Source organism: Malaclemys terrapin, chromosome 8 (genome assembly GCF_027887155.1).
Source record: "Malaclemys terrapin pileata isolate rMalTer1 chromosome 8, rMalTer1.hap1, whole genome shotgun sequence".
Taxonomy (NCBI): Eukaryota; Metazoa; Chordata; order Testudines; family Emydidae; genus Malaclemys; species Malaclemys terrapin.
In genome coordinates, this window is record NC_071512.1 from 66,912,915 (window position 1) to 67,057,093 (window position 144,179).

At 39.5% G+C, this 144,179-nt stretch overlaps 1 long non-coding RNA gene across 3 annotated transcripts; it reads right to left on the bottom strand.

Annotated features, from left to right (window-relative positions):
- Positions 1-9,920: 9,920 nt before the first annotated feature.
- LOC128841477 (uncharacterized) lies at positions 9,921-84,702 on the bottom strand. 3 transcript variants are annotated; one of them, XR_008445851.1, is made up of 6 exons: positions 84,461-84,702; positions 78,534-78,628; positions 44,310-44,474; positions 15,002-15,091; positions 10,718-10,790; positions 9,921-10,633 (listed from the first exon to the last, which is right to left on the bottom strand). It is a non-coding gene; the product is annotated as an uncharacterized LOC128841477 (long non-coding RNA). The 3 variants fall into 3 exon arrangements; XR_008445850.1 differs by having other exon boundaries at positions 9,921-10,790; XR_008445852.1 differs by lacking the exon at positions 78,534-78,628 and having other exon boundaries at positions 9,921-10,790.
- Between the last annotated feature and the right edge of the window lie 59,477 nt (positions 84,703-144,179).

A 144,179-nucleotide genomic window follows, 5' to 3' on the forward strand; every position in this document is an offset into this window, starting at 1 on the left:
TGCCATGTTCTTGGGCACCTTAAATCAAAGGTTCTTCAAGATGAGAGCTCAAAATTCAGAGGCAGTGGCTGAAAATGCAGCCCTATAAGACTACATAACACTGCCAAATGGCAGTGATCCATGCTCTACCTTAATTCCCTGAATGCTAGTCATATTTAAATTCTGCAATGGACACATCAAAGATTCCATTTTAATCAAACACAACCAAACAGCGATGACATTAACTTTTCAGAGGAGACTTCACCAACAGTTCAGTTACAAATACGATGGAAGACTTGAGGTGCAATGTAAATTCAGGTAGGCTTTTTTCCCCCATTTGCCTGTGAAATTTGTGGTGGGGCATGAATGAAACAATGCACATGTGAAGGCATGGAAAACCAGATTAGTGAGCAACTTTATTTAAAAACTGGTAACATTTTGTAACCAGCAGAATCTTAATTCAAGTCAAAAGAGACCCTCATAGTGATTAAAAATGAGGAAATGTCATTTGATGATGAAGATTTAAAAAAACAACAACAAAAAACAAACACACCCCAAACTAGAGAAACTGAAGTCCAATTCAGGAAACCAGGGATCTGCACTGAAATTCCCATATGACCTCTCCTGATCCTTTATAGAGCCATTTGATTCAATGAGGCAGTGTGGAGGAAAGAAATGGTTTGTAACCACTATCTATAACAATCTACATATTTCATTTAACTCTAATTGGCAGGAATACCCCCAAAATGGTGTCACTTGTAGACCCCTAATTGTATTAGCCCTTACTTTGTTTAGCAAAGGTTAGTATTTCCTTCTGCCAAATAATGTTCTAGTGATGGAGAGATTAAACAAATCTGACTATATGCTAGAAAAAAGATGGCAAGGTAATTAATGGTTCAAATAACTTTGTTAGAATTGAGTATTTTTCATTAATTATGCACAATTCTTGCCTAGAACCAAGAACCCATATGGAAAGGGGGGTGGGAAGGCAGAGGGATCGCTCAGTGGTTTGAGCTTTGGCCTGCTAAACCCAGGGTTGTGAGTTCAATCCTTGAGGGGGCCACTTAAGGATCTGGGGCAAAATCACTACTTGGTCCTGCTACTGAAGACAGAGGGCTGCACTTGATGACCTTTCAGGGTCCCTTCCAGTTCTATGAGATATTTTGGTATAAATGGGGTGAATTCAGGTTGTCATCACGGTACACAAACTATTTTTACCAGTTCTCTGCTATATATCCTAATTATGGAAAGTAGAGCATAAAGTACAGTGTGTATGTGCGCGCAGTGAGAGGGGAAACAAGTCAACGTCAAGTGTGCTGATACTGCCACTGTCAAATGTAACTATGCTGTGAACTTTCTCCCCACGCACATACCTCAGCATGAACAAAGCTGAAGAGAATGCCTTGTGGCAGGTAAGGCCAGATTATCATAATGTGGGTGTAAAGGTTGTATCTGCAAAATGTACATTGTGTCCTAAAGCCTCTTGCATGTAACTGCAAAAGTCATTTGCATGTGCAAACTGGGTAACTGGGCCTCCAAATGTTATATGCCCAATTGCCAAGAGACACCCACAACTCTTTTCCTGGTAGAAATGTGTGTGTTTTTCAGTTGCATTGTTTAAAGACAGCCCATGTGCCCTACAGCTGAAAAACCTTGCATTTAGTGTAATAAACTGCAAAACATGCAGGGGCTGTGTTTCTCATGTTCTAAGGGGCTGTGATGCAGTTTGTTTGTAGATCTTCAGTTAGTGTAAACTGGTGTAACTCTGCTGAAGTCAGTAGATGTATGCTCACTCAAACCAGATGAGGATCTGACCCTGTTTGTTAATTAGTTAGCAGATCATCAGCAGCTAAAACTTCTGGAATGATCTCATGCAATTGTTTTGGGGGAATACAAAGATCTTTCTATGGACACTGCTAATAATTTTCTCAGGGTTACAGCTGCTGCTTACTGTCACTGAGTCCTCTCTCTTCCCTCCCCCACCTTTCTGCATCTCCAAACATCTTACCTGAAATTCTTCAGTTCCTGTTAGGTCTGTAGCAGTTCTTGGCCTTTTAACAGTATCCACAGTCTGTGGGAGGGAAAGGGCAGTGGGCTTGGTAGCCTCATCATCTCTGTCTTCCTGGTAACCAGCAGCATATTGACACTGCTGAAATGCCATCCAAAAGCAGCTTAATGAAGATGCACCAACATGAGTTTTAAGCTTGCCATGGCTCATTATTTTGTCTCAAATGCAGCAATTAGCACTGGGTGTACTTTATGATAATTAGGAATATGTTTTACACATCAGATGGTGATGATGACTTTTGAGAGCAACCACCTGGCCCCAACTCAATTTAGCCAAAATATTTCTGTATCTTTTTCTGATTTCAGTGGTACAAAATGCTTATGAGAAATAGTTTCAAAATGGTTTCTTTCACCACTGAATAATTGACTCACATACCTTGTGCATCTTGCTTTTCAAATAAATTGGGGGTAACTTGCTATTTCCCATAGGCATTCTGACAGTTTAGATATCTTTATTCCTTAGTGGGGTTGCCAGGTATCCTGTTTTTTACAGGAAAGTCCAGTCAAAAGGGGACCAGTGCAGTCTCTGGTCAGCACTGCTGTCTGGATACCAAAAGTCCGGTTCCTGCAGTAATGGCGATCTGCCTCTGCCACCAGGAAGGCCGGAAGACCAGCTGCTTGTGGAGGAGGAGGTATCTTGACAGTGCACAGCACTTGAGGAGCTGGGCCGGCAGCTGGGCTTGCCACCCATCCTGCCTTCTCAGCCTCCCAGGGCCCTGGTTCTCTCCATCCCCTCATTACAGGGACAGACACTCCCTCCACCCCTCTGTAACAGGGTGAGACTCACCCCTGCAGCGCCTCCTGCTGGTCGTCCAGGGAATTAACACTCCAGCCTCTGGAGTGCCCTCTGCAGGCCATCCACTGTCTCACCTGCCGCTGGCCCCCATGTCCCTCCTAGACCCCAGTGCCCTTTACCCAGGGGTTCTGCCCACCACATTACCCCCTCAGTTTCTCTGGGTCTCCCTTCCCCAGGGAACCCCCTATCCCCAACTCAGTCTTCGGCTACTGCCAGTCACCATCTAGCCCCTGCTCACTAGGGCGGACTGCAGTATAATTGTCACTCATCATTGGCAAGGGAGGTTTGGACCAGCTGCCTCTGGGCTGCCCCTCTGCAGTCCTAGTGCCCTCTAGTGGGCCCTTACTTCGGCCTGCAGCCTGGGGCTTTGCTAAGCTGGAGCTCCCTGGCCCTTCCCCAGCACTGCTCCACCCTAGGTGCCCACCTCAGCTTCCCAGGCAGCCAGGTCCCTCCCTTTCCAAAGGCTAGGGAGAGATTGTCTCTGCTTCTGGCCCACTGCCCTCTTAGAAGGGCCAGCTGGGCCCTGATTAAGCTGGCTGTGGCTGCTTTCCACTTGGCCTAGCCTTTCCCCTGCCACAGCCCTCTCCCAGGGCTGTTTTAAGCCCTTCAGGGCAGGAGCGGAGTAACCACCCCGCTACACCCTCTGTGCCCCGATTGGGCTGGCAGGCTCTGTGTCCACTCCTCCCACCCCGGCTCTATGAGCAGCAGGTGAATCCTGGGGGAGGGGAGAGTAAGTGATTGGGGGGGGGGGGGGGCGTGTAGTATTCCGGTTTGAAAAAATGGAAAGTTGGCAACCCGAGGTGTGTCTAATACAGAATAAAATCATAACTATGACAATGTTCATCTGAACATTGCTTTGCAGCTTTGTCTCCTAAGATGCCAAAAATTCAGAGATTTCAGGCAGAGAAGCATATGACTTGGCTCAATTTCAGGCTTGCGCACCATCATCAGAGCCTATTGAGAAACTTTGAGACTTCAGTATGAAGAGCAGTACTGAGAAACTAATGGCAGCAAACTTGTTATCTTGAGGAGGTTTTGGTCATTGGAATTACAGTTTTAATCAGGAGCCATTATTTAAAGTAACTTAGGTGCAAGCTTTTGTTTGCTCTCACAAATGCATCATCCACAACCCTTAATGTCCCTATTCATGTAATTGTGTACACATGAAACAACATAGGAGGAAACTGGGATATGTATCATCAGTACATCCTATTATTTACTGAGTGAAGGTCCAGTCCTGCTTCTTTTGAAGTGCATGGCAAAATTCCAATTGACTTCACTATTGGAAGGTTAGGCCCTTGGTCACCAAGCTGTGTGAGGGTTTTTTTTGTTTGTTGGTTTTTAACTGTAGTCAGGGCAGGCTCTAGGCACCAGCAAAACAAGCTGGTGCTTGGGGCGGCACATTTTTAGGGGCGGCATGGCAGGCACCAGAATGCCGCCCCTACAAATGTGCCCCGGCCGCCCTAGCTCACCTCCGCTGCTGCTGCCAGGGCGCGCGAAACAGCTGATTCGCGCGCTGCTGCTTGCCCTCCCTCCCTCCCAGGCTTGAGAGCCTGGGGGGAGGAGGCAGGGCTGGGGATTTGGGGAAGGGGCGGAGTTGAGGCGGGGCCGGGGGTGGGGTAATTAAAGAATGGGGGGGCGGCCAAAATTGTTTTTGCTTTGGGCAGCAAAAATCTTAGAGCTGGCCCTGACTGTAGTTGTCACTGAAAGATACCATTGTGTGGTGGAGAAAGCCACAAGAGCCTAAGAGAAATTCTCCTTTGACAGTAATTGGGTTCTGTATCATTCTCTACTAATGAGGAATTAAACAGAACTTCAAAGCTGAGCAGTGGACATCGATTAGAATCCCTAAATCTGAATCTGTGTCTATGGTTTTGGCCTCAGTTCAGATATGAGCCCAGAAAGGGGCACTTGCTTTCAGTACCAGTCAGGCTGAAATCTCGTAACACAAGATCTTCTGAGATGTCCACTATTCCTGTCCAAATCTTCTGAAAACAGTTCAGTATTTAGAGGCTGTCCAATGCAAACACTGGCCTTGATTCCATCAAACCAAAAACTCTCATCCCAGCCTTAAACCTCATCTAAAATTAGAAGTTGAAGGTCTCATAACAGAAATTACAATATGGTTGTGCCAGGTATGTCCGCATTTGCAGTCCTCGGGGAAATGCTCACTGGTTGTGACAAAGTGAAATACTGGAGGAAACTAGTATCTCAATATACAATGCTGAGCTAGTGAACATGACACTTTCTCTTTCATCATTGGATCTCTCTGGAGCAGAATAGATTTTTTTTGTCTAAAAGTGATCTTGTTTGCATCTGTTTTTCACCATTTTTTTTTTTTGAGGGATCAACCAGGAAGTCCACTTTATGGGCAGAGAGACTATTCAATGGGTCCTCCCCACCTTCCATTTTAGTGTTAATTGGAGTTTACAATGGGTGCCATTTTAAGATGTGTTGGATGGTTGTTCACTTTTACAATAGAATTTCAGGAATCATCATTATTTAAATTGGGTTTACCACAATATCTGCAGTGCTTCCTGATTGCATAGCTTGTGGTAAATGTCAAGGTTTTAATGGCTCCCTTTGTACATGCACACACTCTGAAGACAACTCTTATGTCTGTGTCTGAGATGGAACTTATTCCTTAGGGCCTGTGAAAATTTTCTGATTTGTTTTGGGGTGGGGTAAGGGGTTCTCTGAGCCCCTCCCTGCTCTTTTTTTTGAAGGGGGGGAGGCTTTTAAGGGCTGGTGGTAAAGTGCTCTGGTAAATAAATTGTTTTAAATAGCCATGTTATAAGAGACTGCTGTTTATGTTCTTGCCTGCTAATGCATGCTGCCCACTTTCTTTAAGTTTTAAAATCTTAGAGAAATGTCTGTTGTTTTGAAGGGAAATTATGTTCTGGAGAAATTGCTCTAATTTCAACAAATGCTAAGTCCTGCATTGCAGTGAGATGAAATACACTGATACAAAGTGGACTTGGCTATCTGGGACTCAGCAAGGAATGATGGTAGATAAATGTAAATGTTGGCATTTGTAATGGCACTGCATTGTTATGCTTGGCTGAAAGGGATGGGAGTTAAAAGCTCATTTTAGGGAGCCTTGACTTGCCTGCATTTGGAATATTGTGTGAATTTCTGGTACCTATAGTTTGGGGAGGATATAAAACAATGCAATGAAAAGCAAAAAAGATGTAGAATTTGATTTAAGGGTGAATAAGGAAGTTACAGTTGAACATGCCTGTCTGTTTGCTCTTTAAATGTATATACTCCAGTACTTCTACAGCAGAGAGAATTCAAAGTGGTTGGGCACATAATATAAACCTAAACCTGATTATGGTTTCTAGGTATCCTTTGAGGAGTAACAATATAAAGGAAGAAAAGAGAATAAAGTACAGTAGTTGCAAATACAGAAGGACAAATAGTAGTGTTGGAATGTAGAACAAAAAAAGGTGGGCTACATCATCGGATGTTCTTATGGTTAAGAGATTTTTCCTTTCTTCCCAGTAAGATATGTGATTGGGACTTAGAAGACCTGGGTTCCATTCCCAGGTCTGCCACAGACTTCCTGTGTAATTTTGGGCAAGTCATTTAATCTCTACATCAGGGGTCGGCAACCTTTCAGAAGTGGTGTGCCGAGTCTTCATTTATTCACTTTAATTTAAGGTTTCATGTGCCAGTAATACATTTTAATGTTTTTAGAAGGTCTCTTTCTATAAGTCTATAATATATAACTAAACTATTGTTGTATGTAAAGTAAATAAGGTTTTTAAAATATTTAAGAAGCTTCATTTAAAATTAAATTAAAATGCAGAGCCCCCCGGACCGGTGGCCAGGACCCGGGCAGTGTAAGTGCCACTGAAAATCAGCTTGCGTGCCGCCTTCGGCATGCGTGCCATAGGTTGCCTACCCCTACTCTACATACTTAATTTCCCCTATCTGTAAAATAGGGATAAGATTTTCCTCCTTCATAGTAGTATTGTAGATAAAGGACTTGTCTACACAGCCCCTCAGTTTGGACTGCAGGAGTTGCATAGGGCATTAGCATACTGCACTTTGACTGCCCAATGTGGATGCTGCTGGCATGAACTAAAAAGGTACCTAGTTTGTCTTTTATCAACAGGATTACGTTAATGCAAACTAGGTACCTTTAGTTCATGCCAGCAGTGACCATGTGAGGCAATTAGAATATAACAACTGGGTGCTCTTCAATTCCTAGTGTAGATGCAGCATAAGTAATGACTTTGAAGTGTTCTTCCTTCTGTGATAGTGAACATGAGATTCTTTATCCCTTGCAGTCTTTAAGTCAAAACTGGGTCTTTCTAAATGAGGCACTGTGGCCTGCGATGTGCAGGAGGTCAGACTAAGCCCAGAAGGACCACTGAGATCATCTAAAGTCTGCATCTATGAGCTCAAACGTAAATCCAGGGCTTGATCCAGAAATTTCTGGGTGAAGTTATGCAGGAGGTCAGGCTAACTGCAGGAACACTCAGAGGAATTTTTTCTTTAAATCTGGTCAACTGCTCAGAGTTGGCTGTGCTGTAATTCCAGTCATGCTGTTGTGACTACTGATGGGGGAACAGCAAGTGGTTTATCAAAATAGAGAACTGTATTTTACCGCCTTCGTCTTTCTATAAGGAAGATAAATCTTAAAAACTAGCATTACTATTAACAGTCAGAATTCATCGCATTCCCTGTAGCTTTGATATGCTTGACCTCATAGTATATATTGCTGTGAGTGAATTACTAACAATGGCATTGTTCTTGGCCATTTTTGCAGAAGACCTCTGATCCATGGGGATTTATAACATTATATATAATATCAACAAACCATAAAAATAGAAATGAGACCTTTCTATGGAACTTCAGAATAATCATTACTAACAGGGTCAGCCCCTGGCCTAATACTTTTTGTCTTGTGCATTTTTTTATACTGATAGTATTGTATGCAAGTAAGTGGTCTGTAAATTAGCTGGTCAGGAGGAATACTATGCAATATGTTGGCTATAATGAGGTATCTTGTGACTAAATAGAGTTAAATCTCTTCTTCCATTAATGGGCATCATCCTCATGCATCAGAGGAAGTTACAGTCAATACCATTAAAACATAACTGGTTATTAAACCATACTATTTACTTTTGTCTTGTAATTTCTAGCATCCCCTATAATTTCAGTGGGAAATACCACAAGTATTTCAGTAAACCTAAGTAATAGTGGGTGGGTAATATATAGTCCTTGATGGCTCACACCATTACACATGTGCGAAACTCAATCCCTCCTAATTTCTGTATGTGAGATGGAACTTGCTCTTAAGGACTTGTAGAGATTCTTGGCTTTTTTGTTTTCTGTTTTTCCTTTATCTGTCCAAATGCTCTTACATCCATGTATCTGTGATATGTCTAGAAATTCACATAGGGTCAGCCTACATGTCATGCTTAATTTCATAACCCACTGCTGCTGTGAGGGCATACTATAACCTGGTCCAGGTGAAAATGTTTATATATACACTCTCTCTCTCTTTATGAAAACTATTTAAATTAAATGTTAAGTAATATTGAATCAGTGCAGGAAACAAAAAAGCCAAGAGGTAGAGCTCCTCTGACACAGGAAGATAATGGGTTATTATAAAGAAAGATTCCTTATACAAAACCATATATTCAAAATCAGCTTCCTTCTGTGCAGAGCTGAAGTTCGTATCTCCACACCAATTCTAGTCTGCAATTTTGCTGACCAAAGAGCATGAACGATTCCCATTACTTCTCTATGTAAGGATGATTCCATACCAGGATATTATTTTTCCCATGTTGCCAAATTCCAGGCTCTTCTGTTCAGATAAATACCATGTCTAGTTATAAACTCATAACACAGCATAGCTAATATTTAAGAGGCTCACTGAGGCCAACAGGATCTAGCGTATTATAACTCGTGTTTAAATGAATCTGAATTCACACTGATGCCAGGAGATCTTAGCTGCACCTTGATCTGAAAGTTACTACTTTCAATTATAAGATGTAGCTTTTGTGATCTCCAGAGAAACTGATTCCTTTTTAATATACCTTTGGGATCCTTAGAGTAAGAAATTCTATAGTCATCTGGGGCAACATGCCAGAAAAGGAGAGAGAACACAGAGAGAGGATGTTGGTGGGTACCACTTAAAATACCCTGGGCTGGGAGGAAGAGAACCTTAGGAAAAGTGATGGAACAAAGGCCCCAATGAATCCAGTTTAGAACCTTGCAGGGTCTCCAACATCAATTCACCTGGAGCTATCCCCTCTTTATCGCAGTAACTGGAACAAAGCAAAATGTATCTTCATACTAAGGGTACCACACAGCATCAAGTTAACTAAAAATCCATACATTTCTAGGAGGACATGGCCTTAGAATTTTGGATATTTGTTTAGAGAACTGGTTCTCTTCCTATGTGATTTGATCAATGTCAGATCTCTGTTGTGAATCTAACTTTTTTTAAATTATTCTTTAATCACCCCATCACCACCAAGCTACAGAAGAAAATGCCATTTCATTACCACTGTACTGTATAATACACTACTTGTATCTGAGCACAGATAGTACAGAATGAGGGCCAGACAAACAGGTACATATTAAGATAAGTAAGAGATCTTAGGTGAAATGTGTTGAAGCTTCTATTTATATGCATAGTAAAAAAGCAGACGTTGTCAGTGGTAATGTGCATCACAAGGGAGAGACAAATGAAATGATTTGTCATTCCTCTCCTTTTGGAAGTAATGTCTATGCAAAAACTCACCAACATACTAGAAACTGAAGCTAATGGCTGAAATTGGCTTAGAGAATTACATGATGTTTCAGTACCCATTCAGCTGGTGTTAGAAATTTAGGTTGATGCCTGAGATTTGTGGGTGAAGCACGAATGGGGCTGGGAAAGTGGTGGTGTACTTCAATTTTTCCTTTTATTTTTTTCCCCCTTATACCCGGCATCAGGGAACACAGCATGACCACTCACAGCTCCATAATTTATAACAATGAGCTGAACTTTTGTTACCAGCCATACAAGTAATTTCTTTCCGGCTTATCTCAAAACAGTACAAAGAGGCAAGTCCAATAAGGTTTGTGTTTTTTAATGTTTATTAGGTGTTTAAATAAACTTCACAAAGCAGTTAATTGTATTACACCAAGATCAGGAATATTATCGCCATTCTTTAACTAAGGCTCCCATTTGTAAGAAATTTTGGGGTGAGTTTGTCTTGTTTTGCCAAGGACACACATAGCCATCATCTCTCTGCATGTGCAATGTTGCAGTGCATAGATTTTATTTTATTATTATATATATTTTTAGAGGCGTTTTCAACCATCTCTCCTCCTGTGTTCAGAGTCCTCGGGGGTGCATACAGGGAGGCTTTTTCTATACCAGAGTTTTTGTTAATATCTGTAGTAAGTAAGAGAGATTAATGGCAGAATGAGCTCCCTTTATGTTGTAATCAACTCCAGGGAGGAATGAGTGTTGTCTCAACCATCTGAGTCAAACCAGCTTAAAAAAAAAAAAAAAATCCTGAAGATATTCGTCTCTTGATCAGAAAAGTTTCATATATGAAAGACTTTCAGTGCTGCTTTCAGAGCTAATATTCCTCTTGACTGTGATCACAAAAAGTGGGGCCACAGTTGCATTCATTGTTCAGTGAGCTTGTCCACATAGTTAAACCCACCGACAGCAATGAATGTTGATTGTGACCTTTTTAGTAAAGCTCTGCAAAGAGGATGGGGTGGGGGGAAGAGATACCTTGTGTGCTGGTTTGGCAGCTGTCTTCAGTGAAAGGCCTGAAAGCATGAAGTAAGGAGGATGATGGTTAGCTGGAGGGTACAATCAACGGTCGATGGTTTTCACTTTAATTCCAAACTCACCGACAGCGTTGAATGTTCACTGAAGCAACCACTAAAAAGAGAACTCCACTGACTTGACAGCATCCTTAAAAATCTGAAAGGGGGGGAAAATCATAACTGACACAATGGTTTTAATCATACAGATTATGCAGTTTGTCACTGTTCCCTTAGCACCACCACCCACCTTCCTTGGCCCGTTCTATTATAATCCTACAGCAAGGAACTGGCAACTGTCCAGGCTTTGATCCTATGAAAAGAAAAGGTCTGTTTCATTTATTGAAAAGCTTTATTTATCTAGTTTAGAAATCTAGACCAAAGTTATCTAGGGTTGTCAGTCAAACCATGTGTTATCAAAGTGTGTAATCCCATACTTCTACACAACTGGGCAAAAGCACAATGAAACAGCAATGTCACTAATAGATTGCCCAGTCCCAATAAAGTCTCTTCTGTTGGGTGAATTCAATCAAACCTGAATCTGTTTAAGATTGTCGGGTATTGACTGTTTTAAGCAGCATATGTTTCTCAATAAGCTTCTTGGGGAGGATGGGGAAGTAGAACGACTTCATTCTCTTTGTAAATTACCATATATGCCAGTAGTACTATATTAAATTAATTGTCTGTTCTAAAAGGAGCATCGTGTTTCTTCAAATGCTTCTATAAAACCCATACAGTTAGTCTAATTTAGAAAGCCTTTCTACATACCTATCCACCACACACATCTGCCTAACTTAAGAAGTCAACTGAAATCCCATTATACTAGTTTAGAGGTAATCAAATTGCAGTCTGATGCAGTGTTAGATATTCTTTAAATGTAAATTGGAGTTGGCTCCACCTGTTATGAAAATCTAGCATGAGAGTAAGAGGTGAACTTATGAGTCATTCTAACTTAGATTCCTTCTTGGCGTGCAGTGAGATGTGTGGTAAGTTTTTTGTTTGTTTTAAGTGTCTTGTCCATATCAAGGATTGGATGATCACACTTCGTGAAGTGCTCCTTCTGATAAGGCTCCAGCAATAATGGAAGTAGTTTGCCTTTCCTCTAAACCTTGCCAGTTCATTTAGACTTCCTCTTCTATCAAAACTGGCTTTTAGAAAAATGGAAGTGAACATAGTATTGCAATTCATGTGTAACGCAAGAAAGATTTGTCTTCCTTGGCTATTAATTGGAAGGGTTGGGAAATGGAAAGACACGAGTATGAATCAGAGGACAAAGTGAGACTTTAAAAGCAGCAAAGAGTCCTGTGGCACCTTATAGACTAACAAACGTATAGGAGCATGAGCTTTCGTGGGTGAATACCCACTTCTTCGGATGCATGATGTGAGAGTGAGACTTATCTACCTTGCTTACTCTCTGCACTGGCAAGCAGAATTGGCCTGCAGAAGAGAATTCCCTTGAAAGGTTCAAGCTCAACTAGAGTCTTTATCTTACTGTGCAGTAGAACTAGTTATCGTGAAACTGATAATTTGTTGGTTTTCATTAAATGCTGCATCTGAAATCTTGTTTCCAAGTGGGGGTGTGGCATATTTGGCATTTCAATGCATAACCTATTTTCAGTCACTTCAAGCATCAACTTGCTAATATTTGCATAAATAGGAACCCAAAGCTAAAAGACACCACATACCATGACTGTGTGCTATTTCCTTTAGTATAGTAAATAAGGCTCCCTAGCAAGTATTTTAAGTCATAGCTATTTCTTTTAAGTGATCTGTCCTGCATATACTGGAATTGATTTTAACATGTAATAGTAAACTAAGATAAATGATTTGCTGTCCTTTATCCAACAGAATATCATACTGGTGCACATAAACATGATTGCAGTAGTATTTGGCCTGCTAAACCCAGGGTTGTGAGTTCAATCCTTGAGGGGGCCACTTAAGGGTCTGGGGCGAAATCAGTACTTGGTCCTGCTAGTGAAGGTAGGGGGCTGGACTCGATGACCTTTCAAGGCCCCTTCCAGTTCTAGGAGATGGGATATCTCCATTAATTTAAAATTATAAACTGGGGTCCTTTTTCTTTTGTGGGCTATAGTGTGCTTGTAGACAGGATGCTTCCCTTCCTCCCCCCCCCCCCCTTTTTTTTTTTTGGCCTGGGAAATGTATCACTTGCAATTGTGAAAGCTTCAGAATTCAAAGTAAATGCAGAGTAAACTTGTTTTGCCAATACAGCCAAGAACTTGTGATGTATCCACATATAGCAGACCACAGTCTTGCGGTTTGATTATCTGCTTACTTGCACTGGTTTTATTCCAGTGCAACTCCATTGGCTTCAATGAAGTTGCTCCTGATTTACATCATCATGAATGAGTGGAGAAACAGGCTCCTGAATTCGATAGGCCTTTGTTCCTATCTGCATGTGTTCAATGAGTAGAGTTTAGGGTCACTCACATTTTAGCATAGAAAATGGAGGATGTTTGCTTTTTATTCTTCATTTCTTTCTCCTTCTGTCACTTTGTTTAAAAAACAAACCAAAAAAAAACCCCGATCTTGTCTGGCTGATAACCAACGTCTCTATTTCCAAGGCTAGGTTTTGTGGCTGGGTTAAGTTCTATCTCAAAAACTACAGCTGGCTTTTCATTCTAGTCTTCTAGACTGGAGATAGATGTAAAACCACAGTCTTGCTTTATTTAACTCTATGCTGATGGAAGCAGAGGCTCATGGGAAATCCAGGCACTCGTGAGCTGCAGTCCTGATGCCCAAACCTTGAAGTTTATGCAGGGTAATAATGCTTTCCTCTTGTCATCTGGTTTTCATTTAAAAAAAAAAAAAATCCCAACTGGGCAAATATAGCTTAGCTGGCTGTGCTACAAATGCCAGATTTATTTTAAGTTTTATTTCAAATCTCCAGGCTTATGAGAACATTCAGATTAGTTGTATGCTTTTTTTTATTTAAGGTTAGTAGGTCATAAATAAACCAAAGCACTTTCCTTGCTATGAGCAATAGGGTCATAGTGTACATGAAATATCACTTTTTAAAAAGTAGGAACCTAACATGAATTGACAGAGGTACATGAGGAAGCAGTTCATTGTGTCGCTGTAAAGGCCATAGGGATTTGGGCTGTTGAGGTTGTCTGTTTCAGGAATAGATTAGATATCTTGTCTGATGACCTGCACTTAATTTAAGTGACTGCCTTTGCCAGCCCTTCCAGAGGGCAACTGTGTGAAATAGAGCATCTCATCTTCAGTCTCCAGTCCTTTTTTCCTTCTCTCGATGCCTGACCTAAATTGAAGATATGGGGGGGGGGGAGGGTGCTCCACAAACAATTACTTTGCTGCTGGGGAAGCTACATCTCTACTCTTAATTAACGGGCGTCCACATCTTGACTTTTTATCTGTTCTCAAAGAAGAATGTTTAACTGCATAATATTGGCTAATATCAGCAACTAGATTTCACTGTTCACTACCACTCATGTTTATCAGTTTCCCTATATGGGACTGTTATTTAGGCTTCCTTTCCTATTTAGAAATAGTTACTGCAGCTGTAATTTGAAACTTTCCCCTGCTCTCTTTCTTTGTCCCTCCCCTTCCTTTTCCCTCCTCCACCCACCCATTGGGGAATACATGATAGATGCCAAATAAGTCTGGATCCATGCTGCCTGCATTGAACATCCTTTTGAATCTCTCTTGCTGCCCTTACAAGCAGTGAGACTGTTAAGAAAAGCACCTGGTTGTACAAATAGTCTGGAATTGGGGATTTCTTGCAAGTACATACAGGTTCTAAGAATTGCACTCCTAGCATCTCTCTTTAGGGATACATTTAAAAAAAAAATTCTATGCAGCTTCTGCACTGATTGAAAGATTATGTTAATGTAGCTCGGTGGTAAATGCTTTGAGTGGCTTACAGCATCTTTAACTTGCACTGACAACATTTAACAGTTAATAGCATCCCCTTGATGTTATTAAATTGTTACTAGAGGGAAAATTAGGTCTTGCATATAAATATTCATTTGTCTAGAAGCAAGGGGCAAAACCACATTGTTCTGCTTGTGTGTCAAACTATAACTTGTACACAGTTATTGGCTACTTCCATTAATCTGCCACAGTCAGCAAGCCTTCAGTTACTCACTTGGGGATAGGAAGAAAGGTAGTGCATTTTCAAAGTTTTTCAATTTTGACACTAAAGTGTGAATTCCAGTAGCAGTGTCTAAAAATGGTATTAAGACAGATCCTCAGCTACTATAAATTGGCATAGCTCTATTGGTATCAATAGAGCTAGGCCAGTTCACACCATATGAGGTCCTGAACATGATTTGCAAGCAGAGTGAGGCATAATTATTGGCTCCTTTTTATTCCCTTTTAAAACCAGTTTACCTGTTCTTCTGTTCCATTCTCCATGGTGTTCCTCCATTTAAAAGAAAACCCTCTCAAATGCCACATCTTCATAATGTATTGACACTGGACCTGAAATAAAGTAACACACAAAGCATCCCATTAAATAGTGATACTATGCTATTTTCACATAAATTAATTAAATCCACTTGACCATTGTCAACAGAAGCTTTATTTTATTCCTTGATTGGCTGTCCAACGCAAGTAAATTATTGAAATGAAACTTAGTGTTATACGTTAAAAGTAAAAATGTATGGACACTGCAAGAAAGGAAGCCCTTCTGTAGCAGAAAGGGGGTGGGAAGGAAGCATTCACTTTGGTGAATAATATAGTGTGTGTGTATATTATATAATGCAGCACATGGATAAAAGACGACAACAAAACCTAATATTGCTTCACCGTTCATCTGATCTCACAATATTTTTACAAACCCTAACTGAAGTGGATAGAAGTTTGGGGTGTGTTAGGAGTGCAGAATCAATTCCTAAATATGGACTCAATGCAGGAGTTGCTGGTGTAGGCAGGAGATCAGATTAGACCGTCATAATGGTCCCATCTAGCCTTAAAGTTTATGAAAACATTTTAATATCCTTATGTAGTACTGGAGCAAAAGGATGTTCTAGGGAATACTTTCACCCACCAGTGAAATGCAGCCACCTCTGGGGAAAAGAGTAGCAGCTGTGTAAAATGTCAGAGCAATACCACTTACCAGTCTAACACAGACCGGGAAAATGTTATATTCAATACGAATCATAATAGATTGCTTTGTGTAAATTCTGCCACTTATGGAGCCATTTTTTCTAGTGATATGGTGTTTTCATTATATAATATACACACACTATATTATGCACCAAATTTATTCCTGGTGTAATGCCACTGCCCATGAAATTAAAGAATAAATGTTGGCATATTAGAAAACCTGCTTTGAAATAAAATAGCAGCTATAGAAATCTTCTTAAAACTTTGTGACATACATGGCAAATTGCTGAATAAATACATAGTTTCCTCAGTCTAGAAGATTTCATTGATGGCTATTGAAGACGGTTTTTGAGTAAACTTGCTGTCCAAAAATTAACTGTGCTGTTAAAATTAATGTAAGGTTTCCAGAGTGCGTTTACTGTTTAGTGAATATGTCATTATTTATTGGATCGATTACATTTAATTATCTTAAACAGACATCTGTATTATCAGGTCTGATTATGCCATACTTACATGAATAGTCCTATTTTGAAATAAGAGGAACCATTCAAATGCGAAAAGATTACAGGATTGGAGTTATAGTCTGTTTTTTCATTTAAAACCAAGAATTAATGGACAATTTCAAATACTGCCTGCAGTTTCCTAGCCCTCATGGGCTAGAATTCTCTACTCAGTTTGTTACTAGAATACATTACTATTTATGGAAGATGTACACATTTGTGTTCATAAATCATATACAAACATCTGTTCTTTAGATCAGTCAGAGTAGTATGGCAACTGCTTTTTATATCAATATCCATGGAAGCAAAGCTCACCTACTGACTTCACACTTAACCTCTATTTATTCTAGCAAATATTTCAGCAATTTAACTTTCTAGGTAAGGCAAAACATTGGGAATTGGAAACAGTCTGGCATGGAGTATTGTGTGGCCCAGGCCCAAAACATGTCAAGTGGAAGCTAAATCAAAGATGAGGTGAAAATTAGAAGCAACATGATAGGCTCAAGCTAAAGCACAAGTAGTTCGGCTAGCAATTCTCTGTACTCACTATCACCTTTTGAAGACCATTTCTTACTATCTCTCCTGTTTTGATTGCCTCAGACCGACATACTTTCCTTATTTGACATAGAGCATAGTCTAGTCGTTAAAAACCAGAATGATGAGTTTGAAGATCTGTGTTCTCTAGTCCCAACTCTGCCACATTATTTGATTTTGCATACAAGTCAGTGAAGCCAATAATTTTAAAGCTGCACTCTAAAATATCTGGTGCACCTGCCAGCTGTGGTTGCACACAAGCAAATATGTAAGTACGTGTGAGGCAGTATTGCCCAATAAATAGGGTACTGGTCTGGGAGTTAGGAGATCAGAGCTCTTTCTATTGCTGGTTCTGCTGTGACCTTGCTCTCTTCAGGGCTCTGTCTCCTTTTCCCTGTCTGTAAAACAGAGGTGGTAATATTAATCTGCTTTTGTAAATCATTTTAATATCTGTGGATGAAAGGCACTATATAAGTAATTGTTGTTGAAATCCTAAAGTGCAGGAGTGCATTCAGTGTCTTAAGTGCTAAGGGTTGTTTTGTTTTTGAGTGCACTCATCTGTAAAATGGGAATATAATATTTCCCCTCCTGACAGGAATGGTATTGTGAGGCGCTGTTCATAAATGTTTGCAAAGCAATCTTAAGGTGCTTGCATAGTAGTTAGTATAATAGTGCAAAGTATGGCTAATTTTATATGAACAATAAGGTATTAACTTTAAAGTCTCTGTAGTAATTGAATTTTAGACTGCAACCCCAATCCTGCATCTATCCAATACCTAGTGCAGGATTGGGGCTTTATATAAAGCTCAACTAGATGTTTGTTCGCTTGGATCAAGAGGGAGCAGGACAATTGCCTGCATTCTCCAGCATGAACAGATTTTAGAAGAGAGGATGACTTTCTGGTCTAGGTACTGGATTGGGAGATGTGTATTCAATTCCTGCTTCTAACAGATTTTCCTTGTCATCTTGAGCAAGTTACTTAATCTCTGTACCTCGGTTCTCTAGCCGTAACATGGACATATTACTTGGTTTCTACTGCCCTTGATCTGCCTTGTTTACAAACTCTCTCTACAAAAACTGTCCCTGCTCTAATGGGTTTGTACAACGCCTAACATAGTAGAACCCTGAAATCGGTTTTGTCATTTAGGAGCTATTTTAATCCATTTTGCATATTACGTGTGCTTTGCTGATAGCAGCACTAAGTGAGTATAATGGATATATTTCAGGTTATTCATAGTGCAAGATCAAAATGAATTGCTAATTAAAGAGAAAAGGACATTTTAGTGTTTCCTCTAGAGATCCTATTTTAAAGCAAAGATGACCTTTAATGATTCAGATGTGTATGTGTGCTCCCATCACCCTTCAGAGTCTGCTGGAGTAACAATAAGATTTGAACTTGTTCCCCTTTTCTTTCTGATTCACTGTAGCATTGAACCCTTGGCACTACAAAATTCTAATAATCCTAACTCTGCCACTCAGTTACTTTCAACCAAGGTGAGTGTTTTATCCCTACAGTGTCTATTTTCCTGGTCTAAAAGATGGATAACATTTAGCTGCCTCACAAAGGTGTAATTGTGATTACAAGTTCAAAGCACTATACAGACATTAAAATACTATATAAACCCTAAATAGCGTTATTGCGTACAGACATACTTTCTTTATATGCTGATAACTTGCAAATTGTATCTAGAGTAGGCACAAGGAATTTTATTCTTCTAGGACACATGACATTGAACATTGTCTAGGATCTTAAATAAGGCATTTGATACTAAGCATATTTTTAAGATGGAAATGAGCTCAAGGCACAAATGGCACTCCACTCAGAATTGCTACTTTAAAGTCTTCAGGGCAATAAATTACTGATAACCTTATAGTTTTGGCAATGGATATATTATAGTGCTTTAACACCCCCTTATTATTATTATTATTTTGACAGCCCTGTGTACTGACTAAGTTTCAGGCATAGTTATTACATTCTTTCCCACATAATACCCTATGTAGCTTCAACTGGTTGTAGCATTCTACTTCACTTTGTCCTAAAATATCACTCTTACTATTAATTAGCTGCTATAACCAATCTTCAACATCAGAGGCTGAGCATTTCAATGGTGGATGAACTGATCCTATGTGTATATGGGGTGAAATTCTACTCTTGAGATGTGGCCATGTAAGGGAGATGAAGGGGCAATGGCTAAGCCTTTACTATTGGACTGCCCACCAGCAACAACAGGACTAGTTAGGTGGAACTGAGGTTGAAAGGGGTTGGTGGGAATGCTCAGTTCACCTTACTGCTGCTCTGAAAATGAGAGCTAGTGACTGTGCCAACCTCTGGATGCACAGTAGACACCTGAACACTATCACACCCACAGCTGACACATCATGCCCCACCCCCACACTTGGGATTGTGAAGTGCTGTGGGTTGCAGTACAAAGGCTCCTGTCTTGAATGTTAGTAGGACTCCTCTAATGCAATTGTATGGCATACTGGTTTGGGGATACAGAGAAGCTCCATAGGCTGTCTTCACCTCAATCACCATTCTAATGCTCATCACAAGGGAGGATTTGGCCTAGAGTTAAGACTTCTAGCATTCTTTGAAGATGGAAAGTTGCTGTTGTTCTCAAGTACAAACAGCATTCTGGGCATTAAAAATATTGTCATCTTGACTTGCTAGTATGTCCGTTGCTCTCAGACATAATGACTATAGATGGCTTACTGATGGCTAAGAAGATGTGAACTGAACAGTTCAGCTGACCAACAACAGCTATTGAGAAGCTTAATATGTTTAGCCCACTTTCAACTCTTGTACCTTAATTGGCTGCTGATGTTCAGGCAACTGGAGAGTAACCCATTCCCTTTACACCAAGTATTAAGATGCTCAGCCTTCTTAAGAAGGTGCACTGGGTTCTTCTAAGAGCTTTCTCAACAATCCCATTTCTAAAACAATGTCAAAAATGATGATCTTGGGAAAGGAGTGGTGGTCCTACAATCCCAGGAAGGGAGAGCTTTCTTCTGTTAGAGCCTAATAGAACGAACTCCTGTGTCTCTAGAATTCGGGAGGGTGGTAGAATTTCCATGAATCATTGGCTGTGCACTGAGACCAGTAGTAACCGGAGCAGGCCATTAAGTACCATTTGACAATCATGAATAATCCTTTAATGTATTTTTAGGCAGGTGTTTATTTCTGCACACCCATAGCCTTAAAAGCCCACCTATTCTGCAGGGAGGGAGGGACTCTGTAGAACTCATCTTGCAGGGCAGGCAATTTCTCTTGGAACATAAACCATTTTAGTGCTACAGGAGAGTATATTTATCATATCCGTATCTGTATTTTCCAATGCAACATGAAATTTAACAAGAAATCAAGAGTCTTAATCTGGCTCCTTTTGTACACAGGCAAAATCCAGCCCTGCTCCCATTGTATTTCTGCACAGGGAGTAGTTCATATTCCCTGATTTGAAGCGTGAGGAGAGAGTTAGTACCACCAGTGCCACCGTACACTCCACAAGCACTGCAGTGGAAAGAATTCATGATGTGCCATTTTCAAAGTTATATTGCTTGCTAGTCCAGTGCCTCCAGAGGTTTTCTGCTGGCAGATCATTTCCAGCCACTGCTGCTGAAGTCCCTGTCTGCTACCTTCAAATATGGCAATAGTTTCTAGATCTACAGTTTAATTCTAAGCAAGGAGTACATCACACAGTCTAGTATGGAGGCTAGTACAGCACAGAATAGAGCTGATGATCAATGAAAAAGTTGCTACTAATGTGCGATTGCCCACTTGGGAGGAAAATGTTGCTATGTTGCCTAGACTTGCTCACAGGAGACAAAACAAGATGAGAATTTTTTCAGTAGAGGTTCTCCAGTAGATCTCAGTTTTTCAGTATCGCTTCTCAGACTTTTACCATCACTTCTGAATGCAGATACTATATGTGACAAGGACTCCGATCTGTTCCATAAGGTGTCTTAACAGAGACTCATGGAGCATCACCTTTCCCCACTTGCAGTCATGAGGGCCACCTCATGCATTGCATAACATCTGTGGGTATTTACGGACATTATTTACACATGGACAAGAATTTGGGATGGACGGGTTAATGACCCAAAGCTAATCTCCTAAATGCCAAATTTTCAAAAGTTCTGAGCACCCAGCTACACCCATTCAAAACAAACATGCTAATTATGGGCTCAATTCTGCTGAGTTTGACATAAATTGTGTGTTCAACAGCTGAGAGGAACAGACCCAAAATGTACGTGTTTAATATAGCCAGGGCCACTCTACATTGGTACTTGCTCCAGTAGCTTCAACCATCTGAAATGGACCAGCAACCTGTTAGTATAGAGGCTTATTGTTAGTCTCCTTTTATCCCTTTAAAATATATTTTTATGCGCATAAGCAGGTATATATTGTGCAATGTATCTGTGACTAAAGAAAATTCGTTACTCATAGAAGGGAAAATAGTAGATCAAAGGCTACGAACACCTTCTCTTAACTTTTATGCAAGATAGTAATCTTTATAATCTAAGGCTTTGTCTTCTGACTACTTAGTGTCCTACTTCCTGTCACCAATGAGTGTGGCTGCCTTTTGTGGAGCACTTTATGGTCCAATAAGCACTGTCGACTCTTGCTTTCTACTGACAAAACTAAACAGGACCCCTAACTTATTTTTTTTCCCAATAGGAAAATGTAAGATGGAAGTGATTATTGAAATACAACCTGTGCTGAGTGGGATAACTGGGGAGTTGGGAAGAGGTGTGAGGTGTGGTTTTTTATTATTTTTTTTTTAAGTCTCCTTTTCTTTATACTTCAGCTCCTCGCTCCTTTCATCACCTCTAATTCTTTCCTTTTTGCTTTCTTCTCTCCCACTTGCCTAAAATCCTGAGAAACTGAATTTCGGTCCTTAGAGCAGCTCACAAGCCTTGTCCTTGTCCTTTTAAATCTTAGCTTAAAGGCTGCCCAGTTGCTTTTCTAGCCCAGCAGCAGTGATGCTTTACCTTGCAGGCCAGCCATGCAGCGATAGCTTAAATCCCGACTAACATCCCGTTTAGGGAACTTGACTGGGAGCTGATTTAAGGACCCAAATTCCATTTCTCAGAGGATTGGCAAAGGAGGTGTGAGAGAGCATGGTGGAGACACAAGCTTGATTTTCATTATTTGTATCAGAATAGTGCAGAGAGAGGCCCAAACCGAGATCAGGGTCCTGTTGTGCTAGGCACAGTATAAACACTTAGTGAGGGACTGCCTCTGCTCCTAAATAGACCAGACCGGGTAGAAAGGTAAACCAAAGGAACAAAGAGGTGAAGTAACACTTTGCAGACAAAATCTGTAATTTAAAAAGAGACCCCTGAGGCTGTTAGGTCAAATGGATAGAACAGAAGTGGTGAAAGATAGTTAAATCGTGTGTGTGTGTGAGTAAAACATACATATAAGCTTTTAACCACTTAATGGAAGGAGAGAATTCTTCTCTTCCTCTTGGTAACTTAAGGACCAGATGGTACACAGCTGTGACCTCTAGAATCCGCTAATCAAAATATGCCTGGACACCTGGGCCTATATTTTACAAATTCAACAATGAGTTTGGGTGCCTAACTTGTGACTCTTTGAAGGGGCCTGGTTTCCAGAGAAGGGTGTTCAGGCTTCTCGAAAAATCAGACCCTTTAAAGGTGTCTCCGGTTGGGCTAACCCCTGTTAGATGAGACTTTGTCTTCAGTGTCCACAACCATTGTCTAATATGTTTATAGATGACTTTTGTTGTCTTGCTTTTGGCATAAAACCCTCTTTGGAATGAGAACTTTTCTTGATTGTCTGCATCTCTTGTATACCTCTCTATCTCCATGGATAATAAGTGGGGATTCTGTACTCCACGGATTTAGCATTTTGTATAGGTAAACAAGTGAAACTGATACTTTTTGTATCTTGTTCAAAGATTTAGGTGAAATTCACCTCTGTGCAGAGGGCCAGTACAAGGTCCATGTACACCACTTAAAGTCCTGTGCAAACCCTACATTGAAGGCTTAGTGTAGAGGCTTTATGCTGACTCTGCATACAGGGTGACTTTCATTCTTGGTTAATGTGATCCAGGTGCTAAAAAGCCCTGGGTGAAAAGTGTTAAGTTAAAAGCACAAGTCAGCTAGATACATAAATATTACATAGTTAAATGTGTAATGGGTTCCCACAGCAGATTTGCTTTGTTTAAAGAGTTCCATAACCCTGCTGATTTATGGCATCTTTTCCAGGAGTACACTACTTGCAGAGAACTCAATCTAAACATTTTCTGTTACACTGGAGGATTATTACACTTGAGTAACTAATTAGCCACAAGCAGCTAACCATGCTTTTAGGACAAAAGACCGGACCAAGAAAGCTTTTATTTCTGTTGTGGAAAATGACCTTAGGGGCTTGGGAGGGGCCAGAAAGGAGACATAACTTTCCTGCTTTCTTTTAATACAACTCGAATACCTTTTTGTTTTTAATTTAAAGCTGATAACTAATAGGCAGTGTACCTAAAGGTTAGAGCACTAGACTGTATCTCTGAAGACTCAAATTCTATTGCTGGCTCTGCCTCAGAGCTGCTGGACAGGTCATGCTCCCTGACTGTACCTCAGTTTCCTCTTTGATAAAGTGGGGTTAACAGTTATCTGTTTAACAAAACACTTGGAGATCTATGGCTGAAAAGTGCTGTGCTTAATGGTATTACTGTATGTTGGGAAAGATGTGTTCTGTTGAAACTGTGGGAGGGAATGGGGAAAACATTTCCAAACCTGGGCCAGATGATTTTTGAGACTGTTTTCTTAATATACCTTTAAATGTATAAAAACAGTGATTTAAGGTGAGATTCTGGCCTCACTGAAATCAGTGGGTGACTTGCCACTTACTGCAATGAGGCCAGGATTTCACCCTAAATTTTTTTAGGCAATCTCAGAAAAAAATCAAGTGTAAAACAAACTCTGAAATAAAGACATGTCCTGCAGCAGTGTTGTCACTTCCTACTCCTATCCAGTTGGCATGCAGTGGAGTTATCACTTCTTCATTATCCCATGTTCCCAGTGGCAGTGTCCTCCCCCTTCTCCCCACACACACATACAAATATTTGGGTAGAAGAGAGAGGAGTATATTTCATTGCTGTGAATTTACAGGAGAGAACAGATGTCCTGGTACCCTTTGCTTTTTACTTTTTGCTTACTTGGCAAGGTTAGGAAATGTAGTCATTAATGCATGTAAAATGTTTGAGAACCTTTGGTACCATGGAAGTGCCAAATATTATTTATTGTTCAGTAAATGTATTGGTGGGAGTCATAACTTCATTGCTGCTTAGCAAAACAAGAGATGAGGGGCAAGGGGAGTTCAAGCAGATACTGTCTCATTCAATATGTCACTTTTCTTCCTCTTTCCTCTCCTCTCCTCTCTTACCCTTCCTGCAACTGCTCTCTCAACCCCCTACTCTTGCTACCTTCAAAATATGTTGAAGCCTCACAGATCTGTGCTGCCCACTTGTAGCAAAGCTGTTTAGAACAATGGGGGGGGGGGGAGAGGATGAAACTGGGGCCTGATCAGGCAGCTGATGGACAAGATTGGAGCCATTGAGTCTTGACAGCATCAGATTCAGTCCTTTCTGGTTTTATCAGATTATCTGCACAGTGTATGTGGATATGGTCTCTACAGAATGTAGTCTGAAGTGCCTGACATATTGAGATCTTGCTGTTTTTCCTCCGTTCTGGCTGCAATACTACCTGTTTCACTGGTAGATGGAATTACAGTAAAGGGTAAGATTCTGGAAAACTTTTTGTGAGGGCAGGTTTGAGATACATGTCAGTAGATATAATTTCTCAAAAAAGAAACATGGTCCCAATATGGCAGAGCTGTCTCAGAGAGGACCTTCCTGTAGCAAATTGGCACTGCAGTGTCATCTGTCCATTCAAACCAGCCTTAGCTTAGCATCTGTCTTAGAGAAATGGAGCAAACTACTTCTAACTGGGCGCACTGCCATTATAACAGATGACATAAATGTAGGCATCCAAGAGATTGTGTTAGGCAGCACTGAAATTGGGAATATCTAAAATATGGGAGCTGGTCAGAAAAAGGGGAGAGGAGCAGGATTCAGTGAACGCTCTTGTTACCCATGGGAATTTTGTACTGTTGAAATTTTAAGATAGGCACTATTTGCAAAATTCAAATGCAGATCCAGATACAATTTTTGAACTCCCCTTGTTTGGATTGTTCAAATTTGTGCCTATCTCTAGCCATAAGATGTGGAATGTTCAGCTGTCATAAAATGCTGACTGACAGCCAACTGAGCATGAATTGTCCCTGTTCTGAAGACTTGCTCGGTGGCCCTTTGTTGATTTGCATGCTCAGAAGAGGTGGATATGTCACCTGGAAAAAAAAAAACCCTTTACTGTCTAGGGAACAGTGAATATGAGACTCTCGTTTTTCTTTTAAAGGAACATCCCCCACTCCCGGAATATCTATGTGACTTAAGAATAATTGTTGTTCTTCCCCTCCCTACAAACTGCTACTAAAATATGAAATCATGAAATACAAGGGTTGATTTGGGGGTCAGGAATGTTGCACAATGCCCCTGAGTGAGACACCATCAACAATGCAGATCAAACCCAGGGAACCTCCTGATGTAGCCGCATGAGTCTCTCTGGCCTGAGCCAAAAGATCCAGCCCTCTAAGGCAAAGCTGTGGAGGGTGTGGCATATAAGAACACTCCAACTTCCCTGTTAAGATAATTAACTTTCTTGAATATGATTCAATATTACATTAGTTGTGCCCAATGGTATCTGAACATTGTGACACTCTCTTAGAGGAAAAAGGGAAGACACAAACATCCATTGACCAAATGAATGAGGTGAACATTAAAATGGGTAATCTTTGGTTTTGAGAAGCTGTAGTAAGAGTTGAGCTGTGCTCTGCTCATCCTATTAATGAGGGCAAAAGGTGTAGGGAGAGCACTTCTGATATTTAGCGGACTATTGTAGAGTAACAGACATTTGTAAAACATGAATAAAAGAGGTGTGAATCGAAGATAAAGTATTGCAGTTTGCTGTAACTGTCACCTGGCACATACCTCCAGTTTTTTTTTCCAGTAAGAACATCAGATCAAATGTTTGAGCAATGGCTTCCATTTTTGCATCGCAAATTGCATGTCTGTAATCATTATTTTATAAAAAGCATTGGATTTTTCAAACTACTATAAAGCACAAATGAGCTCCTATTATGCCAACCTTTTAAAATATGTCTTATAGATTCCACCTACACTTTCAGTAGCAGCAACAATAACAAAACTATTGTGGTGGTCTCTTTTGACAAGACTGAGACCCCAAGCCTCAGTTTGGAATTCTCTGAATCTAAAATTTATTTTGTTTTAAGTGAAATGTGGTAAATGAACCTGTTCTTAGCGTCTACTTTTTTTTTCTCTGGACTGTCACTGGAATCTTAAGGGTTCTGAACAAATACAAATAATGAAAAGCAGTGATTACCTGTTTAGTTTTGTCAGTTGATTTAAATAAATAAATAAATAAATCCCCCATAGCAAAGTCAGATGAGAGCTATACTTTTTAACGTAAATCTAAATATATTGAACAGAGTTGTTCATTAATTTTATGAGAAAATTTGTCATATACTACATTAGCTTGGTTTAAAATTTGTTCCACAGATTTACTTCTGCCAAGAACTTTTGTGTCAAACTTGGAGATCTGCTGACTTAGCATTAGCTGAGGGTCTGGCCCAATGATTCCATAGAAGAGGTAGAGTTTTGAGTAGGGAATATACTTCAGTATCCCTTCTTACCATTTTTCAGTCTTAGCCTCTGATTGAAAATAAAAGTTTCAATCCCATCTCCAAAATAGTGACCGAAAATGGATGACGATGATCAGGGCCTGATTCTCAGGTAGTGTAAATTGACGTCAATGGACCTATGGTGACTTCACACCAACTGAGGACTGGCCCTGAATTTTTCTAGCTATTTCAGACACATTATATGACCTCTCACAATAAACAGTATAGTATTTCAGTGGACTACCTCTGTGGACAAGAAACCTTGTTCATCTCCCTCCCCTTAATCTCCTTATTAAATTAGTTATGATGTAAATAATATTCTGGCAAACAGGACAACAGCAGTCATCTTAACAATCTGGTTATGACTCTCTTCCCCCTCCCGCCCTGCTGTTTTTCCATATGGTTTCTTTATCTGTGTGTTGAAGTGACAGCTCTCAGGTGATGTGGACAAGAACCAAGCCAAGTAATTGGCCCTAAGGGGTTTGTATTGTCTCCAGCTGGGCAGTCCTCCAGGGAGAGGTTCAGCAAGGAAACCAGAGCCACAAAGTCTGCCTCTATAAGAAAGAGTGTTAGCTGCAGTTGATAACTTGACGGGTCCATTATATGTAGCTGCCTGTTTCTAGGTGTGTGATTATAGTAGCTGAACATTTTAAGCCTCTGTCGAGCATTCAAGTATCTTTTTGCTCAGTATAACTACTTAAGTATTCTAAGTCCGTCTCACTTCGGTCTAAGGAATAAAGATAAGTAAATAGAACTGGTATATAAGGAATAGTAGACTTCTTTTTTATTTCTACTAGCAAATAGTTAAAAAGAAAAAAGTATTACCTCACAAACTTATTTATCTAGTAATGTAAAACTAACTCTCTGATCAATTTTTTACTCCAAGATTCACAGCTTAGATTCAGTGTTAGAGGTGAGCAACCCTCAATCTTAGAGGCAGAGTTTGTGCTTGTTTCATGTGTAAAATGAGTGTCTAATCAGAAAACAAGTTGTAAAAATATGTAATAGATACACTGTTGTTGATCTTCTTATTTAACTGGCTTTGAAAACTCTGGTTTGAGATACCACAACAAGAATGAACATTACTGGACACAATGGGAGAAGGAGGGGCAACATTGGATATCCTACTTTTTGTGCGGTACACTTTTTTCACTACATATCCGATGAGGGGCAGTTGATAAGCTATTATATGACATGATTTTCACCTGACTAAAACTGTCCAGATGCTACCAAATGTTGCTGCTAGAACTCCTGCATCGGATTGGGTCCCTCTTACCCCCATCACACTCCCAATACTAAGCCATGCACTTTCTCTCCAGGGGGAACCTTGGAGAAACACTGAGGGATGACAACAGTGTTCCCAAATGGACAGAAGTCTGGTGACAAACTACAGGAATATCTTGGAGAAGGCATGACTGTAACAAGGAGCCAAGAAGGCCAAATGTTAACTCTAGGTGCCACCCCTACTTGAAAATGTTGCAGAAATATATTGCCTTTCAAGGCTCTCTATAAATATATATGCTGAAAACTGAAATAAATATTCCATTGTTTTTTGTTTTGGTTTGTGTTTCTTTGTGATGAATACCCATTTGCATCCTGATTCAATTTAGCTTTGGCTGTCGTTCCTTATAGAATTCTAATCCCCATTATTTTGTTTTTTTTATATCTGGTTTAAAGAACCAAACAAAACAAAACAAAAATCCAACCTGCTCTGGATTGGGCAATCAATTAACAGCATGGTAAGACACCAAAACACAAATAGAGAACGACCTCTATGGATTTGTCTAGATCACTGAAGATGATTACAAATGCATCCTTCTGATTCTCATCTCAGATCCAGGTTCCCAGAGTCACAAAACATGAGACATTTGGTACCATCTTCTCTGCATATGACAAAGGCAGTAAAATCTGTTAAAATTTGCAGCTTTCAAAAGCAGGTCTTCAAAAGAGTTTTATGTGAGATAAGCATGATGATACACAGATTGTTAATTCATGGCTGCTCTGTAGGGAACCTCTGCAGTGAATTGTCTGATTTAAAGTAATTATTGGAATTAATACAGAAATTATCTCTACTGTCTATTTAAAATATTTTCATCTTCATTGCCATAGATTTCATGTGCTAAAATTTATACAATGTTCTGGAAGCACAGCTGCAGTAGACCTGCTCTAACTTTGTCCTCCCTCTCCAGTTCCCTGCACATTCTGGTTGATAGTGAACAAATAAGCAGCCCACAGAGCTGACATACTGCTTTTTGCCTTTCACTGTCGCCTTGACTCCCATCAGGGAGCTCTGAAACCTGCAGTGTGCTATTTGACTGCGCAAGGAAGTTATTAGCATTTGTTCTTCAGGATGTTTATAAAATTAAGGGATTGCAAATTTAGGACACTTCCTTCTATACGTAAGTGCAGGGAGATGAAGTGCAGGGAGAAGCCATCCAGGAGTCTTTAATGTGGGTTTATGGTTTCTCTGACCCAGTAAAGTGATGTAAAGCAAATGATTGCACCGATAAATTGAAGCATATTGACTGATCTGAAGTAAAATGAAATACACTAAAGGGATGTTCTAGAGAAAAAGTCCAAAAAAGTCCACAGTAAACATTTGGGACTTGTATCCTTCCTTGAATGCCAGCAAACATGACCTTCACCAGACTAATGGAGGGAAGCAAATTGTAATTATATGGCCTCCAGCTCCTAAGTAGTCAAATCTAGGGATATTTTTTTTTATCAGAAGCTTCTCAGCTAGCACAATAGTTGTGATGGTTTATAGGGAAACGGCTGTTCTAGAAAGCAGCTAAGGTCCACACCAGCTTTGGGGTAGGATTTTCAAAAGTGCCCAGAGTTGGCCTAAGTAGCTTTTCCCAAAATCAGTAGGAGTTTTACTGCTGACTTCAGAGCGAGCACAGTAAGGTCAATGCTGGGCACTCTTAAAAATCCCACCCCTATAGAGCAAAATCCGCATTTACACTAAGTGCACCTGGCAGTAACTCAGTGCAGATTCAGATTTCACTCTTTGGGGGCAGGTACTATTCATTTTATATTTGAAAATGCTTAGCAGGTCGTGTGCTATTGGAAACTGGCTTATACCAGGGATAAATTTGGCCCATTAGTGTGTGCTCTGTACTTTACATGAGGAGTCTAGTGACATACAACCTTCAGTTCCTTACATGTGTCCAAATTGATGGGCAACACTCCATTTGGATTATGGAGAACTACAATCTTGGGGGGGGGGAGAAGGGGGAGGAAGAAATAAATGAAACTAAATCATGCTGGTCCTTACTCACCTGAATAATCTCTCTTGTATTCAGTGGAGTAGCCCATGTGAGGTCTTGCAGGATCAGGCCCCAAAAGAACAATTTTCTGGTTTTAAAGCAGCTGAATTTTAAAGAAAGCAGTTCCTGTGTTTATATCTGATGTTAGATCCTTCCTCTGCAAAGAAACCATCAGAGGAAGTGATTTAAAATGCAGGTTTGGAAGGGTAGGGATGCAAGTTCTGGTCCCAGCTCTGCCACTGACTTGGTGTGACCCTGGGTTCATGTTACTTAACTTCTCTCCTTTAGTTTTGCCATGTATATTTGAGGAAGGAGTTTGGGGGTGGGGGAGAGCCTTCATGTATTTCCCAACCACAAAGCAGTGTTGAAGCTGAATTAATTAGTCCAGTTAGAATGTGCTATAAAAGTATGAAGTATTTAATGGGTATTTGCTATTGCAAATAACTTGACAGATGCAAAGGCCAATATATGCCTCCCAGAAAATATTGTGCTTCCATCTATTTGAAACCTATTACTGTACCTAAGATGCAAAGATCCTAAATACCAAAAGGAAAAAAAAATACTTGATCTAGCTTAATTTAATTAAAAGAAACTTTGTGCTTTCTTTTATCTAGCTCCCTCACTACCTCTCACAGTCCTAGTTTAAATAATCATAAAAGATCTTTAGTCTGATCCTGCATTTTGTTTATATCAATGGAATTTTTGGATATCAAGGAGTCTTGCCTGTGCAGTGAATGAAGTATTAGGGCCCTTTGTTAGAAACTTTAGTGAGCTCTAAAGATAGCTGTCTTTTGTAGCTATTCTCTGGCAGAGAGAGAGAGTCTGTGATTGATGAGGACAAGTACAGTATATGAAAGAATAGTTAAAACACAGACACACTGACATTATAATACAGTGTTTCATCAGATGATGTGGTGTTTTGACTACGTGGCTGCTGCAGGTCTATAATTTAAATAGCATTAAATAGGACAAAATAGCTATAGCATGGAGACAAGAGAAATCTTTGGGTCTGTACTCATAATGCAGATAAAATAGCCCCCTTTGAACTTGTGGAGCCAAATGTTGTCCAAAGACACTACTCTTCCATACAGAAAAGAGGTGTGTGGTGTTTTCTTTTCCCCTACCATAGACTTTTTCTGATTAGGGTGCTTGGCTTGTGTCATTGCAAGGCTTCAAGGCAAAGGGAAGCAGGTTAAATTTAGCTATCCCATGCCTAGTTTTGACATTCAGTACAGAATTCACTGTTGTGAACTATGTCATGACGGTGTGTTCTTTGTATGATTGACTTTTGAATATGCTTCTTTATACTTTCATTAAAGTAGCACACAAAGCTAACTTTTACAAGCAGCCATTGATGTTCAGCTGTAACAGAGTTGCACATAACCCTGTGACTGCATTCCTGATGTATCTCATTTGGTTCCACCATGCTATTGTAATTCTCTCTTTCTGGCTTTCAGAGTTTTTTCTATTGTTTTTAATTCCGTGCTATTAAAATTATAACTAGAGCATGTTTTGCTCATTGGATTTAAGCTATGTAGCTGCTCATACTCTTAACCCTCACGGAAGCCAGACATTTAATGCACCTTAGTGTGCTGTAATTGTTTGCTAAATTAGTGATTCTTTCCAGGAACAGGCCTGATCATTGAATACCTCATGAAGTGTGTGTATAGTAGGTTGCAAACTGTTTTTTTTTCAAATACATATTTCAAAAGGGAAAATAAATATTGTGTAAATTAAGCCTGTTTAAAGTATTCCAGATTTCTAGTGGGGGGACTTTTGATGATAGATGCTCTATTTTTTTGTATTGTGTAAACTCAAACAAAAGAATACAGCCTTTATAAGTTGCAGTTACTCACACCACTTTTCATATACATTGGCTCATTGTATATAACTTGATTGCCATACCAGGTACACCTCTACTTCAATACAATGTGACCCAATATAACACGAATTCGGATATAATGTGGTAAAGCAGTGCTCCGGGGGGGCGGGGCTGCGCACTCGGTGGATCAAAGCAAGTTCGATTATAATGCAGTTTCACCTACAACACAGTAAGATTTTTTTGGCTCCCAAGGACAGCGTTATATTGAGGTAGAGGTGTAAATATTTTCTGCCACTACTTGCCTCCCTCCCCATGGTTAAGTTTATGTATTCTTACCAAAATATTCATGCCGTGCATGACTTAAGACCTACTTTTGTTCTATGGACAAACCAAAAGTAAACTGTTGTGAAATAAGGCAGCTTCTCCAAAACCACTCATCTAGTAAACTGGAGAAAGCCCCAAATCTTGAGTAGTCAGTGTGTGTGCATGTGCCTCTTCCCCTCATTGCATAAACCAGCTCTAGAACTCAATTGCTATTTCTACGTTGAATGATGCAAATATTGGTAGACAAACAGAAGTCAAGAGAATTAAGGCTACCATGTTAATTTAAAGAAGTGTTATTCAAAACAGAGGTTACTCATTTGAAGTGTATTTCATCCAGTGTGGTTGGTGGGGTTTTTTTGTTTGTTTGTTTTTTTACTGGCCATAGCGATCCTTTCAAGGATCATTCTTCAAACCTGTGAAAATTTTGCTACTTCCACAGCAGCCTACTTATCCTGTACACTTTTATATAATAATCCAAGTTATTTCATAACCTTCTGCATGTTAGGATATGGTAATACTCTCAAGTACTGTAAAGGCTTTGGTTTTCAGAGTTTTCTTAATCATAACAGTTAATAAAAGACAGCAAGATATTAATATTTAACTTTTTTTGTTGCCTTCATTAGGTCACTTGTTGCCTTCATTTTTCCAGTATCATCCCCTCCAGGTGTGACTGAGCTAGTGAGACCTGCTAGACACTTCCATTACTGAAGCTATTAGGCATAATGCTTCGATTAGTAGGCCAAAAACTAAGGTGGTGTAAGCTTCAAGAGAAGGATAGCTTACCAGAATCCCAGTAATTGTGACCTGAAGTTCTGACAATGATAAATATTCTGTGACATAATTTTGGTGTAAACTTCTGTCAACCAATATAAAGAAACGGAGACATCCATCAGATATGGGGAAAGGGCCTCTCCTCATCATATTCCTCACATGTCCTTCTGCTTTCTTTGTCTTATTAATCTGAGATGACATGAGTAGAACAACTAAATTTGACTATTTTGGTAAAACTAATGGCAAAAAGGGAACAAACTCTTCCTCCCATATTTTTTCCACCTTATCCTGTGTTTTTGTTCCAAATCTTGATCTTTACTGAGTGCCTAATGTTTACTCCTTATGCAAGTAGAAACTGGTTTCTTAAAGAATAGATCTCCTTCATTTCTATTGGGGAAAGATCTATGGTCAGAGCTGCCTTCCTGATAGGAACCATTGAATATTAAATGCACTGGTTTAGTGTCATTGTATCTTTTTTTTCCCCTTCCCCATCCTCCTGGATGTAAGCTTACTCCTGCAGGTTTTACAATGGGCATGGAGATCAAATCCTATGGTAGGAATAGAGAAATTCTGGAATCTAAATATTGAAAAGGATACCCCAAAGAGGAGGGAGAGAAGTTGTTAGCATCAGCAGTGATAAGACTATTATTAACATATACTGTACCAACTAAAATATCATATTAAATAGTGAGGCAGAATATTGTGATGGGTTCCCTCTTCCTTCATCTGGGCGGCAGGTGGATTTAACTTCTGAGAGGCTGTGAGGACTGGAAAGTGAACAAGGTGTTTGGTGCTACCTATTGCTAGCTCTAGGGGAACAGACATTGCTGAGTAAGCATTCTGGCAGGACTAAAGGATTCATGGCTTTCAAACTGATGTCACATCTCCTTTTTTATACCCTCAGTACAATACTGTAACAATCAAATCAATTGGGGAAAGTAAGCAGTGTCTAAAAGAGGTGAAAGAATCACTGGGAATCTTTCAAGTACACAGCTTGACAAATTAACAACAGGAGCTGGTCTAGTGATGTTAGAAAATTGTGTGTTTCTATAAGATCTGAGTTTTGATATTGAGTAGTAAATTTCAATAGAACCATTCCAGGAGTCATCAGTGGAACTAATTGAGGAGCAAGGCCAGAAGTGAAGGTTGGAACTCCCAAACTCTCCAAGCTCCTCATCAGAAGCAAGCTCCCCACAGACCAGGACACACCAACTCGAAGTGGCACCAGACCCTTCCAGAACTACAGATCCAAAACCTGACACATCTCCACGGCTACAATGATCAACACCCCCTATAAAGCACCTTTCAAGATCCATGGGTTCTACACATGCTTATCACAACATGTGGTGTACCTCATCCAGTGCATTAAATATCCCCAACAACTACTGTGTGGGTGAAACTAGAAAATCACTATGTTCTCGAATGCACTCACACAGAAAAATAAGACAAAAACACCCTATCACCTGAGTGTGAACACTTTTCCCCCCAGAAAGTGATCACTCTATATCTGACCTCAGTTTTCCTCCTCAAAGGAAACCTGCATAACACTTTCAAAAGATGAGCCCAGGAGCTTAAATTCATTACTCTGCTAGATGCTAAAAATCATGGACTGAACAAACACTGTGGGTTTGCAGCTTATTACAACAATCTATAACCCATTAACCCCCTCTCAGCAACTTATACTAAATCTGTTCCACCTTGCATTGTGCTGTGACACTGGAAATACCTTTCCCAGACCTGAAGATGAGCTCTGTGTGGCTCGAAAGCTTTGTCTCATACCAATAGAAGTTGGTCACCCACCTTGTCTTTCTAATATCCTGGGATCCACACAGATACAACTACTCTGCATACTCTCTCTCAATAGCCTGATAAGGAATCAAGATTACGAATGCTTAGTTCCTCTCACATAGCAGAGGCCACTATCGGCTAATTCAAGTAGCTACTGTTGCACCTTTTTGCCTTAAAGCTACTATGAAGAATAATGAGATAAACTTAAAGCCAGGGGACAGCATGACACAAGTAATGACTGGCATTTCCCCAAACCACTCTGCCCGCCTTTTTAAATGAGAGTAGAAAGTCACTAAGTTAAAATCATCATTTACTCTGCTAACTGTTGATAACTGATGACTTGGTATAACACTGCCTTTGATTAACAATTTAAATGCTCATGGCCTGTGCCATTGTACTTCAGTTTAAATTTGAACTAATGAAATAAATATAAGAAATTCCATGGTATTATAGCAGTGATGAATTAACCTATTACAATGTAGTTGTTTCTAAAATGGGAGGGAGATCTGTGTGTGTGTGTGTGTGTGTGTGTGTGTGGACACATACTGAGTGAACCCACACAGGTGTATTTATGCTACTTCTATCACCTTTTCCATTTAAAATTGTATATCCTACAGTATTTCCTTCAGTGATCAAGCTGGCTGCTACTCTTGTGTTTTAAAGCTACAAGCATGTTCCATAACAATTAAAACCCTGAGGAGAGTACAGCTCACTTCCTGATTTAGAACAGGAGTCGCAGCTGCTATCATGGTAGTAGGTTTCCAGATGTCAGTGTTTGTTGCATGGAATAGTGTTGTAATTGCAGGAAGGAAGGGATATGATTTTGCTATCAGAGAATGTTGTATCCATTGACACCGCCTGGATGTGGCTGCAGTGAGGTAGATACAGAATGAACAGTAAAGCATAATATAGTGGGACAAAATTTGCCTTTAAGTCACAGTATTGCCCTCTAAGTCATGGGGGAGCCACGTATGGAGTTGAGGACAGAATATGGCATCTTGCATAGCATGTAAAGAAAAACAGCAACTTTTTAAAATGTTTAAGGTCAAATTTGAACTGAATGAGAACTGCCATTCTGTATTTCCAATACTGGCCTAGGTATTGGAGCCCACTATAAAACTTATTCAGTGAGCTGGGAGCTCAGCAATGCCTAAACGCAGAGTGAGTGAAGAATGCAGGGGCAGTTTGAGCTCTGTTTTTGTCAGATTTTGTACAGTTGTGACACAAGTTGGGCCATCGGTGGATGATTAGAAACTCAAATCCCTCATATGCCTTCACCACCCAGCTGGGGCCTGATCTTGCATTTCCCCAAACACCACTAGTAAATTCTGTGGGAATGCTGGGGGTTTGATTGATTGTGGGGTGTTTTTTTGTTGTTGTTGTTTTGTTCTTTTTAAATCAAAACCACAAAAAACCTTCAGTCTCTAGTGAGCAATTTGGTAGGAGTAAAAATGTTTTCCCGGGAATTTGTAGTACAGTCTCTTTAGATCACTTTTTTTCCCCAAATTTGGTGGCTAACAGCTGAACCTGAATTTCTGCCCATTCCTAGTAGAGATACAGTCAGAGTAATCTGTGTGTAACTTCATATCAGTAGACATTCAAACCCTCATCAATTTTTTTAAAATGAATCTCATTGCTCCTCTGATGGGAAAACTCACAGGAGGGAGGTTAAAGGGATGAATCTTGGTGAATTTCTCTTGTGGTGTATTTTCCAAGACTGTTCCATTGGGAAATGTGGTTTGTCCCCAGACAGGACGGACAGTCTTCTCCCCACTTTTTTTCTTTTTTTTTTTTTTGTACACATCCGAGGACTCTGAGCATCCTAGTTGAGGTCTGGGATAAAACTGCCATGGTGAAGTGGAGTCCCCTTTTTACATAGGAGAATGGAGATCTGCATATACTATTCCTCTGTGTGTCAGTCTAGGGTGTGTGGCTTGGTATCATGTCTTAAATAGGAATAAGAAACCCTATCTGAACTAAAGCAAGTCATCAAACCAAAGCTACCGAGACACCAAATGATTCTGTTTCAACAGCTCTGTGAAAGAATGCTCAAAATCAGGTTAATAGCTCCAAGGGAGAATTGATTTATTTTTCTGTTTAATATGGTTACTCCTCCAAAGTAGTATCTTTTAGTTGGGAAGTGGTGCTCCCACTGCTTCATAAGGTTAATCCTGAAAGGTGCTGAACACCTCCTTGTCATACTTGGTTTCCATGGAAATCAGTGGAAATTGAGGGAGCTCACCAAGTTTCAGGATTTGGCCATTTTAGACTCATCTTTACCGGGAGAAGGATCCGCTTCTCTTCCCTTGTACTTCTCCAATAGGCTAGTTGAACTTCAGGCAATACAACAAGCATCCTGCTGAGGTGACCAAACTGGGAACTAAAACCCCAGCACACTTCTTCCCTTTTGCTGTCTGCCACAGGATACAGTAAACTTGATCCTGTATGAATAATAGGCCCTCGTCCTATCTTTGACCTTTCCAATAAACTGTCCTCTCCATCTGTATCTTTATTATTTTGAAAGGGAGGCGGGGTTGATAAAGTTTTGGAAATGTTGAATTACTGGGCTTCCATTTTCCTTTAATACCCCATTTGCTCTAGCTTCCTCTGCCTGAGGAGAAATGTCCATTTGATAAATAACCTCCTATCTAAATTTTAACTCCTTACAGCCACTTGCTAGCCTGAACAAAGAGAGGACGGGGGAGAGCTGCCAGGTTACCATACTCTCCAAACTCAGTCCTTTTAAATTCAGACTATTTTCAGACTATTCCCCTTTCCTGTTAACTGTGCCGTGTTTTCAGACGTAAACCAAACATCACTTTGCAAAGGCAGTGTGGCTTCTGGGATAAGCCACTGACTCAGGGTACCTGGGTTCTGTTCTCAGCTCTGCCACAGGCTTACTGTGTGGCCTTGGCCAAGTCACTTCACCTTTCTGTGCCTCTGTTTTTCCCCTCCCACCTTTTGTCTTGTCTAGTTAACCTAAAAACTCTTTAGGGCAGAGATGGATCTCAGAGTGTTTGTAAAGTGCTTAGCACAGTGAGGCCCACACATAGCAACCCCAACCCTTGTGTATTATTTGTGTTGTGGTAGCACAGTTTGTCTTTTGTTAATAATATATGTCTGTCATCTTTTGCAGAAAAGTGCACAGGATGAAATCCCCAAATCCATGCCCTCTTCAAATCCCTAGTAAATGTAAAAGTAGTCAGGATAGAGGATTGTAGCTGCCTTTAGTCTGAGGCTACAGTACCGGACACCCATGCAGCTAATATGTGGCCATAACTATGGCCACCAGGCTATATTAGTGGCCAGAGCCCACTGTGTCTTGTGGCTGAAAATCTGGGCAGTTTTCAAACTTATTAACCTCACCCTTCTCACAACATGATCTGCCCACAACCTTCCCTTTCCTGCACTCCTCTGGAGTTAATTATGATGGAGCTTCGCTCAGTGTGTGAGAAGCAAAGGGTGTGGAGTTCTCCTATCTGGCCTCTTCCCCCCTTTCATGCAGTGGCACTGTAACGGTTCTGTGTTTTGTGCCTTCTGTGGCCCTGCAATTTGTGCCTTCTGTGGCCCTTCTTCAGCAGGGATTTGTCCCATACTCTTTAAAAGCAAAATGGCATGATTCATTAAAACAGAGGACATGGGAGGTGGGGAGTCAGATGTATCATCACTATTCACAATTAATTGAATTATTTGATTCATGCTACTTTGAAAACTTGATATAAGCTCCAAATCACCATTCTCTGTGCTACAAAAGTAATGTTAGAGGCATAGCTAGTGAATATTTCAGATTTGCAAAAGTCTTTGAGATTTGTGGTCTTCCATCATTGTACATTTATTTATGGATGGTGTTTTTTCCCCCTTGCACAATGGGGTCTGTTCTTCACTTGAGACAGAAGGGATTTCTACGCACAGCTTCTATTAATGCTATTGAGGTGCCTGCATAAATCTATGTGCCCAGGCTTTATGAACACATTTAATGAAGCAATAGAACAGCATAGTGTAACTGATGTGTTACCACAATAGTAAACCTAACACAGATTAAGGCAAATAATAATGATATTAATAGTTATCTTATGGGAGAAAGCTTGGGTAGGATTCAGGCAAGAAAAAATGATTAGCCTTGTTTTGAATATTTCTGGTTTTTTTTCCATCCTATTCAATGTGCTCTAGTTATGTCAAAAACTTTAATCACACTATGCTGTTTGTTCCAAAGGTACAACCTCTGTTAATTGTATTGCAAGCTACTTCATTTTAAGAAATTCTAAAATTAAACTTTTAGAAAACACCATTTTTCTCATTCAAATAAGGATGAGAGATATCGGGGGACAGGGAGGGAAATTACATTTGCACCAGGACATACATTGGACTTTTATGTTAAAATTTCTTGTAATTTAGTAACAAACAAATGTTTGACCTAGGGCTTGCAATTTCCACAGTGTTTATTGATGTGATGTGACTGATACGCTCTGTGTGTGTGTGTGTGTGTGTGTGTGTGTGTGTGTGTGTATGTGTGAGAGAGAGAGATTAAAATAAATACATAATTGAACAAAGCATGGTATGGCCTTTTCAGATCAGTGGGAGGAAAAATCCACTTTTGTTCATGGAATTTTGCACAGAAATTCTCATGATTCCATTTTTGCACATGTGTACATGCACCCCATACTTTGCTTTATTTAGAATGGCTCTTTGTGCTTAGCAAAAATTAGAATAGCATGTTATCAGTATGTGGGCTGCTTTTTCTCAAACAGACCAGATGTGTGTGGTTGGGGGGAGGGTGATGCCTACTTACAATGCAGAATTGACCCACTTTTGCTATAGATTCATATTCCTTTGTAATGTTACCTTCATCTATGACCCCTTGTTTGAATTCATATTGCAATGTGAAAAATCTGGAACTTCAAATATACTTAATTTTGTTGGTCAGTATTATAGCATCTGTTGGAAGTGGAACTGGAGGTCCATTGTAAATGCTACAATATGGCCCCTCATGAATATTTTTAATATCTCTAGTTTGTCACGTATACTTGAATACAGCTTTTTTTTCTTAATGGCCTTCCCTCCCCCAGGATTTTTCATGGACCATGCCTTATTTGCATACTACTAATTCTTTGTAATCAACATGTTGTTTTTCTCTCTCTTTTAGTCACTAAAATATCCTCTTTGGAGGCATTTGTGGACCCTTATGTGTCAACTGTGACCAGAAGAAATTGCCTCAGGAACTGACTTGTCTGTTATCTACCTTGAGGTGAGTTTCCAGCTTGACTGAAGAACACTACCATTCTACTTTATTCCTTTGAATGGATCAGTTCTTCTAACAAGGATCTAGTTACTTTCCAAGCTCTCTCTGATCTTTCTGATTCACAGGTAGTTGAGAAGATGGCAGTGGTGCACTTTGTCTCTTTAGTGTATGTTTTATCTTCTCAGTAGGTTTCAGTCTCTTGACAAACTCTCAGCAGTGAAACTTTCTCTTGAGAGACTGTCATGACCTTCAGATGTTTCGCTTGGTTGGACCTTAAAGTCTGCTTTGGACTCTGTTTAAAACATCTAGTACAGCATAAGTGCATGCAGTACATAATATAAGGTAGTAATGTTCAAGGTCTGCTGTAGATCTGCTAACAGCTTTCAGTACATTCTGCTGTGTGGAAAGGGCTTTCTGTTTCTGCTCCATTCAACCATGAGTTTGCTTTCATTTTTTTTTGGGGGGGGGGTCCCAGTTGGTTTTGTTTTCACCTATTTCTATGGGTTAATATTACGTGGTACTGGCTGCTTTATCATAAGTTCACAGGTGATGAACAGCTACATCCAATCCCTGCAGATGTTGTGAAGCAAATTTTTTTATCACTCTTATATTCAATCATAGATACCTTGATTAAAAAAAAAATCAATACAAATGATTCAGTCATGGGCATCTTCTAATGCAATTCAATGTAACGGAGAAAAATACGCTGGCATTTACTGGTTTTTATGACTCGGGTCTTTGTCATCTGTGGTGGTTTTCTTCAGTGGCAGCTATTCACATCAGATAATGCCCATTACTTTGCAATAATTGTGCATTCTGTTTCTTTTTATTATCCACAGTAATCCTGTTAGTGTTACTTCTTCTTAAGGTTCACTGTTGGTAAGCATCCTCTGATTTCTATATACTTTGACTCTTTGATCTGTTGAAGTCCATTATAACTGCACACATTTGTATAACACGTAGTGATTGGCTTTTAAGGCTAGCCTCTAAATGGGGTGGGGGTTGGCTTTAAGCTATCTCACTGGTATTTTAGGAGCTTTTGCTAGATTTTTCTTTGGTCTATTGCTGAAACATTAATCCATAATTTTATTCATTAACAGCTTAATTACTGAAGAGTTTTTGTTAGAAAGGCCTACAAGGCCTATTGTTTTTCAGAGTTTGCATTCACTATAGAAGTCAACAGTAGCCTCTAGTTTTAATATATCATTGAAGGTGCTCCTACTAAATTACTTGAGCAATATAAGAGGCTAATTTTAAGATTTTTGTGATCAACTGGTTGCTTATTCATCAGATCACCTTTTTTATTTTCCTGTGTTCCTCATGTATGGACTTCATTATGTAGACTTGCTCCACTGTGGCTAAAATTTGATATTTTTATTCGGCATTCAAAATTATTCTTCATTTTTAAAAGCTGAATGAAAGTCTTTATTTTCATTTAAAAATGTGTACTAATAAATAATAGATTTGTAGCATCTCTTTGCAGTAGCATAAGAAGCATTTTTATAAACTTTAAAATGATAAAAAAAAACTTTAAAATACATTTTTTTTAAAAAGGTAAATTAAATAGATCATGTGCAAATGTTATTGTTTGAGGACTGAGTTTGACCTTAAGGCTGGAATGTATTCTTCTGACTTTAGCCCTGATCCAGCAATTGTTCTCCATGTGCTGACTCTCCATGGGGCTTGAGTGCAAGGGTACTTCTACATGCAGTCAGTTGCAGGACAGAGGCCTTGATTCTGAAAGGCTTTGATTTCAGTTAATCCACTTCCTGCTTATGCTACAAGAACCAAAGGGCTTTCTGTGCCCTGTTTTCCCTGCTCCTCTGTCTCTCCCTACCATTGGGTAAGTGCATCACTAGTGTATATGCAAGATATATTTTTAAATAGTGCTTCTAGAGTTTGTTAAAGGAATGCTGCTAAGTTTGACGAGCCCTAAATGTAATCCTCACTCTAAAAACTACATTATTTAGAGGCTGAGATTGAAAGACAAAATACCAACAAAAATCAGCATTGCTAGTCGAAAGCTGCAGTTAAGTGTTGTTTAGTGAACAGAACACTGGTGTGGAAGCCATGACTCCTGGGTCCGATTCCTTGCTCTGGCTCTTGGGAGCCATTCTTTCCGTCCTCCTTCCCCCACTTACTACCCACTACAAAGTCCTGGACCCCTGTAATGTGATGTGATAGAAGTAGAAATGCAAAAATACAATTTCCCTTCTTAAATTCCTGGCCCTCTTCCTTATGAAGATAGGTTGGAAATTATTAAACAGATGCTAAATGTCAGCTAATCACTAGACTTGAAAGGAACAAGCAGCCAGGTCCAGTTTATGAAGCAGGATCTGTGGGAAGAACCTAAAGATCTTCACCCAAACCTGTATTTTCTCTCTAAAATGAGACTTGATTAAATTTTGGGTGTAGCCTACAGGATCATTTTGCTAATCTCCCATGCTCTTAGTTTGACCCTATGCAAAAGAGTGGACAACAAATTGATTGATTTTAGCAGTGAAGGGGGCGGGGGGGGGGCGCTTATGAATGTTCACAGTCCCACCCGAAGTGCTGGCTTTGCTGTCACTAATTCACTGTATGACCCAGGACAGATCACTTAACCTCTGTGACTCAGTCTTTCATCCATAAAATGGATACACTACTTGCCTCACAGCTCCTCTATAAGATTGGTTTCCTTAATGCTCATAATAATGCTTTCGCGACCCTCCGATGAAAGACACCATGTAAGAGGCAGCACTATCGTTGATGACAACAACAAAATCAAAAGCTACAGCAATGTTTGAAATCCCAGCTCCTAGGCAACACACCAATAGCAAATCTGAGGTGATAAATTTGTTTTGACTGCAGACCCCCACACATAAATTGACTAGCCAGATGGGATGATGTCACAATATAAACATGCAGGCACAAAAGGGGACAAATCCTGGCTCTGCCGTGCAAGGAGCCTGAAAGCAGTCCTAAATGGGTAGCCAAAGTTTCCCGTGTTCTGGGGGAATCTGCAGCTGGTGTAGAACTAAGAATCTGGGCCAAAGTCTGAGCCTTTCACGTATGTATGTTTTTTTTTTTACAGTGGTTCACCTTACTTTGGGGGCAGTATCCCACAGAGCTTCAAGCAGTAACAGTACTAGAGAATAACACACACACCATCATGTGACAAGTAGTTTTAAAGATAACACAGCAACTTTCTCTGTGAGATTCAGAGTAAATAGACTGGAAACGGGATTGGGGAGACAGGAAGCCCCCATTCTGTCAGAAAATATTCAGCTACAAATAGATAATTACTTTACCATATTTTTTACATGCACATTAGTCATTTGCCTTTTCCTAAAGAACTTTTGAGAGGGAATTTTCAGTATCTGGTTGACTGGACAGATAACCACATTTGGCGATGGGAGAAAAAAGTTAACATTGTTCAACGCGAGAGATTATTTATACACAATCGTAACCACGTATACAAAAATGGATAGAACCATAGTTGTTTCTTCCCTCTTCATTTCAATTTCTCTCCTTTTTAAAAGTATTCTCTTTGTTTGCTAGCAGCTCCCAGCATGGAACATTAGTCAAAGGCCTAGGAATTACTGTTAACGCAGCAGGACAAAAAAGTGAGGGAATGGAAGGAGTGGAATCAGTGAGCAAGGACCGGAAGGAAATCAGCCAGAGGGTGTAGTGCTTGCATGAGATGAGAGAAATGGGAAGCAGGAGAAAGAGACAACCCAGCAGTTATTGCATCTTACAAGTGAGGTTCGGATGACTTTCTTTTGGGGAGCAAGATATTACAAAGCCTGCTAGCCAAGACAGCCACTTTTTTAACTTGCCTGTCTATAACAGCTACTTCTGCTGCTACCACAGAAAGAGAAATTATAGCTTTCAACCCTTCATTTCATCCCTCTTACCTATAATCCTCTAGTTCCAGTCTGTCTGACCACTTGACAGGACTTTTTTAATTAGTGAAGCTTTGGGCCAGGGAGGTGGAGAGGGAGTGAAGCTTGAATATGTTTTGCATATACAGAAACACTAGACAGCCTTGGAAACTCTTGATGAGATGAAAAACATCCTGCTGGGAATATAAAACAGCACACAGTGCCTAGAATAATGATTCTCATAATTGAGATTGTCATGTGCCTTATTAGGAGGCATCAGTTACTTGAGATCCTTTTCTACAAAATAAATAAATTAAAATTTGCCATGATATTTTATAGCCCATTTCAAACTCTTGTCCATTTATTTCAGTCTCTATATTATTTTGATTCCTGCAAAAAGGCTTACAGGATTGCTTTGAAATCGCTTTCATCGTAGTCCTTTTTGTCTATCATTCAAATACTATGTTGCACTCTGTGACATAGAAATAGTTATGATACCAGACTGCATGAGACAGGTGGAGCTTCTTAAAAGCCAGTCTCTGCCCTTGTGCTCAGGTGCCTGCACTTCCTGATTGTTTGGCAGAGCTGGCATATGTTTAATAAAATGTTAGTAAACATCAGTTAGGAAAGATGCACCTCAATGCATAGTGCAGGACTTCCCTGTATTCTTGGCATTTTCATCTAGGTCAAGAAAACAGCTTACCCTAATAATGTCTTAATTTTATGGCACAACTGACTAATGTCTGTGTTGTACCTTGGAGACCTGATAACATGCTTCATCAGCCTCTGTGGAATTCACACAGAAAACATTGGTCAAATTGCCTTCAGCTCACTTCATTTGTTGGTCTGCAATTCTGCTCCAATTCCTCTGGAAGACAAAGAAATGAGATTTTATGTGATAGCTCAGGACTTGTTAAATATATCAGCTGAAAATTGATCTTGACATTAGTATAGCAGGGACCACTAGTGTTAAATCTCTATCAGAGTTGTTTTTGTTTATATATTATAATAACTTAAACCACTTGACATGAGAATAATAATTTATGTTTGGCTGACAGTTTGCGTTGGGTAAAACTAAGTAGGCAAGGTTTTGAACTGGGAGAAACTTTAATAAAATTTAATTGTTCAGTTTTCAGTAATGTTACAAACAGCTGGTTACTTTTTTGTATTTCTACACTTTTTGCTGTTTTTGTTGAATAGTTATATTATTGGGGGGGAAACAAAATAATAAATTCCATCAAAATGAAGCATGGGTTTATTTATTTATTTTAACTAAATGGTGCTAGTCACCAGGGTGTCAAGATCCCTTTTATGTTGGTCATTTTAAAAATGCTAATATCTGTGTAGTGCTATTTTTCATAGTACAGTTTTGCTATGCACACTATGGCCAAACTTTTTGAGAGCCTAACCCCAAATACACATCTAGGGCTTGTTGGCACTACTGCTTAAGCCTATGTAACTTACGTCACTTGGGGTGTGAAAAAGCCACTCCCCGGAGCAACATAAGTTAGCTCAACTTAAGGCAGTGTGGACAACGGTTTGTCAGCGGGAAACAGTCTCCCGCTGATGTAGCTTCTACTTCTCACTGAGGTGGAGTAATTATGCAACAGGAAAGCGCTCTCCCGTCAGCATGTCTTCACCAGACGTGCTACGTCAGTGCAGCTGCGCCAATTTAGCATGGTAATGAAGACAAGCCCTTAAGCAGCTAAATAGAAATAGCCTGATTATCCAAAATAACAAAACTGAGCCCCCTTAAGTCCTGTTGAAGTCAATAGAAGCTGCAGATTCTTTACACTTTTGAAAATCAGGCCATGCTTCCGTCTTGATGCCCGAATACAGACTTGGAAGTTTAGCCTGGAATGTTCAAAAGAGCCTAAGGGAGTTAGGTGCCCGACTCCTATTGAAATTCAGTGGGAGTTGGATGCCTAGCTCTTAGTCCTGGGATTCCTAAAGGAGCCTCACTTTTGGCATACAGATTTGAAAATTTTGCCAGAATGGCATGCCTCTAGAACAGAGCCCATTAACAAGCACTTGAGTTTCTCTGTCAAAAATCCACTTTATTAAACTGTTTTTTTAATGATTTTTCTTAAATGGGAAGGGCTCACATTGAACTGTTATGGTAAAACAAACACAATTTCAATATTTATTTTGTGATGGACTGTTTTGCTTTTTAAAGAGTTCTCATAGTCCGAGAAATACTACAATACCATAAACTTCACAGGCTATTAAAATCTGTGGAGTTAATTCTCATACTGGTTCCATGAGAGACTTTTTGGTTGAGATTTTCAAAGCCATCTAGGGGATTTAGACATGTATCTTCTGTTAAACATCTTCTTCTATTAATTTTAAGTCCTCTAGATGGCTTTGCAAAATCTTGCTTGCCTTTCTTATTACTATAACAAAAAACAGGAAATTAAATCACCCTACATCCCAGTGTTGAAGTAACATGAACAACTAAAAGTTTAGTGCAATGCACAGTGATTTAATCATGCAATCCCCATTAATGTTAATACATTTTATCCCAAGGGTCTGACAAATTTACAACTGTCTATAAGCAAGTCACTTCAGAGTAGAGGTTGAATTTCTCTGCTTTGCTCACCCTGTAGCATCTATTGCCAGGACTTGTGACCGTTGCAACAGATTCAGACACATTAGATGGAATTAAAGACCAGAATATAAGACTGAATTCTCAATTGTTGTTGCTTTTATAGATAGAAATAATTTTAAGGCACTGATGTGAGAAGTAGACTTTTTTATATAAAACATTTTGAACATAAATACATAGTGTTGTCTGAATGGGAGACGAGATGAGCATATGCCTGTTTAAGGGGAAGTATTTGTGGGTCTGTTTAATGTGTAATGTTGTTTGTCATCTACTTCCTTGAGCTAACTGTCCTCTCTAAATGTTTTCTTTTGTATTGTTTGTCGGAGAACTGAGCTTACTAATTGTAGTAGATAAAGAATAGCTCCACCTCTCCTGCTTACAAATCTTGTCTTGTTTTTTACTTCGCGCTCCACTCCGTCCCTTTCACCCAATCAACAATGCCCACTTCCATGCCTTGTTTATCTGCTTTCTTCCATGCTGCCTGCCCCCTGCTCTTGCAATAGCTTCCAGAGCAGATCCACAAAGCTACTGCTACTTCTGACGGCCCACTACTTTTGCACTGGGATGGGAAACTAGCCAAGTTATTGCCTTTATTTTATCTTTGCATGTGAATTAAGCATGTCACTCTGCCTGGTTTGAAGGGATTGAACATTAAAAGAGGAGGGGATGTAGGGATACTGGAATGAGTTTTGGGACTGCTGTGAGAGAAATCCAAGGTGTTCTATGGGGAGGGAAGACAGAGCAGGGTAAATTGTGTATTGTATTGTGATAGTGTCTAGGAGCTGTGCTAGATGCTGTATAAACAGAACAAAAACATGGTCCTTGCCCCAGGAGTTTATGATCTAAGTCTAAGATGAGACATCAGAATACAGACCGACGTGGGCAAAGGAAAACAAATGATAGCCAGTGGTCTCAGCACACTAGCTCCCTGACTGTTAATTTATTAACATCACAGCAATGGAGAGTTTCAAAGAGGGATTTAAAAGAGGATAATGAAAGGGCTTTGTGGATGTTTACAAAGAGCTCTTACCATGGGTGCAAGGCAGCATAGGAGAAAGCACGAAGGTGCTTGTTTGAAAATGTCAGAAGTGGACAATAAAGGCTGCCATCACTGGCTGAGCAGATATGATTGTCTACTTCTTGATAGCCTAGGAGAGACGATAAGTAGCCAGGGGATAGGAAGGGAAAAGCAGCAGCTTGTGTTTGATGTGATGAACAGGGAACTGGTGGAGGTGGCATGGTTGAAGTAATGATCTAGAAAAGAGGTGCGAAAACTATGGCCTGGGGTGCAAAAACTATGGCCCTTCAGATGTTTTAATCTGGTCCCTGAGCTCCTGTCAGGGAGTGGGGTCTGGGGCTTGCCCCACTCCGGCACTCCAGCATGTCCCCCTCCAGTTCCTACATGGAGGGGCAGCCAGGGGGCTCTGCGCACTGCCCCTGCCCCAAGCGCCACCCCCGCAGCTCCCACTGGCTGGCAACCACGGCCAATGGGAGCTGCAGGGGCAGCGCCTGCAGACCGGGCAGCGCACAGAGCTGCCTTGTTGCACCTCTGCACAGGAGCCGGAGGGATGAAATGACGCTGCTTCACGGCCCGGAGACTGCATCCCAACCCTCTGCCCCAGCCCTGATCCTTGTCCTGCCCTCCGAACCCCTCGGTCCCAGCCTGAAGCACTCTCCTGCACCCCAGAGCCCTCACCCCCCCTGCACCCCAGAGCCCTCACCCCCCCTGCACCCCAGAGCCCTCACCCCCCCCACACCTGAACTCCTCATTTCTGGCCCCACCCTAGAGCCCGGATCCCTCACCCCCTCCTGCACTCCAACCCCCAAGTATGTAAGCATTCATGGCCCACCATACAATTTCCATACCCAGATGTGGCCCTTAGGGCCAAAGAGTTTGCCCACCCCTGAGCTAGAAGAACAATCTTAGCAGGGGCATTTTGAATGGCTATGAATGGGGCAAGAGTGCATTTGTCAAGGCTGGTGAAAAGGATGTGGCAGTAATTAAGATGATGAGGGCCTGGGTGATATTTGTAGCTGTGTGGGTTGACAGAAAAGGCTATCTTTAAAATGTGACGCAGAACACATTTAGAGTTTCTCTACACAGAGACTTGCAGTATGTCCAAACTGCACAATAAGCTGAGGCTCTTGCTCAGATTGGAGCCTACCCTTCTGTCCACACATGGATCAGCAAAAACTCAGAACCCAGGTTCTAGAACCCTGCTTGGGGTGTGGGTCAGAATCAGAATCCCACTATGACTCAAGCCCAAGCCCTGTCATCTTGCAGTGATGGACACCGCTCAAGCCACAGAGTTGAGTCAGACGGTGTGAGTAGTGCAGTATTGAGGTGTTACCAAGGTTGTGAGACTCAGGCCCAGCAATTATTAACCCAGTGTTACAATGCAGTATGCACACTCAAGTGTGGGCTTGGAAACAAAAGTCCACAAACTCAGGTCCCGCAGACCCAGATTTACCGTAGAGTGTAGACCTACTCATCGCATGCAGCGAGGCAGGATGTAAATCTACCCACACTAGCCTGCCCCCAACTAAGTCGTCATGTTGATCCTGCTGCAATACACTAAAAATTCTGCAATCAAAGAACTAGTAAGTTCACACCTCAGCTAGCTGTACATATGGACAAGCCCTGAGACACTGCCTGGATGCAAGTCTCTAAGGAGAGGTTCAAGATGAAGATGACACCTAGGTTAGGGATCTAAGGGACTGGGGGCTGAGGAGTGTCTATAGTGATTGAGAAGTTGGGGGAAGGACTTGGGGAGGACATTTTTTAGTTTTATATCTTTTTAAAAAACTAACAAATCCGTAGCTAATCCAACGTGTGCTTATCCTCACTGATCACTTTGCTTCCATATTGCATCCCTCTTCCCCATCTTTAACCTTTCTTTGATTCTTATGGGGTAGGGACTGTGCCTGCCTGTGTTTAACAAGCATTAAGTATCTCTTGGCACCATTTTCTATTGTTCGCTAATTGTTCTTGAGTAACTTTCTCACACTTCGTGTAACACAAATGATGTTTGCTTAGTGTTTTATTGTTGGCTGTTGGAGGGATTCAAACCTCATGATAGTCCTATGTTTCTAAAATTTATCCTTGTAAAGAAATATATAAAAAAGGCAAATGGTGAAGACTCGAGTACAACATGGTCTACACCAGGCAATAAGGGGACTCAGAACTTCCCTTACATCCCAGCATGGCCTGCCTAGCCCCTGGATCTGGGTATGCTGGAGACAGACACCGTTGCACACCTGTATGCACAGGGCAGGGGTAGGGAATGAGTGGAAAGTTGATTCTGGCCTTCACAATGTGCTGGTCCTCACAGCAGAGCCCTCCTGGGTATATCCTAATAGCTTGTGGTACAAGCCAGGGAGAAGAAGGGAAGGGATTGTTTGAAAGTCAAACAGTTCCTTCCTTGTGCTGCTCCTGGGGTGCCACAGCTATGTGCCATGCCTCACGCAGGGCTTGTGGCAGTCATCATCTAGCCTGAAGTATGAAACCTGCTCTATATTGACTCCTTTTGTATGTGTCGGTGTGCCGGGGAAGGAGGGAGAGGGTTGAATTTGTATTTAAAATATTATAAATATTAAAATATCCCCAGGGCTATTTCTTAGTCTATTACAGCAACAGGTATAGTTAATTACGAAATACTATATGATTAACAGGTAAGTCCTAATGTTTCTGCTGAAAATCTGCTGGTTTACTGGACTGGGGAGGGTATATTGAATAGCAGCACATATGTAGGCATCCTGTGTAAGAGAAAAAAGGGGGCTATTATAAGTAGATGCTTTGCAAGAGTGCTGCATGTTGATGAACAGTAATCAGAGCTACACGCATTTGGAAAAACCCTACTAATGAGCGAGCCCTTGCATACATCCTCACTTCCCCCAACAAAGATCTCCAAAATTGTCAGCCTGAGGGGAGCTTATACACTTCCTTTAATCATAGCTACTTGTGCTATTAAATGATAAAGGAGTGAGATCAGCTTTTTAAAAAAATCACTTAACCTAGTGTATTTTAGTGTAAATATTCTTCTTAAATTTAAATTAATCAGAAATTTGAACACTCAAACCTTCCCCTTTCCCAGTTGCACAGCCTCACCCAATTTCCTGATGAACAAACTCTTTTCAAAGAGAAATCATGCTCTTCCTCTCCCTTATACCTCATTACTTTGCATCCAGCTCTCTGCTGATTTGTGCAGCTCCATGGCAGACCAGATCCAGCTCATTGACGAATGCCAGCCACAGATCCTAATAAGCCAAAATGAACTTACTATGCAAAGCTTGCAAGATTGCAGAGGCTTGGGTGTCAGGGTTTTAAACTCTCTGCAGTTCTAGTAATGACATATGCTGGGGCGTGGGGGAGTCTTTTAATAGTATCAAACCTTTGTCAGTGTTTTTAATACCTCACCAAACATTTGAGAAAGATAGCTTTTTAAATTTGCTTTGTTTTAATTGCATATGTACTATAGCAAAGATTATTCTTAGTAAGTTAGCAGTGTAGGATCAAGTTGGATTTTGTTTGAACCCCAAGCTTTCTATTATTGAAACACATTCTTTAGACTATCACACCATTCTGTAGTCTGAAAAGATTATTGGGTTAAACAACATTTGTTGAGCTTGCTGTATAATCAAATATAATTTCAGTCGTCCTTGGAATATTCATTCCAATTTTTGCTTCTGAAAATACAAGCATGTGTCAGTGTCCTATTATTCTCATTGGTGTTCTACACATGAAATCTATTTTCACTGAGAAAATGGAATCTGTGTGTCTTTGTCTCCTCACTAGCTTTCAGGCATGTTTTGGCAGGAGCTTTGACTGTCTGAGGCACTTGGGGAGGGGCCTTAGTCATTTGTCAGCTTTTCTTGCATCTGTAATTTCTGTCCACTCAGCACTATTGGAGGGGCTTAGAAAAGGGGGGAGAGCTCATAGCTGGTGAAAGTCGAACTCTTAAAATAACTGCCAGACGGTAACAGTTTAGGGGAGAGGGAGAGAGAACCCACAAATGAGTAAATGTTTTTTTGTGAGCTGTAGGTTGAGACTCTGCAAAATCATCTTTCCTCCAGATCTTGGTGTATGAACTTTTGTAGTGTTATAGGCTTGTTTTTCTAGTAGGTTAATACTAGCTCTTGCAGCACTGGTGAGAACTGTTCCAACCCTACAGTAATGGTATTCTAGGCCCCCATTTCCTCTCAGCAAACAGCCTAATTTAAATATTTTTTTAAGTCTACTGCAGTTTTTCTCCTAACTATTCCTCCCCAATACATCTGCTTTCAGCTCCTTGCATGATATTAGCATGTGTGTGATCTAACAAAACAGAAATTAGGCTAGTTTTTTGTATGAGAGATCCCTTCGTATTAAGAGAGCATTTTTCCTTTTCAGCATTTTATGGAATATTTAATGTTGATCTTTCTCTCTCGCTTTCAGTAGGCTATTGAAGCTCAGAGCTCATACTGTGAGCTGTTAATTAATCAGTGTGACAGATGAAAAAAGTCTCCAACTATGAAAGAAAATGTTACTTCAGTGCCTAATAATAAGGGTAGGAACTGCAGTGATTTAAGGGGGTTTTTTGTGTGTGAGAGTGAGATAAGCAGTCTTAAGCTGTGTGAGGTAACAATATATTTTTTGCAGTCTCTGGCTCTGCACAAACATTAAAAGACTCATCTATAGTTTGCCTTGAAAAGTCTAGACAGGAGTTAAAAGAGCCTCTCTTATAGTTTGCAGGGATCCTGTTTCCCATAATTAATAACAGGATGCAAGTAAACAAGGTTTTACTGACAAATGAAACTGCAAGAGTAACGTGTACCCAGAAATGTTAGATCCTAGCTGAGAAATGTTTTTTAGGTCTGTTGGTATTAGTGTACAGGAAAAGATTACTGTTCAGCACATTAAAGCCTTGTTCAAGCCTCATGCAGTTATGTCATAGAAAACTGAAGTTTGAAAGAAAAGATAATGCATTTTAATTATGGAGAGTGATTCCTGACCTTAGTTTACTTTTATTTGTTAATAGTCCAAGCACACTTCTCTTTTGTCATTATTTGAAACATTTTGAATTCAAAGAGAGATTTTCATGTTCATTTAAAAGTCACCAGAAGGCATTTTACACATTTCCGGGAACAAACTGTGTGCGTGCGCGCGCACACACACACACACGCGCGTGCTAGGAGTTTTTTTTTTCCTAATTACATTTTATATTTTTGAGCAGTGGCTTTCATGTCAAAGGTAACTTTTTTCAGAATATGGTGAAAATCCATCCAGTAAATACCAACCACATTTTCTGTGTATTTCTAGCGACCTAAACAACAAAATGGCCTACATTCTGATCTCATTTATGCTGATATAAAACCAAAACAATTCCACTTATTTCATTTAGGGTTGCCAACCCTCCAGGATTGGCCTGGAGTCTCTAGGAATTAAAGATTGTCATGTGATGAAATCTCCAGGAATGCATCCAACCAAACTTGGCAACCCTAATTTCATTGCACTATTAAGATCTATGGAGTAACTCCAGATTTGAATTGGTAAGATTGAGATCTGAACATAGCTCAGGCATTTCCCCACCCTGTTCTGGGTTTTGCTTGCTGGGGACTAGCAGCGAATGAATACGTTAACTACACAATGAGAAGCAATGGAAGGTGTAGGCACAGTTAACTCAGTATTTATGCTAGGAGCTCAGAGCCAAACTCTCTGAATTATGGCTCAGTCTGCTACCATGTCTCCTATACTATACAATTGTATAATATGTACTGTGTGTTATCTTAGCACTGACCTTGAAAACAGAAGAGTAGTGATGTGGTTTCACTGATTCTTAGGTACGCTAGGCTATAAATTCCTGTGTTTTTATAGTGTTAGCTGTTTAACTTAGTTAACTGTTAGCATTGTATATTTTTTGTTCAGAAAATGCTAAGGCAGATAGGCAAAAATAAGCCTGCTTGTAGAACTATTATATTTTTTTTCTATTTTTGTACATTTTAGAAGATTAACAGCCATTGCTGTACAGGAGTATGGAGATGAATACTAAACAGCCACTCCATAAGGCATTTTGGAAGGAATTCAGTTGATTCAAAGACAGCATCCTAATGTATCTTTTTTTTTTTTTAACTGACCCAATATTTTCATCCTTAACCAAAACAAATATTTACCGTGTGTGTGTCTCCAACTCCCCCCGCCCCCCTTTACAAGCAGGCTTATATTGTTTACATTGTCACTATTATTACCTAGCCATATCAGGGAACAGGGTGGAAATTAGTCTTTTATTACTGACCAAGGACCCAGTTCAACAAGGTACTTGAACATGTGGATAACTTTATGCATGTGAATAGTCCCATTAAGCTCAATTGGACTACACACAGACACCTACGTATTTAGAAAGCAATCCAAGCCCCAATTCAATAAATGCACCTTTGAATTTTTCCAATTAAGAGGAAAAACTTCACTCATGTTCATTAATAATCTACTCTGCAAGTAATCTTGCTGGTTTCAAGTGGAACTACTTGTAGAGAAAGGTACTATTTAATGCAAATATGGGATTCTTAGTACAGATAAATGTCTACTGTCATTAGAATGAATATTGCAATAGAAAATGGAAGCCATGTAGGAAATGGTTAAATGGAAAAAGTAAATGGCTGTTTATAAATTTAGTTGCCTTCTTGTCACCCCAATTAGATATTTAACCACTTTTTGCATAACTCCAGGCACACTCTTTTATTGTTGAGGGATGGCATTTTTGCTATGGCATTGCATCGGAATTATTTGCTTCCTAGAAATCGTAATAATTGGTTATCCTTGAAAATGCATGGATGAAGTGCACCGTGAAAGAGTTAATTTTTCTTTCTGCCATCAGGTAACTGACTATACTAGTTAATCCTTCACTGAATATAATGGCACAAATTCAGTTTCTTTAATCAGAGATCTCCGATAATGAGACTTTTACATATTGAATATAATTTGTCTAGGGTTCTCAGGTTCTCAGACCACAGGGAGAACAACTCACTCAAGCTCATTCAAAGGCTTTGTTTGTTGTTTATGGAATCAGCAGGCAACATCGCATTGAGCTTAAGCTTTATGTTGGCTATTCAGTCTGTAGCACCTGTGTGTTTCACAGAGCTTGCATGATTTTTTAAAAATGTTTTTTGATTTGCCTCCCTCTCCCCCAGCACTACACTGAAATGTAGGCATTGCAGTCCAATTTCAAAATATCAGTGGCGCCATAAGCTAAATCAGGTGTAAATTGATGTGGCATATGTGCCAAAGGGAGGATGTAGCAAGAATAACAAATAACGAGCGTGTAAAATAAAGAATATTCCTGATTAATCAAATATGTAAAAGATTCACTAACCGTATGCTAAAAAGACAGCTGTGCTAACTTCTGCTACTGACGTGCTAATATCTTGACTCTGCAACCACAAGTATTCCGAAGTTTGAAGTGAAGCTCCATTGGTACCTACTACATGCCATGATTTTTAAAAAATGTTATTTGGAAGTTGCAGTATAATCCTGTTCTGTAATTTTCTCTGCCAAAAAATATGAAGGTGGCTCATTTTAGGGTCTGATTAAAAGCTCACTGGGGTAAATAAGAAGACTCCTATGATTTCCATGACCTTTGATCAAACCCTTAACTTGCCCTTTTAGATTACACTTTAGGATTTTTAATTAATTTGTGTACATTTTTTCAGGGGATAATACAACTCATGAAGTTCCTAGCAGGACACATTTACCCACAAGCAGAAAGATTCCTAAATGTTATTCTCTACAGTACAATTTACCCACAAGCAGAAAGATGTGCTTTACTTTTAATAATTCAGTGATATGCTGTTTTGCTATAAAAAGGGACTAAGTACCCTAAAGGGGAAGTAAAAGTGCATTCAGCTTCAAAATATGAACTCTCAAGTTTCTAATCACATTATAACAATTTTTATTCAGGTATTTATGTTAAGGGTCCATTTTTATAGACCCTTATTTTAGGGAAGGGATTTCTCCATATCCAACATCCCTGTAACATCTCTGACAGGAGTTGTACAATATTGTGTATTTTCTGTTAATCATGCTTAACTGAATCCTGGCATACCACTGAGCAACTGTGTTCCTGCCCATCTTCCTCTTAAACAAAATGGTGCTTATACAGAAGACAAATACCATACCACTTGCCATGGACGTAGTAGAAGGGCAACGTACACTGATTTAATGGTGAAATTGCCTACAGCTTTTATCAAAATGCAACTATCTGCAAATGACTAAGGTTGGGCAGCCCTTACAAGAAGAAGGGAGAACCCTGTTCCCACTTCTCCGTAATCATAAGTGAGGAACCCAAACCAGAGCATCTATGAGGCAGCAAGTCCAGTTTTGTATGCCTTCCAATGCAAATGCCTGACTCTCTGAGAACGTTAATCCACCTGTGACCATATGTGATGGTGTGGGTTTTTTTGTTTCGTTTTTATTTTAATCTAATCCATGGAAGGCAGAGTCAGCCTTTGGGACCTGTGAAGACTGCAGTTTTGGGGAGCTTCAAAATGTCCATTCTAATTTCAATTTCTATTATTAGTCTGTTTCTATCCTTCTTATCCCTTGTGAAGATAGCCCTGAAAGTGTAAAACCACTGCTAGAGTTGAAAGCTTCCCGTTGTGTGAGTCTTTACTACCACTTGCAGGTTATCAATGATTCTCTCCCACAGCTGAACAATGCTTGTCTTTGAGGCCCATGAAATCTATTGCCCCACATCCCTTGATTATTTGGCCAATGGGATCCCCAACCATTTCACAACTAAGGATGCTGTCCAGGATGCCACTACTGCAAACTACTGTAAATATTTCCTGGCTACCACCTAGGGTGACCAGACAGCAAATGTGAAAAATCAGGACGGGGGTGGGGGGTAATAGGAGCCTATATAAGAAAAAGACCCAAAAATCGGGACTGTCCCTATAAAATCGGGACATCTGGTCACCCTACTACCACCTAGTTGCTCACAATTGATATGTCCCTTTGCTGAGTTACCAGTATAGCTCAAGGGGAAAGGGGCAGTTCATCAGCATGAAATAAAATAAGACTAGGAGCAAAAAAACTTCTGCTTTCAATCCCTGATGTTACCTGGTGAGTCCTTTTAGCCTGCATCGAGTCACTTAAGTCAAAATTTTGAATCCTGTGAGTCTGTTAGGCACCAAAGGCCATATTTAGGTGCCCAGAGTAAATATGGAACATCAGTAGAAGCCAGGGGTTGCTTGGCACCTCTGACAATCAGGCCATTAATTTAGGTGCCTAAATATAGAATTGCGTGTGCAATTTTAGACACTCAAAGCCAAAATTTCCAATCTTAAACTTTTAGGCTTCTCATCTGGAAAATAACAGGTAGAGGATGCATACCTGCCAGACAAATGTTGTGATAACTGGTTAGCTTTTGTAAAGTGCCAGATACTTCAGAGTTGGGCTCACTGGAAAAAAAAATTGAGGTAGATGGGTAGAACTATGCACAAGTCTCAGTACAAGCAGCTGGGCTCTACTTGTGAAGTAGAGAAGGCTACTGGCTGCCCAGAATCTGTTTCCACCCATTCATTGTATATAGGGAGTGAGAGAACTTGTGGAGGAGTGGCAGGGTGAACCTCATAAAACTGTCTCACTGAACTTTGTCCATTGGCTGAAGTCAGTAATAGTGGTAGGCTGGAGCTCATAAGGAACAGAGGAAAATGAACATTGGTTTTTCAGGTCCATCCCAAATTCCAATGCTGGAAAGAATAAATACCCCTGCCATATATGGAAATTCAGGTAGGAAAAAAAACCTATGTAAAGGATGAGGGAAAAGAGGCTGTACCCCTTCTTGTGTGTTCCCTAATGGCCAGCATAGACACAAACCAACCTATGGGGAGGCTGGCATCATCAACATGATGGTTTCCAATTGAGGGAGAAAGAAGAAATGAGGTGCTGCAAGGTTGCCAAAGGCCCTGTCCCTCTGGGCAGCAGGGGAGTCAGAAAATAGCTTCTCCTTTTATTCTTGCTACTGCTGCCCCCGGTAAATCCAAATGAACTAACATACCAAATTTAAACATGCACGTGTAGCCTGAATTCGCCACAATCCCTCCTCCCTCAAATGTCACCTCTATCTTCGCTAACTAGAAAAGCAGCCACTAGAAGGGACTAGCCACAAAGGAAAATCTTGTATAGGAAAAAGAATATGACGATTCCAGGCATTGGATCCTGGCCAAAAATATTTTCCTTAAAGAACTAGAAAACCTCCCCCCGCCCATATTATTCACTGGTGGGTTGTTGTTGTTTTTATTTTTAGAAACTGCTTTATTTCTCAGTGATGTTTCAACAATTGTTTATTCACAAGTATTTGGCTTTTATTGTAAAGCTTCTGGGTGGACAGAACAAAACTCAAGGTGACCCCTTTGTTGCCTATGTTGCTGTTTCTCTGAATAGACATTCTCCACGCACTCGAGCAGTATGTTTTGCCCTCTTCCTCCCGCACCCGCCTTTTTGCTGATCTCAGTCCTTCAGTAGCTTGTATGCTTTAAGGGAAGCATAGTCATTTATGCACATGGGAAGGGAGCTTTGTTAAATAAGAGAACCACAGACTTTGCTCTTTTTTCTTTTTCTTTTGGCAAGCTCGTTTTGGCACAGTACTTTCTCCTGAGTAAAGTCAATATAGTAACTGGACTGATGCAACCAAACTTGTTGCATGAGTTCATAAATCTTACCATTCAGTGAGAAACTATTTTTGTAAATCAGATTTTTCAGAGAAGGTCAAATTCCATTTTCGTGTGTGTGAATGCAGTTTGTCACTTTTTCCAAGTAATGTAGCATATAATGTACTCATTTTCATAATTAATGCAGATTATATCCATTTTAAGGTGTATTCCCATGAAAAATGTTACTCTAATTAGAGACTGATTCATCAGGAAATCAAGTGGATCTGATTGGCTTCTGCTGAGGTATAGCTAAGTGACTATGATGTTGCAATCGCACTAACATGACATGCACCTAACTCTTCAAAGAGTGGCTGAAATAATTTTAAATGCCTCTTGCCCATCTTGTTTCACTTTAGAACATAAATCCATTCTACACCTGGAATAAGGTAGTATTTTGCAAGAAAATACTACAGGGCATGCATTGTTGGTCTACATTCACCCTTTGTTAGTTGAAAGCAGTTGGCCTTTGGCCTTCTGCCTCACAAGACACCCAAGCCAATTGTGGTACAACAATGAACACCCTGTCAAGTCTTATTACCACAGTAGATGTTACAATCCACTATACTAACATGTTTGTTCATTAAAATGGATTGTTAAAGCCTCTTACATTTTATTATTTAAAGAGTCTGAAACAATGATTTTTAGATTTTAAAACAAAGATTTTATTATATTTTTAAAAGTGTTCATTTAATTCTGAAATTGGGACCTTTATTCTTATTTGTGAGCATCTACATGAGCCATCCCTGGAAATCAAAATCACACCCTTAAACTGAAACCTACTCCATGTTTCTGTTTGTTGTTTAAACTTGATTGAATCTAAGAATTTTTTTTAAATGTCAAACGTCCCTTTTTAGTGATAACTTCTTAAGACTATTCTATTCATCTTCTGCCATTAAACTTCATAAAGATCCTCTGCCATTTTTTAAAAAAATCCTTGCCTACCATCCCCTTACACTACTAAAATGAAAAAAAAATTAAAATGGAAGAAAAATCAAATGCACTTTTCACTTTTTGCATTCTTCTGAGTTCAGTTGTGAAGTGTTTGTTAGCTTTTAATTAATTTCCCTTCTAGGTCTCATGCACTAGCATAATGCAACCTATTTCTAGTAGAATTTAAAAAAAATCATGGAAACATTGCTATTGCTCATGAATTTTGAAAGAGTTTGGGGGTTTTGTTTTGTTTTTGTTTTACGATTAACTATATTGTGTGCCTAACAGTGTTCTTTTTAAAGATTTTCCTGTTTAAAAAAACTCAGACATCTTAGTTTTAAAGTTAATGGCATTTTTAACATCAAGTATCAAATGCCTATGGAAGTGAGCTGGTGCATAATTCACAATATATTTTTAATTCCCAAAAAGTTTCCTTTCAGAGCAGTCATTATAACATACTACGACAAGTGACTGGGTGAAGTTCAGAAGATCCACAGAATTCTCGTTTATCAGAATCTTTTCTCTCTGCCTCTGATCCCAGCATAAACAGATGCATCTTCCCTGACCCCATCCTTTCCTTTCCTTTCCTTGACACTCAATTTCTTATCCATGACCCCTAACAGGTCTTCTTTTTATGAGAGATTTAAAAACTGGTAATGTTATCTAGAACAGCTCTCTGGCCAGCTGCTCTGTTGAAATCTTGTGTACTCCAGGATTTTCCTATGCGAGAAGCATCCCAGAATGTACTGGATCCACTCAAATGCACTAGAAGTCACATGATTCTGAAGATAACAGCTAGTCCAGACATTACCATGCTTGCTAATGTCCTGAGATAGATTTCATCAAGGATAGCATCCACTCCCTATCATGCTGTGATTGGGACCTTGAAGAGAGACGTATTGGGAGTGCTTAGCAAAATGTTTCGGCTTTAGTTCAGCCCACAAACGAGGCTCAGTTTTAGCAGACTTTTATCTTGTCTGAAATGGCTTACCTGTCTCTAATTAAAACTCTATCAGTTCTTAAATGCCAGGGAATCTTCTGGCGGCAACAGAACTGTTATAAACATAGCAATGTGTAAATCAGTGCATATAGCACGGTAAAAACCATTGCATATCTCTTTCACCATGGAATTCCAATTCTACTTCCAAAAATGTAATAGACTATGTAAAAAGTATTTACACTAACTGTGCTTAATTGATGGGGCAGGTACTTCTGTTACAATAAACTAATGCATGTAAAGTGCCTTCATGTTTTGCTCTGCTTTATTAGCTCATTTCACTAGATCTCTTTACAACTTGAAAATGATCATAAAATGTAAGCACACTTGTCCAGAACACCAACTAAAGCATTTGTGTTACCAAATCGTGTAATCAAATAATGTCCTTCACAGGATGCCTTATGACATGGCAATCTCACACAAGGCTTTCATTCCAGTGTAACACAGGGGTCGTTAATTAGGTCTATTGTTAATTTGTTAAAAGCCACTTCCAGATACTTTTGGCACGTTGGCTACAACAGTAAAATTACACCATGGGAGACTGAATTGTTACTATAAGACACAGGTGTCTGAGTGTTGTTGGAATAAAGTGACATGACCCAGGATGTTGTGAATGTATGTGACTCTTAAATGTTTGATTTCTGGTCAATATGAAAGTTTTCATACTAAGACCAATCACTATGTACTGGACACTGATATTTTTCAACTGGAAAACCATTATGGAGCTTATGAATTGAAATGGGAATTTACAGTGAAACCTTCTTACATTTTCAGTGAGAAGCAATATTTGATCCTTGAGGTGCAATGCGTGATTTCACTGTAACCTAGGGGACACATCACATTACTAACAAGTTCACCAGCAAGACTAAAGGATGAAATGCCACTTTCTGTTAAATTAAAAGTAGTGCCTATTCTTCCACTTCTGAAAGCTCCCATCACTTCATATAGCTGCTTTCTCAGATGAAAAATCGCAGCAGTCCTGTGCAAAAGTAGTGTGTGTATTACAGGAGAGCAATTTATGGAGAGCTATGTGGCACAAGATGCCAAGTCTTTCCTGACCTGAGGTGAGGATCAGGACAGTTGTGCTATGATTTATGAAACCCATACTACTTTGTTACAATCTGCTTTTATTCTTGACTAGACGGAAAAAGGAAAAAATAAATCTAAAGTTGTAGTTTTTATTTGCACAGACTTGATAAAGAGCATACTGTTTTCGTAAGTGATGAACCTATGCAATCAATACAATAGATATCAATATTTGTTTAGTTTTGCTTGGTTACTTGTTTTTTAGGATCTGAGGTTTGTAGGTTTTTAATTTTCTGATATAGAGTAGCCTCTCCTGTTTTTGAATTGTTTAGTATGTTGTATCTAATACATGGGTAGGATTATGGTGTGTGTGTACGTGTATGCACATGCGCACACACACACGCACGCTCACTGACTAGAAGATGCCATTTCACAGCAACTTTTGAGGTTTTGAAATCTGTTTTTTGTTCTGCACTGGAACAAAACCAAAAATTTTCCAATTTCTTTTCACAAAAAATTGAGCTGTCAATGTCCATTTTCAGATTAAAAACCTGAGCTTTTTAGTTCAGGAAGAGTGTCTGTAGTGTAGTGCTTAGGGCATTGCTTTGCCTGATTTCAACCTTTCAGTTTTGACAGAATAAAATTGCATCTAATGTTCCGACCAGCTATATCTAATATTATTTTAACATCTTAATAAAAAGTTAGTTTTATGTTGGAACTGTGTACTAGTTGGGGATAAAAGGTTTAGCCATATAACTAGAAGAATGAACAAAGACGATTTGCTGTGTGGGGGTATGTTGTATTTGAATATGTTATTCAGTTATAAGTGTAACATGTTTTTGCTGTCACAGTCTGAACACAAACAATATTTTCAGGGTTTTAGGGGTCAATGGGGGAGAGAACCAAACAAAGTAAGACTCATTTAAATGAAATAAAAAGTAATGAGAAATGGAACTACTACCCCATAAAAGACTTAGTTATAATAAAGATATATTGGATTCTGAGAGCTATGAAATTGTGGTTATGACTAGCTTTTGAAATATTTGTACTATAGTCATACTGAACAATACTCATACCTACTTATTTTCCTTGCATTGCACCTCGCTAATGGCAATTTGCCACTCCTATGTGGAAAATTAGATTGTATTAATGAGGGAAGGATTGAGAGATTTCAAATGTCGGAGGTGTAGAAATATTTTACTTGCATTAACAGGGAAGGAATTTTGGATAGATGGGGAAAAGAGATTTAATTCCTAATTTATTTGGAACATAATGCAATGGAAAGAACTTCTCCATGTATCTATCTAGAACTTTGGAATAATAGGAGCACAGCTTGCTTCAAAATTCAAGAGTTCATATTGTTACCAAAGAACTGGTGAAGTCCTGTATTGGGTTAAGCTTCCAGAGCTTTAGTTAATTGTGGTTCTAGGTAGATATCCAGCAAGGATTGATGTGCATTAAATAAAACTACTTATTGTTTATCTTAATATTTAGTCTTTTGTTTCAAATTTCAAATCTGTATGAAAGAGCAGCAGGCATCCTGATGTGCAACGTGACATTTTCATGATATTCTAAATAAAGACTAAGGTCCTAATCCTGAAAAGATTTATGCACACGCTTCACGTCGTACATTGTGAAGTTAAGCACATGCATAAGTTTCTGCAGAATTTAGGCTTAACCCTTCAGTGTTGTATAATGAAAACTGCCACCATCCACATTGATTCTGATGCTTGACAAAAAGTTGACTCCATAGTCATCTTGGCCCAGGGTATTGAAAGGCTTTTTTAAAATCCGAGTGGTATTTGTAAGCCCTGGGCCTCAACATGCTATTTGGTAGTAATTCATAAGCACATAAAAGGTATCAAGGCTGCCAAAAGTTGCTCAAACACATAATTGATTTTCAAGCTGGCTGAGTATATGAAAGAGGGTACTTTCATGCTAAGTTGCACTTGTACACCTAGGATGTACTTGGTGTAAAGATAGTTGGGGCTGCTCTTCTGTTCAAACAAACTCTCCTTGCCCCCTTCTTTTTTGATGTTTATAATAATGGCCAGGTGCACTCACTAAAAGTATGGAAAACATAATAATTAGAGGAGGGAACTGTGTGTATTTCCACAATTTCCAGTCCACACCCTCCAGTAAATGAGAGAATACTTGAGAGAACTATCATCTAATGCTGTCCTCTTGACAAGAAAGGAATAGAGATACTCTGCTCTCCTAAACAGAGGGATTGACAATCTACTTCAGTGCTTAACTCATTGTGTCCTTGCTAGATGTTTAAGACCAACTTTCTGTTTAAAGTCTGACTATTATAAGTGCTCTAACCTAATATAGCTTTTTGGTTTGCCTTGAAATTTGGTGTGCTGCCTCGGGGGGAGGAGGGAGGGTCAGGGTAGGGTCACTAATCCAAATTTGGAGCCACTTTGCTAAGGGGTTCCTGAGATACAGGGCCTCTACCCTCCTACCCCCAAAAAAAGTTTTTAAATTGACTAGACAGTCCTCTTGTACACAGAGAGATCAACCCAGGGCTCCAATTATGGCACCAGGGTCTCCAAAGTTTGAGGTTACCCCCAACAGATAGCCTGGCCTCTTGGGGTGTCTGAGCCCTTCTCAGTCATCCTCCATGTGATCTGGGATCGGGGAGTGGAGGCTGAAAGTAATGCAAATTTAAACATCTGAAATCCAGAAAATAAATAATTAAGATAAACATCACCTTGGAATGGGGTGTGGGGGCTGGCTGATATGTGCGTCTGGGGGGGTTCTAGTTTGGGAAAGGAGCAAAGGGGATAGACCTGCAGCATGGCTGGGGAAGCCTAGCTGAAGCAGGGGCAGGGGCAGGAGTCCCAGCTGGGGGTGGGTGATGGGAGCGTGGGGCCCAATTCAGTGTGCAGCTAAGGCTCCATAACCAAGGTAGTGTGCAGCCCTCTGGTAAGCTGCTGCCTGTGATGTGTACACATCATCAAAGGGCAGGAGATGGGAAGGGTGAACTTCTTACATGTTAATGGCTTCTGCAGCACCAGCTAATGTCTTAGTGAAATGGGAAGGGGAGGAGGAGCTAGAAATATTGGTGTGTAAGGAAAGCTGGGACAGGGGTGGAGAAGGAAAGAGACCCACCACTATCCTCTCTCATGCTTAAAGCAACTGTAACCACCATGTAATATAACTGTCAAGGGTTTGGGACCTAGGCCATGGATGAGATTTATCTCACTGGTTCTGTCAGGAACTACACATAACAAAAAATTCAAAGCATGACCATTATCTCCATTCTACTGTCAGAAAATGTACAGGACTGGGGAGGAGCACTTAAGAATTACATAGCAACCATGTGGCCTAATGCAAAGACCACTGCTGTGTGACTATTCTTAGGTGGGTGAACTTTAGGCAAGTCACTTCACCTCTCTGTTTCTGTGAAATGGGCATAATGATGTAAAGCTCTTTGACATCTAAGAGGAGAAGCTCTTTTGACTATACTTAGCCACAGTAGCATATTGACTGCAAACCTAAGTGAGAATTACAAGTGCCTAAATGACCACTAACTCCTACCAACAAGTATTTATCTGTGTTATAGAAATTAGGAAATTAAATGGCAAAGAGCTGTTTGTTAATGCAGTGGTAAGGTTGCCTTGTGATAGGTGGCTCCCTTCCAGAATTTTGAATGCAGCAAAACTCAAACTGTTAAAATAGAAATACAGTGTTAAGATAAATGCCCACAATCTTAACTCTGCCCTCTCTGAACAATAACCTGGCTTTTCATGGAATGGACAGACACTACCTGCACTTGCTCAGTGCTCAAACACTGAGCCTATTCCCCAAACAAAATACCACACTGGTAAAATTTAACCCCCACTTCAACCACAGCCCCCCTTCACACTTGCACACAGGAGACCACATAAACCTATACTTACCCCTACCCATCATTAATCCACAGTCTGCTCTCACTTTTGCCAATACCCATGGCATAAAGATCCCAGTGCCCCAAGACTGAGACAAAACATACACAATTCAGTATTGAAAGTACGCAGTCTGGCACAATAAGGGACACCTGCACTTCTTTTCTTTGACCCTACATGTGGGGGGACTCGGACCCAGATCTCCTCATATCACAGTTCTTCTATCATTCAGTACAGCTAATTAACACAGTGAATGCAGCTGGAGTGCATGCAGATAATTCCCAATGGCTATTGCCAGCTCCAGGGAGATGGGGGGTGAGTGCAGTTAAGGTTGTGTGGGCATTTACCTTAACCCTGTATTCTGGTTTTCAGAAGTTTAAGTTTTGCTCAACTCATTGTTCTGGAAGGGTGTAGGTTATCAATGGCCAACCTTAACTCTGTATTAATGACATTTTTTGGCTTATAATCTAGCTAGGAGCAGTGTGGTTCCAAATTGCAGCCAATGTCATGAAGCAATTCTAGATCCTATAAAAACTCAACTCTGTATTTTTTTTTCTCTGCAGTTCAAAGAAAAACCATCTTGATTTGCCCCCATCGGAACTGGCTTCGGCCTGTGTATTTCAAAACTTCAGACCAAACCTGAGACATATCCGATACATAGCAAAACCTTTTTGTATGAAATACTCCTCTATGCCATTTACTGCAAACAATAGGGAATTAAGTCTGCTACCTGGAAGACCTCCATTTTTCAGGGCTTTGCATATGCTATACTGTAATCAAGAGACTCTTCTTCACTTCCTGCATGTGGACTCAGTCTGCAGCTTTGCCACAGCTGCTCTAGCTATCTGTCTTTCTGGTTCCCTGAGAAGAGTTAGGTAAGGTGGAAGGTTCTTGGGAACTGCTGTGTCAATAGTAATGGATCAAAAAAAAGTATTATAATGTGCTAGCGGGTCAGCTGTGTTGGGGTTTTTTGTCCCAGATGAAGCAGTCAGTACCCTGAAGCTCTGTCATCTTCTCCAGAAACTCAGCAACTGAAGCTTCACAGCAGTTTGCAAGCAATTCAGTACATGAGTATCCAAGGATGGAAAAAAAAAAAATAGATCCTTCACCTCAATAGGAGTGGCACATCTGCATTTTTTTTTTTTTTTTAGCTTTAGAAGTTGGTGGCCCATACAGAACAAAGGTTTAACCACACCACTACTTCTGATGGGACTGAAGACACACAAGATCCAGATTGTCACTGTCGATATGCCCTGAATTGTAAAATCCAAAGCTAATTGTGAAGCCACTATACATATGAACATGGAAGTCCTCCAAAATAATCAATTTTTAGAGACTGCCAGGCTACTGCTCTGAGGAGCTGCATGAGAAAGGTTATAGGCCATTGATTTCAGTGAGGGAAGCTATTCATCAATACAATACCATTCTAAATCTATTATGAGTTACTCGTCCTAAGTGGACAAAGCTGTATCAGAACTGTTTGGCTCTGGAGACTTCCTGAATTGGATGGCTGATGCAGTTGCCATAAACAATCAGTTTCTGTAACAGAGTTAATAGAAATATAACAGGATGAGCTAGACAATTCATATGTGTGCAAAATCAGAGGTGTTAATGATCACATCATAGATATTAACTAATGTTTAGTGATAGATTGTGCAATTATAATAGCATGAGTAAGCGAGCCAGGGCGATGTCCTCCGATCACTTGTTCCTCAGATGATGGGAACCATGGAATGTCTACTATAAACCTGATCTCGCACAATAGATGCTGGCCTTGACCTTCCACTGCCCACCATGTATTAAGGGTCCCAAGTCCATGCCCAGGCCTCCCTTCTGCATTCCCATATGCACAGCTTGCTGTGGCATTGTTGAACCCTTTTGCATACACTGTTAGCCACTGAAGACCACCTTTTGCGTGTCCTTTCATTACCATGCTCACAGTCCCCCAGATATATCTCAACCAGCTAATTTGGTAGCAGCTAGCCTCTGAAGCCATGCACTGAGATGAGGGTGGTGAACCAGGAAGCACAAACCATTTCACGATCAGCATAGTCTCTTCTCCTACTACTCAAAACAATCAATGTCCACTTAAAATTTCCCCCTTGACTAGGCCTACACCTATAATTCCCACTTCAACCTTTTGTGAGTTGGACAAAAAAAATTCTATTTCCCTTCTTGTGACCAACCTCTTTTTACCATATCAAATTCACCTGGTGATTTTCCATCCAATGGCCTGAGCAGTAACTAACCTCAAGCTCCTTGACACTGAGGAGAGTGTCAGCCAGAGTTTCGGAAAAGGCTAAATGTGTAATCTAATCTTCCTCCTCTCCCCTTAATCAGTCTCCACTGAGCTCCCTTCCTAACCTTTCACCTTCGCCACCTCAGTATCTCCAATTACCAGTCCAGAGCCTTGCTCTGAGTAGAAAGCAGTCATTCACTCTTCCTGACCCAACTACTGCACCACAGTCCAGTTTTCCTGGATTTATTCATCAGAAATGACCCCTCACACTTTTTCAAAATGAAATGTAGATGTTGAGCCAAGATTTCAATAATACATTTCTCCTTTATCCCCCTTAAGAATATACTTCTCTCTTCTTCCTCCTGCCAGTCCCTACAGTGTACACTTCCCCTGTCCCTTTATCACAAACATTTAAATCTACTCAAACTTTCCTCAGTGATCAAATGATGCGGTCGAATGGAGCCAGACTATTCAAAGGACAGATAGGGAAACTTTTTGTGAAGGTCTTGCTATGACTGAAACTTCTGTCGATCTCTGAATTACCTCCATCTGACCTCTTGAATAGGCAGATTTACTGCATCTTCTCTTCTACTGGCAATCACTGAATACTTGGAAGAAGATTACTTTCAGAACATACATGTTCAATGACTGACAGTCCTCACAAATCAATCTTGAGAGTTGCTCTACTAAAGTTTTGGGGGCGATTGCTGTTAAAAGCAGTGATATGGGATCTAGTGTCTCATTGTGATATTGAAATTAAAACCTTTTTTTTTCTTAACCAGGTCAGCCATTAATAGAAACTGGAATATTCCTTCCAATGGTAACAAATATGATCACTCAAAAGAAGAGAGTAAGACATGTTTTTCCTTCAGTATCACGGAGGCAAGTTTGTACTGGTCTGGACAAGACAGCATTTAGCAACAGTCAGTCTGTTTTAAAAAATGACTTTTTCAGTGATGCTAAACTCTGTGAAATCTAGAGTGATCTGTGGAGGGGACAGATACCCAACTTTGAGCTGCCTCCTGGAGACTTTAACATTTGAATTTTAAATCATTTTGAGTTAATTTGGAAAGGAAAACCCCAAGTACTCTTTTGGACTAATTCCTTCTCTTTTTGCTGCTTTACATTATCGCCTTTTAAGAAATATGTTCCTTGATTCTTCTCCAAATGTGCAACAAGATCAAAACTGAGAGGATACCATGGTAGCATTTGAATGAGAGATGTTTTGTGCTGGTCTTTCATTCAAAGTAAGTGAAAATCCAAGACTTGTATGATGTATAATAAGTTATGGAAAAGATTTTTCATTACATGAAACATTTTGACTTCTAACCAGAAAGGTGAATTCTGTAGTGCCACCATCGTTTAAAGATCAAATGCATGAGATGTTACTATGATACTAGATAGAATACAATATCCATTGTTCATACTTTTTGGATGACTAGAAGGAATGTTCAAACATAAATTTAATTCAGTATTATCCAGATTCTGTGTTGGAGAGTAGGGGTAAGGAGAGTGTAAACTTCTTTAACTTACTTTTTTCGGAAGAGATACTAAACATCAACAGGGCTTTGAATATTTAATTTGAGTAATTAATATGCTATATTAGTCATTCTATGGTCACTTGTCTTCATTTTGGTTAGCCTGATATGATTTTAGCTCCTGGTTTCAATATGGACATAAATCAGATCATGTAGTCCAAAACTGATATTCATTCATATCCACATCCCTCTGAGGTCATTACTTCCTAATTGTATGGGCATGTAAAACATGAGACTAAACGAATATTCTAGTAGATGGAGTATGTGTATGCACACGTGCCAGTCTCCCCCCACCTTCACCCTCTTTATGAGTGTGACTGTAGCAGAGAGCAAACCAGATAAGGATCAAGAGCAGACTACTCAAGGACAAGTATCTTTATGAATTCCTTTAAAGCCTATATAATGTTTACATAATACTCCAGCAGTTGTTTTTTAGATATATATTTGTGTTTATTTTTGAATGACTAAAAGAAACAGAAACCAGAGAGGTTGTATTCTTTAGGTCAGAGCTGAAACAAGGTGTAGCAAATAATGGTAAAAATAAGTACAGAGTTTGATAAAAATAGTGTTTAAAAAACACTGCTATGTTCGCTTGTCTCTGAAAACACTAAGTCACTGCAGTTATGCTACCTTTGACCCTTAAGAGAAGTTCCACTACAGTGGGTTTGGAGCAGAATGTACGGAGTCTGGAAATATGTTTAGACAGCTGGTACAGTCAGAGGCCTTCTTAAGGAAATGGAAAACAATACAGAGGGTCTTCCTTCAGAAATGTGCTCATATAATGTGAAGGATTCTCTGTATAGGATGACATTCCTTAGCAAATTTTATTACTTGGCATGAAATAGATTAGTTGAAAAGTAGGTCTCTCCTGCTTTTTCTTGTCCTGCACAATGAGTTTGAACTAGACTTAATTCACATTAATGCAGCAAAAGAAATGTTAGCACAGTCACATTTCTGCATTTAAAATAGGAGATTAACTCTTGGAGAAGACTGTTGCACAGTCCCAATTTTCTGCATGTTCCCATCTGATCTGCAATGCTAAGTGGAAAAAGGGAGCAGAAAGTCCACCAAGGATATACTAACGTAGCAAAATAGTGACTCCTATCCGCTGAGACATCCACATGTTTGGGGCAAAAGGAGAAAGCCAGGCAATGCCCACTTTATGTTGGAGGCCCTGTAGATTACCTCTTATATATCACCTTTCTCCATGCTTTTCACACCCTTCATGGAGGGGGAATCTTTTTATTGATTTCAATGGACTTTGAATGAGACCCTAAGGCCTCTGTGTGTTCACAAGGTTTCAAGATGATGCTTCATGCTCCTTCCATTAGACTTCAATGGATGCATTTCCTTGAAACCCTAGGAGAAATCCTGGGGCCATTAAGTCAATGAGAGTTTTGCCATTGACTTCAGTGAGGCCAGGATTTCTCCCTTGAGTTAAGTTTGATTTTTCCACAAGGGGATTATGTGGTTCTAGGTTTGCTTGATTAGAAACTCCAGCAAATGTGAGGCACCTCAAAAATATCAGACAGATTGATAAATTCTGTAGAGATCCAGACTTGACATTAGTTAAGTCTCAGAAGGTTTTAGTCCCATGGGGAATACAGAAGATGCTAAAATATATTGTTTGTAAGAGAGCAGGTGTGAGAAGACATGATCTGACCTTTTGATTATCTGATTTTTCTGTTAACATGTAATTGGCTTAAGACTACTAGCTTGCAAATGGCCTGGATAAACTGCTTTTGTCATGGTAAAAAGGGATTTTGGCCACAGTATATACACCAATATATTTAATAAATTTATAGTTATAATTGGATTTTATTTTAAAAAACTCTGAATATTGCCTTTTTTTATCAATATATTATGGTATCTCTTGTTACCAAGAAGATTCACAGAATAGTTATTTCTTATACAGTAAGAAACATGACATTTTCCTGCACTGCAGCCTAAACTGTGTATAGAAGATGGACTTAATGTGTAGAAGAGGATTAATGATTCAGTTTTACTTATTCAGAGTTACAGCAAATAGTCTTTTGGATGTGCATAAGCTTTGACAATTTACCAAATGGCTCACTCCTCGTTTACTAACTCAATGTGTCCAATATAGTTTTCAGGGATGGAGTCTTAATAAGAGCCCAAAGTTATGCTACAATACTGGTTGGGACTTCAAACTGAATTTAAATATCAGTGCCAATCGAACTGCCATAATGAATGATGATCTTCTGAATGGGGTTATATAAATCCTTGTATTCTGAGCATGACTTTTTGGTGTACGAAGGAAGACTGTCTCATGATATGCGATGGGGAAAGGAACTACCAAAATAAGGCATGAGGCAAGGATGAATCTGCAATGTGAACTTAACCATAAAATAAAACTTAAAAAAACCTCTAACACATGACACCAATAAGGGAGAAAAGAGGAAGTTTGCATTTAGTAATAAAATGCTGACAGATTAATCCCACAGACTAAGATAACTGAATGCTTCATGTTTTGACTCACTGAAATTTGGTGAGACTAAATGTTAGCTTCCCTTTAAGTACTTCTGCTTATCTTGTTTAAGTTTGCTCCTAGTTTTGTAAGCCTGGTAGCCTCTTACAGAATATATTTTGAGTCCATAGCCTAGTGGATATATTTGTATGATTCCCACTGTTATCATGGGAAACTGTGTACTTGTGCACACTATATATAAACATACCTGGAAGTATGTAGTACAGATGTATATGCGGTTCCTGATGTTAATGATGCTTTTTGCCCAGAAATACTTTATAACAAAAATTTGAACTTCTAGCTACTTTAAGTAAGAAAAACACCTTCCAGACTTACTTTTCCCAGGCTCTCAAGGCATATGGGCAAAATCTCTTTCTTGCAACTAGGGGACACATTTCAGAGGCTGGGGCTAGCGTAGAGCTCTGCTGGCAATGAAGTGGGACCAGAATCATCCTGACAACAGGAGGCAAGAATACTCAAGGAGGCTGGTGGGAGTACAGGTGGAATGTATGGATGAGGTGAACCTGACTGTTGCTACTTAAAAGAAGCAAAACTCCCCTCAAGGGCTCTAGTAATAAGCCTTTAGGGCAAAATCCTGGTTCCTTTGGCATGCAATGCCGGCTACAACAGTGCCATGTGAACACCTGAATTGCTCTGTGCAGCTCAAAAGCTTGTCTCTTTCTCCAACAGGAGTTAGTCCAATAAAAGACATTACCTTACCCACCTTGTCTGTCCTGAATAAAGGTCATAGATTGGCTAAATTCTGTATTCTGTTGTGTATTTTCAAATTACTGTAAAATCATACCTTTTAAAAATTTTCAGGTAGTCAGGCATTCTTCAAAGAATGTATAGTAGTTATTTTAGGATTATTTGATAATTAATTAAGGCTGTTGATTAATCACAGTTAACTCACGTGATTAACTCAAAAAAATAATCGTGATTAATTGCAGTTTTAATAGCATTGTTAAACAATAGAATACCAATTGAAATTTAATAAATATTTTGGATGTATTTTCTACATTTTCAAATATATTGATTTCAATTACAACACAGAATACAATCAATATTCTTGATTACAAATATTTGCACTGTAAAAATGCTATATAAGAAAGAAACAGTATTTTTCAGTTCGCTTCATATAAGTACTGTAGTGCAAACTCTTAATTGTGAAAGTGCGATTTACAAATGTACAATTTTTTGTTACATAACTGCACTCAAAAACAAAACCATGCAAACTTTAGAGCTACAAGTCCACTCAGTCCTACTTCTTGTTCAGCCAATCACTAAGACAAACAAGTTTGTTTACATTTATGGGAGATAATGCTGCCCACTTCTTATTTACAATGTCACCAGAAAGTGAGAACAGGCATTTGTATGGCACTTTTGTAGCCGGCATTGCAAGATCTTTACATTCCAGATATGCTAAACATTCGCTTGCCCCTTCATGCTTCAGCCACCATTCTAGAGGACGTGCTTCCATGTTGATGATACTAGTTAAAAAAAAATGCATTAATTAAATTTGTGATTGAACTCTGTGGGGAGAATTGTATGTCTCTGGCTCTATTTTACCTATTCTGCCATATATTTCGTGTTATAGTAGTCTCAGATGATGACTCAGCACATGTTGTTCGTTTTAAGAACACTTTCACTGCAGATTTGACAAAACGCAAAGAAGGTACCAAAGTGAGATTTCTAAAGATAGCTACAGCACTCGACCCAAGGTTTAAGAATCTGAAGTGCCTTCCCAAATCTAAGAGGGATGAGGCATGGAGCATGCTTTCAGAAGTCTTAAAAAAGCAACACTCTGATGTGGAAACTACAGAACCCAAACCACCAAAAAAGAAAATCAACCTTCTGCTGGTGGCATCTGACTCAGATGATGAAAATGAACATGTGTCGGTCCACACTGCTTTGGGTTGTTATGGAGCAGAATCTGTCATCAGCATGGATGCATGTCCTCTGGAATGGTGATTAAAGCATGAAGGGACATATGAATCTTTAGTGCATCTGGCAGGTAAATATCTTGCGATGCCGGCTACAATAGTGCTATGTGAACACCTGTTCTCACTTTCAGGTGACATTGTGAACAAGAACTGGGCAGCCTTATCTCCTGGAAATGTAAACAAACATGTTTGTGCGATTGGCTGAACAAGAAATAGGACTGAGTGGATTTGTAGGCTCTAAAGTTTTACATTGTTTTATTTTTGAATGCAGTTATTTTTTGGTACATAATTCTACATTTGTAAGTTCAACTTTTCATGATAGATATTGCACTACAGTACTTGTAGTAGGTGAATTGAAAAATACTATTTTTTTGCAGTACAAATATTTTTAATCAAAAATAAATATAAAGCGAGCATTGTACACTTTGTATTCTGTGTTATAACTGAAATTAATATATTTCAAAATGTAGAAAATATCCAAAATATTTAAATAAATGATATTCTATTATTGTTTAACAATGCGATTAATTGCAATCAATTTTTTAATCACTTGACAGTCGTACTTATGTTATTAACTAACTAAATTTAGCTTGGTGCTCTTTGCTCCCCAGGTTGGTTCAGGCTGTGTAGAGATTTGTTTTCCATTATGAGTAGGGTCAACTAGCCTTTTCAAAACCATTGCCAATTTAACAGGGAAGGCTCTCTGATACCATGGTGATAAGTGACACGTGAGAGACAGAACCCATCCTGGAAAGTATCCTAGGCATATCCATCTCATATAGGAGAGAGGTGATAACATACTTACAAATGCTAATTGCAGGAATATTTGTTGCAAGTATAATTGAGACATCTAGGATGTAAAGCCAAAATAAAACTTTTATGTGCAAGCGCTTATTGGTACAAAAAATTCCACAATGACAAAAATCTAGTGTCTGGGTGGGTATTTCTCCTCATATACAGCAAAACAAAAATTGGTGATCGTCTCACTATGATGTTACATGAACGTAGTGTATAATACTCCTTCATTCTATTTTATTCCAATATCCGCTCTACACTGCTACATATTTCTATCACAAAGACAAGATCTGTCCATTTTTGGGCCACAAAATTATTTGAATTCTCAGCTGTGCAAAAAATATAATTTTGACAAGTGTATTTGACCTTCAGTGAAATTGAGTACCTGCACTAAATCTTGGTCTTGAAAACAATGCATGTCATTTCAGGAGGGAAAAGGAATAGTTTTGGAAGAAACCAATTCCAGTTCCATGGTATAGTACCATGTTTACATTTAAAATCACTTTAAAAATCTGTTTCTTCATTTTAATGTATTCTCAAACAAAGAGTATTGATGACATGTTAACAGCTGCGTTGTTAACAGGAACACACTCTGCGTTTGGAAAAAAAGCCACTGCCTAGGTTTGGAAAGAGATTTTGAACATAACATTCAAGACCTTAGTTTCCATATTTTTCTGACACTTTTTTGCAGTCTGTACATTACACATGGAGATGAGACCAAAACAGAAAACTGGCTTTAAACCTTTCCTAGAGCTTTGGGAACCTTTGTGACTTGAGCCTTCTTCAAAAATATGCTGCACTAGAATACTAGTTCCAAAGAACCTTGAACTCAACCATGTCACCCACCAGTGAATGCAGCCACCCCCGGGGTGGAATATGACCGCTGCAGCACACCCATCACCATGGGCAGGAAAGCTGCATCCAATTGAAACTACAATGATAATGTAGATGGAAAAAGCTAATTATATATTTAAATGTATATTAAAAGGTACAAAATATTAAAATAGGTGCCTATATTACCCTAGGTGGCTTTGACATATTTAGAAAAAACAGTCCAGCTATAATCTTTAACCCAATATGAAATTCAACCCCCAGCCAAAAATCTCCCCTCAAAAAACTGAACTTTAAGCCTTCTTCAGACTCATCCTACCCAAGTATTAGAGTTGACACCAGTCTTGGAGCATACCCTGAGGCTTAGCAGTCCTGGTCCATTTTGAATTTCAATGGTGGCAGTGTATTCCTAACCGGGCCGGCTCCAGCATTTCTGCCGCCCCAAGCAAAAAAAAGCCACGATCGGCAGCGGCAATGGGAGGGGGGGAGAAAGCCACAATCGGCAGCGGCAGTTCAACGGCAGGTCCTTCGCTCCTAGAGGGAGTGAGGGACCTGCCACCCCCGAATTGCCGCAGGTGCCGCCCCTCTCCCTTGGCCGCCCCAAGAACCTGCTTGTTAAGCTGATACCTGGAGCCGGCCCTGGTTCCTAAAAGTAAGGACCCTGGCAGAGAGGGCATTACCATTCACCCACTCTTCTAAATCAAACCCCTCTGCTCAGTGCAACTGTGGCAGTATGGCATGGGGAGAGAGGAGGTCTCTTGGATTGGCTGATACAAAGCCATTTAAAGCTTTCTAGGTCAACTTTTAAATTCTCCCAGAAATAACATGTACAGCTGCCCCTTACCAAACCGGCTGTCACCAACTTAAGTTTCCATTTTGATTTTTAAATTCCTGTGCCAATGTAGAGTGCATTTCAGCAATCACATCACAAGGTGAAATCATCGTAGCCAGGTCCACACCTGAACAAAATAGTTGCAATCTCTTAGTAGGACACAAATGGGGAAAAAAAGCATCCCTGGAGATTGAATTTAACCAAAGTAGCTGAAAAAAAATCCCTGCTCTTACCGAAAGTACCATAGAATCTATAATGGATGCATAGGTTAGGATACCATTTTTACATCTTGTGTGAAAAATGGTGACACTTGTAGCCTAATTTAGCAAACAGGCAATTTCAGTAACTATTTATCAAACCTCTAGGGTACACACACAAATGAAACGTTACATGGTGTATGTAATATATATGCATTATGTATAACACATGGCTTATTTAGTTTATAATGTCATTTATTGAAGATACACCGGAAGAAGTTCATTCAGTTATTTTTTTTTTAAATCTAAACCTGAATTATAGACTTGATGTAGTATGGCTCCCTTTATTACTAGACTATAAACGTTAGTTTTTCTCAATATTTATATCAGCCAAGGTCTAATTAATAGTACAAGAAATTGATTTGTTTCTGAGAACATCAGTTAGCCAAAGTGCTCCTCTTGTTTTTGTGTTTTACATTTCCATAGCAAAGACAATTAATTTAAGAGATCAATAATGCTGCTGCTCTATGTTGCATAGCCTGTCTATAATTTACCATACTGGCTAATGTGCCATACCAGTTAATTTTAATCTTGTATTTGGCTATTTAGAGGTGTAGTTTGAGACACACAAGAAGGAGAATTCTTTCAAATATGATTTTGCTCTTTATTAATTTAATGTGGTAATTATTAATTTAATAATTTAATAGGGGGGATGAGGGAAGGAACACACAAAACAAGTCTGTGTGTTCTAAATAAATAATAAAAAAGCTAAGCCTTGATGTCATATGTTTCTGCTGATGTTGTGTAAAATACCCTGTGCACTTTGCAGTGTGTGTGAAACCTGCACAAACTTTCCAATAAAGTTTAAAGCACTTGCAAAAATGTTGCACCTGGAGCAGGGGGGAGTGAAGAGGTCAAAGGTCAGTATTCAGCATTAAGGCATTGACTAAACAGACTTCACACTCAGTGAAAAGTCCAGACAACCCCTGCAGTGTCATCTTACAACTCTGGTTTTCTTCTTTTCAAGACATAGTAATCCATAAATACACTCAAGTCACCAGCAGCTTCACTCTCTTTTTTTTTTTTTTTTTTTTTTTTTTTTAACTTCCATTTTTTCCCACTTCTATGAAGATCTGAAATTTTAACCCTTATGTCTTTGGATAAACTTTGGGAACTGCTTATCTTCTCCCTTACTGTTGTCATGCACTATACTTCTCTTTTAAATGCTCCCCTTTGCAAATTATCCTTCTGGAAAAAATAATTTAAAATGATCTACAAATAATACTTGAAAGTTGAAGTTAAGCCTCAGCATATGGACAACATATCCTGGAAAATCACCAGATTTCTTAAATAACAATCATACAACCCTGCAAATAATTTAACTGCAATCTTCTTTTGAAGACATTTTAAACAAAAGCTTCACACATTTCATGCAAAAAAAATTAGTTTCAAGCTTATTTTCCTGGTTAAAATAAATTGATTTCAGCTAGAAGACTGCATGCTGACTATTTTTTTTAAAGGTACAGAAGGAAATAGTTCTACATGTTGAAAAAAATTAAAGGTAAAACAAAAAGTGGTGCTTGTGCTTTCATCATACAATTAAATATTTCAGTTTTGCACATATTGCTTTTATGATATGAAATCATGAGACAAAATGATTTTAATCATTTTATCCAATCCCATTAGCCACATCCTACAGCTTAGGGGAGTGGATAAACTGCTAATACAGTCTGGTGCCTTGACAGTAAAAGTAGGCTGGTGAAACACATCCCAGCAATAGCTCATAGCCTACACATTTTGCTTACTTCCTCTTTTAATCCTGTGCGTTGCATGAGTCTGAAGTTCCACACAGGATATTTCACCTCACGCTTCTTTCTCATCACCCCGCCCATTATAAGAAGCAGAGGAGAGATGGACACAGACCTGCTACAGTTTCAATTTTCTAATGGGTTTTTATAACCTGGACAGAGCTGTCAAGACATTTGAAAGTATGTGTGTAAGTACTTCTTTCATATTCTGCATGAATATTGATTAATGCAAACACTCTATGGAGAGAATGAGTGTTTTCTTCATTTGGGCAGAGCACCATCATAGCTGTACATAGACAAAAATAAAATTTTTCCAGTTCTATGCATGTGATTCAGACAGCAATTTCACTTCACCACAAAATGGCGGCCTGAAAGAAACCACTGTTAAGTCTCATGCTCTGCAGGATTCTTTACTGTGCTGTGATTTTAGAAATGCACACCCATGAATTTGTGACTTAGATCAATTACGTAACAAAATCTGTTACCAAATAGAAAACAGAATGGCTAAATACTTCTCTCAGCTTTACTCATCCAACCCTACTTCAGTATAACAGAGAGCAGAATCAGGTTAAGGACATGTAACTGTTCAAACTAGTGCAGGGGTTTTGTAGAACCAGTTTCTACAAGGTCTTTAAGCATGTGCTGAACTTTAAGCACAGGAGTGATCCTACTGAAGTCAATGGACTACTCATACGCTTTAAATTTAGCCATGTGCTTAAGTGCCTTGCTGAATCAGGGCCTAAATGCATCAATATCACAGGTAAAAATAAGAGGACCAGAGACTGCCACCCTTTCTCACCTTGATTGGCACCTTCTCAAGTCAAGCAAATGAAATCAGTGGGACAACTTGCAGAGTAAGGTACTACACCACATTAGTAGGCTTCACAATCCAGCCCTACGTGACTATATTTTATACTGAAGATGAAACTCTCTCACTTATCTTCTTAAATACTAATAATATTTTGCTAACAGCAAGCAAAATACTATATGACCAAACAGATGAAATGTTTTAAGTAAATTAAATGAAAATGGAGTATTGTACCTAGCTAAAAGCACACACTTTCTGCCTTTCCAGCTAAAGAAAGTACATTTATGTTTAATTATTAGGCCCAAGCATACAGACCTGGTGCAGATAAACATGGAAGTCAACAGGAATTTTGCCTTCATATTCTGTTCAGTGCTTCTTATGCCCTTCTTTGTGATATTTGAGCATAGGGCCTGCAACAATAATTACATGTCCAAAGCACCAATTAATCCTCTGTGATGTAGATAGGTGATTATTACCCTAACTGTTAGAAACTGAGGCAGAGGTTAAGTGAATTGTCCACAGCTACATAACTCATTGGGAGAGCTGGCATTAGAACCAAAATCTCCTGATTCTTAGTACCATGCTCTTATTACGAGACTGCAAATGCAGGAATGGCCCTAAAGTGTCTGTGCCCTATTTGATGTTTTCAGACACATCTACTATTTTGTTCATTCTTTCTGATACATTCCTAAATGGTGTGTATATATAGATATATTGTTTTTTTGTTTTGTTTTTTTTTAAAAAGCCTGGTAATTTTCATTCTGCTGTCTTTTCCCTTTTCCTCGTTCACCTTACACCTGAAGAATGACTGAGGCTTTAATAAAACTTTCTTCAATTGAAGAAAAGAAGGATATTTCACAGTGGCATGTAAACATACTTCCATCAGTAAACCAGAGATTTATGGGGAATAATCTCTTGATTTAGCTTCACAGTTCTGGGTACCAATTGGAGCATAATACTAGTCCAGGACTTGAACGATACAGAAATTTTATATTTAGTGGTCACAACAATAACCAATTTATTACCATATTTGATATTTCTTTAACTGTTGTATATGGCCCTGTATTGGTTTCAGTCAGGCAATTTTTCCTCCCTTTCTAAATTGTCCATCCTGTCCGCTTAGCTTGTCTGCAGATTAAGGGAATTTGTAGATTTCTGATCTATTATGTATTTCTTAAATACAATAATTGTTAAATCTCAATAAATGTTTATCCATTGTAAATTTCTTACTAAACCCAAACGAAATTGTAAATGTGGTGCAATCCGTGTCAATTTTATCTATAGTCTCTGTGTGTATGTACGTACACATTCTCTCACACACACCAGCTACAGAAGATATAATTTTGACACAGTTTACATTTCAATCTATAATTCAGTTTAGGGGAGTATATATAACACACATAGACAAGCTGCTAACGATTACATGTTTTAGATACTAGGTTGGTGTGCGCAGTTATAAAAACTTAAGTAGCTTGAAATAATATTTTGCTGGTAATATTTTAATATTTGAGTTTTTTTTTTCATTTGAAAAGCTCCACCTCCCTTGCATCTTCCAACTGCAGGAGACGATGGAAAGAAATCCATCATTCCATAATTCACTTGTTCCTTCCCTTAACGGTAATGAGCATTTGTTTAGGTTTTTGTATATTGGACAAAGAATAAATGGAGAGAACCTGTTTGCCTGGAGAGTGAAACAGAACTTTTTTCTTGTGCTTCCAATAGAAAGAGGAACTTGCAGTGATTTTGCCTGAACACTTCTAGCATTGCAGTTTTGTATAACTAATATAAATTAAATATTCTTAATTATTTCAGCTCTGGCTAGAAAGAATACAAGACAAAGGGGAGATTGATGCAGCGTGCCTCACAATGGCTCTACTGATTTCTCTACTGGCCCTTCCTCTGCACATGGTCAATTAGAATTGAAAATTCTGTGCTGATTTCATTTGCTGGAATTTTAAAGCAGGTCAGGAAGAAAGATGTTATTGAAAGGAAAATTCTCATCTAAATAAGAAAAGAACACGTGGCCATCTGGTCTAACTATACCATGCCGAAAGTCATTTAAACTCCGTTGTAGTCTTGATCTTGCAACAGTTTGCCAAAAAATCAAACGGAAATCTGTTTACATTAAAATACCCTAAATGTTTTTATCTATAAATAGGAAATGAACTGTGCATTGCATATCTGTGATGCATGAGCTCATTTGACCCCACTGCCTTACTGAGCTGGACTGCATTTCTGGCAGGCAAGGTTTCAGTTGCTCTCAGCTTACTTTTGCTACGTAAAAGTACCAAAAGAGCAACCCAATTTTTGAAAGTTTTGTATGATCCCAAGTAGTTTCTACTCATGCCTGATGTTTGTATTTACACATAAAGGAGGCAGTCAGAGGTGATATAATTTTTTTTAAAAGTCATTAGAACTGGAAGTTTCTATGCATTGTGCTGTAGTGTTTATACAACCAATTGCAGTGCACAGCCTAGCAGACCATGTGGAACAGATATCAAACTCCTCATTTTGTTTGGACTAGAGTCATAAATATGTGTGAATTTTCATGACCGCTTTGTTTCAGCATCAGCAGCTATTTACAAATTTAAAGAAAAAGCGAGTTAGCAAAAAACATAGGCCAAAATTTTCAAATTTAGACTCTTTAGTTACAAAATTAGTCTCCTAGATTCATATTTAGATGCTTCAATATAAATGGCTTTATTTTCAAAAGTGCTGTGAATCTACAGTTTACACTGATTTTGGCAGAGTTTGCTGAGTGCTTATGAAAATGGAGTCACTTTTGTTTAGGCACTTAAATATGTACCTCAGGCCTAACTGTAAATACCCAGAAATGGAAATTTTGGCTTATAGTTCTTTTGATTCAAAAATGAACTTTTCCAGTTAAGCACATTCTGTACATCAATATTCATTTGCTAGCTGGAAAAAATCCACTCCAGTTTAAAGCTTATGTGTAATCCATACCTTACGTTTGGTAGGAGAATTGATTCTTTTGTAGCATTTTAGACCATAGGAAATGGAAAAACCCACTAATTATAATTATTACCTTTAGAAAATACACATCAGCACTTTAGTCTATAGCTAACAAAATGATTTTGAATTATACGTGTGAAATATTAATGTAAGGTTTTATTTTCAAGGATAATACCAGAAAAAGGGAAAAAAAGATTAGTAAATAAAGAAATTGTGGGGGAATGCGTGTTATATGTATATATTTTTCACTGATGTATCCATCAGTGTAGCTACTGATATGTTATGCCTTTTCAAATAAGATGGATTAAATTATTCTTTCAGGAAACTGTTTAATTATTTGTATTAGAATTTGGATTTATATAGTTAGAGAACTTGATTGATGTATTCAATCTTCATTTCTTTGAATTATGCTCTAGAAAACAGTAGCCCTATTTGAGGTACTGGATGCTGTTGTCATTATGTGCAACTTAATCTTATTTTCTCTCTTTTCCTCTTCAAGCAACTTACTAGAAAGTTTTATAAAATGCTCAGCTCACCCAAAATAATCAACATTTGGGATATGCATATTGGGGTCCTGTTTTCAAGTCTAAATCTAATATACTTTGATGGGGGGGGGGAGGGAGGGAGGGAAGTGTGAGTGTGTGTTGATGATGACGATAATACCAATAAAAGAAAATCACTAAAGTCATTTATCTTTTTCCTAAAAGCCAGCTGATATTTTGAGGAAACCATACTTTCTTAAACCTGGTCAGGTGATGTGTTTAAAAAAAAAAATTATGCACTGTATGTAAGTGTTTTAAAGTGTTACTCAGAGTAATTTTGAAAAAAATCTCCATTTCCAGACCCCTATACCATGTATCCAGTGACAATTAAATGCATGAATTTCAAAGAATAAAATTTCTAGTGTATACATTTAAAAATTAAATGGAAAATGTTTCAAAGAATAAAAGAATCTTCCTTTCCTCCGGGTGTCTGTGCTAACCCCACCCCTGGCCACACCAAACGAATGTGCGTGACTATTTTTGGGAGTACTGTGTTCAAAAGACAAACTTTCTGGAAGTAATGAGACACAGCCAATCAGTGTTTCTCCAGGGAGTGCAGTAACTGCTTGACAATTGGAAGGCCAGATTCCCATAGTCAGACTGACTACCTCAACTAACCCCCCTCAATTTGGACATGGTTTGCCCACTGGTATTTGAATATCACTAGGTTTGAAGGTGCTCAAAATAATCTGAGAGAGTTGTTAATCTCTCTAAAACCTACTCTATTTCTAAAGATTCACATTTTCAAAAATAGGGTCCCTGAATTACTAGTATATCATATATCCATACATAGTATGTTGTATATGCATACAGTACAGTGTTTCTACATAAGTGTATGTGATCTATCTGAACAACATACTGTATGCAATAAAGATACATCATATACAGGAGTATACTGTTTGTAAAAATCAAGATATGGGATGTACAGTGCATGCACAGAGATATAGTACATCATGCTATAGAATTATTTGGGTGTGTGCATATATATATATATATATATGCACACCTATTTATAAATGCATTTTTTCATATATTATTTAAAATAATATATGACTTAAAACTGAGATTGCCCAGGGATATTTTTGTTTTCAATGTTTCTGCAGTATGGATAAGACTTCTGTGCCTAGTCTACACATAGCAGAGAAATAGGCTTGCCATGCATTGCGTGCAGGCTCCTTGATTGTAGAGGGGGAAAAATCTGGCTGGAATCCAGACAGGCTAGCATAGCGCTCTGTTGATCATTATGTCTAGCCTTCAGGTGTCTCAGCTCACAGTGGGCGGCAGTTGGGGGAGGTGTAGATAACAGGAGAGCAGACAAAGAAAAAAATGGTGTACTTAAAAAAGATTATATGAAAAATCATGTCAAGTTCTCCTTTAAAAAAAATTAATTCTTTGGGTTCCTTTCTCCACAATGGGAGCACGTGAACATCTGCCCAGGAAGATTTATTTAAGCCATACTTAGTAGTGGCTGAGCCTTTCAACAATTTTTCTTTATTGGAGGGTTTTTTTGTTTTGTTTTGTTTTTTAATGAATAAGTATGAAAATCTTTCACTCAAACTGTTTTCATCTCCGTGTTTTTGTACAGAGCCAGACTAACTAGGTCTGAATCAGGTTCCCATTGTCTTTTCTCTTCTGTTAGTCCTATGAAAATACTTTCAGAATGTAACTTTTTAAAAGAAGATTTGGACTATTCAAGGATTTCTTAATTTAAATACAGAAGGATAAATCAGTGTGCTATTATCTATTTGGGTTCAATTTCGTTTCTAGGGAATGGGGGGGGGAACCACCTCTGCTTTGTCTGTTGCTTCTGTTTGAGAACTCTTGTAAATCTTACACAGAAAGCAACTTAGATCTACCAAGATCTCCTGGCGAACAAAGATCTTGGTAAGCTATCAAAATGCATCACATTAGGAATGTCTTATTATTTCTCCCCCCACCCCCGCCTTCTGACATTATGCTGTGAAGAGTCTCATACCCCTTCCCAACCCGTCAGGAATCTGAGTGAATTCTTTCTAAATGGAAGGCAGGATTCAGAAATGTTTAAAGCAGTCTGTCCAAGCCCCTCCTCACACTGAACGATTCCAGATTGAATATTTATTACCTGCTTTTTTTAAAAATGCAACCATAAACCTCTCTCTCTCTCTCTCTCTCTCTCTTCCTCTTCCCCTCCCCCCCCCCCCCCAAGAACATTGAAAGGGGTGGGATGGGAACTTTGCTTGATTTCATTGTTCAAAATGTAATAGCTATTTGCCCCATAGTCTCTCTGCTGTCTTTCAGAGCTAATTATAATAACTGTCAGATGTCTGCAAAGTCTGGACTGTCCATGCCAGCAGAGACAGCAAAGTTTGCCTTTATTTTTTCCCTGTTGGGGGCAGATCAGGCCTGAGTAAACACAGAGCGCAAATAAAAGTGAACAACATACATGCGTGGGGCTTTTTTGCCTTCATTTTTCTTTATGAACAAAGCAGCACACTGGCTATGGTAGGAAGCAGTGTGGCATGCAGCTCTTATGCAGACACTGCCCTGAGGGATAACTGATTTTTTCCCCCCTTCTTTTGCTGAAGCATGCAGGAAAGGTCCCTGAAAGATTCCCAATTGTCTTAGATCATTTTCCATCGTCATAGCCAGGGAAAAATAATAGAGCATATTTTAAAGATATAGTGCATGCAACATGTAAACTGCATTACACTGCACACTTTATGGGTGAAAATAAAAATCGATACTCACAGTTTCATACTGCACTGTTTCCTTCAGTAGAGATGAGTGTGGTGGGTGAATGTCAAGGATGCAGATCCCAATTTAATGCACAAGGAAAGTACAAAAGTGCTTCATAAAGTCACTCGGAAGTCAGCCACTTGTGCTCAGACATCCCATTGCTGCTGTGCAAGCTGTACTATCTGCAGTTCTGAATTGAACTAAATACTGCCCATGTGAAAGACAGGGGAAATGCTGTCATGTGGGACACACAAATCCACCCTATTGGCTCTGAAGGCATAACTTAGGCATCCTTGTTTTTCCACTATTGGTTAATAGTTAAAACTGAAACACTAGGTCTTCCTAGTGAGTCCCTTTTCCCTCTGTGCGTGAAAGAATGAGTGTAGGATTTTTACAGTGACAGGATTAGTTAAGAAAGGGACTGAAGTCATCCTTTGACTGAGACTGGTGGGTGGGGATTGGAGGCTGAGCTTTGTGTGTGTGTGTGTGTGTGTGTGTATCCTTCTGCAGTCTTGCTTGGGCTTTGCATGTCGGAAATACTTGCATTTAACTTTGAAGTTGAAACTAAAAGTTGTTATTTGGGGTTAAGCAAGGATTTTTGTTTTTAGATTAAGGTTTAATATTGCAGAGTGCAGTATGGTGATTTTATTGGATTCATTACCATATTCTAGCTGATTTAACAGATTATTTATTATCACTTTTCAGAGATTCACAGATTTTAAGCCCAGAAGGGACCACTATGATCATCTAGTCTGATCCCCTGCCTAATTCATCCAGTGATTCCTATATTTTGCACAATAAACTTGTGGTTGAACTAGAGCATAACTTTTACAAAGCTATCCAATTGCACAGAACTATTATTATGCTAACATTATTACATTTAGTAAGCAATGAAATTTCATAAACTTCATTATTGCCAAGATGTAGTAATTGCAAGAATAACCAAGAAATTATTAGAATTGAGCAGGAGGGAAGAAGATCAACTCTTCTCTATTTAAATGTTCTGCCCATTTGCCTGATTTAGTTATGCAGGCATCAGCGGTAATTTGAAACAGTAGTCAGTCATGTGTGACATACTACTCCAATTAACCCTTATTAAAAAGACCTTTCTGAAATCCAGCATGCATGCACACAATCACAGAAATTAGATATAGGAGAGATCTATCAGAGTTACCTAGCCCATCTTCCTGTCAGTTCAAGATTGTTCCCTCTTCTACATTTCAAGGGCTTTCATCCAGTCTAGTTCTAAATAACCTAAACAATGGCACTTCTGTCAATTCTGTGGGAGAGCATTCTTGAGTGTAAAGGCCCAATTCAGCAGTCAAATAGCTTGTCCACACTTGGAAGTTTATCAACATAGATATTCCAGAACTTCCATTTTGGTAAGTTTCCAAGTGTAGACAAACCCACAATCAGTTGGAGCTTCTCCTACCTAGGTCCTACACAGCATCCCTTACTCAGATCTTGGTGTCTGGAAATTTTACTGCTATCTAGCCTAACCAGAACCCCTTTATTTCTTTTCTCATTCCTGCTAGTTACATTCTATTGTGCCACCTTTGAACAATTCCTTTCGCTACTTAGTGTTTACATTCTTAAACTATTTATAGACTTTTATCATGTCTACCCTTGTCAGTACAGTATTCCAGGTGTAATGGCAGAAAAGCCATATAGAGTGATAGGGTTGTTCTCTCCTTAGTCTGTGATGTATACATGATGCCTCAATGACAAATTGTTTTTCACATTATGAATACAGTAAATATAAAAATAAGTCTCCTATCCATTCAACAAGCCAGATTTAATGGAAAAAATAAATACATTGGAGGTTGTTATATCATGATTTCTCTCTCAATCAGAGAATGAAGCAGAAACCAGATGAATGAATGTATCGAATGCAGCTTTTCATCTCTCTGCTGTATTAAAATTGCCATCTTGTCTCAGTAAATTTGTTGACGGCATGCTTCATCAATAGTGAACTGTACAGAAACTACAGGATTAACTACAGTCTCTTTACCCACCAATAGTTTGCTATTTAATAGGAGAGGAAGGATATAGAATCATAGAATATCAGGGTTAGAAGGGACCTCAGGAGGTCATCTAGTCCAGCCCCCTGCTCAAAGCAGGACCAATCCCCAACTAAATTCCCAAATCCCTAAATGGCCCCCTCAAGGATTGAACTCACAGCCCTGGGTTTAGCTGGCCAATGTTCAAACAACTGAGCTATCCCTTATGCATGCATGCATTAATTAGATAGCACAATGGATGATATCTTTGGAGCAGGAATCATGTCTTTCTGTATTTTTATACATCTTCAAGTACACTGGGGCCCAGTACTGATTGAGGCCTATGGATATTACTGCTGTACACATAATTAATACTAATCAGTCCTTGCAACACTATGGTACACCATTCATTCTTCCCATCATTGTCACTCCAAATTCGATTGGGTTTTAGTCATTCAGGTATAGATTTTTCAGTCATTTACATGAAGACAAGCCTGGGTTGTTTTGGGGGAGTTGTAGTGGTGTAAGTGTCACCAGAATTTGGCATTAGATCATAAGGGAAAGGGATCCGCAAGGAAAATGAAAACGTGTCTTTTTGAAAGTTTTTGTTTTACAAAATCAAGTGATCTCTGCTCTGCTTTTCCTAGAGGTCTCTACGGATGACTAAAGAGCTATTAGGATTGTGATATCATAAGTACCAAGAGAGTGAAATCTGAATCTTCGAGAAGGGATAGTGGTTTTTATTCAGACTTCTAATTTTTTTTTTAAATATGTATTTAAGGCAAATTCTGGAACAACAGATGGGATTAAAATCTTTCCCAGCCCTTTCAGTTAAGGGCTGAAAGCCTCCATCCTAGCTCTATGATTCTACAGCAAAACCTGGGAAGACAAGACTTGATATTCCAGGTATATCTGAAATGTAATACAAGAACAACAAATATTTTTCAGGGAAGGAATAGAGATGACAGTTTTTAAGCCTTTTGCTTATGAACAAAGAAATCCCAGGTCATTTTATCTTCTCTGTGTAGGTCCCCTTTAAAAATACTAAGTACACCTCTACCCCGATATAACGCGACCCGATATAACACGAATTTGGATATAACACGGTAAAGCAGTGTTCCGGGGAGGTGGGGCTGTGCACTCCGGCGGATCAAAGCAAGTTCGATATAATGCGGGTTCACCTATAATGCGGTAAGATTTTTTGGCTCCTGAGGACAGCGTTATATCGGGGTAGAGGTGTAATACTTGGCAATAAAGTAGCAGAAAAACACAATTTCTGCCACTTTAACAAGCTGAAGTATAATAGTCCTCATAAGGACATGTACCTGTATGGTTTCAATAAAATGAGGCTAGAGCAGTAGCATCAAATCTTTCTCTCCTCCTTCCAACAATGTGTTCATCTCCAATAGGCCCGTCACATCTGGACTCCAGAACACTGAGGGGGCAGAGTTGCAAACCCTGGGAGACTTTTTTCTTTTTTTCTTCTTCTTTTTTTACAGTGCTGGTGGTCTTTTGTAATTTTGGGTACTTTTAAAAATTCAATTAAAGTGGGAATAAATATTAATAAAAGAAACCTTACTCCAGAGAGCAGTAAACTCTTTGGGTTTTAAGCCTTTATACATGGTCTTGTCTTAAATATATTTTGAGCACTGATGTCAGCTTTGGTTTTGAAATGTTTGTGTGTGTGGGGGGGAGAGGGGTGTTATTTCAAGAGAGCAAATAAATATCTGACTCCATTTAGCATTGTTTTGCTCTTTCCTCAAACATCAAGGTTGAATGGCACCATTTTCAGGGAAATATAAGGAAACTAAAGAAGTGGTAATCCGCGTGTACTTCTCAAGCCACATCCAGGTCTTGGAAGCGTCATGTCTGCATCTAGCACAAGCCACCGATCTAACTGGTGTGTCATCATGAAAGGAGAGAAGAGAAACCATTTCATGACACACATGCAGATATTATTCAGATTGTTTTAATTTCCAAGAACTCTTCTGAAGAGTCTAGAAGCAGACATTCTGTTCTCAGAGTTGCTAATCATAATTCTGATATAGTCTGCAGAGACGACACATATACGCTAGTATATGTACACACACTGTGTTCTCATGGGGCTCTTACCTGTGTTCATTCCAGAAGTTCATAGAATCATAGGACTGCAAGGGACCTCGAGAGGTCTCCTAGTCCACTCCCCTACACTCAAGACAGGAGTAAGTAGTATCTAGACCATCCCTGACAGGTGTTTGTCTAACCAGCTCTTAAAAATTTCCAATGACGGCAATTCCACAACCTCCCTTAACAGTTTATTCCAGTGCTTAACTACCCTGGTAGTTGGGAAGTTTTTCCTAATGTCCAATCTAAACCTCCCTTTCTGCAATTTAAGCCCATTGCTTCTTGTCCTACCCTCCAAACGTTAAGGAGAACAAGTTTTCTCCCTCCTTCCTGTAATAACTTTTATGTATTTGAAAACTATTATCATGTTCCCTCTCAGTCTTCTCTTCTTCAGACTAAACAAACCCAGTTTTTTCAATCTTCCCTCAAAGGTTATGTTTTCTAGACTTTTAATCATCTTTGTTGCTCTCCTCTGGACTTTCTCTAATTTGTCCAAGTCTTTCCTGAAGTGTGTTGCCCAGAACTGGACACAATACTCCAGGCCTAATGAGCTTGGAGTAGGGTGAAAAAATTAATACTTGTATTGCTTACAACACTCCTGCTAATATATCCCAGCATGATGTTTGTTTGTTTGTTTGTTTTTCTTCAACAGTATTACAATATGGACTCATATTTAGCTTGTGATCTACTATGACCCCTAGATCTCTTTCCGCAGTACTCCTTCCTAGGCAGTCATTTCCCATTTTGTATGTGTGAAACTGATTGTTCCTTCCGAAGTGGAGTACTTTGCATTTGTCCTTATTGAATTTCATCCTATTTATGTCAGACCATTTCTCCAGTTTGTCCAGATAATTTTGAATTTTAATCTGATTCTCCAAAGCACTTGTAACTCCTCCCATCTTGAGTATTGTCCATAAACTTTACAAGTGTACTCTCGATCTCGATTATCTAAATCATTGATGAAGATATTGAACATAACCGGACCCAGAACTGATCCCTGTGGGGGACCCCCTCTTGATATGCCCTTCCAGATTGACTGTGAACCACTGATAACTACTCTGTGGGAACAGTTTTCCAGCAAGTTATGCACCCACCTTATTGTAGCTCAATTTAGGTTGTATTTCCCTAGTTTGTTTATGAGAAGAACAGGTGAGATTGTATCAAAAGCCTTACTAAAGTCAAGATATGCTACATCTACCGCTTACCCCTATCCACAAGGTTCTTACCCTGCCAAAGAAAGCTATTAGGTTGGTTTGACATTATTTGTTCTTGACAAATCCGTGCTGACTGTTACTTATCACCTTATTATCTTCTAGGTCTTCGCAAATTGATTGCTTAATTATTTGCTCCATTATCTTTCCGGGTACTGTAGTTAAACTGACTGGTCTGTAATTCCCGGGATTGTCCTTATTCCCCTTTTTATAGATTGGCACTATATTAGCTCTTTTCCAGTCCTCTGGAATCTCTCCCATCTTCCATGACTTTTCAGAGATAATCGCTAATGGTTCAGATAGCTCCTCTCAGCTCCTTGAGTATTCTAGGATGTATTTCATCAGACCCTGGTGACTTGAAAACATCTAACTTGTCTAAGTAATTTTTCACTTGTTCTTTCCTATTTTAGCCTCAGATCCTTCTGCATTTTCACTGGCATTCCCTGTGTTAGATGTCCAATCGCTACTAAACTTTTTGGTGAAAGCTGAAACAAAAAGGTAATTTACCCATTAAAGTAATTTATTTTGCAATTACAATATTTTCTTTTAGACTGCAAGTACAGTTTTATTTTGTGTGCATAACACTCTCATCTTCCTCTTTTCTACCCCCCCTTGCTGGTTGCTGAGAAAAGATGCATGAGAGCACCAAATTGAATCAGAGAGCCACAGAATTATCATAGTATGTTAACATGGCATCGCTTTGCAAAAATGTTTTTATCACGATGATGCTTAGACATGATGGTACTGAGTCATGATGACAACATGTCATAGTATGAATATGGTTATATACTTTACATATGGTACCTAATTTTTCCCTCCACCACTATACATAATTATGTGCATCATATATTGAAGGACAAGATCAAGGACTTAAATAACATTCCTTCAGAAATACGTAGAATAAATGCAGGGTTGGAACTGGCATGTTGGGGTGCTGTACTGTCTGAAGCAATTGGTCTGAAAATATTTTACATTCTTAATTAGAATATCAAATGTATTTCAATAGCGTGTGTGTTGTTAGGTTTCATTTTGTCCAATACATCGAACTATTTTAATAGTTAAATCTTGCTACAAGAAAATAATTGACCATTATTGTATAGATTGTAAACTTGTAAATTAGCTTGCAACTTAATGAGTGGTGTCTGCTAAAGTTTGAATCAGTGTACCTCTTAGCCACTGCTACTAAAGTCCTGCTCTGTGTTGGCAATGCATTGCAGAAGAAGGAAACCATTACAGAGAACAGGAGCTAAGCAGGAGTCTGGAAAGAGATCGCAGAGCAAAGTCACTAGAAGTCCTTGTATGGGAGGGAAGGCGTCAGAAGGAGTAAGTAATGCAACATGGAGTCAGTGCAGCAGGGAAGGACTAGCACTGACTGGAAGCATAGGCCACATTAGATATAGCTTATTTGTGTTTCTGTCAAAAGCTGTTTTATCCCTGGGCTAAGACCAGTCCTGAGTTTAATATGAAAAGAGCTTGAGTTACAATAAGATATGGAAGGATTTAAAAAAATAATGCAGAGCAGGCATTCTTGCATATTTTATTGGAATGGCTGTTAATTGTCAAAATGCCTTCTGATCTGATAAACCACCATATGGAGTATCAAGGATATGTGGAATGAGTGGTCAGGTTGTAGTTTCCATTTAGTTAAATAAAATTTCCAATGTGCTTATTAATGCTACAATTATTATTTTGTGTGGATTTTGAGAGTGACCAGGATTTTTTTATACCTAATTTAAATAGTGGATGAAGTTGAATGTGTAATTTTGGGGCACTTGGGAGGTTTTTCAAAGGCCAAAAGAGTAGTTGGTGCCCAACTCCCATTAAAAATAATGGGTGTTGGGTCCTAGCTTCTTTTTGTGCCAACTGAAAATCTTTTCCCTCACTGTCCACATTGATCAATTCCTGCTGTAAAATTTAGCCAGCCCTTACGTGGATAATGATGTCTTAGTCCAGAAGTGCCTTGGAACTCAGTGGACCATGACTACATATGCTGAAATTCATATTTGTGCCATTTCTAATACCAAACATCCATGTCTAATTGATGTTGTTACTTCATATTTTCCAAGCGTGATTCTGGTTACAGGATATTTGAATAAATTCAAATATCTGATGCCACTATAAATTAGGAAAAATCTGGGGAGACCCAATCAATCTATTATAAAATACTTTCCGCTTCTGTTCAAAACATTTTACGAATTGTTTGTAGGTGGGAGAACTAGAATTGGCTAAAAACAACTGCATCTGCAGAGAAACTTTCCCAATACCGGATTGGAGGTTGGCTTATATGGATTTTAGTCAGGTGGATTTGAATGAAATAATACTTGGAACTGAGTATTTTTATAGAGCTTCACTGAGCTGTTTATCTCCAATTCAAGCTTTGGTCAGCAATTCAGTGATTAGTGATGCTTTAAAGCATCACTAAACTCAGGGTAACATTTTTTATTTGCCGCTATTTTTGAAAGTATATCAGAAGTAAAAGACATTGAAATGCTTTCTTAATATTATAGACTTGCAAATTCCAAATAGTAGAGAATCTTTCGTTAAGCTTACCTGAATTTTTGACAGTCTTCCTGCTTTATCCCTCTTCTCCAATTCATTCCTTTCCCTTACTCCTTTCATCCTAAACATATTCTTGTCCTTTCCCCATCACACAGTGCCTTCTCTCCATCCCTCAAAGGGCCCCTAATTCCCCAATCCCACTCCCTGACCATCACCAATTCTTTGGTCTAACCTCCTAAATTGTTCCTGATTCTAAACCGGTTCTTTGATCTCAACAGACCTGACTTTCTCCCCATCCCCAACCTACACGGTCCCTTTCTTAGTGATATCCTGGAGATTTCAGGGTTGGTACTTTCCATGATAAACAAAAACTATCTGTTGTAAATTGCTCTAGTGTTTCCTAGGCATGAGGCACAGCAGAATGAATTTCCTCTTTTCTGACCAAGGGGAAGCTCTGACAGTTACTGTTGTGGATTTGAAGATGGCAGATATCTAGCTTGGGTTACTAAGCCAAATAAGATTTTGAGAGAGGAGGAGTACATTAAGGGCTAGGGAGAAGGAGTGGGATATATATTTTTTTCAATACTAACAGAGAAAAAAGAGAGAAGTGGGACTGGTTTAATTTTTAGATTGAAACTTGGTCCAGTTCTTAATCTCTCTGAGCTGGTTTCCAGTCTTCACTCAGGATGAATCCTTTCTCTTTTCACAAAAGAAATAGACAAATAATTAGAAGTGTTTTTTCAAATTATTTTTAAAGTAAATAAGACCCCTATCTACAGTTTTCCACCCTCAGCTGCAGGCTCTGCTAGAAAGGTGCTACGTAAATGGTGTGATCCACAGCAAGGACACAGGTCAGTAAACATACTGTGCTTTCTTATTCAGTAAAGTAAAACTGTTAAAATGTTCAATAGTTTGTTATATATTGGTGCCCAATATGGTAAAGTCTGGACTTGAAGTTTATTTCTGTTTGGTTTTTGGATGAACCAGGCACTCTAAGATCTCCTATATCAGGTTTGTTAGTCTCTTCTGGCATCTCTGTGTGTTGGAGATGAGTCTAGGTAGTTTGTCCCACTTATTCCAGTTTTTGGGTGGTCTCAAATTGGAATAGTTCTTTAAAACTCCTTTTGAAACCATCTGCCTTGCACATTTTCCTTTAATGAATGAAATTATTTCATGCTTTACTTAAGGGAAGCTAGTACCCCAAAGAGGCAATACCAATACCATAGTTTTCATTGCAAGAAACCAAGCCCAATACTTGTCTACAGAAATGCATTTTCCTTGGTATCTTATGAAAATTTAAATTAAATGGATTTAATAATTTAAGCAGAGTAGTCTAGTGGTTGAATCTTAAAAGCCAGAGGACTTTGAAATTGCTAGTGAAATACTAGGGCACTTAGACATTATAGTTAGATTTTCTGCTGCTTTTTAAGGAATCTACCCTTGCTAGTTGCACAAATACCATTGGGATAGGATGTTATAAGAAATAGCATAGCATAGAATATTGTAAAATAGGATTGCTAACTACCAAGGAATTTCTAGATTCTTATAAAGAAACAAAGAACTCCTTCTCCAAGCTAATGCCAGGGTTGAGTAAAGAATGGGGGGAAAAGGGTAGCGAGGTGGGAGGGGGGTGGAGGCTGAACATATAGCTCTTGAGGGGGAAAAACCCACAAACTGAAATATGTTCACATAACTACTGTTATATGAAATATGGTCACACAATTTCCTCCAAGAAGTTTAGAAAACAAAAGCAAAACTGCCCTCCAAGCCCTAGGAATATACTTATGCCTTTATTGAGTGCTGTGTGATCTCTCTAGCTATCAATTTTCTACAGAGTCAACCACAGTAGTATCTACACATCCTTATTTTTGTAACTTTTGTCCTACTTCTCCTTTTCTTCCCTATTGTTTGATGATTGGCCTCATTTGTGTCAAATATAGATTGTAGGTTTCTCACTGCAGAGAACTTCATTGAAATCCTGATCCTGATGGAGTTTTCCCATTAACTTCAATGGGGCCAGAACTTCTTTTTCAAGTATGCTTCTGACCACCTTAAAAAAAACCAAAATGAAACAAAAAAGCAAACTACTACTACTACTAAGACTAAAGCATTTGAAAAATTTCAACCAATGAACCAATTTTTACAAAGTGAAATTTTGGAGAAAATTCAGACAGCGAAAAAAGGGCTAAATCTGTAAATTATTCACAATGAATAGTTCATAGACAGAGGAAAAGCTGCAGTGGCATGAAAGCCTCTACTCTTGTGAGGCTATGCTCTGACGCAGATTTCAAATGACAAGTCAACATGAGGTGAACAGATGAGTCTTCTTCCCTGCCTTATTCAGCTGGAGAGATTTTAAAGGGTGGCCAGACAGACCCCAAATGATACTGTTCAGGCATCCTTTAATTGTGAAGGATAAAACTGGCCAGGAGGTAATTTATATAATTCCTTAAATCTGCTTTGCCGATATTGCAAAGCATTGGGAGACCTTTCAATTATACAACAGCATGGAAAAAAGAAATTAAAGGGAATGAGGGCTGCTCGATACTGTCTTCTCTTGGGATGGAAGGAGATCTATAGGTTAACAGCCAAATTCTCTGCTGTTAAAAATGAATGAGCATTGTATTCAATAGGATTTTGTCCATTTTACACTACCAGAGAATTTGGCTCTAAAGCTCTTATTGGACTTCAGTGGGCTCCATTGGAGCTATATTAGGATTGGACTACAATGATGAAAACTGCTGCATGATCAAATAAATTGTCTAATTTCAGTTATGGTTGGGATGTTCCATCGGCTCAAGATTTTGGAAACTGATATTAAAATATCTTAGTTTCCTTTAGAAATGATGTCATTCTCCCCAAAGTGCTGCCATTTATGGGTTGTACTCCAAAACACAAGGGGTGTGTCTAAGTCATTATATCTCCTGGGGCTACTCCTGGTTTGGTGAAGATTACATACCACCTGCTTCTCAGGGCTGTGCTAAAAGAAAGAATCTGGCCCTTAGCCCATTCTATTTGTCATGTAGTGTTCAGGCAGGGAAAACCCAATAACTTGGGTCATGGACCCTGTAAAATTCTTCTCTGGCTAGCTAACGTTTAGTCTTTTGGGGAGGAACCCATCCTCGTTCGTAAGATTCATTGCCCAAATTGGGACTTTGGGTAACCATCTGAGTATACTAAGTGAGTGAATCAGTGCGATTTCAATAGAGCCATATATGGTAATTGGGTAAGGTGGAGTCACAGACTCTGCTCCTAGAAAAAGAAAGCAGTGGTACATTTAATTCTGTTTTCTGTAGCTGCTGGAGAACAGAGTGTTTTCACCAGTCAAATAAGAGATGTAGCTATGGAGCCTAAGTCATTCAAAGATAAGAACAAACATAAGAACGGCCATACTGGGTCAGACAAAAAGTCCATCTAGCCCAGCATCCAGGCTTTCTGACAGTGGCTAATGCCAGGTGCCCCAGAGGGGATGAACAGAACAGGTAAATCACCAAGTGATCCATCCCCTGTCACCCATTCCCAGCTTCTGGCAAACAGAGGCTTGGGACACCGTCCCTACCCATGGGCCAGCAATAGGGGAGGCTAATTTTGCCTAAATTTGGGTCCTACCAGTTTGAACAGAAAACCTGTGTTTTGATGACAAAATGGACCTTTTATATAAAGTGTATCATTTGGTAGCTTGTTCTTTAAAATAAAAACAACAAAAAAAATAACTTAAGTTATTTCTGCTTTTTGCCTTTTATTTTTCTACAATTCTCCTTATTTACACTTATCTTTGTACTGTATATAACATTTGAAGGCACAATTTGGAATCAATGTAACTTTTAAACAAAATTTTAAATTCTTTTGATGCTTCAGATGCCTATTGAAATTCGGTACAATGAGGTCAAATTGCAATTTACAGTCTTTTGTGCATATTGAAAAAGCTTACTTTTTCTGTGATGTGTTTTCAATAGAATAATAATACCAGTTATCTTAGGTTGGTCTAAATTTAATTTTAGTAGCTTTTTATATATGGCTTTCCAGCTTGTTAGAATTTCTGGAAATGCATCTCTCTCAAAGAAACAGAGTTCTACTGAGGAGGCATTTTTATCCTACTGTTAAAAACTGTGCATCATAGACAACAATTCATGGAGAAATATGTGTTTGTTCCTTTGAGAGAGGTGAACTGATAAACTGTCCAAGGTACAAGGAAATAGAGCATGTATAATGCTGATTTGAAATATTCTGTTGCTTAAGTGATGCATTAAATCAATATTCTGCAAAGCCTTTTTCTTGTTAACTTATTTACTTGGCTGCTTTCACAATTCACCATTTAGGTCATCATCTTTTTAAAACATTTTTTTCTTTCTCCTGGCCTAATTTAACTTTACTTAAGGAAAGCAAGAATTTATATAATGAAATTGCTTCAGATATTATATTTTTAGCACCATTTTAAAGTTTAATTTTTGTATCAAATTCAATCCCTTGGCTACTAGAAGAAAGCAATAGTTGACTTTCAAGTAAATTATCGGTTTACTGTAACCATACCTAAATTATCACCCATAATAATACTAACAATAGGAGATGATGGTGATAATCTGGTAGTACATCTTTAGAAATGCTTCATTAAAGTTATGAAAACTGGATACTTCCAAAGAGAAATTATGTATTCTTTCATCTATGTACTATTTTGATTTGAGGGTACACTTGCATAAATTAGAGTTCAAGTATCCCCTTTACTGAACAGTCAAAATAACCCATTCAAAAATAATTATGGGGATAATCAACATCTTATTTTAACTGGAGCTGAAGGTGTGCTCTCAGTAACAATGCAGTGATCCCTCAGGGAAACCTTCATCTTGCCATCACTGAGATGTGAAGTAAGTGCCATGGAACTTCAGCACCCTGGAGGTACTTTAGTTTGTCAAAATATGTAGACGTCTCCTTGATCAAGAATCACCTCTGCTGTGCTAGGATTTTACTGAGCTCAAGATAACAAAATCAGTTTAAAACATGCAATTTATACAGTTAATTTTTCCTTTAATCAAGACTTAAAAGGATTAGATCACTCACTTCCTATTGTAAACTGTGTTATGGTCTCTCATCTATGCAGTACTGTCTGTGAGATACCATTCATATACTGTGTAATTAATCACAGTGCCTACAAATGCATGTTGCCAAGTCTGCATTTAAACTTCAGAAGTTTCTTTTAAAATAATTGTTGAGACATTTTAAATTACAAATGGCAGCCAAAGGGAGATTTTGGTTGAAAATAGTCCATTTAAACTTTCAATTGGATTTGGAAATCTTATTTTCAGAGTGAGATTTTATTTTAGATTTATTACATGCAACAGAATCACTAAAACTACACTTATTCTTCAGGGACTGTAAAAGTCCCAAACTAAACATAAATATCTTATTTTAAAATTAATTCTAACTAAATGCTTAAAGAAAGGTGATTTAAAGAAAGTCTTAAATTGGAAAATTTTATTTTAAATTTAGGACATGGTACAGAAAAGGGCATGGACCTGACTACATGAACACTAGCTAAATATGCTTACAGAAATTTTGTGCACTGTGGAGGCTCCAGGAAACTCGGTAGATCCTGAGAGAACACTGCATGTGGCAGTGTTAAATGAGAGTCCTTGTCTAATCCTTTTCTGTTAACTAGGTGGAGTATTCTCCCATCAGGAAGTGAGGAGATGGATTTAAATTTGAAAATGCTCTGCCACACCACAAGAAATTCCTTGAACTGTCAAAATTTTTCAGATGAACCACTTTTTTTTCATTAAAAATGTCCTTATTTCCAAAATGAAAATGTTTATACAATACTTTTCTTTGTCACTGAAAGAAAAGGATTTTAGAAAAATCAGGATTTTTATATTTATTTTCCTCCAGCCCATCCCCTTACTCTTTTTTTCCCCATGGACAAAATGGAAAAGGGGAATAAATGAAAAATAAAATATAAATAATTTCAATTAAACAAAAATCATTCGTTTTGTTAACCTGCAAACACATATTCTGTTATTTTTAAAGTGTGTGTGTGTGTGTGTGTGTGTGTGAATTTAGTTCTTATGAAAAATACCAATTTTGATAGACTGGGAGAATAGCATACCAGGAAACAGTGCATACTACCCATCCACATACCTCCTCTTAAACATGAACTTTAGCAAGCATAGCTCCACTGAAGCTTTCACATCGCTACTAAGACTGCCAATAGGATTGTCCACTGTGGCAGTGATTTTGCGATTGTAAGACCTGTCCACTAGGAAATGAGCTGAGACCACAAGTTCATTCCCGATAGGCCACCAAACAACCATCAGAAAGTAATGATGATGACTTTGTCACTCCCAGTCTGCACTGGATTAGAATCTGTGACCTGCAGCTCAATATTCCATTTACAATCCCTTCTCTCTTCCAGTGCTAATGTAGTCTCCGTTTTGAAGCCTTGCTCTTATCCTGTTTTTTAATCAATCAGACTGCTACCCCCTGCAGGTGAAAAGTGAGCTAAAATTATTTTGGAAAATTCAATCATTTAATGTAAAGCTCTTCTACTGTAGTTCAATCCCTGTTAGTATTGCTTTTAAACAGAGTGCACTTGTGGTGTTATATGAATAATACATTGTAACTACAAGTTATTTAAGCAACTGTGACTTGTTTCCAGTTTTTATATTATAACAACAACACTGAAAATATTTTACTCCTTCCCTTGAAATACTTAGGGTTTGTCTTCACTACCCACCTGGATTGGTGGGTAGAAATCGATCTCTTGGATCGAATTATCGCGTCTCATCAGGACGCGACAATTGATCCCCGAATCGATGCGCGTACTCCACCAGCCCAGGTAGGAGTAAGCGCCGTCGATGGGGGAGCCATGGCGGTCAATTTGCCGCCGTCCTCACAGCAGGGTAAGTCGGCTCGGATACATCGAATTCAGCTACGCTATTCGCGTAGCTGAATTTGTGTATCTTAAATCGATTCCCCCCCCCCCAGTGTAGACCTAGCCTTAGTGTATTCAATATCAAGAGCAATCATATACATGAAGATTTTACTCATCCCAGGTACTCCACAAAGAAGAGATAGAACATCAATTCTAATGCTATTTTAAGTGTGTGTGTGTGTGTGTATATATATATAAAAAAATTAAATTTATAATAATTTTAAATTAGGTTTGGTTACAAGTGGCTCCCCTGACTCTGTTCGGTCTATATTCCATATGTTGTTTGTGTGTACTCTGTCTTGCGTGTGCCTGAACTAAATTGTTGGTGCTTTTCAGGTGAAATCCTGTCCCCTTTGAAGCCAATAGGAGTTTGTCATTGACTTTATCGGGACTGGATTTAACTTGTCTTAATATTTTCATAAGGTTCCTAATACAGTGAATTATTGGTTCTGGGAAAATAATAATGCTGATGTTTTAACTATAGAAAACAGAAGAGACTAATTCTAAATGAATATTTTAACAAGGATTTATATAAGTTTGTTCATTTATTTCCTCTCTTCTGTTTAAATCTGGCAGAGTATCCATGTAAAAATTTTCCATGTGATTTTAGTTATGCCAGTGGATAGAAACTAACTTGGTAAAATGTGCAGGGATTTTAAATACCTCAACAGTAAAAGGAATTTTGCAAGCATTATTGAGAACCTGATATTACTTACGGTATGGCATATTCTTATTAGTGATTTGAAGTAGGAATGCAAACATCAATGTTGTCAGATAGCAGTACATTTTAAAGGTGTATGTGCTGAGAATATGCCAGAGAGAAAAACTGGGATTAGTAATAAATAAGTCGAGCTGAATTAATAATTACAGCAAATCATTTAATCAACTTATTATTCCTGTTTTTCTGTTTGCAGAATATGAGCACGATTATTTCCTCAGATGTATTTTGTTGACTGATTATTGTGCAGTTTTTATCTAACTCTGTAACATAATTATGAACAGTTGCAGCAAGTGCTCAGTAGCAGATATTGAAATCTGAGCTAGTTTGGTTGGTTGTCGTTGGTCACATGGTATTGCCTCTGTTCCCTAATTTGATAAGTATAACTCTTTATTATTAGGAGATCTTGAAGAAGTTACTGGAGCCCTCAGAAAGAGGCAGCAGAAGTAAACCTTAGGAATTTTTTACTTTTTGCTTTCTGCACCACAAAACTGTTGCCCAGGACATAATTCACAGAAAAACTAGGCTACTGTAAGATTTATTGGAGATAGGGGGAGACACTGTGTGTGGGAGCACAATCAGGCCTTTTGTTAGGGGTATTCCAGTGAAGAAAAGTCAATTGTTTCACCTTAGGAGGTAGATTCTATTTCAGCATGTAGACCAGAGAGGATTGTGAAGAACTTCAGAGAAACCTAAACAAACTAGGTCAATGGGCAACAGGGTGGCAAATGAAATGTAGTGTTGATAAATGTAAAATAATGCACACTGAAGGGGGGGGAAATAAAATTATTCATGCACCTTACAAGATTCTAAATTAAAATATCAACTCCAGAAAGAAACCTTGGCATCACTGTAAACAGCTCAATGAAGACATGGGAAAACTCTCTCATGAAGGGAGATTGAAAAGACTTGGTTTGCTCACCTTAGAAAGGAGATGAATAAGAGGGGACATAAGAGTATTTAAAATAATGAATGGTCTAGAGAAGTCTGCTCAGGAACTGTTGCTCTCCCTGTACAACATAAGAACACAGTGACATTTCAATGAAATTAAAGGTGACTAATTCAAAACTGACAAAAGGAAATACTTTTTCACACAGTGTGATAAAACTGTGGAACTCTTTGCCACAGGAAGTCATTGAGGCCAAGAATTTAGAAAGAAAGTTAGATTTAGAAAGAGATTCAACATTTATATAGATAATGAGAATATCCAGAATGATCAGTATTAATGATTGTACAAATTTTGGAAGGGATATTCAACCTTAAGGCTTTAATCAATCTGGAACTATTAGAGATCATGAAACCAATTTCGGGGGCAGATTATCCACTTCTGCCTGCTATGGGGTTCTTACATCTTTCTCTGAAGTCTCTGGTACTGGGCTGGATAGATCTCAGGTCTGATCCAGTATGGCAATTCTTATGTTTTCATTGGTGAGGGAGGGGCCAGGAGTGCCTTTGCAGGTTTCTTTAATCCTTGCCTCCCTAAAGTTCTTCTCTTTGCCCCTCTGAATGTATTTTCTTTCCTTCTGTCTCCCCTCTGAAGATCCTGAGTCCCCACCCAAACCATATCTGCCCTCTTCAGCTAGGCTTCTTATCAATTGTTCTCCCATCTTCCCTCCCTCCTGCCCCCGATCCAGTCATGTATCCTCTAGCCTGGTTTTGCTACCTACAAATATTTCTGAAGTCTCCATCCCTAATTTGTTTCCTCTATTTCCCTTCTCTCCATTTTACCCCCCTCTAGTTTACCTTCCAACTTGGCTTCCTCTTTGGGCTGATTTGATGCCCGCTACCTATCTCTAATTCTATCTTCTATCCAAGCTATATTAGACACAGAGATTGCACAGATGAAGGCAAAGGTCGATTTAAATCTCCTTTTTTCCCCCTCCTGATTACAGGCCACCCGGAACCTGACAGAACAGCCATCAGAAACATCTTAAATCCAGGTTCCTATGGCACCAAGAGATCATCCCAGCTGCTGAAAATATACAGAGCACAGTGGTGCTTTTCCCCACATGCATGCTTTCTACACATCCCTTGTGCCTGGGGCTTCAATGGTGAAGGCTTGATTATGCTGGCCCTATGCCACCTGAGATTACTCCATGCCAGGGATATTCCCTGGTGGGATTATCTGACATCTTTACAACCTCTTGTCTCCATGAGAACAGTAAAGAGGGACCATAATATTTGATCCACTTCCTGTTTCTTTCCCTATTGTTTCTTCTCTTTCCTTAACAACCTTCATTTGTGGCTTAAGTTTCAAAGGCAGAAAAGAGAAAGCTACAGGCTAAGTAGTTTGTTGAGCTGGCAGAGGCTTCTTCTCTGGCCGGTCACTCATCCCCCCGTGAGCGTCTTTGTCTGCCTCCTTACCTGCAATGAGTAAAATACAAAAGGAAGTAGGGGAGGAACTAAAGGGAGTGAGTGTGTGTAGAGTGACTAACCAGGCAATTGTAGGACGGGAGGGTCAGCCTTCAACTCCACCCCAAGATGAAGACACTGATGATCCTCCAGGGAGCAATAGGCCATGTTTCATACCAGCTTGTAGAGTCACTGTTGCATCTCAATTATTAAAGGTGATCGCTCAAGTGGCAGCTCTCTGATTATTCTTCGTGCTAGCGTTCAGGAAGGAAAGGTATGCCTTTTATTAAAATCCAAAATTGTTAGAACCTCGGTCTGCCATCGCCCAGGCAGATGGCCTTGTAGAGCAGTACAGCTAGACCCTTAAAGTATAGTTCTACTCTTTTTTAAAAAAACAAAAACAAAAAAAAAGCCTCTAAAATGGTATAACATAAGAATGGCCATACTGGGTAAGACCAATGGTCCATCTAGCCCAGTATCTTCCTTCATAACAGGGCTTCTCCCTGTGTGTATTCAGAATCTTATCTGCCTGCAAAACTAACCAATAAAGGTCAAATTCCATCTATCAGATATAAACAAGCTATGGACACAATTTTTTTAATAAGAATTATTTGGTAAGAAATTTCAGATAAACTATTGTATGAGAAGATTGCATGCATTTTGCAGACAATTCACAAACCAAAAAAGGAGACTACATTAACTGGAAAAAATTATTCACTATGAATTATTTATTATACAGTTTAAATTATGCTATCATTATTCTTTACATTAAGCACAGATTGGAGCAAAAAGTTATATTGAATATTGAAATTTAAATCTGGAAGTGCAAAAAAAAAAAAAAAGTTATTCATAAAACAAAAACTGGATCAAAGGGGACCTGTGATTCTAAATTATTTCTTCCTTATCTGAATAAATAGTACCTATCCATTTACTGCAGATTTACAATGAGAGAGACTCCTAAACATTATTTATCAGGTCGTTATTGAAAAAGTTATGAGTAGATGTTTTCAGACCTGAGTACAAAGTGCAAATTCATTGCTCTCACCAATCATCACAATGGATACCCAGTTATGCAGAATTTTCAAGAGTTCATTTCAAAACACACCCAGTTTTTTCTAAATATTGTGCATAGTCACTAAGATACTATATTATTATAACAGTGTCTAAGGAACAATATTTTAGAAGAATCAAGCTATCTTGTTTTAAATATTCCCAGATAACAGAACATATGTTATGATAGAGTTAAAGCAGAGAGTGTGTATCAGTAACTGACCTGTAATTTTTTCCCTTATGTTGTAATTATTTCCTCCCACCACCCTCCCCCCCAAATTTACAAACTTAGAAAAATAAGATATTCACATATGATTATCAACCTTAAGCCTGATCTATAGTGATGGAATACAATAGCCATGTAATTGGGATTAATGCATTTTAGAATGTGATCCTAGATTAACTGAATCTAAATCAATTATTTTTTGTTTTTTTCAGATGTTTCCGTTCATGGTGACCAGCACGTCTGTAGTCCTGTAGTTTATTTAATGGTTTGAAATATGCTTGTATTCTAATGTGAATCATGATACAGTAAAAGTAGTGCCTCTGTAATTCACTTGTATTCTTGCCAGATCAATGCACCAGCAACGTGCTCCTGCTACTCATGTCGCTTGTCAGGGTATTATCAAATCAGAAACATCAGAACTGCAAAATGTTCAGTTTAGGCTTAGCACAGGAGTAAAGGGGCAAAGGCATTTTCATAAAGAGTGAAAAAAATATTTGAGGGGCCTAGATATTATGGTGATGGGACTGTGGCCTATATAGGCACTTACCTATATAGGCCACCACAACAGCATGTTCTGAGTAGGGCAGAATCAATAGTTTAGAGACCTGGAAAAAGAAGTCAGTGTGGGGAAAAATAGTTATTCCTTCCTCAGCCAAAATTCCAGCTGACTCGGCCCAATTCAGCAAAGCACTTAAGTAGTCCCACTGAGGTAGAGTAAACTGAAGTCATTAGGTGGTAGTCATGTGTTTAAAGTTAAGTATGTGCTTAAATATGCTGGTGTATTGGGGCCTTATATGATTTTTCTGAGTGAATTTTGGGAGGGCAAGGAATGCAGGATTAAGCCCTTTAGTGAGGCCAGTACTAAACATGTGCAAAACTTGTTTAAAAACAAAAGTCAAAGTTTTGCTATTTGAAGCTCTATTTAATGAATGTGTGTTCAAAAGTAAGGCAAATGGAGCTGTGCTATAATAGCTGTTGTGGAAAGTGCTGTGTAGCAGGATTTTTTTTAATGGTTTCATATACAGTATAGATATAGCATGTATTTCCTCCTGTAGCTGGGAGAATAACATAAGCTGTTATTATGTAAGGTGTTTTTCATTGAGCATACCACACTGTCCTTCACATTCTTATATTGCATCAAACATAATTGTTACCTCTCTTCATTTTTCTCTGTATGAAAATTGAACACAATAAAACACTTGCCCTCTTTATGTTTGTATGCAAGGTGCAAAGGACATACAGTGCAGTGGTTGGTAAATTTATAAGGAAATACACAGAGAAAGGGTGGCAAGGGTGAAGCTAAGCACAATTCTGAAAGTTTATTGGACAGTCATTTAACACAAAGTGTAGCTCGCTGAAATGCAGTGAACTGTCTCATTAATTCTGCTTAAGTAGGAACACTTGCAGATTGTATCCATTTCCCAAAGAAAGCGACCATTATGTTTATCCTTAATATCAGGAACAGAGAGAAGAAAGACATAATAAAAGATACAAGCAGACTAATGCTTGGCATCTGATTAATGGGATTTCAACAGTGTCAAAAATACCTCTTGCATATGAGACTGTGAAGACAGATAGTACAAATGCACTCAGCACAGGCATTGTTGCAACAAAAAATGAAAACTGTCTCAGACTAATGAGGCTAAGTGGGTTTTCAAATTACGAGGCAGTGAGGAATTATTTATATACATTCTTGATGGAATAAAAATCCCAAGAAAGGGAAACAAAATACAAATGGTGTCCTTTAAAAAGAAGCAGGGTTTCCATCAATAGCTAAAATTATGCTCTTTGTACTGTCCTGGGACTCAGTTATCTATAAATGATTTTGCATACTGATTGCATTCTATGTATATTGTGAAATACTGTACAAAGTGAACCCTGTGGTATAATTATCTAACATCCCAGGCATTAAGAATGCAAAATCAGCTTCCAGTTTGGCAAACTCTCTAAATAGCCAGAAGGCAACAGTCAATGCCATAAAGGCAGCTGTACAGTGTACAGCACAGACACTCTACAGTACAAAAGCAAAATGGATCCTTCACCGAATGAAAAGGAGGCAGATTAAGAGACGGAATACCAGTGTTCAGGGAGAACAAAGCACACCAAGGAAAAATGATAGAATAGCTGAACTGATGAAAACAAGGAGTTCCAATGAACCAAATTCACCAGATCCAAAAATGTAAAGTATTGACCTCTGTTGACCTCAGCAAGATGTTAATTACTAGAGGATTAACACCCTTTTCATGTGACAGTGAGCACAACCAATCAATAGAAAATAATGTGCATGCAATCAAAGAACTATAGGGCCTAACAAAGGATTATACACAAAGATTCAAAGGATTATAAAAAAGGAACTGTCTGAATCTAGCAGATGGACACATTATACCTTCTAATTTTCAATTTCGGACAAGGTCCATTCAAATTTAGGACAAACGTCCAACATCTGGAAGACAAAAAAATTTAGTATGGCAGGAAGATCAGTTGAAATGGAAATATATTCCTTTTAAAAGTCTGGGTTTCTACCTCCTTAATTTCAAAACTCAGCATATCTAATGTTAGCATTTTGCAGCAATAATTAATAGGGAAAATTTTGGGTCAGACAGGTGTTTGTATATTTTGAGAAATTACTGATCTGCTATAATACAGGGGAATCAGGAAATATTCAGAACAGTTCTAAAAACATAAGTCCCCCAAAACTCTTAAAAGTCTATTTAGTTTATATATTCCACAGCTGTGTGCATAAGGCAACTAATTCCTCTGTATATGAGGCATGATTTGGTACTAAAACTGAAAATGGTGCAAAAAATCAATAAAAAAAAAATCTCACTCTCCTCTTCCTGTTATGGATCTGGTATTGACATTCAAAAGGCTGAACAAGGGCTCTGTGGTGGTTTTACCACATGGCCAGAGTAAGGACCAGAATGCTGTTGCGCTTCTCCAGAAGCATCTTGGGAAGAAGATTTTTTTTTTTTAAACCAACTAAACTTTTGGTTTAAACTGATATCTTGTGGCAGAGAGTTCCACAAGCCAGTTATGCACTTAAAAGTGATAAGAGGAAATACATCTTAAGTTTTTCCTTTCATGTGATGCCCCCTGTTCTTGTATTATAAGACGGTAAGTACCTTATTTATACATTTCATTTTTTTGTTTGCATCAATCGTGTCCTGTTTTATTAATTTCCTTCTAAATTAAATATCTTCTGTCCCTTTTGCTATGCATCATAGCAATTTGATTGTTTTTAAACCACTACGGTAGATTAAACAGAGATTCTAGTAATTTAGACCCAGAAATATGTATAAATAATTCCATTGTTCTTTCCAATGTGCATTATGCTGCATTTAATGTTACACAAGCCGGAAAGAATCCAGTTTGACTTTCAGATTTGAAGCTAAAATGTTTCTTGTAAACTAAGAGGATATGATCTGCGAGTCACTGAAAGACAGTAAACATGCACAATGTCACGTTTAGAGTCACTTCTCAGAAGAGATCCATACATAAAGTAAATAAAAGCACCTACAGTAGGACATTCCTATATAATTATGAAAAACACCACATAGTTCTAGATCATATTTTATATTTTTCAAAGTGCTATAACAATATGAAATATTTATAGATGTGCCTGAGCTAGAAAACTCTATGTGAATTCACATTTTATCTAAGTTCTAGAATATTTAAATCCAGCCATTCTTGATTTGGTCCATTTTAGACAGTGGAGGTGGTCTGAAAAGTCTGTATTTAAAGATTTGTTTAGGAACCATCTCTATAGGTAATGAATCACGACCTAATTTTGGCTGATGTATGAAGAAATGCAAGACTAAAAATTTAATGTTAGTTTGTGTCTGATTCCCAAAACTTCTAAAAATAACCTGAGATTTGGCATATGAAATGCCAACATTTAGTATTTAAAAAGCAATACCACAAATAAACCACCATCCCTCCCTTGCCCCCACAATACATAGGAAAATATCCTGACCAATCACAATGGACCCTAGTCATCCAGAGCCATATATGCAAAAGACTGTTGGTAATCCTAGTAACCATTAGGGTGGATTCTGATTTAGCTCCCTTTTTCAGATGGGAGAAAGCTCAACACATATCAACCAAAAGTATCATTCTCATTTAATTCAAGAGTTCTGTACAAGACTTACATCAGCATTCTGGTGAAATTCTTCTTGCCAACTGTTTCTCTTCCTTACCTGGATGGGCACACAGCACTTCTGTTAAAATTCTTGCAAGTGCAGATTTGAATTTTAAATTCTGTTTCCATTAATACCCACATATGCAACTCTGAAATTTACTTTCTGCAAATGTTTTGCCTGCAAAACTTGATCATTCATATGTAGTTGGAAAGGAAACCCAAAAAATGCAAAGAAAATAAAATGAATATTGATGGAAAGTTTTTGCATTGCCCATCTAGTTCTTGTATATAAACCCAGCAAAATATACTGGGCCAGCTCCTTGACTGGCTGGCATGAATTGACATAGTTCAATTGAAGCCAATACTAAGTCAGACCAAATGTAGATTTCACTTATATTCTCTAACTTATACTGAAATAAGAAAATATAAACACCACCTCATTTATGTAGTATTTCTTATCCTGCCACTTCAAGCCTTAACAGCAAGATTAACGTGTAACCAGAGCTTGAATACTGCTCTCAAGCCTCTGTATAATTAGATCATTATTTTCATGATCAGGGTATATAAATAGCATCTTACAGTGAAACCTTGTGTTATTGATGATTGAATCCCAGAAGTAACATCCAAACATATCTGAAGCCAAAGCATGAATTTTGGAAAGCTTTAAATTTCTGACAAGCACTCACTCAAAATACCCACATGGGTATTTACTGTTCATTTTAATTATTCTCTATCAACAGACTCACGTGATATATGCAGCAGTAACTGTGGTAGTGCTTGTAGATACTGAGATATGTACTTCTGAAGTTACTTAAAATAAAACCTAGGTTTTGGACACAGACTTTAAAGTAATTTACTCTATTGGAATGGGTTTTATTCCTGGATGTTTGAGTAGTGAACTTGAGGGACAGTTGTCTGAAACAGCACATGCAGGAAGAATAAAAAATGGTTCCAATCGGTAATGAGAACAAGAAAAGTAAAATGTCAATGACTTCATGACACTCTACTTTTGTCTTGTGAAAATGTATGGAAGGGTTCAGTAGTGAGGTGACTATGAAATATGGAATTCAGTTCAGTTAGGAATCTAAGTGCACCAGTCCCAGCTTTTACTAGGAACTGGCTTTAGTAATTAGCATACCTCTTCCACATGCAGGAGCCTGGAAGAAGCCAAAGAGCAGGTTTCTGCATCTTTTGAACACTTATTCATCCAAAACTCAGTTAATCAATAGAGGACTCCCACAGAGAGAAAAGAGTGGATGGGGAGTTAATTATGATGACTATCCTCCCACTGCTCCACCTAATTCTAAATTTGCCCTATGCTTATCTTATTACTAGTTATCTCACTAAGAACTATTTCTTTTATTATTTTTCATTACCGTTAATTATGTTCAAAGATAGTTTTGCAGTGCATATCTCCTTAATCACAGGCATTAAAAACTGAGGACGGAAAGACATATGGTGATCAAGCCTGGGAATTATGCCCTAAACTTTCACACTTAATGCACATCTATGATCTTATGGCTACTTGGTGCCCATCTGTTAGGATGTCAGGAGACCCATTTCTAAGTTGCCCAGACTGTTGCCCTAAAGCATAGGTGCCAAACAATGACTAAGCTTCAATGCACAGCATCATGGAAAGCCATAGTTTCTGCTAGAAGTCCCTCCCTTACACCAACATTATGGAATTATCACATACCTCCTTACACTTGGTCATAACTCTTAGCACTTTCATGCTTAGAAAAATGTGAAAATGAAAATATGGTGCTCAATGATCTCTTCTGTCCCTGATAAGACAGATTGTGTTGAAATCAGTGTACGGAAACCCATCAAGAACTCCCAAGAGGCAAAAAGTATGTAACCAGATGGAATGGTGGGCATTCTGTGTACAGAGAATTTCATCTCAGACAAGATACAAAATAGGTATGCACCAAAACTCCAGGTACAAATTATACATATTCTTCAAGAAATTGGCAACCAGCTTAAGTAGATGCAATTGTTCAAAGCCCTTCTCAGTGTCCTCCATGTTTTGATAACACAGGAGACTTCTATTTGTTTTATTTCATTCAGCCTCAGAAACATTCTGTACCTCATTATAGAGCTAGGGAATTAACATTATCACAGAAAAAAATACACTGTTGCTTCCCAAAGTGTTTTCAATCTAAGATAGATAAAAATGGGCAATGAAAGCAATAGACAAAGGGATGGATGGAGAGGGAAGGGTCAAACAGAATTTAAAAAAATAGAATGAGCCGTAATATGTGGCTCTACTAAGTGCTGGTTAAGCCTCAGCTGGAGCACTGTGTCCAGTTCTGGTTACCACTATATAGAAAGGATGTAAAGAAACTGAAAAGGATCCAGAACCAGGCAACAAAGATCATCAAAGGGATGGAATGCAGCCATATGAGCATAGGCTGAAGGAACTGGATATGTTTAGATTGGAAATGAGGAGATTAAGGGCAGACATGATAACGGTCTTCGAATACCTGAAAGGCTGCCATAAAAAAAAGGAGGAAAATTGTTCTCTCTTGCCATAGAGGGAAGGACAAGAGGCAATGGGCTCAAACTACAGCATACCAGATTTAGATTAAATCTCAGGAAAAACATTTCTAACTGTAAGAACAGGAGGACAATGGAATAAATTGCTAGGGAAGACATGAAGCTCCTTCACTGGAGGTTTTCAAAAAGAGGCTGGATAGCGATCTGTCTTGGATGGTTTAGGCACAACAAATCCTGCATCTAGGCAGAGGGTTGTATTAGATGGCTCCTGTGGTCCCTTCTAACCCTGTGGTTCTATGATATAGCAGGTGAATCTCACAAGTTCTCATATTTTAAAAGAGAGATGGAGGTCAGGCAGGAGGTGGGGAGGATTAGACAGCACCGGAATGAATGAAAACAATGAGAAACAAGGATGGGAAATAGCAGGGCTTGGGGAGAAAATCAGACAGTAAGAATGCTTCATGTTGAGGAAGAGAAATTTCATTTCATTCACAGCATGGGAGAAAACAGGAGAACATGGGAAGAGGAGAAAAAGAAGCACCAATGTGGGAAAGGTAGAATGAGTACAAAGAACAATCTGGGGGGAGATGAGAAGTAGGCAGAAGCAATCACCACCCACCACTACTCTTTGCTGATGTGAGTTGTGCGACTATTATGAACCAGAGCCTGCAGATTATTTGTCAGCAAGGCTAAGGAGGAAATATTTCTGTCATTTTCTGAGAGTCTTCTCCATGGCTGACTATCTCTGTTCTGTCTAACATGCCCATTGAGTCAATTTAATAGATGTGTTGTTTTGACCACACCACTTTCTGTATCTGTGCGTATTGTGGTTTGGCTGGCAGAGCTCCAAACCTGATTTTCGTGATAGCAGAAATGAATATATAATGGTTCTAGAATGCGAGGTGTCCCCTGTGGAACCCAAGTGGGAAAACATGTTGAGGATCTGTGGTCAAAACAGCTAGGTAATAACTTCAAAGAGAGAGCCACATTTTGCTGTGAAGTCTTAATTGTCTTCTTGACTGTGTCCAGTTTCATATCAGAGACCATCCTCCTGCCGTACTAGTGTTCTAAGGAAATGGCACAATATGAAGATTTAAAATTGAGTCTGATCATTTCTTGGCTCTGATTATAAACAGACTTGTGCTTTCATTTCTTAAATAAATTTTTCATAAAATGATCACGGAAAGCTCTCTCTGTGTTATGTGCTCTTGAAAGTTTGGTCAAACATGCTGAATATTCAGCATTAATGGAATCACTGATGTAAAACAGTAATCTTGCCTGGAGTCATATTTTCATAGCAAAGGGTCATTATGTAAATAAGTTTCCTTGTTTTTACACTAGCCTTTCTTCATTTTATAGCAATCATTTAGGGAGGGTAATATGTTAAAACATGAGGGCTCCTGTCATATAACACACCTTTTTTTTGGCTGCATAAGATTTTGTTGAACAGAAATTATTTAGATCCACATTGAACTCATTGGAGATTTTCTTTGAGAGAGACAGAAAATGTGAACCTAATTTTGAGTTTGGCTGAACATCTGAGATAAAGCATGGGAAAACCGAAAAGTATGCAGTTCATACTGGAACCTGAACTATAGCCCCAAATCTTTTATCATCTCAGATCTCTGAAATAATGGAAATATAGTATCTGTTAATAACCAGATGGAATTTAAGCAAAATAGTTTAACAGATGGATCTTTCAAAACCACTGATATAAAACTGAACAGTTTATTTTGACTGTTTTTTTTTCCTGGAGGGACAGTAATTTATGTAATAATAGCCCTTATTTGCATATTTTGTCTTAGTTGTTTCATGACTACATAAATTAGAAGAAAATACTATATCGCTGGACATGGCATTCGGTTTCTGAATGAACTAGGACATGAGCTTCAGACAAGTACATTAATTTGGTCTGTGTATAAATCAGTAATATTATAGGTGCTCCACACTCTCCCATTAGAAATAAAATTTTGAATACTTTTGCATTTGGGAAAGGGAAAAAGTAACTGTTTGCCAAGGGACCCATTGCCGGGGGAATATTTTGTTGTCTTCCCCATTACTTACCCACAAATAGACACTGTATATTTTTAAGAGTTGGTACGTCAATAGTCTTTCAAGGCAAGATCCAAAACCAAGTGAAGTCGGTAGACTCCTATTGACTTCTGTGGCTTTGGATTTGGATCCCAGGGGACAGCAATGATCTTCTGGAGTTGGAGATTTTGAATTTCTATCCCTGAAGAATGTTTAGAATTGAGAAATGTACAGCTGCAATGATGATTCAAAATGGCAGATCAGCGAATCAGCATATAACTATGAGGAGTGGACATTATTGCATAATTTTGTGACTCATAGGTTTTGAGGCCCGCCAGGAACCTCCAGTATGGTACAAGCCATATAATTTCACCTAGTAATTCCTGCCTTGAATCCAGTACTTGCATTTGAACTGTAGACTACATTTCAGAAAGTTATCCATCTTTGATATAAAGTTTTTAAAGGAGGAAGAATCTGCCACATCCCTTGACTGGTTGTTTCAAAGCTGAATTGCGCTTACTGTTAAAATGTGTGCCTTATTTCCCATTTGAATTTCTCTCGTTCCAACCTCAAACCATTAGATTTGTTTTGTTCTATTTTTTGGTAGATTGGAGCTCTCTAGTATCAAATGTTTTCTTGAGTTCTACCTCAAAGGAACTCTGATGAACACATCGTGTAGTGGTAATCAGCATTATGCTGCTATTCAGCTTAATGTGTCATATAAATATGTGCAATGTCACTTCCGTATGATAATTAGATCACAAAAATGTTTACTAAAGTACAGGAAAATGTTCCATGAGCTCAACTCAATCCCTGTAGTGAAAGTTTTATACCTGCATACTACATTCCAATTTACTAAAATTGTGACACATAATTTGCAAAAAAAAACCCTTGGCTCTCATGTTTAGTTTCCTTAGGCATTCTGGGAGATGCACTGTTAAATCTAAGCATGTCCAGACTGTCTTGATTAACTGTACATGAGACCTACAATCCCCTGGGATGCTGCAACTTAAACTGGAAGTCTGGTGTAGCTTCTAAAATGATCTTCTCTGTGAGAAGATTGACTCAATCGTATCTGTAATTCAGGACAGCTGAGAGAAAGGGAAACCGTGGTTCTAAGCCACCATAACCCTAAGCCACCTTTCCATGCTCCTGATTTTGAGTTAGCCAGGGGAGATGACTCCACAGCATAATTTAGACCAGCCTAAGGGCTGCTGTAAGGCATGCCAGTCCCATAGAGAATGCATATCTGCCAAGGATCAGGCAGAGCATCATGGAACATTACCCTGCCTCCAACTACTCCTGGCATGCCCCCATTCTGTATGCTCTATGCCTCCCCAGGATTTTTCCATTTTGGAGGGGTGGGGGAATTCTGGCTGTCCCCTTTTGAGCAGATTTCTGGCTGTATAGTTGGAAGTGGAGCCAAGGATTCTGCCCTACATTTGTAGGGAAGGGATTTTCTTACAGAACTGTAAGGTGACATTGAGATAGACCGTTTCTTACCATTAGTGCATATGAAGAACTGAAGCAGTTCTTCAGAGGTTAAATTCTCAGTATATAGTTCTGGATGTGGCAAAGGATGGGTACCAGGAATTTTTGGAAATGCCATTCTTAGTGGGTTTGTGCTTAATATACGCTCTACTCTTATCCTCTTCCTGCCATTTGCTCTCACTGGAGTACCAGCCTTACATAAGCATCAAAAACCCTCCTAAAATGAAGGCATTTCTTCCAGAGCCACCTTACAGAGCAGTAATGTCATGTTCAGAATTACTTTTCATTTCCATTCTGTTGGTTCACCCATGCTTTGGAGCAGTTTGTCTTTCCTACCAATTCAGTGATTCTGGGCTTGGTTCCAACAAAGCATGGATATGTTGACTTTCAGGGCATGCAATAAGGCACAGTTATTCTCCTAGACTTTCCATGGGAGGGTGAAGTGAGTAGGAGATGAAGGGAGAATGTAATTTTTGCTGAAGGTGTTCTAATGTGGGCACTGGCCATATTTTTGGAAATGTTTTGTACGTACAGCTTTAGATTTTTTTCTGTTTATCCTTAATCACAGGCAAACTTGTCCAAAAGCATCCATCCTAGTAACAAAAGGAAAATAAAAAGCAATTACCCATATTGATTTATCAGTAAAACTATAATTTACAAACATGATGATGAGAAACAAAGAGCAGTGGAGACTTGTTTAGGTTTATCTAGCATTTGTGTTCCACATTGCACCCTCACTTATACTTGTGCAATCTGAGGACTGCTCTGCACTAGAAAATTTTATTGACCCAGCTACATCACTCAGGGGTTGAAAAATCCACACCTCTGAGCAATGAAGTTAAGTTGACCTAAGTCCCTGTGTAAACAGCACTAGAGTCAACTGAAGAATTCTTCTTCGAATAGTGTCCCTATGGGGGCTCCTCTTCAGCTGCGCATGCGCCTCTCAAGCCTTGGATCAGACACATTCTGTTAGCAGTGTCTGTTTGGCCTGTGCACGTTCTCTTTCCAACCTCATGCCACACACGAAGGATATATAGGGTTGTGTGGGCAAACTGCCTTTGGTTCCTTTTCTACTGCCATGGCCGGAGACAGAGCTTTAGTGTGTCTGCCTTATGAGTGCCTCAGTGTGTTTTGCTGTTGTTCTGTAGTTAGTGATGGTGACAATATAGAATTAGTTGGATAGTAGTGCGAGGTTTGGATTTTTTTTTCCTCTCACTTTCCTCCAACCCCCATCCCCACCCTCACCCGCCAACCCCCATCCCCACAGGGAGTTTATCTGACTTGATTGGGCACGCCTGGTTTGCCAGGTTTCAAATGGTTACCTCTTTTGTCAGGAACCTATTCCAGTCAGGAATGGCTATTGTAAGTGTATCCATAGCTTGGGAGAGTCCCATATCTCCGAACAGAGTAATTTTTGCCTGGCTCTCAAATCTAGAGCACAGAAGAATTAGGAGACCAAATTGAATCTTCTGATGACTGAACACTCCCTTTGATCCACTTCTGAGTCAGGTCAGAAGACCCGCCCACCCCTGGTACATCCCCTCTGGACAGATCCAGTTCCTCTTCAACCTTGTCTAAGGTCTCCCCTAACTGGGAGGGGGGGGGAGAATTTGGAGGACTATGGGGGAAGGCTCTGAAGAAAAGGAACTCAATCTCCCACCATAAGGAGTCAGCTCCCAAAAGGCTCCAATCTCCTGCTAAGTCTATGGTTTCAGAGGCCTCTCAATTTAGTACTGGGGAGATGAAAGACTCTTCCTCTGGTATGGGTGGGGCGGGGAGATCCAACGCACTTCAGAGAAGAACTGCTCCAGCACACCCCCAGTACCATCTCTGAAGGACAAGGAGACCCAGGACATACTCTACTCTAGAACGGCACCATCTAAGTAAGACTTATCAACAGTGCCTTCACACTCTGCTCTATCGATACTAGCAAAATTGAAGCACCAGACACCTTTGGCCATGGTGCCTGCGCACTCCAGATCAATGTTACTGTCCACCTCAACTGTTGCATTGGTACCAACCCACTTGCTATAGCAAGAATTCTTCTGCCCCAGGAGCCTATTAGTGTTAGATGAGTCAGAGGCTACGTCTACATTACCCGCCTGAATCAGCGGGTAGAAATCGATCTCTCGGGGATCGAATTATTGCGGCAGGACGCGACATTCAATCCCCGAATCGACGCTTGTACTCCACTAGGAGAGGTAGAAGTAAATGCCGTCGACGGGGGAGCCATTGAGGTCGATTTGCCGCCGTCCTCACAGCGGGGTAAGTCGGCTCCGATACGTCGAATTCAACTATGCGAATTTGCGTATCTTAAATCGAAACCCCCCCCCCCTCAGTGAGGACGTAGCCAGAGACTCCTAATGTCTAACCTAAATCTCCATTGCTGCAATTTAAGCCATTACTTTTTGTCCTATTCTCAGTGGATAACTAAAACAATTTATCACCCTCCTCTTTATAACCACCTTTTATGTTCTTGAAGACTATCAGCCATCTCTTCTCCAGACTAAACAAACCCAATTTTTTCAATCTTCCCACATACATCATGTTTTCTGGACCTTTAATAATTTTTGTTGCTCTCCTCTGGACTTTCTCCAATTTGTCCACATCGTTCCTAAAGTGAGATGCCCAGAACTGGACACAGTATTCCAGTTGAGGCCTTATCAGTGCTGAGTAGAGTAAAAGAATTACTTCTTGTGTCTTGCTTACAGCATTCCTGCTAATAAATCCAAGATGATGTTTGCTTGTTTTGCAACACTATTGCATTGTTGATTCATATTTACTTTGTGATCCACTATGACCCCCAGAACCTTTTTTTGTTGTAATCCTTCCTAGGCAGTCATTTTCCATTTTGTATTTGTGCAATTTACTTTTTTCTTTCCAAGTGTAATACTTTGCATTTGGCCTAATTCAATTTCATCCTATTTATTTCATTTCTCCAGTTTGTCAAGATCATTTTGATATCTAATTCTATCCTCCAAAGTGATTGCAACCCTTCCCAGATTGGTATTGTCCATAAACTTTATAAGTGTACTCTCTACAGGGCCGGCTCTAGGATTTTTGCCGCCCAAAGCAAAAACAATTTTGGCCGCCCCCCCCCCCTTATTTAATTACCCCACCCCCGGCCCTGCCTCAACTCCGCCCCTTCCCCAAATCCCCAGCCCTGCCTCCTCCTCCCCCCCAGGCTCTCAAGCCTAGGAGGGAGGGAGGGGGAGAAGCGGTGCCGCGCTGCGGCCACTCGGAGTCTCCCCCTCCCTCCCAGGTTTGAGAGCCTGGGAGGGAGTGGGAGACTCCGAGTGGCCCTGGCACGGGCGCCGCTTCTACCCCTCCTTCCCAGGATCTCAAGTCTGAGAGGGAGGGGGAGCAGTGGCGTGCGAAACAGCTGCTCGGGATCTCCCCCTCCCTCCCAGGTTTGAGAGCCTGGGAGGGAGGGGGAGACCCCGAGCCGCTGCGGCGTGCGAAACAGCTGATTCGCGCGCTGCTGCTCCCCCTCCCTCCCAGGTTTGAGAGCCTGGGAGGGAGGATGAGTAGCGGTGTGCGAATCAGCTGTTTCGCGCGCCGTGGCAGCAGCAGCGGAGGTGAGCTAGGGCGGCCGGGGCACATTTTTAGGGGCGGCATTCTGGCGCCGGCCATGCTGCCCCTAAAAATGTGCCGCCCCAAGCACCAGCTTGTTTTGCTGGTGCCTAGAGCTGGCCCTGACTCTCTATGCGATTATCCAAATCATTTATGAACATATTGAATAGCACCAGACCCAGGACAGATCCCTCTGTGACCCCACTCAGTATATCCTTCCAACTTGATTGGGGACCATTGATAACTACTCTCTGTGTGCTTTTTCCAACCAATTGTGCACCTACTTATCGTAGGCTAGATTTCTCTAGTTTGTTTATGAGAAGGTTATGTGGGACAGCATCAAAAGACTTACTAAAGTTGTGATGTATCACATCTAGTGCTTCCCCACAATCCATAAGACTTGTTACCTTGTCGAAGAAGGAGATTAGGTTAGTTGACATGATTTGTTCTTGACAAATCCATGCTGACCGTTAATTATCACCTTATTTTCTTCTAGCTGATTACAAATTGATGTTGATTGTTTGCTCTATTATCTTTCCAGGTACCAAATTAAGTTGATTGGTCTATAATTTCCTGGGTTGTCCTTATTCCCCTTTTTATAGATTAGGTAATATAGTTGCCCTTTTTCAGTCCTCCGGGATCTCTCCCTTCCTTCGTGAGTTCTCAAAGATAATCACTAATGGCTCAGCGATCTCTTCAGCCAGTTCCTTAAGTTTTCTAGGATATATTTCATTAGGTCCTTCTGACTTGAAGGCATCTAACTTACCTAAGTAATTCTTAACTTGTTCTTTTCATATTTGAGGCTTAGATCTTATCCCATTTACACTGATGTTCTCTGTTAGCTGTCCAATCACAGCTAACTTTTTCAGTGAAAATTAAAACAAAGGCATTGTCATGTTTTCTTTTATTGTCTTTCTTCCTTGGCCTATCCTGTCCTTGGTCTTTCTTTTGCATCTAAATGCTTCCATTTCACCAGGGACTAGGATCATTTTCAATACCAAGTATTTCCCTTTGGTCCCAAGGGAGTTCTCAAAAGCTTTTAGTGGTAGCAGCTGCTTACCTTCTGTGAGAAGCAATTTTAGTCTTCCTGTGTCTTGATGACTGGCTACTCAAGGGCCAATCTTATGAAGCAGTACTACCTTCTACCCAGACAGCGCTCTCTCTTTCTCTCTTCCAGGAATTGGGTCTCCAGTAAACATAAAATTCACATTACCCCAGTACAGAGAATACAATTCATGGGGGCATATTTGGATTCATTGGCAACTGGGGCCTTCCTTTCCACAGACAGATTTGTAACTTTGGCAAACCTGATCCGAACAATTCAAGAAATCCCCTGGTTCATATGGCATATGGTCATATGGTGCAGTTCCTGGGCCATATGGCAGCTTGCACCTTTGTGACCAAGGAAGCAAGATTATGCCTCCACTGCTTTCAGGGCTGATTCAGAAGGATTTACTTGTCAATCAAAGACATTTGTGACAAACAGGTCACAGCTCTTCTCCAGGTGAAGAACTCCCTAGACTGGTGGAAAAATCAACTCAATGTCTGCATGGGCATCACTTTCATCTGTCCGACTCCAACAGTATTTGTGACAATGGTTGCATCACTGACAGGGTGAGGCGCACACATTAATGCCCTCAAAACACAGGACTGATGGTCACCTTAGGAAGCCAGTCTCTGTATCAACCAGTTGGAACTCAGGGCGGTCAGGAGCACCAGCCTTCATTTCCGACCCCTTATCAGGAGCATGATGGACAATGTAGTTTGCATGTTTTATATCAACAATCAGGGAGAAGCACTATCCTTCTCCCTGTGTGCTGAAGCTGTGAAGTTGTTGAACTGGTGTATACCCTATTAAATTCAGATCTCAGTTCACCTCCTGGGACTCCAGAATATCACAGCCAATATGCTCAACACACAATTCTCCCAGGACTGTGAATGGGAGTTGGACTCTCAAATTCTTCATGGGATTCCAGAAGTGGACGAATTTGCTTCATTCAGCAACAATAAATGCTCCTTATTCTGCTCAAGAGGATGTGTAGGCCACCACTTTTTGGGAGACACATTTCTTGGTCTCTGGACGAAGGGCCAGTTCTATGCATTCCCTCCAACACCACTAATTCTAACAGTGATGAACAAGATGAGATAGGACAAAACCAGGATTATCTTTATAGTACCAACATGGCTGAGGTAAGTTTGGTATCGTTACCCACTTCACCTGTGGGTCCAACCAGCATTCAAGCTTCCAACCTCCCATTTATGGTATATTTCTAGGACAAGGTCTCCTTATGGCTGCACCCAAAATTCTTTATTTAACGTGCTGTCAGATTTCCATCTTAACGAGTGTATTCATCTACTGGCACTTTTCCCTAAACCACATAAATTTCAACATGGACCTCCTTTCATGCATTAGACGTGGCCTTTTATCTGCATAAGAACAGGCAATTTCAGAAATGACCTAAACAGTTTGTCTCCATCGCAGAAAGACCCAGAGGGCCCACAATTTCTTCATAGAGACTTTTGAGGTGGATGTCTCGCTGTATTATTGTTTTCTACAAAATATCTGGTGCTTTAAGTCTCCAAGGATAATAGCACACTCTGCCAGATCTCAGGCAACTTTCACAGCTTTACTCAAAAATATCCCAGTATCTGAGATTTGCAGAGCTGCTACGTTAGCTTCAGTGCATACCTTTTCTAAATACTATGTCTTCGTCCATGACATCAGATCTGATGCAACACATGGTTCTGCTATACTATGTTCAGTCTTGGACTTGATTCCAAAGCTCCCTCCTCCCTGTGGGGCTACTGCTCAGGAATCACTTGAAGTAGAGCACCTACAGGGACACTGAGGGCGATTTGCCTGCAAACCTCTATAGCCTTGGTGTCCAGCATGAGGAGGCATAGCATGCATGCATGAGCTGAACAGAAACTGCTAATGGAAAATCTCCAGTCAAGGGCTCAGGAGGTGCATGGGCACTGAAGTGGAGCACCCATAGGAAAATATATCTCACAGTTACCTCACAAGGTGAGAACTCCTTCCATTGGTGTAGGTAGAGTCTACCCTTGAAGTGCTACAGCTATGCAATAGTAGCTTTTCAAGTGTAGACAAGCCCTGAGTGAAGGTAATGAGGTTACATCAGTTTAACTGACAAAGTGTGGCCTGGTAGTTTCAAAATATGGCATGGGAGCCCATAGAAAACATTCAACCACACTCTAAGAAGCTAATTCAGCTCTGCTTATGCAAGGGCTCAATATGGCCCATTCACTTTAGCCATTAATTTTTTTTTTCTGACTCATAACACACTGTTAAATAGAGAGGTCTGATTACTGTATTACTGTGTAATGTCTCTTTAAACAAAAGCTCACTGGCGTAATGATTGTTTTGTTTCTGATATTTACATAGCAAGGATCTGTAAACCTGTTAATACTGCCTAAATAAATAAATAAATAATTAAACAAAAATAAACTGATCCCAACTGCTTGATATTTTTTCACTGCTGAATAAATAATGGACAAATCTATCCTATTAACTATCATGAGAAATTTAGCAATTTCTGGTTTCATACATAGAATCTCCAGTTTTTTTTTTAAACCTTAGAAGTTGAAACGTTTTGAAGGAGCGTTTATCACTGTAATGCCGAACAAACAGTATTTAAAGGGAGGGGGAAACAGATCTCAGCATTTATTTTGAAGCTCTTTTCTCTTGCCTGGGTTTTGCTAATTCTGAAGTGTTGTTCATGAAGCCAGGAAAGCAGTAAAGTCTTTGAAAGGCATGAAATAAATTCTGTTCACTGAGTGGGTAATTGTTCAAGGTCATCTGTTCGTTGTCTTTGTCTTGATTGTTTGAATTAGTAGCTAATAATGGGGCTGAACGGTGAATGAATTATTATCCATGGGGCATATTTTGGGGAGTGTCAGGAAATATTACAGGGTAATTAAGGTTATCCAATAGCAAAGCTGTGTTACCAGCAGATGTCTAGTAATTACTGTGTTTAAAAAGTGTGGGTCTTAAACTAAGATTATAGCTTTTATATTGTCTGCCTTTGCAAGTCATATTTGGAATTTATTCAGTTTTTTTCTACAGCCCTTTTCCTTTTGTTCTGATTCTGTCACTTACATTCTGACTTAAACATAGGCCTTTCCTGGGGAATTAAAATAAATATAAGCAGATGGTATGCAGTGTATGTGTATATAAAATAGGAATGCAGTTAGTGAGGACTTTAAAGATGACTGCATTGATAAATACCCACTGCTACTATTTATTTGTTAACCAATCCTGATTCCATTCTAGGGCTTGTACATCAGCTGCTTAAGTCCCAAAATAATTTCAAGATGAGTTCTTGGAAAGATGCTCCATCAGCTTAATCATATTTAATAGAGACACAAGGACTCATTTTGATCAATTGTGAGTTAATTTTAATTTGTTGGGTTGACCAGTTCCTGACAGGACCAAACATTCTGAGTTCAAAGTTCTGTTGTTGTCACTGACCCTAAGCTGTCTGGATTCTTTCGGGGGAAGGGGAGGGAGGGGTTGAGTACCAATTCACTTAGCCCTTGATCCAGCAAATTTGATTTTAGCAGCTGGGCGGAAGGGAGACAATGCAATGGACAAGTATCTGTGGCATCTGGAATGTATGGAATTAGCACAGTTGACTGGCATTGGGGGCTAGCTGTTGGAAGGCAATATATGCAAGTAGTGAGGTGTAAACGTATTGGGAATGCCATTGAGTGGAAAAAGGAGAAGCTAATCTAGAGATCTGAGGGTCTACAACAATTACAGGAAGAAAAGTGGGAGGCTGGAAAAATAGAGGGAAAGTAAGAGATGTACATGACCAAAAAGGTAGAGAGGGAGATCGGGGAACAGAAAGGGAATCGAGGGGAAAGATTGTGAGCAAGCAATCTAACCTAGAGTGATCTGTCTAGGCTTTAGAGCTGAATCCATGTGGCCTAAGATGTGTGTGGGGTTGCATGGTTGGTTGGTTTGTTCTGACTTATTTTTTTAAGGAAAGAGTTAATTTTTGAAATGCAAATAAATCAAGTAACGTTTTAAAAGGTTGATCACATTTTAAGTAACTTCCCGTGAACAAAGTTTTCTTTTGGAAAGTTCTAAAACATTCTCGGATTGGCTATCATCTCCCTGCACCATATGCAATCATTTACACCAGTACAAAGAGGTCCTAAAATTCTACCAATGCAAAATGGTAGCATTTTGCCTTACTTTACGTTGGTGTGGATGATTACAGTGTGCAGGTCAGTGGAGAATCAGGACCTTTTTGGAACAAATACACTTTGGCATTTTAGAGCCCTAGTTTCTGTTTGTTGGTTTTCCCACCCCACCACTTATAAATAGTGAGAAAAAATATGTGATGGTCATTGTACTAACATTAAGCTCTGTAAGGTGCTAGGTTTGTTTTTTTTTCCAGACTGCTGGCACCATAAATGCGAATTACATAATCACTAATGCAAAAGCATTTATGGTTGGGAAACTTTATGGCTGACCTGGAACAATGCTTCCTCAGCTCTCGTCCACTCATGCCCCTTCTCTACCTATGCTATATTGATGACATCTTCATCATCTGGACCCATGGGAAGGAGACTCTGGCAGAATTCCACCACGATTTCAACAGCTTCCACCCCACCATCAACCTCAGCCTGGACCAATCTATACGGGAGGTCCGCTTCTTAGACACCATGGTACAAATAAGTTACGGTCACGTTAACACCACCCTATACCGAAAACCCACCGACCGCTATGCCTACCTTCATGCCTCCAGCTTCCATCTCGGACACACCACACGATCCATTGTCTACAGCCAAACGCTGAGGTACAACCATATTTGCTCCAACGCCTACAAGATCTTCACCAAGCATTCTCAAAACTATGATACCCACACGAGGAAATATGGGAACAAATCAACAGAACCAGATGTGTACCCAGAAGCCTCCTGCTGCAAGACAAGCCCAAGAAAGAAACCAACAGAACTCCACTGGCCACCACCTACAGTCCTCAGCTTAAACCTCTTCAACGTATCATCAGTGATCTGCAACCCATCCTGGACAATGATCCCTCACTTTCACACACCTCGGGAGGCAGGACAGTCCTCGCCCACAGACAATCCGCCAACCTTCAGCATATTCTCACCAGCAACCACGCACCGCACCATAGTAACTCTAACTCAGGAACCAACCCATGCAACAAACCTTGATGCCAACTCTGCCCACATATCTACACCAGCAACACCATCACAAGACCTAACCAGATCAGCTACAACATCACTGGTTCATTCACCTGCACGTCCACCCATGTTATATATGCCGTCTTGTGCCAGCTATGCCCCTCTGCTATGTACATCAGCCAAACTGGACAGTCCCTACCTAGAAGGATAAATGGACACAAGTCAGATATTAGGAATGGCAATATACAAAAACCTGTAGGAGAACACTTCAACTTCCCTGGCCACACAATAGCAGATTTAATGGTAGTCATCCTACAGCAAAAAATTTTCAGGACCAGACTTCAAAGAGAAACTGCTGAGCTTCAGTTCATTTACAAATTTGACACCATCAGATCAGGATTAAACAAAGACTGTGAATGGCTAGCCAACTACAAAAGCAGTTTCTCCTCCCTTGGTGTTCACACCTCAACTGCTAGAAGAGGGCCTCATCCTCCCTGATTGAACTAACCTCATTATCTCTAGGCTGATTCTTGCCTGCATATTTATACCTGCCTCTGGAAATTTCCATTACATGCGTCTGATGAAGTGGGTATTCACCCACGAAAGCTTATGCGCCAATACATCTGTTAGTCTATAAGGTGCCACAGGTCTCTTTGTTGCTTTTTACAGATCCAGACTAACACTGCTACCCCTCTGATCTTGATACTAGTGTTAGTGATTTTATTGGTATGTGGCTAGCAGCATTTAAGGCTGAGGGCCTGACTTATCACATAGGAAGTGCCAGTATGGACTTCTGCTTACTCTAGCTATCTACTGTATCCATTTCATGTCAATCACCCAATACCTGTTAATACACTTTACATAATTCTAGAAAAGATTTTAGCAAAATCAGCAGACATTTCATTAAGGCTGACTGAGTACAAAGCTGCTTTTGAATTATAAGCAAAGTGTGTTGAATGTACAGTGTTTATAATTAGAGATGTGCTGGCTATAAAATACTTGTATCCATGGAGAGCAATGACCTGAGGTGACTTAACATGTCAGTTATCCATTCTGACTTAATTTGCTCATATGGTTCCTGGATCAAACACTATGACCCCAGTCCAGCAAAGTATATATGTATTTGCTTAACTTTAAACACGAGTAGTTCAATTAAAGTCAATGGGATATTCATGTGCTAAAGTTAAGCACTGTCTTAAGTGTTTTGTTGGATCAGAGTCTATTTCTGAGGCAGGTTTCCTTGCAGAATTGTCACCGGAGGAGCCTTGAAATGCCCCTACTATTCTAACCACTAACTTCGCTCTAAATGATTATCAGATGTGCTTGCCATTCAACAGATTATGTTTCTGTGCAAAGTTAATGGTAAGACTACAACCGCAGCACCCAGGCTTTCCAAGTGAGTTCTAATATGTAAGGGAGGGGGAAGGAGGGAATCGCTCTGCACCTGTATTGATTTTAATATTCTGTGTTTATAAACAGAACTCGCAATTGGGCTTTAAATGTTTGGGTTCTCTGAGTTTAAAAATGTAACGAGTCTCCAAATCAAATCAATTGAGCGCTTCAATTCCCCTGCAATTAATCTATCAATGGAACCCTTTAGTGCTCATTTCTTGTATGCACCATTGTGTCCCCGATCCTTGGGAGTCTTCATTAATGTTGACGTATTCCAGTATTAATTCCAAAGTGCTACCAGCTTTATTGAACACATCTATTGTGGCTAGACATCTACCCATCACCAACTAAGGGCCTGGTCCAAAGTCTGTTGAAGTCAATGGGAGTATTTCCACTGACTTCAGTGGGCTCAGGATCAGGCTCTAACACTCCCAAAGTCCTGTTCTAGCCTGTCATGAGTTTTTGTGTAGTAAAACCAAGGCTGAAGACTAGTACTTATAGGAGCATTGGAGGGGATGATGGGGGAGGGTCAGGGAAGTTAGTTCCAAGAGACTGCAATTATTTTCCTCTTCTTTCAAGTAATGCAGTTCTCCCACCTTTTGATATGACTGTAAATCAGCAGCCACTGCATTAATGAAGATGGCTGCAATTTTTATAGCACCATTTTTTCCTGGTTAGAAAAAACTTAATGGGCAAGCTATATTTTACTGTAATGCTTTCCTTTCACTTCACTTCATAATAAAATAAGGGGCAATTACATTTTTTCCATGGATGGCTGACTTCAGTGTTTAATAATAATAATAATTGATAAAAATCCTACACTACCAAACACAAGATATGCAAATCAATTGTTTAATTGTATCGGACATCCCCTTATTCCCTGCACAGACTACCCATGTTGTGGGTCAGCACAAGGACAGCATCTTCCACAGGACCCTCCCATGTAGGCGGGTGGGGAGTGGGTGGAGATTTGTATCACAGGACTCTTTATCCAGAAAAAGGAATGTCCTGCATCCAATTTCCAGTGTTATATTTAATGTATCTGAGATTATTCAAAGGAATTAAAAACAAAAAGGAAACTCCTTTTCTGTGACTTTGTCAACGCAGATACTGATCCTTGAAATTAATGGCAGTTTTACCATTGACTTCAGTGGACATTTGGTTCAGGTCTAGCGTGACCATACTTCCCATTTTGGCTTTTTTAAGCCCTGTCCCAGCTACCCCATCTTTTTTTGACAAAAGTGGGAATTTGTCTTGTTTGCTCTTGCTGACTGATGGATCCTTTAGCTTGTGTGTTGCATTTGAAGTTCCCCTTACAAAATAATAAAATGTTTAAACTGACGGGTACATTTATGTTTGTGGAGTGCTTTGAAAATGTAAAGTGCTAAGTAAGATTACATCTGATTTTAGAGGGTGTCAAACTCGCCCCCGCCCCACGGAGGAATGTGGGCGGGAGCGAGTGGCATTGCCAGCCCCACGGGTTGGGAGGGCGTAAGACTTGGGTAGAGGAAAGGCGGGGCGGAGGACTCGGGCAAGCAGCTCTTACCAGCCCCGCGGGGGGGAGGAGGGCGGGCTCAGATGAGCAGCTCGGGCCAGCCCCACACGAGGGATGGTGGAGGGCTTTGGCCAGCCCTGCACGGTGTCCCATTTTCCCTTTTGGAAATATGGTCACCCTACTCAGGCCCTAAATAAACATGACTGAACAGAACATTTTTAGGAAAGACTTGTGCTTTTTGTTGTGCATATTTAAAGGAGGCCTGATGTTAAGTGGCAGATGGACAGGTACATTTAGATTATGAACTGTTTCAATGAAGCAAAACCCAGATTTTAAACATCCTCATGAACCATATGAGAAATGTTCTCCATTTTCCAGGGAAGTTATTTAAATAGTTCTGTCCATCATTCCTTGATGAACATATTGTTTTCCATCTGAGTAGTTAGTGCCACAAAAACAGTTAGTGTGATTGTGTTCCCATGAAAGGAAGTAGAGATGCTGAGTTTATACTTACAGAGTTTCCTTCTATTTTGGGTTGGAAAGCAGCAGTGTATTTGGCCCTCTAAACCCAGGCATACTCTGAGAGCCAGGAACCCAGCAAGGGAGTCAAGTAGCCCAGAAGCTGGCTGACTGGCTCCCTGGGAAGCCAGGGAACTGGCCAGTCCAATGAGTCTGGTAGCCTGCTAAAGTAACTTTTGAAAATGAGACTTACATTCTTAAGTCACATAGGCACTTTAGAACATTTTACCTTAAGTCTGGAATCATTCAGTTCTTGCAACCTGCGTTTTCTTTCCCCACAAACCCTAAATGCATTCTGACTGGCACTGAATATTCCTCTTTCAAATACTCTTTTGCAATTTATGATGTGTTTCCTTCAGCCTCAAATTGCATGGAAAATGCCATTCAGTTCAGTTACAGCTCAAATTGTAGTTGTTTTTTTAAGTATATTTAAATAGAGAACTAAAACCCACATAATTTTGGGTTAACTAATGTATATGACAGGTTTCAGAGTAGCAGCCGTGTTAGTCTGTATCCGCAAAAAGAACAGGAGTACTCGTGGCACCTTAGAGACTAACAAATTTATTAGATGCATCTGAAGAAGTGGGCTGTAGTCCACAAAAGCTTATGCTCTAATAAATTTGTTAGTCTCTAAGGTGCCACAAGTACTCCTGTTCTTTTTAATGTATATGAAACTGTCTGAACTGCATAAACTTAGTTACATTTTCAGTAACCCAATGCAAAACTACTCTGTCATGCGGTCTAGTGATGTTGAGTGATGTACGTTATGGCCAACCTTCCAAGTTCTTTTGCAGTATCTCTGAGACAGTTCATAGCCCCTAGATCTATATTTGGAAGGCATGCACAGAGAAAAGAGATCAGACACCTTATGTCTCTAGACTTGGAGACAGCTCCCTTTATGTCTAAGGGCCTGCATGCACTTGGCAATGGGAAATGGTAGGGCTGGAGGGAGATTGGTACCACTGGTAAAGCCATCAAATACTTAATAGCCCCAATCCATTTTGGAGAACATTGTTTTAAAGGAAGCAACACTGGTCAGTTGCCTTGAGGCAGAGGTTGGATACAAGTGGAAAGATTTCTTCTGAGATAGTGCAGAGGCACAGGGCATCCATATGGATTGCCTCCATAGGATTTCCAGGCAAATATTGGGGTGGGGGATCCACAAGGCTTAGGGGTGAAAACCCTTTTCGCTCTACAGAGAGATCAGGTAAACCTCCTCTCCTGACCCACTTTGTTTTTTATCAATAAAGAATGTGTGTACTAACAGAACATCTTAAAAATAGGCGAAATGGGTCACTATATCTCCTATATAGCCATACAAAAAGGTCTTTCTCTTACCAGATATTGCTTTAAAACAAAAAGAATCTATAGATAGATAAAAATTAGACTGAAGTTGTTGCACATGGGAGACAAAAAAATAATTTTGCTCTGTCGGTCTTTGATCATACATTATATCCTCATCTGATTCTGGGCTTTAGCAAAGAGAGTGGCTGGTGATTATTTTTAGCATCTTAAATCAGAAAGGAAACAAGAATACCCATTTCTTGAAACATGATTTGTTGAATTCTCAAGGAAAGGTAGTTTACCAGGGTATCCTGTGACAGGAAAATACATGCTGCATTCACCAGAGCACAGGCGGTGCTGTGGTGGTTGGATCAGTGAGCAAATGTTGACTTAAGACAGAGATACTTACACAGAAAAAGCAACAACTTTGTAGAAGTCACCAGACAGTCTGAGGATTTGGGAGGAGGCAGGGAGGGGTTCAGAGCTACATTAAAAAAGCCCGAGTCATCAGACTTTAAAAATAGCATGTGTGGCCTCATTTAGTGAAAATATAGAGTAATGTGACTATAAAAAGCAAGGCAAACTACCAGTTGACTGACTCTTTTATGCCATACACATCTTTTAAATTTAAATTTGTTATTTTAGAAAAATATATGGTAGGCTGAGAAGAAAGCCCACACTGTTTGGCCTTTACTGTTTATTATGTGAAATCAAGGGCCTCCTTGCATTGAAGATGCTTAAACCCTTGTATTTAATGTACAGTAGTTGTGTTAATAAACACAAGTTTGACACCCTCTAAAATTAGATGTAAATCTTACCTAGCACTTTACATTCTCAAAGCACTCCACAAACATAAATGTATAAATAAAATTATAAATTAATGGAGATATCCTATCTCCTAGAACCAGAAGGGACCTTGAAAGGTCATTGAGTCCGGCCCCCTGCCTTCACTAGCAGGACCAAGTACTGATTTTGCCCCAGATCCCTAAGTGGCCCCCTCAAGGATTGAACTCACAACCCTGAGTTTAGCAGGACAATGCTCAAACCACTGAGCTATCCCTCCCCCTTTCTTTTCAGCCTACCATATATTATTCTAAAATAACAAATTTAAAATTAAAAGATGTATCTGTCAGTTTAAACATTTTATTTTTTTGTAAGGGGAACTTCAAATGCAACACACAAGCTAAAGGATCCATCTTCTCATATTGAGCTACTGTTTAGTTGTTGAAATCAGACTCAGTATAGTGCACCAAAGTGCACTTTATTCATCTGCTTTTCAATTAAATGCCAAGTTTCTTTTCTGCTTGTTAACACTTGTCAGTTATAAACAGAGTGCAAACCAATAGTGGCCCTATGCAGATTAGTATTTAGTTCCAGTATATACCTTTATAACATTGAGTCACATTGAATTTATTTTTTCCCCTGCCCTTGAGTTGATCATTATTTACCAGGATATATTCATTATTTTGATGTATTAAACAGCTGTTTTTCTTGGAATTTTTTATTTCTATGAATTGATCACAAACAATTCTCTGCAAATATTTGATATTCACTGTTGGAGTTAGGATGATCAGTTTGATAAAGGGTGACCATATGTCCTGATTTTATAGGGACAGTTCTGATATTCGGGGCTTTGTCTTATATAGGCACCTATTAACCCCCACCCTGATTTTTCACACGTGCTGTCTGGTCACCCTAGCTTGATTAGTCAGATAAGCCAGATGGTGGAGCTTCTCTTCCCCAGTTGGATGAATTGCTTCCCGGCTCTTTGAGCTCTGGTCCAGCGTAGTATCTGTTTCTCTTGTAAATACTTATGCATGCAAATCTCAAATTTGATTTACTTGAATACTACAACATGTGCCTTTGAATATTGCTTTCATTTATGCCAGTAAAACTTGCACACACATTTATGGGAAGGTGATCAGTAAAGGGGGATGTGAAAATGGCCTAAGTTAGTTAATTTAAAAATTCAAGCAGAAATTCATGGAAAACATCTTGTTGTATTCACTCATCTCAAGTGTTCACCCTCAAACTGGCAAAGGAAGGATGATTAATGTTAATTCTATAAATAAGGGCAGTGACTTGGTGTTTTGTTTTTTGCAATAGTATTACTGAAAATATATTCACGTGCATGGGACGTTATACTGTTTGCAGCTTAATTTTTCTTCCTTCCCCCCCTCTCTAGAATCATGATTTTTGTATGCCTGGAAGTATTTCACTCCATTGTCAGAAGAAATAAATAGTTGACACAACTCCAAATAGAAAGAGCTAATTCTAATGGGAAGTAAGAGTTTTGAATGATTTAATAAATGTATATTTTTGCAGTGCAGTTGAGTCAGTGCCATGGCATTACTATGATCTTACATTATAAATTCCATTATAAAGTTGCAAAAGTTAATCAATTGTTTTCATAATTTACAAACATTACTTAATTGAGAAAAGAAGATGGATCTGTTCTAATAAAGAATCTGATTTTTATTGTGTTATTTTTTGGTTATGTTTACTATAGTATACTCTACTTTCTATTCTATAGAAAGTGTGAAGTTTAAAAATGTCGTTGTCTTGATGTTTTTGTCCAAGAACTTGCAGTAAACACAAAATAAAGAATGTAGCCCAGAACAGTGAGAAATAATATGGAAAGTGCTCTTGGGAACCAGAAGAGATGGTTCCTTGGGTGTATGTAGTTTTGAGAAACTTGGCACTCCCAAGACCATTTGAATGTTGGTACAGATCAATCAGCTTCATAATATACATGGCTCACAGCTGTATTTGTCTAGTTATTACATTATAGTGTCTGCCTTATTACTCCAATTCAATTATATTACATGTCTTAGCAAGCTGGGAGATGATATACAGGTGTGCTCCCCTGCACACACACTCCTAAGCAAGCATATTGTGTTACATAAAGAACAAAAATACCAGAGTTATGTGTATTTGGCTATGGGGCTTAGTCTCAGTGCTCCAGCAAGTGGTAGAGAAAGTCATCTTTTAAATTTTGTAGGCCTGGTTTGAATCTGCTTCACTTTGATCTGGCACGCAAAGGTGGAGACACAGAATGAGATACATAGAATACTTAAATATGGTTGCTAAAAACACCACAAGCCAATATGAGGATTTAAACTTGTGTTTAAAAAGAAGAAAATCCCATATTTTAATTTTTACTTGATAAGTTCTATGGTCCATTGAACATGTTATGAATACTGAATCAGAGAACATTTGTACGTTTCAGTGTCTTACCACCCATAAAGGCTCATCTGAAATCAGGAGATATAAAATACCCTTATTCTAACAATAGAATGTCCTTTCTGGCTTTTAATTCGGCCTTATTTATGCAATATGCCTTCCCTTAAAGACTCAGTAAGATGGTATCAGCCAGCAGCAATAACATCAAAGGCACTTTATTGTGCATGATCAAGGAACCATCCAATGTCAATACAAGGGGTGGTTTTTTTTGCAGCTGGTTGGCAGCCAGCCAGGCACCAGGCAGTTATGGAGATCCTTAATGTTGAAGTGGCTTTAAGAGGGTTATGAAAAAGATTAATGGAAGACCGGCTTCTCTAGATTATGCCGAGAAGGGACCACTTATATAATACAAAGGTAATATTTTTGGTTTGTGCTTTATTTTCTTTTTTTTTAAAGATGTCCACATATTTTGTCAGCTGTGCATGCTAACTTGGTAACTCAAATAAATTCGTTAGTCTCTAAGGGTATGTCTACACTACGGGATTAATCCGAATTTAGATAATTTGGATTTGAAAAACAGGTTGTATAAAGTCGAAATGGATGTGGCCACACTAAGCACATTACTTCGGTGGTGTGCGTCCAAGTACCGGGGCTAGCGTCGATTTCTGCACCGTTGCACTGTGGGTAGCAATTCCATAGCTATCCCATAGTTCCCGCAGTCTCCCGCGCCCATTGGGATTGTGGGTTAAGATCCCAGTGCCTGATGGGACAAAAAACATCGTCGCAGGTGGTTCTGGGTACAGCCTCACCTCCTCCCTCCCTCCCTCCCTGCATGAAAGCAACGGACGGCAGACAACCATTTTCGCGCCTTTTTTCCTGGGTGGGTGAACACTGCAGACTCCATACCATGGCAAGCATGGAGCCCGCTGAGCTCAAGACAGCAGTCATGAATATTGTAAACACCTCGCGCGTTCTCGTGGAGTTTATGCTCAGCCAGGACCAGAGAAACGAGGCGAGGAGGCAGCGGCGGCGGCAGCATGATGAGGACATGGACACAGACACGGATACAGAATTCAGTGAAACCACAGGCCCCGGTGCTTTGGAGATCATGTTGTTAATGGGGCAGATTCTATCCATGGAACGCCGATTCTGGGCAAGGGAAACAAGCACAGACTGGTGGGACCGCATAGTGTTGCAGGTCTGGGACGATTCCCAGTGGCTGCGGAACTTTCGCATGCGTAAGGGCACTTTCATGGAACTTTGTGACTTGCTGTCCCCTGCCCTGAAACGCCAGAATACCAAGATGAGAGCAGCCCTCACAGTTGAGAAGCGCGTGGCGATAGCCCTGTGGAAGCTTGCAATGCCAGACAGCTACCGGTCAGTCGGGAATCAATTTGGAGTGGGCAAATCTACTGTGGGGGCTGCTGTGATGCAAGTAGCCAAAGCAATCACTCAGGTGCTGCTACGAAAGTTTGTGACTCTGGGAAACGTGCAGGCTATAGTGGATGGTTTTGCTGCAATGGGATTCCCTAACTGTGGTGGGGCAATAGACGGAACCCATATCCCTATCTTGGCACCGGAGCACCAAGCCACCGAGTACATAAACCGCAAGGGGTACTTTTCAATGGTGCTGCAAGCACTTGTGGATCACAAGGGACGTTTCACCAACATCAACGCGGGCTGGGCGGGAAGGGTTCATGACGCTCGCGTCTTCAGGAACACTACTCTGTTTAAAGGGCTGCAGCAAGGGACTTACTTTCCGGACCAGAAAAGAACCGTTGGGGATGTTGAAATGCCCATAGTTATTCTTGGGGACCCAGCCTACCCCTTAATGCCATGGCTTATGAAGCCGTACACAGGCAGCCTGGACAGGAGTCAGGAGCTGTTTAACTACAGGCTAAGCAAGTGCAGAATGGTGGTAGAATGTGCATTTGGCCGTTTAAAAGGTCGCTGGCATTCATTATTGACTCGCTCTGACCTCAGCCAAAGAAATCTCCCCATTGTTATTTCTGCTTGCTGTGTGCTCCACAATCTCTGTGAAAGTAAGGGGGAGACCTTTATGGCGGGGTGGGAGGCTGAGGCAAATCGCCTGGCTGCTGATTACGCGCAGCCAGACACCAGGGCGATTAGAAGATCACACCATGAAGCGCTGTGCATCAGAGAAGCTTTGAAAACCAGTTTCATGGCTGGACAGGCTACCGTGTGAAATATCTGTTTGTTTCTCCTTCATGAAAACCCTCCCCCTTTACTGACTGATTTTCTGTAAGGAACCCACCCTGCCCCTTCCCCCAGCTTTCTTTCAAACCAAATAAAGTCACTATCATTTAAAAATCATTTATTCTTTATTAATAGATTAGAAAAAGAGGGAGGGAACCCGGGTGGTATTTGGGAGGAGGATTGCTGGGAAGGAAAAAGCCACAAAGAAAAGGTTAAAAAAATGACAGCCTTTTGCTTGGGCTGTCTACTGGGGTGGAATGGGAAGGTGTACGTAGCCTCCCCCCCCGAGTTCTTACACGTCTGGGTGAGGAGGATACGGAACATGGGGTGGGGGGAGGGTGGAACAGGGGCTGAAGCGGCAGTTTGTTATCCAGCAGCCGTTCCTGAACCTCCACCAGACGCCGGAGCAGCCCCAGCGTTGCATCCTTCATCCTCTGGTCTTCCTGCCGCCACCTCTCATCTCGAGCGTCCCTCCTCTCCTCACGTTGGTCCCTCCTCTCCTCACGTTGGTCCCTCCTCTCCTCACGTTCACTGACTTCTTTCCTATACTTTGAAACTGTTTCCTTCCACTCATTCACATGAGCTCTGTCACTGCGGCTGGATTCCATAATTTCAGAAAACATGTCCTCCCGCGTTCTCTTCTTACGACGCCTTATCTGTGATAACCTTCGGGATGGAGGAGGGAGGCTTGAGGAATTTGCAGCTGCTGTAGGGAGGGGAAAAAAGAGAGAATTGTTTTAAAAGCTACATTTTGCAGAACAATGCTTATACTCTTTCACGGTGACCAACACTGTTCACATTACATAGCACATGTGATTTCTGTGCAAGGTCGCATTTTGCCTCTTAATGCTGAGTGCTTGTGGCTTTGCTGCTAGAGATCACAGGTCTGGGCAACAGAATTTGGCTTGCATGCGGCCATGGTAAGCTTCTACGCCCTCCTTTCCCACATACCAAGCATAGCTTGTAGAGTGCTGCAGAATTGGGAAATGAAGTGGCAGCACTCCACACGAGCTGTGTCCAATCTCAGCCAGTTGGGGGGGGCAGTGTGGGGGGGCTTGTCTGGGCCCCTTCAGGCAAGTAGAGTGCTGCGGTTTTTCTGTTAACATTCAGCAGCACCAGAAAACAAACTAACCACCCCCCCCTCTCGCCATGAATTCTCTGGGATGATCGCTGTACCCCTCCCCCCCACCATGTGGCTGGTATCAGGGAAGATCCCTGCAGGCACCAAACTAACCCCCCCCCCCCCGCCGCCGCCCCCCTCCCGCCATGAATTCTCTGGGATGATCACGGTACCCCTCCCCCCACCGCGTGGCTGGTAACTGGGAAGATCCCTGCTAGCCAAACGCGAAAAACTCAGGGCCAATTTCCCATCTGCGCTTGGCTAACTGCAGGGAAGGATTTATTTTCCGCCACAGGCAAACAGCCCAGTAGGAACGGCCACCTCTGTCCCCTTAATTAAGTTCCCGTATTTCAACCAGGTTACCAAGAGTGATATCACTCTCCTGAGGATTACACAACAAGATAAAGAACGGATGTTGCTTGAATGCCAGCAAACACCGGGACCATACGCTGCCAGGCTTTGTCAGGCAATGATACCAGATTACTTGCTGCAAGCATGGCGTGGTCAAGTGTCCTACCATGGAGGAGGGAATAAAGATGCACTGCCCAGAAACCTTCTGGCAAGGCTTTCGGAGTACCTCCAGGAGAGCTTCATGGAGATGTCCCTGGAGGATTTCCACTCCATCCCCATACACGTTAACAGACTTTTCCATTAGCTACAGACTTTTCCAGTAGCTGAACTGACCGCGAATGCAAAGTCAGGCAAAGTAATCATTAAAAACCGTTTGCTTTTAAAACAAGTTTTATATTTTAAAAGGTAAACTCACCTGAGGTCCCTTCCATGGGGTCAGAGTCTTGGGTACTGGCTTGGGAGGCTTGGGAGGGTACTTCAGTCAGGGTGATAAAAAGATCCTGGCTGTTGGGGAGAATGGAGTGCTGTGTGCTCTCTGCAAGCTCATCCTCATCCTCCTCCTCCTCCTCTCCCCCATCGGCAGAATCCTCAGGCGTCGCTGATAAGACTATCCCCGACCCAGAATCCACAAACACAGGTGGGGTAGTGGTGGCAGCCCCCCCTAGAATTGCATGCAGCTCGGCGTAGAAGCGGCATGTCCGCGGCTCTGACCCGGAGCGACCGTTTGCCTCCTTTGTTTTTTGATAGGCTTGTCTGAGCTCCTTGACTTTCACGCGGCACTGATCTGAGTCCCTATTGTGGCCTCTCTCCATCATGCCCTTGGAGATTTTTTCAAAAGTTTTTGCATTTCGTCTTTTAGAACGAAGTTCTGCAAGCACTGAATCCTCTCCCCATACAGCGATCAGATCCAGTACCTCCCTCACGGTCCATGCTGGTGCTCTTTTTCGATTATCAGCCTGCATGGTTACCTGTGCTGATGAGCTATCTGTGGTCACCTGTGCTCTCCACGCTGGGCAAACAGGAAATGGAATTCAAATGTTCGCGGGGCTTTTCCTGTCTACCTGGCTAGTGCATCCGAGTTTAGATTGCTGTCCAGAGCGGTCACAATGATGCACTGTGGGATAGCTCCCGGAGGCCAATACCATCGAATTGCGGCCACACTAACCCTAATTCGAATTGCTAAAATCGATTTTGGCACTACTCCGCTCGTCGGGGTGGAGTACAGAAATCGATTTAAAGGGCCCTTTACATCGAAATAAATAGCGTCGTTGTGTGGACGGTTGCAGGGTTAATTCGAATTAAAGCTGATAAATCCGAATTAAAGTCGTAGTGTAGACCAGGCCTTAGGTGCCACAAGTACTCCTGTTCTTTTTGCGGCTACAGACTAACACGGCTACTACTCTGAAACTTGGTAACTGGTGTGTATTACAGCTAATAGAAACATTACTGGTGGCCTCTTGTCTTGCCAAATATTAATAATGTCTGATCTAAAATTTTAATGTAAAATATACAGTAATGCAGTAAAAAAATACTGTGATCCTCCTTAGTAGGAATTACTTGTCTCTGGATTTGAGGGTTTGTGATTTGATGCAGAAAGTTAATTTATGGTGGTAGCAACAGGCAGTAATATATCCCAACTCTGCCCTGGCTTCCTTCATTGAGTGTGAGTTGAGAGTTGCATCTGCCAGCTTTCATGGCCAATGGTTCTGTTGCTTGTCTGCTAGTTGTGCTTTCAAAAGGCTTTTACTGATCGGAGTTGTATTCTAACCTATAATACGAGTGTGTAATGGGGGCTGGACTCATGGCACACTTTATGCACCTTCAAGTGGGGCAGGGGGCACGTCATAGTGGTCTTGGAGATCTGGAGCCACCTTCAGGTTTTGTAATGCAAGCAATTGGATAATGAAGATTAGGGTATTGTCCCATTTTCCTTAGTGACCTCTTTGCCATTGAAGTTCTGTGCAGTGCTGGAACAAAGACAGGTTACTAGCCTGAGCACCAGCCATTCCTTATTGGAGGCCCAGGCACTGAGGAAGGCATGAATCCCAGGGGAATTTGTTCTGTATTCAGCTCAATGTGAAAAGGAGCTTTTATAGTAACAAGTTATTAGGTGACTTACTTGGGATACACTGCTCTACAGCCAAAATGCTTCTGAAATAAATGTAGTCAAACTTTACTAATTCTGGGTCACTGAGAACGAAAAGGATGCTTAAAATTGTTGATTGGCTCTAGTTTTCAAGATATGCTATTGGGTCAGTATATACGACCCTTGACTTGGGAATGGCGGAGGATACGTAAGTTATAAAGGGAAGGGATCTCAATTTAAACCAGAAATGACTAAAATACATCTTTGACTGGATCTATGAATAAATCTATGACTGGTTTTGGACAGCACTTGCTTTTTAGGCAAAACAATGAATGATGCAATCTGAAGCTGGTATTGCATCATACATGATATGAATTGCATCATGTTATTCCTAGAAGTCATGGATGATGCAATCATAACGAAGCTTACATCACTCTGCTGAACAAATTGCCCTAGATCAGCTCTAGAAATCATACAGTGTCATGCTCTCTTATTTGTCAGCCTTTGATTTTGCAAAAGGACACATTTCTGTTTAGCCAAAGTGAGCAGAGATGCCTCGTACTTGTGTGAACAGTGCAGATAACGTCTGCTATGTTTGTGGTGAAGTGACTTTTGCATCACAAAAGCGCAGTATAACCACTATGGTTAAGAAAGCCTATCACCTTTACTTTGGCTGCAAAATTGGACATCAGGACAAGAGGTGGGCCCCACACATATGCTGCAACACTTGTGCAACAAATCTTCGCCAGTGGTTGAACAGGAAAAGGAAATCTATGCCTTTTGCAGTGCCAATCAGTTGTTTTAATTGTCATATTTGAATTCAGCACATCAAAATACATAATAAATAGCACATTTTATCTCTGAAGCAGATGACTTCTCAAAAACTGTAGACCAGTGATATGGGAGAGACAAGGTCGGTGAGGTAATATCTTTTTCTTGGACTAAGACACAAGCTCTCGGGCTGTGCAGAGTTCTCCTTCAGGTTTGGGAAAGGTACTCAGAACATCACAGCTAAATACAAGATTGGTTTCACCATCTATAACCATCTGACCACTACATGCAACTCCAAATGAACTTGAATTTAGCTGTGATGTTCTGAGTACATTTCCTAGGCCTGCAGAAGCGCTCTGTGTAATTCAAAAACTTGTCTCTCTCACCAACTGATGTTATTCCAGTGAAAAATATGCAAAAGTCACTTCACCACAAACATAGCAGAAGTTATCTGCACTGTTCTCACAAGTACGAGGCATCTCTGCTCACTTTGGCTAAATAGAAATGTGTCCCTTTGCAAAATCAAACACTGACAAATAAGAAAGCACGACACTGTATGATTTCTAGAGCTGATATAGGGCAATTTGTTCAGCAGAGTGATGTAAGCTTCGTTATGATTGCATCATCCATGACTTCTAGGAATAACATGATGTAATTCATATCATGTATGATGCAATACCAGCTTCAGATTGCATCATTCATTGTTTTGCCTAAAAAGCAAGTACTGTCCAAAACCAGTCATAGATTTATTCATAGATCCAGGCAAAGATGTATTTTAGCCATTTCTGGTTTAAATTGAGATCCCTTCCCTTTATAACTCACTTATCCTCCGCCATTCCCAAGTCAAGGGTCGTATATACTGACCCAATAGCATATCTTGAAAACTAGAGCCAATCAACAATTTTAAGCATCCTTTTCGTTCTCAGTGACCCAGAATTAGTAAAGTTTGACTACATTTACTTCAGAAGCATTTTGGCTGTAGAGCAGTGTTATCAGACTGATGTTATTTATACCAATATAATGCTTATACAAGGTGTAGGGAAATGTTTTTTCTGGCCCAATTCACAATCAGCAAGAGCTTCTAACCTGACCACAGTTGTTGTGATGGAACAATAGAGAAGGCGGTGAGATGCATTCCTGAAATCTTTACATCTATATATAATGTTAAAGAAACAAATTGTGTTAATAAAATATTTAGATTGCACATAAAGTTCTAGAAATGCAGAACTGAGGATAAATGATGAGCTTCAACTGTGTGTTCTTGAACATGTGCATAAGAGTAAATTACATAGTCCCATACTGTTTCTCTGATAATATACATTTTAATGTACATTTTTTCTCTGCAATGCTTGATATACATGTAGGCATGATTCTCCACACCATTGCAACTCTGTAGTACCAACAGTGACTGCAATCAAATTTTATTCTAAATGTGCACTATTGCTAACTTTCAATTGCTTCTAATTTATAAAAGTTATAAACATTGAACTGAAACACACAAAGTGACTATTCCTCATTGAGGTCTAGCCACATGCTAAGCTTTTTATGTTTATTAAAATTCAGCCATCTGGAGCTTTTTGTGAGCAAAAAGTCTTTAAAATATTTTTAAAGTGGCACAGTTTCTCACCTAATTCAAAAATGTAGACTAGCACAGGAAATTTTCACACAAAAAGCAGAGGATTTAAGAAAGGTGAGTGGATGAAAGCACAGTTCAAAACTGAAGTTGACTTCAAGTCTCAGCTGTAACTTTGGCTAATGTGAAGCTAAGGATAATAGTGAATTAGCCAACCCTACCATTGTTGGCTAGTTCACTATTTGTGAGCAGCAAATATTGGAGAACTGATTATTCATTTTTGAGGGTGAAAGTTTCACTAATATTTTTAGTATACCATTCAATCTGAGAATTTTGTGCATAAGAATAATGAGTTAGCCCTTTCAGGTAGTAGACAAAAAATTATTTCATGTTAAAAGAAAACAAAACTTAAACCTTAAGATTACTTTATGGAGGTCAGATGCCATAGCAGTGGGTGTAGTATAATACTCTAGATAGATAAAAAGTAGGGCTGGTCAGAAATTTTTCATTGAAACATATTTTGTTGGAAAAAGCTGTTTCAATTAAGCAGATTTTTTTCATGAAATTCTATTGATTTGAACAATTTCCTGGAAAAGGGGAAAAATGAAATGAAAATTTTCAGAATTTCCATTTTGTGGGAAATTAAAAATATATATTCCTTTTAAAATTTCTTTTTACCTGGATATAAATTAAAACATCAAAATTTCCTGCAGAATGAAAATGCTGAGTTTCAACCAGCTCTATAAACAAGGAGGTAGAAAGAATACATCATATTAAGCAAGGATTCAATGGAAGTAGGAGTAAAAGCCATTTTTATTGTGAGTTGGGCAAAAGGTCACTGACAAGTGGTTTGGGATTATTAGATACTATTTTACTAGAAAAATATGAACCTAAGATGATAACTGTACAGTTTCAGCACTGGACAAGTTTGTAACCTCCCAGGGAAATATAAATACTGATAATCTTAACTACTGCTGTTGCCTACTGACCATCTCTGACCTTTTAGCAAAAGATGGTTGGGCAGATTTTATGGACATTCGTTAGAGCTGTTCTTCTCTTCTGCTCCTGCAGTGAGTTTATTATCCCTTTATCTCTTCTTAGCACTTCCCTGTCAAGATCCACAACACTATGTTGACCTGTCATAGTGACTACCACCCGAATAGTCCCTGTTATCTTTGGCCCATGTTGTTTTTCTCCGAACAGAAATGCCTTCCAAGAATTAAATTAAATTGGGGGATTTTTTCACTTAGCTTGGTGGATGTTCTAAATCTTTCTTCCTACCCTCCTGTATTTTTGGCATGATTGCAAGTCCTATTCCTCTGCAGCTTCTTTTCCTGGCCTCTCCCTAGTTTCCCTGTTGTATGTGAGCACTGCTAAGTCTGTGGATTTAAGAGTATGACAGCAAGTGACGCAGCTGGATTAATCTGAACTTTCATCTTCCTGCTCTCCTTGCCATGATACGTTACTTTTCAACTATCATTCTGTTTCTCACACAAGTAAAGTTTTGAAACAACACTAGGGAAACAACATCATATTGCTTGGGGGGGGGGGGGAACGTGTGGGGGGGGAGGAATGGGAAACTTAGCTCTGCTTTAGCAGTGACCCAAGTATTCAGTAACCACTGGATGATGATAAAATTGAACTGTTTTGTTGACGAGACACTCCAATAATCCTCTCTTGGCTTTATTCATTTTAAATGATCCACCCCCTTCAACTCTGCAAAGGCCTCAGAAGGTTGCACGTCTTGGCTCTGCACCTGCGTAATTTACTCACAGAAGCCAAGGGTCTAGGTTGTGGAAATCTTTTTATTTGTGAGCATGGGGCCATTTAGGCAACCCAAAGTCGAATCTTTGCTTAAATGTGTCTCTCCAAATCCTAGTCAGCTTGCTGCCTCACTCATGAATGCCCACAAACTGACCCTTCTGGATAACAAGACCTTTTAAAAAAATAAACAAACTGAAATTAATGCACTTCCCTGTCTGATTAATTTGATTAAGTGGGATACTATTTCCACCAGCAAAAAGTTGAAAATATGTTTGCAATTAAAGGGGAAAACCAATTTAAAACAATATGCCTGTTGGTCAATAGTTACTTTTTAATCTCTCTTTCGTAATGGGAAGGCTCCTTTAAGACTTTTTTCTTAGTGATAGAACTATCATTCTCCCAGTGAAGATATTAACAAATGGCCTGCTTACTGGCATATCAAGGGGATGTCAGAAATGGCTGTATATCATATGGCCAGGATTTTTGGAGTTGACTAGTGATTTTTTTGGGTGCACAATATGAGAAACCTTAAAGGAACCTGATTTTTTTCGGAATTTTGGGTGTTCGTCACCTTCTGACAATTAGGATTCAAGTCCCTTTAAGGTGTTTCCAGAGACAGCCAGGCAAAATCCATCGGTTCTGATAATCTTGGTCTCCTTTAGAAACCTTCAGAATGTATCTGGTTGTATCTGAGATCTATAGGGTCTCTGATGTTCAGTTTAGATGCCTTTGAATATGCTCCACAAATGCCAAGTCAAAACGTTTTCACAGTTTAGATGCAGAGAGCCAGGTATTTAAAATAAGTAAAATACCTTTGAATGTAATTAATAGGTTGGGTTTTTTTAATTAATAAAGCACAGCTCATGATATTGCACTGTGTTCCTTTTCAGCCCATCCAAGCTATATTTATTAAAAGAATGCCAAGTATTTGGTGAAATTAAGGATGCTTAAAAATGCCTAAAAGACGAATAAAGGTGTTCATATGTTTAAAATCAAATTAAAAAGAAAGCACAAATAGTTTCAACCCTGGTAACTGAAGAAACAAGTAGTTAGTTCTGTAAGGTGTCCTTTTTGTCATTGTTAGCAACATGCATGTTTCACATTAGATAAAATGTATTTACTACTTTTAATTCATTTTGGCAATTATATGTATAATACTTCAAGAATCTATATGCACATGACCGCAGATCTTTTGTGGGAAGTTCAAATTGTAAATGAAATTGTTTGCAGACCTACATAAAATAATGGTCTACATAGATTCATAAGTTTTTAGGCCAGAAGGGACAACTATGATCATCTAGTCTGACCTCCGGTGTAACACAGATCATAGGAATCCCTTGAATGATTCCTGAACATTTAAATGTATGCCATGAAAGTTTGCAGACAATTTTGCTGCAGTTGGTCCCTATTTCTCCCTTTGTTTGGTTGAACAGAATAAAACACAAATAAACGTTAAGTATGAGTCTGTAAAATATACATATTAAAATAGATGCTTTTGCGACATTTGAAATGTGGTTATTGATTGACTAGGCAAGCAAACTACAAACTAAATTATGCTTTCAGAATACATGAGTTTAAACATTTGAAAATGTCTGTTAAAAGAAACTTGTGTAACTTTTGGTCAGACAGACTTTTAATGTTGTAAGTTATATTATATAATGTTTGTTCACGAAGAGGCAATAATGTTGTAAGTGTGTGTGTATGTGTGTATATATATATATATATATATATATATATATATATAATTTTTGTTTTGTGTAGAAGCAGTTTTGGCAGTTTTAAAGTATAGTATTTAAGTTGTTGATGTTAAATCTATAGAAGATCTTTGAAAATGAAACAAACATTTTAAGGCTCCCACTGTGTGAGTGTATGTGTGTATATAGATTTATGGATATTGGCTGGAAAATCCCAGTTTTACTGCTGAACTCCCTCATAAAAACAGTTCTAGATTTCTTATAATGTAAAATAAACGAGTACACCATCATTTAGAACAATATTTTGTGTGTGTAATTGTGTAATTACATAAGATTTCATTATTATGTTTCTTGGAAAAGAAACATTTCTGGTTTTGCTGTAGTAAAATTTTCAATAATGACCTACTTCATTATAGATTTCATATGCAAACATTCACTTTATATACTAATCTTGCTGGTCACATCTGCTGGCTGCACATGTTCAAGAACTGTTTTTTCAGACCTTATTGTACACCTAATTTTAAGTCCCTTGAGATGTTATCTCCCTCAACAGCTTGGTGAACAAATATTTGTAAGCCTCCTTCCAAATGAAGTGTTTTTCAGAAAGGTGGAAGTGGTAAGAAACCGTTAAAACAGTGGTTAAGAAGGTAGGTGTCTGTGGGTATTGATGGGAAATAGTCGTTAGGGGAAAGCTGCAGCGCCACACAGGAAGCAGCATAAAACTCTTGAAAGCATTTTCTCCAGCTGTGGCGGAAGAACAATTTACACAGTAGAACTTGAAAGTCACAGATCTTATACTTCATTTCTAGCTGAGAGCGTCCTTCCAGAAAAAGGGCTGACTAGCTGCCGTCATTTAACAGCTCTCAGAAAGGCACATAGTGTCTTCACGGAAAAGACTGGTTTAAGAACATGGAAACAGTAAGTGATGTGTACGTATGCACTTCTGATAAACTGGACGGGCTTCATGTTTTACAATAAAATGTTACAAACCTTCAGATAAAAAATAGGGGCATTTCAATTTTGTTTTATAGTAGAACACACTGCATCAGCATATTATTAATCCCCTTGCCAAAAAGTAACAGCAACTCAAATCTCCACAGAATAGCTATTGAAAATCCTTTGTGACCACTAAGTAAATTTTCTTCCTCCGTGCTTTAACTCTCTCTTTCAGGGTTTTAGCTACCATATTATTGGCTGAGGACTGGACAAGATTCTCCTTTGATCTTTGAGTTACTCTATTGTCTGGAAGGGTTGTGGTTGAGTGACTTATGGCACTTCATTCCCGTGAGTCGATCA